Here is a 140,757-nt window from a genome sequence, read left to right as displayed (position 1 = left end):
GCTTTCCTTGATGATCTTGTCCTTAGGAGGAAAATAATAAAAAAAACCAAATAAAATTCTATTCTTTGACTTGACAAACTCAAGAATTTACCAGAATTAGGTAAATTATTTTAGGTGGCTTGAAGATGTTTTTATTAGAAAGTTAACTTTGTACATTTTACAATACTACTTCAATTTTTTCTTCGTGCTCCTTTAGGTCTCTATTTTCCCAAAAAATAAAAAAGTAATCATTTTCATTTAATTTTAGATATTGCATTCTGCCTATTTATAATATTTATGAATTGATGTATTTACAGGAGCTCTGCGAAGGTGGTACAACCCACCATGGTATTTGGAGCAGATACCCTCAAATCCTTATGATCCAATAGTTTTGCGCAAGGCTTTTGAGAAGGCATGCTCTGCGCTTATGTTGTTTTTTGCTGTAGTCTTTTTATTGTTCTTATGGTTCCATTGATAGCACAATTAATTTAAAAAATGTTTCATTCTATTCTCTATTTGTCATTGAGAACTCTATTACTGACATTAATATACTTACATCAGAAGGTTTTTTTCTTATTCCCCAAAAAACTTCTTCTCTTGTATCTGGTCTATGTCTCCATAATGTTTGAAGGTCAGTGGTTCTGGAAAGACATGGTTGTTTGACCTTTGGTTGCCGTTTTCCCCTCTTTTTAAGCCTAAGTCCAAATTTGCAAATCTACTCATTGGGAACTGAGTGGAAGAACTTAGAGGGAAGGGAAACTTTGGGGTTTGTGGTTCTAATATGCCACCATTAATCTAAATATTGCTATCTAATATATGTTAATATTATCACAACAGAAAATATTGTAATTGTGTCCGGAGGGGTAAATGCCTCGTATATTAAATAGCTTAATAAGCATAATTATTTAACCCATAGAATTCAAACCAGTCAAGATATACTTGCTTGTCTATTAGTTGGATCACAAAATATAATGGTATCTTTTAATAAAGAATATTGTGGTAGTTGGAGAATAATTAAAACTTCATAAGTTCTTATCTCTGCTTATTGCAGGCTGTGGTGAAGAGACTTATGACAGATGTACCATTTGGTGTACTTTTGTCTGGAGGGTTGGACTCATCACTTGTTGCTGCTGTTGCTAACCGCCATTTGGCTAATACAGAAGCTGCTGTTCAGTGGGGATCTCAGTTGCACACTTTTTGCATTGGTTTGAAGGTCATATTACTTGTTAAATAGTCAAACATAGTGATTCTTCCCCTTTTGTTTTTGTTTTCCGTTTTTATCTTCTGTTCACCCTCTTGCACTACCGCTGCTTGGATACTTACTTGGTGGTTCCCACATCATGTTTTTTTAACTGTTGTACTTAGTAAAAAGTACTGTTTATGACATGTTTGATGCTAGAATGAAGAACCAAACTCCAGATTAGGACTTTAACAGATAATAAATTGGTATGCAGTGTAAAATTAAATTGATGCCATTGTCATCTAGTGACTATCTTTGACAAAGGGGTTGGGACTTGGTCATTGCTCATTACTGTATGACCTGGTAACCCTAAAAAATCCTGGTTGTCTAATGAGCAATGTTCATCTGACAAAAAAGAATGCTAAAACATGACTCTGTTGGACAGCTTTAAGCATAATTACTTGCAATTCAATGTCAGATTAATCTCTCCGGATACTATATTTTATTCATAATTGCATCTCATTTCTAATATTCAGGGTTCTCCAGATCTAAAAGCTGCCAGAGAGGTAGCAGATTATCTTGGAACTCGCCATCATGAGTTTAACTTCACTGTTCAGGTAAATGCATTTGTTATAAGGTTAAATGACTACCTATAAGCGCACCCTAAGTACTCTAGTAGATTTGAGTTTCTTTTGCCTTTCAGGAAGGTTTAGATGCGCTTGAGGAAGTCATTTATCATATTGAAACATATGACGTGACGACTATCAGAGCTAGCACTCCAATGTTTCTTATGTCTCGAAAAATTAAATCTTTGGGAGTGAAAATGGTTCTTTCTGGTGAAGGTTCAGATGAAATTTTCGGAGGCTACTTATATTTCCATAAGGCACCTAACAAGGAGGAGTTCCACCAAGAAACATGTCGGAAGGTATCCAGCCTGAGAAGTCTCTCTCTCGCCTACTGTGTGTCTGTCTCCTTCCATCTTCCCTCTCTCTTGTAGTGTTTTTTTATGTTTTATGATCATTGTCTACCTTCAACATTGTTGATTTTTTTTTCCCCCCCATGCTTTATCAATATACTATTTCAACTTTTATTCTTTATGGTTTTTTATTTTTATTTTTATTTTTTTTTTACAATTAAACAGATTAAAGCTCTTCATCTGTATGACTGTTTGAGGGCCAACAAATCAACTTCGGCTTGGGGGCTTGAGGCGCGTGTACCCTTTTTAGATAAAGAATTCATAAATATTGCCATGGGCATAGATCCAGAATGGAAAATGGTAATTACATTTCTTGTCTTTGGTTTCATAAAATATTCCTTAAAATTTTTTTACTGCTGAGCAGCTTCTCTTAAGCCTTGTTTTCTATCTGGATAGCGGTTGCTCTTGCACAGGAGTGCCTAACATTTATAACATGAAAATATGACCCCATAGGTTTTCCTAATACTAAATAATATAGTACATTTTATATTTTTAAAACACAATGCAGAGTTTTTTATATACTTACAAAGTTTGGTTTGCCATTCTTGTGCATTTTCATACTATTAGTATCTGATTGTTATATGTCAATGCTATCTTTGAATTTAGTTGAGAGAATTATCCTGCAATTTGGTGTTTGTTTCAATGTTGGTACATCATAAATGATGTAGAATATGGGTGGTCTCTCTGTCGGAATTGTTTAAATTATACATTAAAACCATTGTTATAAACATTTTGGGAGGTATTCTTGTTATCACTTATTATCTATCAATAAAGCGGAATGTACGAGTCCATCCTACATAATTATTTTAGTGTTTCTTGGCTGGCCTCCATGATTGTAATATAAAGCACTTGCATGCAATGATAACTACAGATCAGGCCTGATCTTGGAAGAATTGAGAAGTGGATCTTACGTAATGCGTTTGACGATGATCAGGAACCGTATTTGCCAAAGGTTTGTATCTTCTGCTTTTGCAACACGCTGAGTCATTGTGCTTACATTTTTTATTTTATTTTCCCTTGGAAGAGATTTTTCTTGGGGTATATCCTACTTGTATTCCCAGTCCGTGCTAGATTTTCATTCAGAGAAGAGTTTATGAACTTTTTGCTTGGTTTTGTTTTATATAGCACATATTGTACAGGCAGAAGGAACAATTCAGTGATGGTGTTGGGTACAGTTGGATTGACGGCTTGAAGGATTATGCAGATGGTCATGTATGCATCATATTTTAAAAATAAAAATAAAAATTTGTAGGCGCAAACTTTGTTTAGTAGCAGAAGTCAACAAACATCAATAGATGCTTTTTCCTTATTTATATGTGATTAATTTTAAAATTTTCCATAATTTAACAGGTTACAGATACAATGCTTATGCAAGCCAGATTTGTTTACCCTGAAAATACTCCTACCACCAAAGAAGCATACTACTACAGAACTATATTTGAGAAATTCTTTCCTAAGGTGGGTTTTGCACTTCTTATCTCCATTTATTCTTTTCTTCTGTTGGGAAAAAACTTTGCTAACTTGCATTTATCAGTCAATCTGGTTTCTATTTTGATGAAGTAGGAAGGTATATTTTTTGGAAAGATTTTGTTCCATGCTGTATTCAACTGGTAAAATTACACACCTTAAGCGAAAACATAAAATGTTACAATGTTTAAGATTAGTGAACTATTTGGAATAAAAATGGACCAATTTTTAATTAACATAGAACTGATTCAACCTTCCATTTCCGGAACAGAATGCTGCAAGATCAACAGTTCCTGGAGGTCCAAGTGTGGCATGTAGTACTGCTAAAGCTGTTGAATGGGATGCAGCATGGTCGAAAAATCTCGACCCATCCGGTCGTGCTGCAGTTGGAGTTCATGCAGCTGCATACAAAGAATCAGTGGATGATGCTAAAAATGGAGATCTGCATGATGCAGCTCCAAACAAATTACAAGAAGGGTTTGTTGAACAAGCTGCAACAGTTGTTTGATTGGGAGCAATACCACGGTTTCACAAAAACTTTTGTTGTCTTGTTTAGTTTGAAAGTAGGTTTGCTTTTTTAGTTTTGTTTTGGGTATGTTGTTGGGTAGTTAATTTTATGCAACAGTTCAATGTTCAAATCATTCCTTTACAGTCTTTGTAGATTGCTAATGGATATTTAAAGTTATTATAGTGTTAAATATATATATATATATATATATTTTGCTAAAATATTATGGTATTAAATATTTGTTCAACCATATATGATACAAAACTGTTATTACGTGGATGCATAAATATTTGTTCAACCATATATGATACAAAACTGTTATTACGTGGATGCATATCAAAATCGATATATATATATATATATTTTTTTTAAATTGATTTGATTGTATATACACGCAGACAGTCTGCATCATATAATATTATATATATATATATATATATATTTTTAAATTGATTTGATTGTATATGCACGCAGACAGTCGGCATCATATAATATATATATATATATATATATATGGAAAGCTGAACGCTCACTGCTGTTACAAATTTTCAAGTCCCTGAAGTTGCGAAAATGCCCATCAGCTTTTGCACGATTCTCGACCTCCCTATGCGACACCACAAAAATGCCGTAAAACTGAAAGGTCTATATAACTTGATATCTCATTATGCACCGTGTGGACCACCAAGTTATAGATTTTTTTCACTATATTTTATATATTATGCAGTTACAAAAAAATAAAAAATAAAAAAAATAGGAGACGTAAACGAATTCGAGTTGGGATATGTCCAAACAAGAAAAAGAAACTGTAAACGGATCCCACCATCCACTCGACTGAGTGGATGGGACCCCTATATGTCAATTCTTATTTTGTTGTTAAATTTTTATTTTTTGGAATCTCAATATTTTTTTGACTTTTTTTAATAATCAGGTAAAAGTGAATCGTTGGAATAGATAGCTGAATGTTTATGTTTTTGTTTTGTTGAAGGGATGGTGGGACCCCTATATGTCAATTCTCATTTTGTTGTTAAATTTTTATTTTTTGTAATCTCAATATTTTTTGACTTTTTTTTAATAATCAGGTAAAAGTGAATCATTGAAATAGATAGCTCAGTGTTTACGTTTATTTTTTTATTTTTTTATTTTTTTTTCAGAAAGCAATATTTTTTGCATGAATTTTTTTGGATTGGAAAGCTAAAAACCAAAGGAGTAAATATTATATGTTAGATATGTATACTATTTTTTTTTTTCCGACAAATTTTTTTTGAAATCGATAGTATAATTTTTTGGTACTTTAAATATATATTATAAGTTAACCCAAGCTAATAAAATTTCATTAAAGTAACATATTAATAAATTTTTTATATAACAAAAAATTAATAAAATAATATTTAACATTATTATATATTGGTCCACGTGCAACTCACCTTGCCCATTCCTAATATATATATAAATATATATATATATATATATATTGCGTAAAGAGGATGTTTTTGTTCATCCATATATTGTGCTAATTTTAACCCTTTTGTTTAATAATTTTTATTATATGTCCAAACTATATTCTAAATATTTGTGGGGAGGTTTATGCTTAAACTAGACCTATTGGATAATTTTTCGCCTAAAGATAGCCAATTTCAAAGTCCTGACATTGGACAGTATTCTGCATATAATTTTCTTTTAATCTTTAATTTTTTGTTATTTTAGTTTATGAAATGTGGGTCAACAAAATTTATGATCAAATATAGATATATATATATATATTTTTTTTTTTTTGGGTGAATAAATCATATATGGATATGTTTAGTCAGGTGTTATTATTATTATCATTATTATTTGCTATAGTCTGGTTAGTTGGTACAGTAAATAAATAAATAAATAAAAATTTAATAAAATGTTGCTGTTTTTTTTTTTTTTTTTCGGTGGGTTGACAAAGATATTTGTTTACCTGGATCGAATTTCTTCCACCAACTTACCACGGCAGTTTGTGTCTTGTTCAAGGTGGTGGTGAACGCAAATAGTGAAAAAAACGGCGTCGTTAGGAGAACCGAACTTTCCAAGACCGTTTTCTTCAAAACGACGGCGTGTTCTAAAGGCCGCCGTCCTTGAAGAAAGCCACGACCAGAAGCAAAGGAATATTCTCCGAGTTCAGAGGCTTGGAAATCGAACTGTTCATTTCCCTGAAATCAGAGAAACTGAGAAACAGAGAAAAAAAGAAAAAAAAAAAAAAAAAAAACAAAGATAAGGAAAATAAAGAAAAGAAACAATAACATCATCAAAATTACAAGAAAACCCCATTTGAATATCTCGGAGCGAAATGCCGGCTGCCGAACCCAAAGGCCGCGTACCCAGCTCGTCGAATATGAACGCAAGGGTCTGGTTCTACTCCTTTTTGCTCTCTCTGCAATACGGAGCTCAGCCTCTGATCTCTAAGCGCTGCATCAGGTGCTTTACTTTCGCTCATTTTCTGCTGCTTCCAACACCATGATCCACTGGGGGGGGAAAAAAAAAATCTATTCGCTATTTTACGTCTTATTAGTCCGATTTTTCATTTTTTATATCTGGGTTTTTTTTTTTAAAAAAAAATTCTTATGTTTGGGGCATTTTCGAGTTGAATTGTGAAGCAGGGAATTGAAAATTTGAATGCCATCGAAATCGTGCTGGTTATTTTTTAGTATAAAGGAAGGACGCGTAACATTGATTTTGAATATGAAAACTATATGACTCTAATGGGTTTTGATGGAAAATAATTAAGAGTGACTAGGAATAATTGAATATTTTGTTGCTGGCCTAGACAATGACCTTTTAGATTACCCACCACATGTTTATGCTCATTTTGTACTGAATTTTTCTTTTGGCTATTATTTGGTTTTCCTGTTGGGAATTCATATAATAAAAATTTAGTCCTATTTGAGAAGAAAGAATGATGAAATGGATTTGCTCTGCATCCAAAACCTTATTCTGTCTCATTTGAAGCTTTTAGTTATTTCTTGCTTCCTATATATCAGGGCAAGCTTTTATGCTTTCTATGTGTATATTGTTCTGAAAGGCTACTCGAGGTGGCATGATCTCATAATGTTTCATGTCATTAACTCGTTGTAAATTATCTTTCCAGACGAGAAGTTATTGTGACTTCATCTGTTCTCACATGCGAGATAGCAAAGGTAACCTATATATATCTACATATATATTGTATAAAGTTTCTGTTGTTTTTTGTTTATTGTTGGCTCTGAACATGTTTAAATTTTCCGCTTGCTATTCTTGCTGATTGAATCTGCTCCTTTTATATACTTTTTAGGTTGTATTCGCCATCATTTTCATGGCAAAAGAAGGTACTTTGAAGAAATTATACAAGGAGTGGACTTTGGTTGGTGCATTGACTGCATCAGGACTTCCTGCAGCTATATATGCATTGCAGAACAGTTTGCTGCAGATTTCTTACAAAAATCTTGATTCACTCACGTTTTCAATGCTGAACCAGACAAAAATATTTTTTACTGCCCTATTTACATACTTGCTACTGAGGTATGTTCCAAAATGTCGCCATTGTCAAACTAATCTGTACTTATGGGCGCTTGTTAATATTACATAATCTGTTTTCTAGAAGCTGGAAACTTTGCAAATCTTTTAGTTTGTCTTACTTAGCCTTAGACTTGGCCCTTAGCAGCTTAATATCTTCTTTTTTTTTTTCTTTTTTTTTTTTTTTCTTTTTGGGGGGGTTAAATCCCCTTAGCAGCTTAATAACTGTTTTATTTTATTTTATTTTTGGTTAAATCTTAGAAGTTTAATATCTGTTATCATGTTGACTCTGAAGCATGTATTACTATAAGCTAGTGACTTGTTTGATTTGAGGTAGTCTCTACATCCAAAAGTCATCCCCGTAAACGTATCAGCAACCGTCAAAACTGATGCAAAAACACCTTCTTGCAAATTGGATCTTTTATTAGAAACTTAATGTGAAACACCTTCTTTGTACATTGGCTAATGCCAAATTTGTCACATTTAATGTGGTTTGTATAGGCAGAAGCAATCAATTCAACAAATTGGGGCCCTGTTTTTGTTGATCACTGCAGCTGTTCTTCTTAGTATTGGTGAAGGCTCCAGTAAAGGTTCTAGTGCGGCTAATGCCGATCAAATTTTGTTTTATGGGATTATTCCTGTCTTGGTTGCATCTGTACTCTCAGGTCTGGCATCCTCTTTGTGTCAATGGGCTTCACAGGTTAGTGAAACATTTTGATTTCTCTGGTCTGAAGGAATTATTACATAATCTTCTCACTCAGCATATCTTTATTATCACCTTGTGTACAGGTCAAGAAACATTCATCATACTTAATGACTGTAGAAATGTCTCTTGTTGGAAGTTTTTGCTTATTGGTTAGTACCTATAAGTCTCCAGATGGTGAGGCCATCAGACAAAATGGATTTTTTCATGCCTGGACTCCACTAACTTTGGTAATGTTTTAATATTTTCCTCTAGAGGAAATGCTGACGGTGCATATGAATTTGAATATTATTGATTGCTTATGACTTTATAGCACCCTTTCTTGACAATCATCAACTTCAACTTGGTTTGGAGGACTAATGAAATTTTAGTTAAGTTTTTATTATTTTTCTCTCCTGCTCAGACATTTAAATGATATTCCAATTCAATGTAGAAGTTTTCATTTCCATCTTTTAATAGAAGTTGGGAGTTCAGCACACCTTATGGTATAGATGATAAATTCAAGAATGGCGCCTAACCGGCAGATTGGAGTTTAAGACTCCTTTGAGTAGCATTTTTTAATATCCACCTTTTCTTCTTTTTTCTTTTTTCCCTTTTCTATTTTTTTCCCAAATACAAAAAAAAAAAAAATTAAAAAAAAATGTAAAACATAATAAATGCATTTATATTTTTGAAGAACATGTAATGGTTCCTTGTTATTTTGCATGCCCACAATGCAACTCAACTTACAAAAGTTTTAAACTTTTTCTTGTCTCAGATCCCGGTTATATCGAATGCCCTTGGTGGAATTCTTGTTGGCCTAGTTACAAGCTATGCTGGTGGTGTTAGAAAGGCAAGTTCCCTAAGATATAAGATAAATAGCAGTGGTCAGATGTTGTCATAATCAAATTAGCTTCATTAATATTGTTTCAGATATTGAATGCTAGAATCAAAAGAAGATATAAAGTCCTTGACGTTTTGAATTGTTGAATTACTCACACTCTTATAGCATGTTTATTATTTAGAAATCTTAAAATCATATGATTTAGCCCTGACTGGTAAATAATACTTAAATTTTATCTGCTGAGTATTAATCTCAATATCTCAATGCTTTGTCTAATTTGATTGCAGGGTTTCGTCATTGTTTCTGCACTTCTTGTTACGGCCTTGCTGCAATTCGTTTTTGAAGGTAAACCGCCTTCACTTTATTGTCTTGTGGCTCTTCCACTCGTCCTCACCAGCGTTACAATATACCAGAAATATCCATACCAAGTTAAAAAGAAGAAAATGTAAGCCTAACCTTCGTAACATTCAGGGGTTTTACTCACTGATCCTGATTGATTAAAATTCCATTTGGTTCAACATTTTGCAATATTCCATAGTTCTACTCACTGCCTTCTGCAAGCAGGCATTCCATACTTTATTTTGACCCGTCCATATACGTGTAGTTGGGGTTATCAATCAATATTACCGCTTTGGGCAGTCAACTATCTTCTAGACACCTTTCAAATTTTCCTTTAGTTTTGTTTTAAAAATGCAATATATGTGTGTGCGTTACTTATAAGTTTGCAAAGATACCATGGCCTTGTCTTCCTTATGCCCTATGCACTGATATAAAAGCTTGGAATTTAATTTAGTAGTACAGGTAAAATGCTTACAATATGCAAGTCATACAAATATAAGACTTTGGTTGAGTGCTGTGGCTTTGTGTGGAATAAATCAAATATACCAACAACCAAAAAGAAGAAGCTTTTGTACTATTATCTTTTCTATATATGTTTGATAAAGCTTCACTTGATCATATAACTTTCCATGAAGTTGGCAAACCAAAAATTTGTTTGAGACTTTCTTTGGTGCTAATTGAATTGATAGCCCATAGACAAAGCTCTGATTTAATTACTCATCACTGATTATGAATAGCTAGATTTTACGCGGAGAATGGTATTTTTATGGGGGTAAAATTATAATCTATAAGAATCAGAAAGTTAAGCTACCAAGGCAAAATCCGAACCTTGAAAATGGACGAACAGAAAAAGGGAACAATTTTTCTGCCTCATTCATCAAACTCCTGAGTTTAGTTGGAAGTCATCTAAGAAGGAACCATACTTGTTAAGTATGTGTATGTAGAATAGAACAAATGACAAAAATAATAATAATAATAATAATAAAAATAAAAGAAATTGAAACCGAAAACTTTTCTGCCCGGTGATAACGCTAGTTGAATGGATAATATAAAATATGAAAAAAGTTTGAAAAACACAATTATTTTTTTAAAATGACTACATTTTAACTGGATCGAGAATGAACAACTTTAAGCCATCTCAACTGCCACATCTAAAACTTAGAACTTTATAAATTCATATAAAAAAGTTTTTTTTTTTTTGTTTTTTTTTTTGGGTCTTTGCATGAAAACTTTTATCACTTTATAACTCATAGAGAACTATATTAACTGTGGACATACTTCATAGCAAACTTCATTCTTCATTTGTGGGGGGAAAAAAAAAAAATCAAACTTTTTAATTTGGATTTTTTTTTTTCAACGACAAAGGATTCAAAGACGAATGCAAAAATAAAATAAAATAAAATAAAATTGACACACTATATTATAAATTATTGGGTCTGGGTCGGGTCGGCCCATTTAATCTCGTTTCGTTGTGAAAAGCAGGGCTAGAAAAGCTCCTCCGGCTCGGTTTGTACAGGTTTTGCTTCATGGTTCACACCTTAAGGAGAAACCCAGAAACGAAAACAGAGAGAGAGAGAGAGAGAGAGAGAGAGAGAACCATGGGAAGCAGATTGGGAAGTAGAGTAGTCTACTTCGCAAACATACCCATCAAACTTTTGATGCCTACCAGCTTCACCAACATCACAGAAATCGCTCTCAAGACCATCCCTTCAGCTTCCAAGATCGAAATCAAGCGCGTCCTTGAGTCTCTCTATGGCTTCGAGGTCGAAAAGGTTCGAACCCTTAACATGGACGGAAAGAAGAAGAAGCGGGGTGGGTTGTTGATTGCCAAACCCGACTACAAGAAAGCATATGTCACCCTCAAGAACCCGCTTTCAATCTCGCCGGACCTTTACCCGATCCGAATCATCGAGGAGGACAAGCGGCAGATGAATAAGCAGCCCAAGTCCAGCATGGTCGAGGAAGGTGAAGTGAAAAGGCATTGGCTTGATGGGAAGGAGTCTCAGAGGTTTAAGCCTGAGAAGGGTTCAGGGAATCGCGCCGAGAGTGGGGCTAAGTTCCCTTGGAGCAGCATGAGGCCCGCTAGATAATTTTTAGAAATATTTAGAAATGGGTTTTTCTTTTATTTTCTTTTATTTTTTTCCTTGTTTTTGTTACTCATTTTGGAGATTTTAAAGTTAAATTTTTGTTGGTTGACAACTGCGAAAATGGTGGTCTGGTATCAACTCTTTTAGAATAGTAAAAATGCTTGAAATAAGGCAAAAGTTGAAGAAGTTTGCTTCTTCTTCTTCTTCTTTTTTTTTTTTTTTTTTTTTTTTTTTTCGGTTTCTCTCAGAATTTTGCCATTTTTGATAGCATTATCTCAACATGGATGGATACCTTATGTTTGTGTTAGTGACTCCAGAAGATTGAAGAAAATATTTTGCTTGCTTTAAAATCAATGTAATTGCAGGTACTGGGTACTCCTTTTGAAGAATAGACTGTAATGATAATTCTTCGGTAGTACATCCTTCATGTTGATTTAACTTTTTTTTTGTCTGTGTTTCCATGTGGTATATCCAGTGCTATATAGTATAGGTTTGTAACTTTGCCAAAAAGGTAGAAGAATAAAAATAGATTTTTGGCTTGTAGAAAAACATGCGGTCAACTTGATGTTGTAGAATACACTGCAGATATCGAAGAAAAGACATCGTCTACTTAGTATATTGGTTGAACAAAACCAGACAATCATTTTTGGCACATGGTGTATAAGAAACTAGCCAAACTTTGGTGGGAGACAGAGATTTTAATGGTGTGTAAGAAACTAGCCAAACTTTGGCGGGAGACGGAGATTTTGCTCTTGAAGGCCTAAGGCTAGAGTTGGCATTTATGCTGCTGGATGTTTCATGTTAAGAAGATTTAGGATATGGATTGCCTTTGTCTGAAGTGGATTCTGGAGGGATTACTTCTTTGTTGTTCTTCACCACCAGTTTCATCTTTGTCAGGTTTTGTATGAAAAGATTTCTTGATCCTTCTCCAACCAATACTCCAACCTGATGTGTGTTTATTCTTGTTACTTAGTTTTTCATAGTCTTGTAGCAGCTCAACGTAGTCGTTTTGTAGTTCAATCATCTTCATCTTTACACTTTCGAGTTCTGCTTTGAGAGTCTTGATTTCCATGTCTGTAGATGAATGGTTTCCCTCTTGTTCAGAGTTATTTCCACTTGGTGCTGCCTCCTTCTCTTGCATTGCTGCCCTCATCTTTACTTGTTCTGAAAACAGGACCTGCGAATGCTACATGGTTGTTAGTTTTGTATAATATGTCAAGTGTATCTTTTTGAACAACAAGTTATAAGTAAGACAGGGCATATTGGAAATTTTGCAGCCTGTTGTCCAATATACGACACATTTTAGTGATATGTAGGATACATTAGAAGAAGATTTATCAGAAAATTGTCTTTTATACAGAGTGTAGACTTATTGTAAACTACATTAGTTACACAGTTACACACCCATTTATAGGAATAATTTTATCATCCGACTCCGAAGCTTGGCTGAATAGTCTTTTTGATGTATTTTCTTATGGATGATATACTTGGAACTAAGATGGCCCTTTTTTAAGATTGAACTGTTTATTCTGATTATGATTGCCTCGTTGGTTTTGACATTTGTTTGATACCAAATAAGCACAAATAATCATTTAGTGGTGCCAAAGCCGCTGACTTTTGGGCTGGTTTCAATAGAAAAGTCTTGGTTTCAACTTTTGGTGGTGATTTTTAGTTTAATATCAGTGAACCTGCAAATCATCTGTAATAGAGGTAGACTTTTAAATATTTCTCTATATTGCCCATCTACCCCTTTACCACCTGAACTGCCACTCAAGGGTAACTTAGAAGATTTATTTTATTATGTTTATAAACTTGGTCCATGGGATGGAAATTTAATTAATTATATTAATTCTTGAACATATATTCGGCCAATACCTAGATCCTTTAATATTCTGTTCGACTTTTCTCTCAGTGCACTTGTATATTGTTGTTCATGTTAGATGCATTATTTTCTTGTTACAGATGTTAATGAACGAAATAGTTTGGCCTAAATGTCCCTATAATGTTAAAAAAAAAAATTATTGACATTATTTGTCATGTATCTGTAGCAAATAACTCAACATGTGTGAATGTATAATGCTATAAAAATAAAACACGTGGGCTGTAGCTATGTTGGTATGGGATTCGTAAAAAACTTTACCTGGACAATAGTTCTGAGTGGCAAACGATCATTTTGTGCAGCATGGGTGCATGCATCAAGTGATAGTTTCTCACAGTTCATTGTTTTGCATAGCCTTCTCCGTTCATGCTCGGGTAGTGAAGGATGAGTCTAGAAAGGAGATCTTGTTTTAGGTTTTAAAAATTGCTTTATCAAACACAACGAAATGGAAGAGAATATAAGAGGAAAGGAGAAACTTGTAGTGAGAAGAACCTTGAGGTAGATGTCAATGGCTCTGTAAAGACCGTCATCACATATTCTAGCATTTTCTGGCAATAATTCGGCTAAAACTTGAAACTTGGTGACTGAAAGATTTGGGTCTTGTGCAACCTCTGCCAAGCAGTTGTCTAAGAGCTTGCTGACATTGCTTTTTCCTGTTTTATGTTGCTGTTGCTGTTCATGCATCAAAAAGTATTCTACAATCCTTTGCAGCACATCTATGTCATGCATTGTGCATTCTTCAGGGGAGCTGATCCAGTCATTGCTGATGATTAGCAAGATTTTAACAGCAAAATTCCATTGGGATATCAAGCCAAGTCAAACAAGTAATAAATTTGGAGAAGGTAGAGTACTCACTTCGAAAGTTTTCCTTGGTCTGCAATTTTGTATCTTGGAAACAGAAGATCATTCACGTTAGCATGCTCCAACATCATCCCTGCTCTTTTTTCGAGCTCTGAAATTAAAGCCGGTGATGCAGAACACATCATGGCTGCCCGTAGCATCTTCAGCAAGAACTTACAAGAAACAGCTTCATGTTGAGGTGGAAGCAGACTAACTAGGCTTTCAATGATTGCTTTTTGCTCCTTGCTATGTCCAATACCTACATCTTCTTTCCTTTTGCTTAGAATACTGAACTGCAAATCTTTCTTCACATGTCCATACCCTCTTAGTCCTTCCATCTCCACATCCATGCCTGGCAACCATCTCTCCGCATAGTGCATGATGCATTTACCTATGATTTCTGGTCTTGTACCTTTCGCCCTTAGTGTTGTTATAATCCTCATAAAATGATCAATACGAAGAGTAGTCACTTCATCAGACCACCAGCCTTCTTCATTGACTGAATCTTCAGTTATGGTATCTCTGGAAGCCTTCCAAGCAATAGAGTCGCAGCATCTTCTGACAATTTGGAGATTCTCAGCCCAAGGAGACAGAGTTTCACAAGCTCTGAGTACAGTAATGGTGTCTTTCCATGAAGAGAAGACAACAAACGTGAGAAAGGCTTCAGTCTTGGAAATAAGATTGCCATCTTCAAGTTCTTCGGTCATTTCCAGATATTCTGATGCACATCTTAGTGGAGCTACATTCTGGGGGTTTAAGTCTATTGGGAGACCATAACAGAATTTTAGTATGATTTCAAAGGTTTCTGATCCACCTGGGAAATTTTCGAGCTTGATGTCAGAGCTGAAATCTGATTTTGAGGGCTGTAGTTCCAATCGACTCAAATAGCCACATTTTGATACAAATGGATACTGTTTCAGGAAAGAAATCAAAGTAGGGAAATACTACCATTAGGTCATCTTACATGGGTATTTATACCAATTTACATATCTAATTATACATATGACAAGGACCAAATTTGATAAACGCCAAATACAACTTAAGATTTTGGTCCTCTTCTGCTTTTCTTTTGGCTGGAAGACTATGATACCTAGCATGTGAGTTTATCTGACCTCTGATACAACATCAAAGAGGTAATATGAAATCTAACGTGAGGTGGTGTATATATATATATATATATATATGATTTATAGAATTCAATATTCTCTGAAAAGTTATAAAATTTAATACCACAAAAGAAAAAAGAAGCTATAAATTTTTCCATACCACCTTTTTATGGGGAAAATTCCTTGTAAGCCTATTTTTGACACTCTTGTGAGAAAGAAAAGTAATTTCAAGAGTTTTGTAGTTCTTATCATTAAATATTGAAAGTTTGTGACCTTTCGTTTTCAATTACCTTATGAACACTGAAACTGACTTCCTGAATTTGAATTGTAAAGTCTGTTGGGATTTGAGAAGAGATAAACCTGAAGCAGAAGAAAGAGGAGAAGCTGAGAAGTTCAAAAAACAGATAGGAGGAAAATATGCATAAAAATAACTCTAATGCTAATAGCTTGGCCTGGCTAGTACTTGTACCAGGAGTGCTCTTTCCTTTCAAAGCCATCAGCTACGGCGATAAACTTGGTGGGTATGAGTGTGACAATACTCTGAGGGTGAACAACTTGATCATGGCTGCTATGGAAACGATCTGTTCCGGAAGGGCTTTCAGGCCGAGTTTGAGACTTTTCCATGGAAACGGATACTCTGGCTTCAGTCATGTTATGACTGTGAGTAAGACACAATTTCAGTTTTGTTGAATAATGCAAGTGCCATATAACAAGAGCTGGGGCTTGGTGGAAATAAATGTATGAGAGGTGAGTTTGTGGATCGTGTTAGAATTGCTATTGCAAGGGGTTGGTTGATTTTAGCATTTATTATTGTTCTCTGTAAGGATCAAACCGTGTCACACACACACACACACACATATATATATAGAGGAAAAGGTTACAGTGCGGACTGTTTGCATGCGAATCCGCACCAAAACCGACATTTTGAAAAAAAAAAAAAAAAAGCATTGGCTTTGCTGTATTTGTATAACATCAAAGTCTACGTTTTTTTTTTTTTAAATATCAACTTTGATGTGGATCCGCATACAAATGGTCCGTATCGTAGTTTTATCCTATCTATATATATATATATATATATATATATATTGTACTTATGTATAAATATGTAAAACGTAATTTGATAGGGATTGTAGAGAGTAAGGAAGAGAATGCTGTCTATGATATATACATATACATGCACAATATTATTTCTGTATGTGTCCATTATCAACCACGTAAATGAGAATAAAATCAATGGCTGGTTGAACGGCCATGAACGCATGTCTGAAGACCCCTATATTTATGTCTTTCTGAGACGTGAAGTAACATGTCGATTTCTAATATCCAGAGAATGTTCGCCAATTTAATCTTAGTCATGCTTTAATTTTATCATTAATACCGCATATTTGATGTCCATGGCAATTCACAATTCACATTTCAATTCTGTCATTGTTTTGCAATGTTTTTAAGACTAGTCAATGTCAATTAAGCGGGAAAAAATTGTGCATTTAATTAATGACATAATAATATTAATATTCAACCAGAAATAATGCACAGAATTTAATAATTAAATGGTATACAAGTGGTTTGTCAAAATATGCATAAAAGCTTGCAAAATATGCTTCAGAGTATTTCCGAACCACTTGGTTAGGTGAAAGCCCTAAATGGCGTTGTGTTTTAATTTCAAAAGACATCATGCACTGGTTTCTTCCATTAATAAAATTATAGTTAACAATTTGTATTGGTGGGTTGTATTTGTATCTATTTGTTTTAATAGAATGCTGAAAAACAATATCCCTTTATTTTACCTATTTACCTATTTAGTAAGCAAAATATATGAGATTACATGTATAATTTATTTATTAAATGGGCAAATTCTATCGTGTCAACCTATTTATACGAAACTAACTAATTTATACAAAATTGATACCATTGCATAAAATTGATTTGTTAAAATTAATTAATTCAAATAATATAAATACAATGTAATCATTAATAAATTTATGGGTTAAAAATATTTATTTAAAATTACAAGTTTAAAATAAGAAAATATATAATAATATTAAAATGTCATCTTATAGCTAATTACATAACTATATAATACAATCAATTAATGAGATATCGGCATCAATACATCCTAAATTATACATGCTTAGGCATTTTGTATCATAAATATTTTTTTAGCATTTTGTACCATGAACTTCACTTATTTGCATCGTTACATCCTCATCCATTTTTTTATTAACTTTTTAACGGATTTGTCACATGTTTGGCATATTGGATGAAAAATGAGGATGTAAAGTGCAATTTTATATAGTTTAGGATGTAAAATATAAAATTTTCAAATAAAAAATTTTAAATAATATCTTTTTTATTTTTATAAAATTTAAATAATAATTGTAAATATTTTAAATATTATAAATAAATAAATAAAAAACATAAAGACCACTAAAAAAGCATAAGCTATTTATAAAATCAAAAAAATTGAAAAATTATTACTACAAAATATATTAATTTATTTATTACACGTATTTTTAATATTTATATTTATTAATTAGAAAAAAGATACTTATAGAATTTTCTAATACATTTTTTAATTAAATTTTTACAATTCCAAATACAATATTTTTTAATGCATGTCCAAATTTTTTTATTGATATTTATTAAATTTTTTTTAAGGATATATACTTATATAAAGATTTTTATTTTTATTTTTGAAAAATTAAATTTTTAATTTTTTTTAACAAACTTCTTTTAAAATATACTAGTATTAATTAATACATTTTTTAAAGTAATTTTTTATTTGAAAATTTTTGCATTTTGCACCCTATATTATATATATATATATATATATATATATATAATTGCATTTTTATACCCTCATTTTTGTACCCTATATGACAAGTCTGTTAGCTATATGACAAGTCCGTTAAAAAGTTAACAGAAAGGATCGAATAAGATTTAGGATGTAAAGTGCCAAAGTTTGTATGATTTAGGGTATGTTAGTGCGATACCCCTTGATTAATACTACTAAATAAATTAATGAATATTTTTTTTGAATAAAAAAAGTTTATACATATATTAAACATCAAGAGTGCTACTGTGGGCGACTTTGACCATAACACCATTTCTGTATTAAACATATATATATTCAAGTAAATAAATATTACTTTAATGATTTTTATTTTCTTTTTAAATTGATGAAAGAAAATTAATAATATAACCTCAAATAAGTATATAATTTAATAATAAAAATTGATTAATACAAATTTTTTGTTTAATGGTAAATTTAATATTTTAAAATTATAATTTAAATGTATTACAATCGTGTTGAATTGAGTTGATATATTGATTAATACCTCTAATAAACGAGTTAGCTCAAAAATAACATGTTTAATAATTATATTAAATATATTGATTTGAAATTAATTTAAACTTGATTAAGATAAACACAAACCTGCCGATTTTTTTAAATCAATTATTTTAACTAATCTAAATACTTTTTTGCTATGGCTTAAGATTACCATCATAGAAGAACTCCAACTTCACAAAGTCGAAAATAAACTCACAAAAAGATGATAACGGTGTCATTTCAATATAATGCCTTAGGAAAAGTACAAAAATAAAATAAGCTTGAATCCTCTAATGTTTCAAAGCACATTAATTTAAATTTGATTATGATAAACTCAAATCCACCAATTTAGTGTTGCAAAGGAGTTGCAAATACGCCTCCAAGATACAATGAAGCAATAAATATATACTTGCATTGTGCATTTAACAAAAGCAACCGCAAATACTTTTTTGATTTAGCAAGTCCTTCAAGGTTCTATGTATTGTTTCTGCAGTATAACAATGTATAGGGATTTTATATGCAATAAAATAATGACAATACATCATTTTAGAAACAGTCAAAAACAATGAAGTCAATTCTCTTTCGAATAAGAATCTGATTTTTCAATAATATGTACTTTATCAGTATTCCAAACATGAAGAAATATTTATAGGACTGCCATAATTGTAATTGGGAAATTACATACACTATACACTAAAAAATCTCTTCCATGGCGATTCTCTCTTATAGATCTGCCATCTAAGTCCTGCTAAGGACTGCTCAGTGATATAATCAGTTTCAAAGCTGGTTAGTCTCTGTTTCAGTTTTCTTTTCCTTTCTACAAGCTTTCCCCTTTCTTCTATCTTTTTGTTTTTGGGGGTTCTTTTTCTGGTTTCTGCTGGAATGGGGCAAGATCAATTGGGTTTTATTCCTCTTCATGAATCACTTAGAACATTATCTCTTCAACCAAGGACACAGGGGGGCGAGCTCGCTTGTAACAGAGTCTTGGTAGGGAAGCTACTTTCTACCCGTACCTTTCGCCAGTTCACAATAGGAGAAATTATTTCCAAAACTTGGAATTTAATGGGCAAAGTCAAGATTGAAAAATTGGAAGAAAACATTTTCAAATTCTCCTTTGAGCGGTCAGGGGAAAAGGAAAGGATTTTCAAAAGTCGACCATGGACTTTTAATGGGGCACACATCATTCTCAAGGAATGGCCAGAGACTTTAGCGCTATCTGAGATTTCTTTCAAATTCTCGACTTTTACAGTCCAAATTCACGGTCTTCCACCAATTTATTTACATGTTGAGGGAACTTTTCAAATTGGAGCACGTTTAGGGAAGGTTGTCAAAGAGTCTATTACAAGAAAATCGGTTGTTTCTCAACGTTTCCTACGTTTTAAAGTGGACATTAACACAGACAACCCTCTCCCGGCTGGCTTTTTTCTAGAGAGAGCAGAAGGAGATGAGTTATGGGTCCAGTTCAAATTTGAAAGATTAAGTGATTTCTACTACAAATGTGGGCGTCTATCCCATGTGACCGGAAAATGTCTGTTTGAAAAACCGGCAATGATCAGAGCAAGCACAGGAATCGAAACTCGCCTTTATGGGCCATGGATCAGATCGGAGACTTCGGGCAGTCTACAGTTTGTCAATCTGCCGATGGCAATTAATGAAGAGATCCATCTAAACAGACAAGCAAGTCAGATAGAATCTAGGGAAATTATCATTCCCAACAATTTTCGGCTGACAGACACCGTTCACCAAAGCCAGGCGGAGCTCGAGGAGAAAGGAAAAAGCAGCAGCAGCCTTTGTCAAACTTGGAAGAAGAAAGACTTCGAGAATATCAAAGGTTTGTGCCCAGAGGTCGATGCTCTCAGTCTTACCCTAAAAAGACATGATTTAAATTTTGAAAAGGAGTTGCAGGAGGAGGTTCTGCAGAGATTTAAGAGCCCAAAGTTTAATGTATTGGGCCTAAGTAATTGGGCTGCATCCATTATTAAGTCCATAGCAACTTCTAAAGACACTGAAAGAAAAGAAATAGACTCCCTTGACTCAGGCTTCTTAGAAACTATTGGACTGGGCCCACCTGCTTTAGTGAAAGCCTCGGGCAAGCAGATATGCTCAATTGATTTGCACAAGTCAATTTCAACTCAAAAACGCCCAGCCCCAGTTGATTTGTGTGACCCCCCTCGTAGCTAGTTACGATTAGAAAAGCCCATTGATGGTATTTTTCAAGAAGGAACTAGTAGCCATGGATTCGCTGGATCTTCTCTCCCAGACTCCCAACAAGTAAACCCCCCTGATTTAAACAACTCTACAGGAGAAGTGGTGACCGAAACCTGTGAGCTATCTCTGGAAAATATTGCTTTTGGTGGTGAATCACCCAGAGAAAGAAGAATTCCCCCTGCTCAAGAATCAAGGAGGACAAGATCCTGGAAAAAAGACGCACGAAGAAGGAATTTATCCCACTTAGAGGAAAGTCGACCACTGGAGAGAGCTGAAGGGTCCTCTTCCAGGCGAAAGTTGGATTTTCAATAGGCCGAGGAGGCGGACCCTCTCATGCCCCCCCCCCCCCCTCAGCCCTGAAAATTCTTTCATGGAACTGTAGGGGATTATGTAACCCGGCGGTTACAAATGTTTTAAAAAACTTAGTCAGAAACCACAATCTTTCATGCCTTTTTCTATGTGAGACAAAAGGGAGTAGGAAACGGTTAGAAAAGGTGAGTAGAAGTCTTGGCTTCTTTAATGTTGAGATTATTGAGGCCAAAGAAAATGCAGGGGGCTTGTGTTTGATGTGGAAGGATGAGTGCAATTTTAGTATTTCTTGGTCCTCTGAGCGAATCATTTGCGGGATTGCTTCTGATGAGGAAGGATATTCTAGTTGGAGTTTTCTGGCTTGCCATGGCACTCCATATAATTCGGAAAAGAACCAATTCTGGACCCATCTTGCTGAGGTTGTGTCAGTTTGGGAGAGACCCTGGATTTTATTTGGTGACCTTAATGAGGTGATCGATAGCTCGGAAAAATTCGGAGGCCGTCCTATTTGGAGAAAAAGACTCCACTTGAAAAACTTTATGCAGGAAGTTGATGGTAGCGATCTTGGGTTTATCGGAGGACGTTTCACATGGGACAACAGACAATGCGGCCAAGCGTTTATTAGGGAAAGGATTGACAGAGCAGTGGTGAATAAAGAATAGATTGCTAAATTTCCTCTATCTTTAGTGGAGCATCTTATGTTTGAAGAATCAGATCATTGCCCAATTCTTATCAGGCTAGGTGGTCAAGAGAAGAGAATAAAGAAACCTTTCAAATTTTTGAAGGTCTGGACTACTGACAGATCTAGCAATTATGTTATAGAGAAAGCTTGGAATGCAGACATTCGACCTGGGATGAATTGCCACAAACTAAAAAGAAGCTTTCAGGAAACTACTAAGGCCCTAAGGATATGGAATAAGGAGGTCTTCGGTTTTGCTGATAAAGAAATTTGAAATCTTGAAGCCGATCTCCTTCTTCTTCAGCAATGGGAGGATAGAGACATGGGAAAAGAAGCTGAAGTTTTGGATAAGTTGAGGTTACATAGATCTAGATGGGAGTCTATCTTACGTCAGAAATCTAGAGAAACTTGGCTCAAGGAAGGGGACAAGAACACTAAATTCTTTCACTCAAGTCTTTTGAACAGAAGAAGGAAGAATAAAATCCAGGCAATTAAGGATGATCAAAGGTGGCTTTCTAATCCGGATCAGATAAGACAGTACTTTCTTAACCATTTTAAAGAACTCTACAAATCTGATTTTCCACAAATTCAGGAGAATTTTAAAGAGCTTGGAGAGAGACTTATTTCGCCTGAAGATAATACAGCCTTATTGAGACTACCTACGCCAGAGGAAGTTAAGGAGGCAATCTGGAATTTGCACCCGTTGAAAAGTCCAGGTCCAAATGGTTACCCAGGTATATTCTTTCGATCATACTGGAATATTGTACAAGATAAGGTGGTAAAATACACGCAGGAATGTTTTCGATTACAAAGGATACCTTCTTCGATGAATGAAACTTTTATTGTTCTAATCCCTAAGATCAATCAACCTCAAAATTTTAATCATTTCAGACCAATTAGTTTATGCAACTTTGTGTATAAAATTGTGTCCAAGATTTTAGCAGGGAGACTTAGCAATGTTATTGAGAAGATTATTTCTCCTCACCAAGACGCTTTTGTCAAAGGACGTTGGATAGCGGAGAACACTGTGATTGCCCAAGAACTAGTTCACAAAATTCGAAAACACAAAGGAAAACAAGGCCTTATGATGATCAAAATAGACTTAAAGAAGGCTTACGATTGCCTTGAATGGAGTTTTGTTGATAAAGTTTTGGAATTGTGGGGCTTTTCTAGCGAGTTCCGGTGGATGATTCGGAGCTGCTTAAGCTCGGTGCACTACTCTCTCCTCCTCAATGGCAGCGTGTGTGGCACTTTTCAGCCCGAACGTGGGATTCGTCAAGGTGATCCCCTCTCACCTATACTTTTTATTCTCTGCTCTGAAATTTTGTCCAGACTTCTGCTAAAAGAGGAAGATCAAGATAGATTACACGGAATTAAAGTGGACCGTAATGCTCCAGCAATCTCACACCTCATATATGCGGATGATCTAATCATCTCCTGTCGAGCAAACCTCAGAGATGCCACTATTATCAAGGAGTGTTTATCTTATTTCTACAGCTGGTTGGGGCAAGAGGTAAATGAAGAGAAATCCAACATTTTCTTTTCAAGGTCCACTCCTCGGAAAGCAAAAATGGCCATCAAAGAAATCCTAGGATTCAAGGATATGGGAACCTCAGCAATCTACTTGGGGAATTCATTGGTTTTTGGGAGAAACAAAACGAAAGAATTCCATATTCTCAAAGAACGGATCAAAGGAAGACTTGAAGGATGGAATAGACATTTTTTTTCAAAGGTTGGAAAGGCAACATTGATCAAATCCGTGGTTCAAGCAATCCCTAGCTACACAATGTCCACCTTTTTACTTCCTGTAAATGTGTGCGAAGATATGGATGCCATTGTTCGAAAATTTTGGTGGGAGTCCAAGCCGAATGCTACAGGTTTTTTGGCTCTGAAGGCTTGGAAGGACCTGTGTAGGCCTAAGGAAATGGGAGGTTTAGGCTTCAGAAGCTTTAAGGATTTAAATTTGGCCCTTGTTGCTAAGCTCGGTTGGAAATTGGCTTGTGAAGAAGATAGCCTATGGACAAGATTTATGAAGGCGAAATATTTGAGAAATGAAACTTTTTTTGGTTATAAACTAAAAAAAGGGAGCTCTTGGGTATGGCAAGGAATCATCAAAACAAGAAATATCATAAGGAAGGGATCATGTTTTCAAGTTGGAGATGGTGTGACAATAGATATTTGGAAGGACCCATGGCTGCCAGGTATAGAGTCAAAAAGTCCTACTGCAAGACTTGAATCAGATGTTTCACAATGGAGGAGAGTTTTTGAGCTTCGAGATGAGAGAACTAATCAGTGGAAAGAGACTGAGATTCGTCATTTTTTTCATCCGGACTCTGCTGAAGCTATTTTACAGATTGTTTGGTCGCGTGTCAGTTGTAGAGATAAACTTATCTGGAAAGGCAATAAGGAAGGCAAGTTCTCAGTTAAACATTGCTTTGAATTTCTATGTATGTTAGACCAAAGCAGAGAATCAGAGGCTATTTGGAAAAATCTGTGGAACATCAAGATGCATGAACGTCTTAAAATGTTTCTGTGGAGAGTGCTGTCCAATGTGATTCCCACCAGAGATTTGATTTTTACTAGAATTGGGAAAGGGGACCGCAACTGTGTTTGGTGTGAAGACAAAGAGGAAACATTATTGCACATTTTCAAGGACTGTCACTTTATCAGAAGACTAGCTTTTGCCAGTAACTGGGGGTGTAGACTTGAGAACTGGAATGTGTCCAACACGAAGGAGTTGGTGGAGATGTGTATAAATCCTATTACAGCTGGAGGATGTCAAGGCAAAGATAAGAGATCAATCTCCATCTTTCTTACCACTGTACTTTATTTTACTTGGCTTTGTAGAAATGAAAAGGTTTTTTCGGACTCTTTCCCTAGCCAGGATATGTTACAACGGTTCAACACTCTTGTTGATGAATTTGAAAGTGTGGAAGAGTTAATTCACAATTGCTCTTCAAAGGAACGATGGAGCCCTCCAACTAAAGGGTGGTGGAAAATCAACTCTGATGCAGCCTTTAACAATGATCAAGCTGGGATTGCTTTTGTTGCTAGGGACTGGAAGGGGGAGGTCGTTTACTGTGATTCTAAGCGTATTTTTTGTAGTTCTCCTCTAGAGGCTGAGGTGAAGGCCCTATCTTGGGCAGCTGAGACGGCTGAGAGGAACAACTGGCAAGACCTTTGCTGGTCTTCGGATTGTAGAGAAGCTGTAAACACTATCCTCTCGGTGGACAATCCTTTGGTGTGGGAAACAAGGCATGATATAATTTTTCTTAGATCTTTATTTAAAAAGGAGAATTGGTGCCTATCCTGGAACTCCAAAAATTCTAATAGGGTGGCTGACTTGATGGCCAAGAAAGCCCTTCAGACAGGATCATCTTTTGTTTGGCTTGCTTGTAATGCTGGTTCATTTCCTAGGGACATATCGGACTTGTTAGCTTTTGATGCCTTGGGAAGTAACCTATCTATGTAATTTCCTCCTTTTTCTGGGAGGTTCTCTTTTTGGCCTTGTGCAATGAAATGTCTTTATTTACCAAAATATATATATATATATATATATATATATATATATATATATATATATATATATATTTATAGAAAAATTTAAATTTTCCCAATCAAAGAAACCCCTCAAACAGGACAATCTTAAATTGTCTTTTTCATTTTATAATTTATTATTTTTTTGGGGGAAAAACAAACTTAAAATTATTTTTAAGATTATTAATACTAATTTTATTTCATCCATTTGCGCGTACAATTGTACACAAAGAATTATCATGATCGACTCCTTCAACCTTGAAAGGGTACGAACGTAATCTGCAATGGAAAAAGAGGGGCAAATTGGGGAAAGTGAAAAGATTTTGACTTTTGCCGTCTTCGTCGTGGTTGGCGGTTTCTCCTCCGTCTCTCAGTTTCTCTCTCTCTCTCTCTCTCTCTAAATCTGTATATAAATAGATTAAACTCAAAATAATAAACATTTGGTCATTTTCTCTCTCATCTTCAACATTTCCATAACAAAAAAGAATTTTCTGAGATTCAGATCCAATTCAGATCCATTTTTGTTCGGATTTGAAGCTCAAACAATCAGAGAAATGGCGACGGTGTCCCCTCTGGCTAAATACAAGCTCGTATTCCTTGGCGATCAATCGGTCGGAAAAACCAGCATTATCACCCGCTTCATGTACGACAAATTCGACACAACGTATCAGGTATTTCTTCAATTCGTTTTTCTTTTTTTTCTTTTTTATCTGATCGCAATTGAATCATTTTGATCTCGCTCCTTTGAAATTCGATCTCGCTGGATCGTCGTCGATTATTTGTGTCCAATCTTTTTTTTTTTTCTTTTTTTGATTTTTTGTTTTTAATGCATTCATGAATACGAACAGATTGTAAAGATTGCGATCGATAAAATGAAAAATAATTTATGCTCGTTGCAGGATCCGTAATTAGCAAATATCGGATGTTGATTTTTTCTCGGTGCCTTATTCTTAAATTCGATGTTTCGTTGTTTCTATGAGCAAATTGGATATGTAATGGAGGTTTCGCTGAATGTTGAATGTCTGTGAAAGAAATATTTATTGTGATTTGGTTGTACCAGTTTCAGGAGTGTCCCGAGGGTTTTATTCTGAACGTGTTATCGGTTTCTGAATAAAAATTATGAAAAAATTGTGGGTTTGTAAAATTCCTTTTTCAGATGAGCTACTCTGAGCGGCATCATCATGACCCTCCTTAAAAAAGAGAAGGAAAAAGCTAATACTTTGAATCTTTGATTAAATGAATTTTATTATATTATTAGTATTTACTTTAAAGAAAAGCTAAACAGTATGCTCAATAGTTTGCATTCGGACACTGATGGCTAGAACTGAACAAAAAATTCTTAGATTCTAGTTCGAGGCTTTAATGATGAACAATTGTCAAGCAAAATGTTGCGTTTAGTTTTTAACTTAAAATTGGAATTTGTAGAATATATTATTCTATTTAACTTATTGTTTTAAGCTTAGTTTTACCATGCTAAGACATTTTATTAATATTCTGTCTCATATAAACTGCAGGCGACCATTGGAATTGATTTTTTGTCAAAAACAATGTACCTTGAAGATCGTACAGTTCGTTTACAGCTTTGGTAGGATGATGGCTCCATTTCCAGTTTTTTGTCAAATATATGCTTATTTATTATCCACCTAGTGGGAACCCATTTTTATAATTGGTTTAAGTTATGCTTGACCGGATGGCTCAAAGATGAGACATCTCATGTTGAATTCTTTCATGGGATTGCTGGTAAACATTGTTTGCTATCAATGCAATGGATCCATAGGATTGGTTTAAAATCGCAAATGGATCTGATATACTCAAGGCAATATAATAAAATATGTGGATTTACTGTCGGCAGGAATTTACGTTTCTTTATTTATTTATTTTTCTAAACAAGTGTGTGTAAATGTGAGGAAAGTTTAGTTTTTATTTGTTATAAGGACGATCTTGTTGCTATCTCATTTTATTTATGTATTCATGATTCTTAAATTAAATACATTGTACTTTTTGCAGGGATACTGCAGGACAAGAAAGATTTAGGAGTCTCATACCGAGCTACATCAGGGATTCCTCTGTTGCAGTAATTGTCTATGACGTAGCAAGTGAGTATGTAGCTTGAAAGGAGTCGCATCTTTCAGAATTATTTTCTACAGTACATGCAACTTTCCCTTGTCAATTGAATGCATATATAGTTATATGCAGTTATGTGCAGTTATGCTAGCATAAGAAGAAACTAGAAGTTATTTTGCTATTATTACGCATTTTTTGTTGTCAATTTAAGATTGATATTCATAAATAGAAATTAGAAAAGTAGATGGACGGGTGGGCCAAATTCAAAACCCATCTGTGTTTTTAGCTACCTCCTTGCGTCTCTAGGAAATCATGTTCTTGTACTCTTGTCTCATTAAATCATTGCATGAGGCATGTAGTGGCTAGCGTACAATCCTCCTTGATCTATGTTTCGTACAGATCCATATTGTTTTCCTAATTAATTCCCGAGTTACTTGTCATTATGCAGATAGGCAGTCATTCCTGAACACCAATAAGTGGATTGAGGAAGTACGCACAGAGCGAGGCACTGATGTTATCATCGTCCTAGTCGGGAACAAAACTGATCTTGTTGATAAAAGGTAAGGAGTTAACTGATAAAGTATCTCCTTGTCCTGTCCCACCTTTTGATGGAAGCCTGAAAAGTATTCCTTTTGCTGGAAGTCTGGAAAGAATATGACATTGCCCTGATTTAATAATTTCAGTTTCTGTCCACTTCACATAAGTTTGATCACTTTTAGAGTCTTCATGGACTCGAAACCTAATTGATTATAGAGGAAAAAATGATTATTTTTCTTCACTAAGTGGACGTGCTTACTGCCATAGTCATGAAGGCACCTGAGAGACACTCTGCTTTTGGAGTCCACTAGTAGAATAGAATTCCTAATTTTTATGTCGCAATAAAGGACAGAAATAGTACTGTTTGTAAATTATTATTATTATTCGTCACAGTAGCATTTTACCCAGTTACTGGGAAACATTCGTAAGGTCTGAAGTTAATCATTGTTATTTACACAAATTCCTGATTAAATTTTATTTGTTGATTGAACAGGCAGGTTTCTATAGAGGAAGGGGATTCCAAGTCTCGTGAGTTTGGAGTTATGTTTATAGAAACCAGTGCTAAAGCAGGATTTAATATCAAGGTAACAGATAAATAACTTATCAAGGTCCAGCATATGTTATTTTTTTGCTAAAAATGCAAAATGAGTGCTGATGCATATCATAAAACATGGTAGACATTGTATCAGAAATCTGTATAACTTTCTTCTAGGAAATTTTTATAGTCCATTTCAGTCTGGAAATTGCCAGAAATTACCGGTACAAGGAAATTTTTATGTTCACTAGAACCATCTTACCAAACTTGTGTGATCTATTTCTTTCTTTCCCCGTTGTGTCGGTTGGCCCAGAATTTTGATGGCACTGATTAATGAATGTAAAATTTCAGCCTCTCTTCCGTAAGATTGCGGCTGCATTGCCCGGGATGGAGACTCTTTCTTCAACAAAACAGGAAGATATGGTGGACGTAAATCTCAAGCCGACAGTCAATACATCCCAGACAGAGCAGCAAGGAGGAGGTTGCGCATGCTAGGTTAATTATTTGTGTCAACAGATGAAAAGAATCATTTAGGACAGCTGATAAGTCAGGCAGCAGATTCTGAGATCAGTTTCTCTTACAGCAAGATCGGTACACTCTGTAGTGGTGCTTCCCTGTTCGAATATACAATTAGGTCCTTTTTGTGAGTGTTTTGAGAACAAAGGCTGAGTAATGATTTTGTTATGACATACTTGGAGTGACATTTTGGTTATGTACAACACTTCCTCTCAAATTGTTTTAGCAGTATTCTTCTTTGAACTTATCTTGATATTTGCTAGAAATTTATAAACAGTATCAATTCATTCATTGTAGAAAATTTTCATGGAGCCAGTCAATACGGTGTGAATACAATGTTGAAAGCTTACTTTTTGGTATGATCCTTTACTTCAGCTGGTTAAACAGCCTTTCTTTCATCAGACAAAGCTAGAATGATAAAGCTAGAATGATAGAGGCTGTTGGTTTAGGATCCACTAGTTGCATAAAATTCAGGTTAGGGTTTCAAGGTTTTCTCGTGTGTTCCACTTGAATTTCAATTATGCGAGTTAAACATAAATTTTTTAAGCTTCAATCTGAACACGAATATTGCAATTAGCTTCTAGTTCCTGCACAACACAAAAGACATGCTGTGAATTTTGAACACAATGACTAATTTACAGAGAGACAAGAATGGGTATGAATATTTACATCATGAAGGTCTACATTTCTTGAATACAGCTCCAGGAAGCTCAAATTTTAGGTAAGGGGAAATAAACAGCAAAATAACAAGCACAGACAAATACATCAACAATCTCAGTCAAACTCTAGATAATGTATAGGTATTAATATTTACATCATAAAGAGTTCAAATTCAACAGTAATTTTCAAGAGACAGCTTCAGAAAAAGCAAAGGTGACGCAAGAATCATAAACCCATAAGGCAACAAGGTTGACACCATCAGGCATGAACATAACTTTCTGCACTCTGCCTCACTCTCAATGTTAGATATATCAGTATCAATGTCCCAAAACTTGACCTGGGCAAAGAAAATTACATTTGTCATTGGCAAATAAAGAAATAATTTTTTATTTAACCAACTATTTTCCTTTATATATATATATATATATACATATATACATATTTAGTTACTGGTTCAAGGATGCTTCATGTACTAGGGGTAGGGGAGTACGTTTGTAGAACAGACCTTGTTTGAACATTGAATTTCAAGTCCCTTACCTCCCATGAAGTTTTAGTAGCTTTATATGTAATAATGATAGGTTGACATAAAAAATAGAAAATAATCAAAAATCATAACAACTGTCAATTTGCTTGTTGATGAAAAGCTTACAAGATTGAGAATAGGAGGAGGATTTTCCTCGAGTCAATTGAAGCAGCACGTTTACATCTTCTCCATCGGTTATTTGGAATTTCATGAACTCTGTCGCTCAATGTTTTTTCTGTTGAAAAAATGATTATTAAATACAATCGTCATGTAACTAGAGTAAGTAACTGCCTTGAATGAAGAATGATCCGCAATATTGAACAATCAGAGAAACTGAAAATAGTTCAACATATGCATCCTTGTTTCTTCAAATTCTTTTTAAGGAAAAACACAATGCAACACAATACATTGCCATGATTAACATAAATGGAAGAAGTTAAATATAAGCATCTTTTAAATGAAAGTCGTTGCTAAATGCTTCAGTGTAATTAACCATGGGGATGATTATCAAATGTTTGATGTGCGCAAGATACAGGGACATATGACAGAAGATTCAATAGATGGTATAAAAATGCTTGCAAACATCTTGAAGTGAAATGGCTTATTAGAAGCTGCACAAGTTTCAGACCTTGTTTTAGGCTTAAAGTGAGTGCTAAATGCTTCAGTGTAACTAACAGTGGCGATGATAATCAAATGTGTGATTTGCACATCATACAGGGATATATGACGGAAGATTCAACAGATTGTACAAAAATGCTTGCAAACCTCTGGAAGTGAAATGGTTTATTAGAAGCTGCATAAGTTTCAGACCTAATTTTAGGCTTGACTGTCTCTGCAACACCTTCTGCAAGTTCTGTAAGCAAACAAAGTATTAACTTTAGAAACAGAAGCAGTCCAAACTGAAACAGTAATTCATTGATAGATGAGCTGTAATGATTTTTTAAACTGAGCATGGCCTGCAGTGCTTTGCAGTTTTCATTTTTTATAATTTTGAGGCTACATTCTGAAAAGATGAACAGCTAAAAAACTCACAATTAGTACGCTCTCGTTTTTCAGACTTTCAACAGCTTCATCATTGGATTCAGGTGCTTGAAGAGATTCTTTTTCAACTTTTATATCAACAATGCAAGAAGAATAAGTATCTGCGTTGTTCATTTGTAAATCAATGCAGTTCTGGCAATTCAAATATGTGTCCATGGACTTCTGATCCTTGGGTGGATTAGGAACCTCAAGAATGCTTAAGAAAGCTAATTGTGAAGCACCTTGTAGATTGTTGCCCTCCTGGGGCAGCACTGAAATGTTATAGATATCTTGGGCCTGAAGGAATAAAAGATTTAATAATATAATTTAAATGTATAAAGATTGAAATATTATATTTTTGAATGCATTTGATGGAAGAAAAAGAGATTCAAGTTAAAATGACAAGAGTTGCAGGCATGAACAAGATCATAAAAAGCTTAGCGACCTAATAGTTAATACCAACTAATTTTATGAAAGCATAATATCTTAAGTAACTTTTAACCTAGCTAGGCACAAGAAAACTTTATTGAAGAAAAGATTGCAGATGATAGAGAAAACAGCATTTTCTTCGTTATGCAATCTGATTGAAGAGAAATTCCTAATTGAGCATGCATATTCAGTTTCTTAGGTACAACTAGCTAGTAGAAGATGCATTAAATGGAATGTCTTTATAACACGTTCTCTTGGCAGGAATCAACGAAATAAAGAGTCGTAGGGTTTACATAAGAAAGAATAACTTACATTTGAGCTGTCCAACGGATACTTTGGGCATGAAGCCTCCTCAAAGATAAGAGGCAAAATATCTGAAAGCAGAAGCCAAGATGAATATCTAATATGTTAATGTAAATTAGCTTCCTCAATTAAGGAAGTAAGTGCATTTACCTATAGAGCATTGCCTGTCGACTTCGTCAAAACTTGGCTTTAGTAACTTGAAACCTGAATAGCCGACAGGTATGCCGCAGCTTTCATCCATAATTCCCTGAATAAATGGTTTCCCCTGCAAGTAGTTTACATGTTAGATTCATGCATACAGAAAATTGCACGTGATAGATGATTAATAATGTGGCATTTTATTTAGGTTTGTCATGCGACTAATATTTTGAATTACAGCAACATAAATTTCTCCCGCAGTCATAAATGGAAAACAAAAAAAACAAGAAAACAAAAACAAAAACAAAAAAGAAATGGCAGAAACAGGACATCCATTTAACCAAAAAATACAAAAGTTTGTGACAAGCCTCACTCGGTCTTAAAACTGATATTGCTTTAGAACATGTGAGGGATTAAAAATATATTCATAAGAATCATAACCTTTAGTCAAAATTATTTTATATGGATTTTCATGCCAAGAATAATGTCTGGCTACTTCTTAATATGGGGAGCAATATGCAGAAAAGCACATATTAACTCGCAATCTCAAAGTTCACCACTCAGGCCCAAAAACAAAATGACGAAGAAGGAGAACATACACACACTTATATCAAGGCATCTCCTCTCAAAAGAAAATTTGAAGGAAGGAATTAGATGAACTCCCAAGTCCAAATCATTAGTGAATTAAAAGACACGGCCTTGTCGGACTGCTCTTAAGTCTACTGAGCTTTTTACTTCACCTAGTAACCTGAAATTTATTTTTATGTTATTCAAAATTTTTATGAGAGTTGGGTTGGGAAAAGGAATGAAGCTGAAAGTTAAATCAGTTGGAAGCCTTAGAAATGTAAAGATTTATAGCAACCTCTAGTTCAACTCTCGGAGATTGTCACTCCAAGAGAGAGTCGTGAAGCTTTAGAGAGAGACCCATAAACAAAATATGGGAAAAAAATCCAAATTATTTTTTTATTGTTTTGTAATTCCTCCTACAATGCACAAAACTGAGGTTGTGTAGGTGGAAAAGAAAGTAAAGATTTCGAATGGTATGTATTTTTTCAATTGTTCTACATGTAAAATCAAGCCAAATCTATAGCTGAATTGGGTTAAACGAGTCACCAGAATTTCCTTTCTCTTTCGTTTTCCTTCTGTCAAAACCAAAAATGTATATATATATATATATATATATTTTTTCAAGCACTTACTCAGCAACCAAACAGTGCAGCCTAAAGAGTAGAGACAAGTGGAACTGGAAATGAGAGAGCCAAACTCAAATGCAACTGAAATTTGTGGATCAAATCTGAAAAAAAAAAAAATATATATATATATATATATATATAAAAATGCAACGCAAACTAACATATTAAATACGCCAAAAAGGAGAGAAAAAGAAGAAGAAGAAGACGCAACCTCGTCAGAGTCGAAGGGCTTGGAAGCCATTGAAGATAAATTGTTGGAAATAGTGGCTTCCTTCATCGATTTGAGGTTTTGTCTTTTTTTCTTTTTCTTTTTTTCTTTTTTTCCACGGAGAGAGAAAGAAAGAGAGAGAGAGAGAGGAGAGAGAGTGAGTCTGGAGAGCAGAGCAGGACTGGAGGAATTGAACGTTATATTGGATTAGGAAAAATATAAAATTGCTTTTTGTTTTTGTCTTCTTTTTTCTTTTCTTTTTGAATATTAATTTATTTTATTTTTTTGGATAAATGGCGCGGTTCGCCAGAAAAAAGCTCCTGACCACGACACCAACCACAACGACCAATTCTTTCTTCGGCTTGCCTCTCCGATTTTACTGAAATACCCTCCATGACTGCTCTTGTATTATACTGTTGCTAGCATTTCCTTTTTTTGTCTTTGGGTTTTTGATAACGGGGTGAAGAATTATCATTGCTCAAGAAAACCATGATTGTTTTTTTTTTTTTTATTTGATCAAATTCAATTGTTATAAAATGATAAAAAAATAATAATAATAATAATTCATTGGGCAAATGAGATTTTTTGTAGTTTAAGAGAAAATAGAAATAGAGCAAGAGCATTCCTCAGGTTTTTTTTTTAAATAAAATATATATTTTTATGATAAAGAATATTTTTAATATAAAAATAAAATTTGAAATGGCTCTTTTAATAATATAAATAAATATTTATTATTTTTTTATTATTATTTTTATATTTACGAATTGTTTTTTAAATATTATATTAGTAAAATAATAATATGTATTATTTTAAATTAAATCGATATAATATTGAAATAAAGTAAAATTAATATTTTATATTAAAAATTTTATTAAAGATTATTTTTAAAGGTTGGCTCTTGAAATTAAAAACTATGATGATACATTTTAAAATGGCTTTTTGGGATGCCATGATAGTCCAAGGGTCAATTTAACTCAATAAGAAGAAATTAGTATAAGGAAGGGATAAAGTAAAAAGGAAAGGGCAAAATGATAAAAAAAAGAAAGATGAAAAAATCTAAGAGCAAAGATTATGAAAGGAAAGAGATATTTGTCATAGAGCGGCATGTGAAGGGGTTAAAGGAGATATAAATAAAAAAAGAAAAAAAGCATACGAATATATGATTCGACAATTGGTACCACCCACGGGTCATTGAAAGGAGACAACCAGACAAAGTCAATCAAAACTAGCTCACGGGCTCTTTTTCTATTCTAATTCCCACTCCGCCTGTGACCTGTCACTTTCTCCTTCTTCTAACTCGGGCCTCTGCTTCCCTTCGTCGGATTGCCCAATGGGCTTGCTCCATTCCATTGTGGCCCTATCTGGCCCAATCTAACCTTATTTTTTTATTTATATTTTATCGTAATTGGTTTTATTCGCTTTCCAAATTTTGATATTACGTAACATTTTTTAATATCTTTATATATATAAACAGATTAAAAATACAATTTTAGAAAAAAGATAGGAAATCTTAAAAATTGGAGACAATGAAATTTAACCATCAAGAGGAATAACCGACAAAAAAAATTAGTAAATAATTTCTTTCAATATTAAAAATATAAGTATTTACTATTCTTTTATTATTTATTTGCTTTCTTTATATTTTTTTTATCTATTTTTTATTTTTGATAAATTTTCATTTTATTTGTTCTTCCGACCAATTGTTCATCATATACATTTGATATACATAACCCAAATAAATTATATTTATCTAGGTTACATTCATTAGATTATGTAGTTATATCCAAATTATGTACATAAACGGAATGAAATCGTCTGGTATATATAAATTGCATAAATTGTATTTATCTAAATTATATATATCAAATTATACCGTTGGTTTAGGATCATGTGATTCAAACATAAACACGTTTTTTCGGATTATATGTACCATATTAAAATAAGAAATGAAAAATACTAAAAAAAAAAAAGAAAAAAAGGAAAAGAAAGAAATACTTTTTTGTAGATGAACTAGTTTAGGAGGAATTGTTGAAAATAAAAAACATAAAACCAGTCAAATAATTTTCTCCCATTTTGATTTATTGTTGTTTTTGCACAAAAATGGTAAAACAAGACAAAGAGAGCAGAAAAATTCAGGAATTGACTGATGAAGAATAAAGGAACCAGCTGATAGATGAATGTGACTGTAGATGTAGACGTTATTATTAGCTGCTGCACATAAGAAAAAATATCAATTGAGATTGTTGAAGATGGTGGAAATTTGAAAATTAGAACTATAATGTAATGTATGGATTAAATTTAAAAGGGAGTTAATGGTAATACAACATGGTATGTGTATTTAATTATATTTAAGGATAAATTATGTATAAATGATTAGTGTAAATAGTAAAAATTAAAACAAAAATTGATGTATGTAAAATATAATATGACAATCAGAATTTATAGTGTAAATAGAATCTTGTCTTATACATATTATTAAAGATTGTCTATGGTACTTTTTATTTTTTATTTTATTTAATTGTCCCTTCGTAGATCCAAATGATATGATAAAAACAAATCATTTGAAATGATTGTCAATTTGATATATATATATATATATATATATTTTTCCCCTTGTGGAAATGTGGATTTTCACCTTAAGTTGTAATCATGATTTTAAAAATTGAAATCTTCTGGTAAAATTTCTGCAATTTTTATTTTTTTTAACATGTTGAAAAACTCCTAAATGAACACAAACATAATTTTTATAATATTCATAGAATATTTAATATTTCTCTATAATTTTCAAAAAAATTTCCATTGTAGTATTCACATTAAACCTTTCATAATTTAGTTAAAAAAATTATAATTTTTCTTTGAAATTTCTGAAATTTCTACAAATTTTCCATAGAAATTTAAAAAATATCCATGAAATTTTTTTAAAAGTTTTTTATTGAAAAAATTTATAAATATTATTAATATTTAGTAAATTTTTTTACCAAATTAACATTATTGATATTTTTTTAACTTTTTAATTGCTTCCAATAATCAAACAAATAAAAAAAATTCACATTTAACAAAAAAAAAATCCAAAATTATCCTATTCTTAAAGAAAAATTAATGTGACAAGTTTCAAGTCTATTTACTATTATTATATATTTTTATTACAATAATATATTTAATATTTTTATAAGTATTATAAAATAGATAAAAAAAAAAGAGAATGAAAACAAAAATGAAAAATATATAGGGAATATATTTTCGCAAACTTAACTATCGAATATTCATATTGTACGTTATTAACAATTTATATACAAAATTTTCAAGCAGATATATTTTTAGTAATTGCTTATTATATTTTATATTTTAAAATAAAAATAAAAACAAACACCAACATTTTTCAACTAACCAAGAATTTTATATGATATTGAAATGACATTTATTAAATATATATAATTTTAATAATTTTTTTATATATTTTAGTTAATACATAATTTTATCAAATATGTATTTTTATTAATAATAATATATTTATGATCGTGAATATTTATTATAAATTGATTATTAAGAGAATTATAATATCAATTCAACATTTTTATTATTGTTATAGTCAATTTGATTATTAATTGATTAATAAGCTAATTTTGAAATTTCAATAAAAAATTATATTTTTTAAAATAAATTTTTATAATTTTTTATTGATATTAAATAATTTTTAATATTTCTGTGAATATTTTTATATTTTAAGATATTAATATTTTTATTAATATTAAAATTTTAAATTTTGATTGAAATTTAATTCTGGTGTTTATTCTCAATAACTTTATTACTAGATCAAACCTAAAAAATTTTATTATTTAATTTATCATTATTTGAAATGTTTAATAACCTTCTAATAATATTAATAAATATTTGAAATACATAAAGTATAGATTGACAAATCAGTTATTTTGAAAAAGGAGAAGCGTATGAGTTTTTTATGGGGACGGTAGGTTGGAGTGGGGCTTTACAATGGAAGATAATGATTTGAATAAGATATTTAACTACCCGTTGTTGACCACCTAACAGAGAGAGAGAGAGAGAGAATTCAAATGATTTCTTAGAGGTGGCCCAAGTTTTGGACCACAAACATAATGAAATACACAGTACAAGATGTTTACAAACTGAGCAGCTTTTCTTACCTTTATTTATTAGCTGTTGGGCATTGGCTGGAAACTAGAATGGGGTTTTATTTTATTTTCTCTTCTGATACATTAACACTAGCCTCATGAATACTCTGGCCCAAAAAATCATTTTGAAATTCTGAAGCTTTTCATTTGATTGCACTGAAATTTTGTTTTTGTGAAAAAGAACAAGTAGAATGATTGAAATGTTGAAACTTTTGGAGAAGATAAAATTGTGAGTAATAATGTTAAAGCCCAGAGAATAATAATAATAAAAAAAAAAAAGAGATATTGGGAATAGGAAGTGAATATATTCCGGAAACAAATTGCATAACCTCTGTAAGAGCATAATTCTTTTTATACGTTGGATAGAAACATACCTTTTTTATATAATTGCTTTGGCAGGCTTCTATTTGCAAATTGGTGATAAGAGATTCTAGTAAGCAAACACAGAGTGAGATTCTAGTAAGCCCATTTTCGTTTGTCATTAGGCAATGATCTTGTTTGATTTGATTGGAGGATGTTCCGTGTGTGTGTGTGTGTGTTTTTTCTGTTTTTATTTTTATTAAAAAATAATGTTTCTTTCGAAAATAAAATTGGTTAATAATATATCTTAATTAAATCATATAAAAGGTGATATCTGTATTTATCAATAGAAATCTACTTATCAAACTTAACAACAATAAAGAAAAAGAAATGGCCCACTTAGTATGAAATATGCATTTTTTTTTTCATGTTTGTTGTTCGATCCTAGTTATTATTTGTCAAATCCAATAGTTGTTGATATGTGCATGACCTTATCAATAAATTTTTTATAAGATAATTAAATTCAAATAAATTATGTGTGAATATATATATGTCTACTGTAAATAAAAAAAAAACCCATTTAAAACTGTAAGAAAAACAGGTAGAAAATCTAGATTTAAAATAATAATATATATATATATATATATATATGTAAATAAATATGTATATATATATATATATTTGGGATGACAAAGTAATGTATATATATATATATATATAATTTGAAAAATATTACAATAGTTTTTTTTTTTTTTTTGATATTGAAAGTTATTATGATTTACATTTTTTTCTTTTTTAGTGGAAATCGAGATAAAACTTGTTTGTTTTTTTTTTTAGGTTAGATTTGAAGCGCACGTGCGAGATCGTAGAAACAAAAGACAAACGTGTCACATCAGCATCGACGGCGACGATTACAGCGTAATTACTATTTCAATTGGTGGTACATATTTTTAAGGAAATACACATAGTTTTTGTCTGAATCTCATGGTCTTTTTGGTCAACGCCACCACCCTGCCACCAAGAGAAGACAGAGAGAGAGAGAGAGAGAGCATAGATACAATGAGGGCGATGGAAGCCAAGCGAAAAACAATGAAGAAGCATCATGGCTTTCGATTCCTCATGTCACTCTCATAATATTCCCAACCTCGCTCAACCTCTCAGCCTCTTCTTCTTGCTCTTATTCTCTAATTCCCTCCCTCGTACCCTTCAAGCTTTCCTTCTCTCTCACTTCTTCTTCTTCTTCTACTACTACTATTCCCTTCATAAACTTCTCTTGATGTCTCTCCCTTTCGACCCCACAATTGTTAAGCAACAGCAATGCAATTGCCAGAGGATTCCTCTCTTACCCACTTGCTCAAATCTCAGTCTTTCTTCTCCGGCGCCTCCACCGCCGCCGGAGGATTGTTCCTTGACCCATTACATGCCGTCTCTCCTTCTTTCATTTCCTTCTTCTCGTCCAAGACTACCCTTTTGGACCCTGTTTCGGTTTCCCCTTTTTCCGGGACTCGCCGGAGAGCGGATTGTTTTGGGGGTTTGAGAGGTGGTGGAGGTGGTGGTGGGTTTTTGTCGGTGAGCTTGTCGATAAAGAGAAGGGAAAGGAGTGAAAATGGGGGTGATGATGGGAAGGAGTATGTTGGCCAATCTGGAGAAGTTCTGGGGCAAAATGGGAATAAGAGTTTCTTGAGGGAAGAAGAGGAGATTGTGTATGAAGAGGGGGAGAAGAAGGTGGTACAGAGGGTTGGGGTGAAGGGTAGTTCAGGTGCTATGAATGTGACTAAGCATCTCTGGGCTGGTGCTGTTGCTGCTATGGTTTCAAGGTTTGTTTTCTCTTTTTTAGCATTTTATTGTGTATTGTTCACTTTAAGTATTAATTAGCACTTGGTTGTGAATGGAAAATGGCTAAATTTTTAAGCGTAGGAGAATTTATTCGATGTCTTCTTAGGAATATTATTACCAAATTCTGATCTTTTGTCAAATGGATGGAAAGTCTAAGGAATACCATTTACCTTTTCATTGTCATTTTCCTAAACAGTTGAAGAAAAAGAATGAACATTGATTTCTCCTTCTTTTATGAGTACATACATGGGGATAACTTAATTTGAGAAGGTTATGCTTTGGTCCTTTTGGATCCTAAATAATGTTAAACTGAAAGTTTTGAAAACCAAAATGCTAGAATCATATTTCATTTTAGCATTTTGTGTCAATTTAAGAGAGGATCAATTCTGCTTCTATTATATAATTGTTGCTATACATTTCTGTAATCTTTAGTTCCTACTTTTCCTTCCATGATTTGGTAATGTCATTATTCATCTGCTCATCTAATAACATTTTAAGCTCTTAGCTTTTTTCTGATTGTTATTTTTATACATTTTTGTTGCTGTTTCAGAACAATTCTTGCACCTCTTGAGAGGCTGAAGATGGAATATGTAGTTCGTGGGGAGCAGAAAAACCTTCTTGAGCTCATTAGGACAATTGCAGCTTCTCAAGGGCTGAAAGGCTTTTGGAAAGGAAATTTTGTTAATATTCTTCGTACAGCACCTTTTAAGTCTATCAATTTCTATGCTTATGATACATATAAAAATCAACTCATGAAAATGTCCGGCGATGAGGAAAGCACAAATTTTCAGAGGTTTGTTGCCGGTGCTGCAGCTGGAATTACGGCTACATTGCTCTGTTTGCCGATGGACACTGTATGTGGCACTGTTATTTGGTTAACGTGGATTTCTTTCTTGTGTCTGGCTCATGTTTGTGATCACACACATAAACACACACAGATGCACATATATAAAAGAAAATTTGCTCCCAGTTGTGTAGGATTCCCAGACCTTTATATACTCTTAGTAATCACTTTTGTATCACAATCTCATATGAAATAAATACTGATTTTAGAAGCCAAAAACAGTTTGATTTGTTTATTTGAAGTGAGTGATGATTTAATATTCATATCTCAAGGTCTTGTTCATTTGGATTGACATATTATTTGTTGAATGATCATTTCTAATCTTCTAAGGATTGATTGAATATTGTTCTGTTCATGTGGCACATGACAAAAATGTTCCACAAAAATTATTTTTACATATGAATTAAGAATATGTTATTTATTATCCCTATTGTCATGAATCTGAACTCTGAAATTCCAATCTAATTTACATTGTAAAATGCAAATTATTACAGATCAGGACAAAGATGGTGGCACCAGGTGGGGAAGCCTTGGGGGGTGTAATTGGCGTTTTCCGCCACATGATCCAAGCTGAAGGATTCTTTTCTCTTTACAAGGGTTTGTTGCCCTCAATTGTAAGCATGGCACCTTCAGGAGCAGTCTACTATGGTGTGTATGACATATTGAAATCAGCTTATCTGCATTCACCAGAAGGGAGGAAAAGAATCCAACACATGAAAGAAGAAGGTGAGGAACTAAATGCTTTTGAACAATTGGAATTAGGTCCTATTAGAACACTACTCTATGGGGCAATAGCTGGTGCTTGTTCGGAAGCTGCTACATATCCTTTTGAAGTTGTGAGGAGACATCTTCAAATGCAAGTCCGGGAAACAAAGTTAAGTGCGTTGTCAACATGTGTAAAAATCGTCGAACAAGGAGGTATTCCTGCGCTGTATGCAGGATTAGTTCCCAGCTTAATGCAGGTAAGATGCTGATCTTTAGTTATTTCTTTCAACTGAAAATGCTTATGGGTTTCTCCTTTGAGTTATTAGGAGCACTTAAAACAAAATTGTAATTAATAAAGATACATAGTTGGATCCACTTCCTTAGAATTAATCACAGTGATCTAGCTAGTCTTGTGATCGAGTCTTTTCAAAAATTATGTAGTTCGTTCGCATCCTCAGTTTTATTTTTGTGCGAACTATACGATATTAGAAGTTTGGATAAACCATAATGCAATTTGCAATATCTCTGCCAATGTCTTCAATTTTGCATACTATAAGATGGCCGAAATTTATTATATGAAGATTATAATGTTTGTTTTGATTTCTGGTTTCTTGGCTTTCAGGTTTTACCATCGGCTGCCATTAGTTATTTTGTGTATGAGTTCATGAAGATTGTTCTCAAAGTAAAGTCCTCATAAAACATTTTATATTCAACACCAAAATCCACGAGTGCTTAAGGAGGTTGAGGATAAGATTTTCTTTTCTTCATTTTTTTTTTTTAAAACACTCACCATATAAACTGTTATACCATCTTATCTAAAGGCATAAACAACATTTAATCTTTATCTTTTCTTCCTTAGATCTGCTAAAGAGACAACGTTCTTTGTTGGGTGTTGAGAAACAGCTAAGGAAAATGAAAATTTGATTTAACATAAATTGACAAAATGTATTGTGATTCATATATTTTATGAGTTAGAATTTTATGCCTCTAATTTACATAAAAAATTAGGACATGAGAATGTGTCTATTTCATAAAGCTTTCAATTGCATTATGTCATTTAAAATGATTGCGTGGTCCATCTAATTACTATGAAAATATCTGTGAGATTCGAAGTACATTTATGATTTTTTGTTGTCGTCTTTAAAAAATAATTAAAAAAAATAACAATTTTGGGTTGCTGAGTTGTTTTTAAATTTGATTTTAAAAAATAGTAGACTACATTTCGACCAGGATTTTGTCATCAAGGTAAGATTGGAAAAAGACTAAGAACCAAGAAAGTAACCCTTGTTTGGCAATGGCATGTTGTAAAAACCGGTATTCTGATTTTAAGACAATAAATTGTTAAAGAATATCGTTTCCTAAACCAAAAATAAAGTTCTTTTCGTTCATGAATCTAAGGCTAAGGTTACAAGAAAAAAATTAAAACTTCATGTCTAAAAAATGTGACCTATAGCATCCCAATTTTATGGTAATTTTTACTATTATTATTATTATTAGTACAATGATGATGCTTGTGGCTGGGAGTGTTATGTTATATGAGAGAGATTTCACTTACAATAAAAGTTAAATAAATAAAAAAAATTGATTAAAAGAAGAAGAAGAAGATTATTTTTAATGTTTAAATGGAATCACACACAAGTGAAAATTTCAACCAAACTGAAAAATATGCGCGTTTATTTCATATTTGCGTAATATTAAAATTCATGCAATTTCAAGCCAATTCCTCACGTGGTCGGTTGAATAAATAAAAAAAAAAACCAACAGCAGCAGCAACAACAACAACGATAATTCGTCACGTGGGGCTGTCCGAATTGCAAACGTTGTTCACGTGTCCATTTCTCTCCTCAACTTTTTTTAGGCTTTACAATCAGAGCAACCAGGAAAGTACTGATAGTGGAGAAGAAGACCATGAGAGGTCAAAAGCTACGTGTTTAGCTTTATCATTCTCTAATGGAGGTCAATAAAAACCAGCAATACCTTCTTCATATTCTAATATATACTTCAATTTCCATGATCAAATCCTTGAAGATTCTTCCCTTCTTCATTCCCATGAACAACAACTCTGCCACCTCCTAATGTCCCTCTGCAAACCCATATCCAATCCCCTGTTTCCCCACCCAGCTTCCATCACCACAAAATGGATAGATCAGATCACATTTGTCTTTCTCACTTGATCACATCCCAACCGTCCGTTCCATTCTTCCCAGGAGGTTTATTCCTCGACCCCACCACTAGTGTACCTCCTTCTTTGGTTTCCTTCTTTTCCTCCAAGACCCCACTGCATCCGGGTTCGGATTTGGTTTTTTGTTCCTCCAGGACTCGCTGGAGAGTGGTGGGTTTTGAGGGTTTGAAAGTTGGAGGTGGGTTTTTGTCTGTGAGCTTGTCGACTAAGAGAGGCAAAGGGGTTGGTGATGATGATGAGGAGGGGTTTGTTGGGGAATCAGGAGAAATCCAGTGGCAAAATGGGAAAGAACAGGGTGAGACTGAGATGGTGCAGCAGAGACAGAAAGCGAGGTTGAGGAAGAATTCTGGTGCTGTGAATACCAGCAAGCATCTCTGGGCTGGAGCTGTTTCTGCTATTGTTTCAAGGTTTTATTATTATTATTATTATTATTTTTTAAATGCTTATTGCTATTTTGGTTGTAAATGGTTGACAAAATTGTGTTTGGTCGTTTTTAGGAAGTAATATTACCATTTCCTATTTCAAAGGAAGTAATATTTTCCGGGCAAGCTGAAGAAAAGCAATGGAAATTGATTTCTCTACATTTATGTTTCTTGCTGATCGAACATAAGAACTAAGCTGAACCTAAAGTTTATGTTTTGTATATGTTACATGTACATGGTATTTTATAAGTTAAGGATATAACGTACGTAGGTCCCAAAATAGTGTAAAAATGATGGTATGCATATGACAATCGAAAATACTAATACATGTTCCCATCCTACTATTATTTAGCATTCAAAGGGAGGGTCAATCTAAATGCTATAATTGAAGCTCTAAGAATTTTGTCTTTTCAAGTCTAAACAAAATGTCCAGTGACACTGACCAAACCTTTTTGTGGGAATCCCAACTTTTTCTTTCAGTGAGTGTTAAATGCGATGCCATTTAAATTCTAACTCTTCATATCTGTTTCCATATGTATGTGACTCTGTGGCAGAACATTTGTTGCACCGCTTGAGAGACTAAAGCTGGAATATATACTTCGGGGTGAGCAGAAGAATCTTTTTCAGCTCATTAGGACTATCGCAGCTTCTGAAGGGCTAAAAGGTTTCTGGAAAGGAAATTTTGTAAATATTCTTCGTACCGCACCTTCTAAGGCAATCGATTTCTATGCTTATGATGCATATAAAAATCAACTCATCAAAATGTCTGGTCATGAGGAAACCACAAACTTTCAGAGATTTCTTGCTGGTGCCGCAGCTGGAATTACGGCTACCTTACTCTGCTTACCTCTAGACACCGTATGTTTGCAACTTACCAGTGTTATTTGGTTTAGCTTTTTCATTATTTTCTTGTTGCCAGCATAGATTTCTTGTGGTTAAGTTATACATGTTGAAGTATTCTTCGCTTGCACTGTATGCTTAGTACATGAGTAAATGCTTTTGACTGTGACCGCCACAATTTTATAATTGATAGGTCCTATTTGAAAGCTTAATTGCTGTTACTTTTACTTGAGAGCCCTTAACTGATTTCATGTTTCCAAGACTTGGGCAAATTGTCTACCAACTACTTCACTGGAATATAGAGTCAACAGAGCCTGAACTGCTTACTTGATGCTGCAACTAATACTCTTAAGTGTTTTCGGCGTTGAGTGCCCAAAATTCATTGCTTATGGAATTTTGGGACATGCATAATCCTTGAGCTGTGAGGAACCATATTAAGTCTGATTGCTATTCTCTTGTTAGAGGCTGGAATCATGGCGTGCAAAACCCCATAAACCCCATATATCTTTAAAGAAATAGTTCAATTTTATTAGTGCATCGCGTGAAGCACCCTATATATTATTTGGAAATACAAAGGTTCTAACACGTTTTTATTTTTGTTTTATATATAATTGAAATTCAAACTTGTTTTTTGATTTCATGTGCATAGATCGTTTTAGGAGTTCTAGACCTGCTCTGTAATTACCTTCATTTTCTGATACAGAAGTGGCAATTGCTTGGTTTATGACTTGAATTTGTTGAAGTTTGATATACACAGGTCAGGTTCAAATTCTACTGGTATGAAATGAAGTGTGTTTCTTGGTCAGTTGTGAACTTCTGAAGGTCATTGAATTATATTTTGTTCATGCAGAATCTGCAAATGCCTCAACTCTTTTGCTTAATTATGTGCTTGCCCCCTAATCCCCAGAAGTCAATCATGTTTAGTCAATCATCTTGTCATCAATCAGTTACAGTTCATACAGTTTTTGTCTATGAAATTTGAATCTAATCAACATTATTGAAAATTCCATTTATTACAGATTAGGACAAAGATGGTTGCACCTGGCGGCGAAGCCTTGGGTGGTGTAATCAGTGCACTCCGCCACACTATCCAAACTGAGGGATTCTTTTCTCTTTACAAGGGTTTAGCACCCACAATCTTAAGCATGGCTCCTTCAAGTGCCATATTTTATGGTGTTTATGATATATTGAAATCAGCTTATGTGCATTCACCAGAAGGGAGAAAAAGAATTGAAGACATGAAGCAAGGTCAGGAGCTGAATGCCTTGGAGCAGTTAGAATTGGGTCCGATTAGAACATTAATGTATGGGGCAGTTGCTGGTGCTTGTTCCGAAATTGCTATATATCCATTGGACGTTTTGAGGAAACAGCTTCAAATGCAAGTTCCGTCGACAAGGTTAAGTGCACTGTTAACTTGTGTAAAAATTGTGGAGCAAGGTGGTATCCCTGCTCTTTATGCAGGATTAGTTCCCAGCTTATTGCAGGTAATGACAGATCTTTAGTCACCTTCTTCTTAAAATATCATGGATTCTTTTTTTTTTTTTTCTTTTCTTTTTCCTTTTTCTTATTTCATGTTATATCTTTCATTACGTTAGATTCATTTTCTGTATTTCCAAAAGATGATATCTTATATAACACTAATTTTGGCTGTCTTGTCTTTCAGGTTTTACCAGCAGCTGCAACTAGTTACTTCGTGTACGAGTTCATGAAAATTGTTCTCAAAGTAGAATCCTCTTAAAACATTTGATTCCACATATAATTGTGAAGTGTGAGAGAGAAGAAGCATTCCTTTTGGGTTTTTTTATTTTTTTTTTATTTTTATTTTTTTAACGTATTCCATTTTCATCGTCGTTCTTCAAATGGAATTTTAAGACTATTTTTAATTATTTTAAAACTAGGTCATTATCTAGTTATATTTCCATAGAGAAAAGATACAGAAGATCAAGATATAGCAAAATATACTTTCAGCATCTGAACAGACAAAGGTTTGGATTAATACAATAACAAAATAAGTTAGCAAAACAAATAACCTAGAAAGTTATAGGTTACATGAACTTTAACAGCAATCTTAATGGAAACACCTTGTTCTGATCTGTAAACTCGTATCAAATTGTTACCAAAGAGCAACCTTTACATTCTAGAAGATCAGTTGAAACGTTAAACTTTGTCCAATCATGACTGCACTGTGTTTTATAGCATGGTCTAGCCCTACGGTTCAAGGAGACGTTAAAGGTTAACTAAGGAACAAAAACACCTTTCAAAAGTATATACTCAGGACACCTAAACTAACCTAAAACGCTTATACAAAGCTAACCACAGCTTCCAAATACTAATGATTAAATTCCTACTTTGCACAATGGCAATCGCACGATGAAATGAGGCCATGTCCACCTTGCTCTTTGCCAGGTCAATCTATTTTCCCAAGCAAAATGTTAGTTACCACTATCACTGTTGCCAACCATACTGCTGATTTCGATTGCCACCCAAAGGATTTGGACCTCTACCACCAACAGAGCCTCCATATTGGTTACTCTGGGAGTAATTAGGAGGGCCAACACCATAACCAGTTGGGGCCCCTCTAGGACCAGGAACAGGCATACCAGATCCACCATATGGAGGGCCCCGCCCTTGAGCTGGATATTGACTGCCACTGTAACCTCCAGCTTGAGCACCACGATTCGTGTTGTATCCTCCACTCTGATTCCCACTCGGAGGATACCTGTTTGGAACTACTGGTGGACCACGGGGCTTTCCATAGTGGTGATGACTAGGTCCAGCAGACACAGGAGGTTGTGCATTGTTCAGGGGATGATTAGGCCCCTGCCATTGTGAAGGAGCTTGCCCGGTATGTTGAATGGGAGGCAGGCGAGTATGCTGCTGAAGATGCTGTAATTTCTGTCTCTTTACCAGTTCTTCATTTTGTCGCTGCTGCTGCCTTTTTTTCTTTGTCTGGAACTCATGCGATGATTCATACTTAGGAAGGCTGTATGATCAAAAGATAAGCATGGTTTAACCTTTCATCTAATTTCAAAAAGATCATAGAAGCATGCAATTTTTGGAACACAAACCCCACAAATCCACCAAATAGATTGACTGGACCACCACTACAAGAAAGGGGATAGGAACCAACAGGCTACTAGAAACCATCTAGTGCCACACATTTAGTGTGCAGAAATTAGCTAAAATATGTTAATTTATTGGACAAGTTCAACCACAAAGTCACATAAAAGCAGAAAAGAGAACGGAAATTGCCAGGCATAAGGTGGCATGAAAATTGCGGGCAGAATGATAATTGAGTTCTACCACCGTGAGCATATGTTGATAAATCAGTTTTTAATGCAAATTTCCAAGTCATCTAACAAAACTTCATGGGGACATTGTGTTTAGAGATTGAAGTAAAACCTCTTAGGGTCACAAGGTAAAGGGTCATTCCAGAAATAGTCTGCATCTAGTGCTTGCTTAGCCGTCCATCTCTGCATAAACCAGAAAAAGGTAGATAAGAAAGTAAAATTAGATCCACAGCAAAAGATAGAAGTCTACAGAATACAGAATTAAAATAAGAGGAAGAAATAAACAGTTTCCATTGAAAAAGTAGGAAAAAGATAAAATCTGAAAGTGGATTACTAGAGTACTACAGAAAAAAGGTGAGATCAACAACGCATATTGCTTTATGGTGCCACTTACCATGTTTGTAGGATCAAACACTTTTATAAATGTATATATATCTTATGTAAGCCCAAAAATTGAATATATCTGCCAATAAATTATATATATATATATATATAAATTTTTTATATTTTGGGTTTAAAAGATAGTTCAAATCTCCATACAAGTAGAATGGGCAATCTGCCCAATCTATTCTTATCCTGAGTAGTGCACTAGGGTGAAGAGTGACTTAGTAGTCGATCATTTATCAGTTGAACAGCCCCCAAAGAAAATGACAATTTGCCCCTACAGTCGGTGTATATTTGGGTTTTGAATGCAAATTGAGAGAGATGTAAAAAGTAATTCATCCTAGCGATTTCAAACACTTAAAATGTGAAATGACTGCTTTGAGAATATAAAAATCTATGCAGCAGCATAGAGGTCTTGACACTGAGAAAAAATCCATCAGATTGAAGTCATACCTGATTTGGATCAAGGGTTAACAAGTGATCTAGTAAATCTAGAGCATGGCGATCGAAACTGCAAGGCAAACTAAAATCATGAATATCAAATTTGTTGTATTAAAATTTACAGCAACATTAATTTGCACCAGTTATACTCAATGCAAAAGATCGATCCTTAGTCACTTACTTCCTGAACATTTCCCTAATACGTCTCTTCATTGGTCTTGTTGGCTTGAAATTGTTATACCAAGGAGTCTTGGAAACATCGGGCCAGTTGTTCTCATCAGGTGATCCGCAAAGCTCAAATATCTTGTTTAATTGCTCAGGCTACAATGAAGTGTAAAAAAAATGTCTGTCATTCATCTAATGATGAAAATTTCAAAATTTCATTGAAATTTTCCAATACATGGGGGAAAAAGTATGCTACAAAATGGGCAAAATTTTCAAAGATTTCTTCATAAATTTCAATTGGCATTTTATAGTGAATCCTTCAAATTTTCAACAAATTTCCATTTAAGGGGATAAATATATCTGGAAACTATTACCAAAAAGGCAGACCCATGTAGAATAAAGGCTTGATTAGCTCACCTCATGAAAACAAGTTCCACATTAAAGTCCAAACCATCCATACCATAAGGATCCATTCAATAAACAATCTTCTATAATATATTATCATCCAGAAGCAAAAGGGAATATAGATAGCCTAAATTATTTCTCACATGTTCCTTAGCCCAAACCATGCTAAATTTTAGGCAAACAGGAACCTCAAGCACAAAAGCAAACTCTCCCTTAAATCCACAGCATAATTTGCATCGTTAACCACCTTAAAATTGAAACAAAAAGAAGCATCCTGGCTTTATTAAAGCATGTTATATAGCGTTAAGAAGGAGAAGATTTAAAAGCGTATTTGATCACACCACCCAAGATGAAACAAATTTGATCAATATCCAAAACCACGCCTTGTGTATATCTAAAGCTCATATGCCCCTCATCTAGCTTGTGATTATTAAAATTATACCATAGAACTGATTATCATTAAAAACATAGTACAAAAACAAGGCTGCTTGGAAAGCAAAGAGATTCTGACAGCTGACTACCACGTTACACTGTCAAGAGTCAACCACTGAGAGGTAAAACGATCATTTTTCAAACTTATAAGAGAAAAGTTATTCAGCCATATCTCTAACCTCATTTTTTCCAGGCAAAATTGGCTTTCCATACAGAAGCTCACCGAAGATGCAACCAACAGACCACATGTCTACAGCTGGACCATACCTGGTGGCTCCAAGAAGCAATTCTGGGGGCCTAGTAAAATGTATAAATCTTATCACTAACTAAAAATCAAAGCATAAGCTTTGAAAGAATCAGACTAAAGCAATTAAAATATATTTCATTCTACTTATGAGAAAACTTACCTATACCACAAAGTAATAACGCGATTGGTAAGATTTCCACCATGATCATTAGAAAATGATCTTGCAAGCCCAAAGTCTGCTAGCTTCAATTGTCCCTCATTATCTATTAGAAGATTAGAACCTGCAAGAATAAGCTTTTTCAAAACACAGCTCCAAGCGCAAAAGTTTAATAACAGATGTAATCATCTCATAAAGAATGTTTTCCAACTTAATTCATAACCTTTGATGTCACGATGAAGTACTTGATTAACATGACAATAGTGGAGTCCAGTCAATAGCTGCTTCATGTAACACTGAAAAATAAATATTAGAAAATTGTTAGGTACTGAATAATCCAGTGCAAACACATAAATAAACCTTCAATTTATTTTATCTTACTTCTGGGGAAAAATAACACACACATGATACCTTTATCTGAGGAACTGTAAACCTCAGTCCAGGGCGATCAGCAAGCCCAGTCAAGTCATGGTCCATGTATTCAAAAACCATATAGACACCACCCATGAACTTATTTCCATCTGTAAGTGACAAAGAAATATAAGATATGTCAGAAATAGAACTACTGCTGACATACAAATTTAGGCGGAAGAAAATTTTTAACCACATGTATCCATAAGAAATCAAATGTAACAATACGAATAAAACCATACTAAGTTGATGCAACCACTTACCTTGATTCCTTTGCTCATCCTTTGCATCACCTTGAAGACAGAAACATAACATTAAGAAACCAACAGCATTAAGTTAGTGGTACTTTAAGAATTTTACAAGAGAATTTGTTAGGCAAGGAACCAAACCACCTGTGCAGGTCACAATCTCTTTCAGTTTAATAATATTCTCGTGCTCAAGCTTCTTCAGAATTTTAATTTCCCGAATGGCCGTGATGGGGAACTGCATAAATACAGTAAAAATGTCAGGAAATTTTATAGAAAAAATGAGGAGTTTTGTGGGTGTGGATATGGTTTTTGTTGCCATCTAAATTAATTATCCAATCAATTTTCTGATATATAATATCTCTCATCTAACAGGAGCAAATAATACATGAAAAGTAATGTACCCCTTCTTTTTCATTGTCCATTCTAATCTTTTTCAAGGCAACAATCTCTCCACTCTTGGTTTCTCTGGCCATGAACACTTGACTACAAAAAAACACGAACCATCAAAGGCCTAATTTTAAACCAACATCATTACGGCTATAAAAATTCTGTTCCATAACAAACAAAGAATATAAACAATTGCTTTACATTTAAAATTCCATATTTCTGTCTATCAAAATCCATAATTCTCAAAAAAAATTTGAGCTTCTAACAAGTTAAACAATTTTTCTATGCCAGTGGCATATGACCATTAATTAAATATGAAGAAAACCATGAAACCATGATTTCTAGTTAATTGACTCTCTGGTTCATTTTATAATTGAATTCTGAAATTGTATATTGCACCCGCAGAAGGAAGATGCTCACAAAGATATATGGAAACAGGCAGATATGCCCACTTATATTGAACAGAAAGAGTCACAATTTTCACCGTCTGGACTAATTAAAAACAGATAAAGATCAACCATTTTTGGCATGTTCAAGTTCCAAAAATTCTTAACGAAAAGGGTTAAAAAAAAAAAAAAAATCCCATCAAAGAATGCTTCAAAAACAATAATGAAATAAGCTGCCATAAGACATGAGCCAAATAATACAATACCCACAAAACTAATAAAATAAATTTAAATTAAGTGAATTTTTTTTGTATAAACTTAGTAGCAAGGAATAGAGCTCAATATATATTCTTGAATATTTTAGAAGAGATTATGAACAAACACCTACAAATCTTTTACTACCAAAAAGAAAAACGAAACGAAAAGAAAATAAATTTAATAAGGGCATTCCAGAATACAGAGCCCTTTCACTTTCTCTGTTTTCTTTTTTTCTTTTTTTCCATTTTTTTTTCAAAAACAATAAATAAATACGAACCCATAAGTCCCTTCACCAATCTGCTCCAATTTCTCGAAGCAGTCGACGCTCCTGGAACCCCATGACGGTATCACTTCGGTATTTAGCTGGCCAGGGACTGTCAATGCCATCTGTGTTTCTCTCCCTCTGTAAATTTTCTCGGGAAAATAGGAGAGAAAATTATATATATATATATATATATATATATATTGGGAAGGACGAAGAGAAGAGAGGGAAAATTTTCAGCAGTTATAAAAAAATTGTTGTGAAGCGGCTCTCTCCTGAGTTCTCCTCCTATCTGTTTACCCCGTTTGTTTGTCACCGTTTGATTGGCTTTTGTTTTTGGTCTTTTTCCCCTAATTATGGAATTTTTTTTTTTTTATAATATTGGCATTAATACAATTCAAATTATCGTAATTTGATATTTTATACCTTAATTTTTTTTAACTGTTACTTTTTTAACAGAATTATTGATGATATATGGGGAAAAAAAATAAAAATATAAAGTACAATTCTATATAATTTTGAATGCAAGCTACAAAAAATTTTCATAAAAAATTTGATAAAATATAATAATTTTTTTATTAAAGATAATTATTATTTTTTAATAAATTAATAATGTATTAAAAAATAAAAATATAATTTTTTTTAAAAAAAAGAATAATATGCACATATTATAAAGAAAACTTTGAAAAATTAATTTTTGAAAATATATATATATATATATATATTACATGTACTTTTTATGTTTTATATTTATTTTTCAAAAAAAATACTTTTAAGATTTCTAGTACGTATTTTTTTAATAAAATTTGTACTTTTTCAAAAAAAAAATATTAAAAGAATTTTTTTTTATATAAAATAACTCGACAATATGTACGGCTTATTATTTTTACTTTTTGAAAAATTGCTATTTTTTCACTAATTTTTTATTTGAAAATTTTTTGCATTGTAATTATACATAGTTGCACTTTGTACGCTACGTTTTTTCCATGTGCCATTTATATGCCAATTTTATGAAAAAAGTTAACAGGAAAAATAAAAGAAGGTGTAACTATGCAAAAAAAATTAAAGTTCAAGGTGCAACTTTTTTTTTTTTGGCATTATTGCGCATTTTTCTTTTTATTGTTTACTTTTTTAATATAATTGTCACATGATTAACGTATGAAACCAAAAGTGTGGATGCAAAATGCAATTACGTAAAATTTAAAATGCAAAATACAAAAATGTGTACATACAAAATTAATCAAGTTAGAAAATATTAAGTAACACAATTATTTTTTAAATAAATTAATAAAAAATTACAAATGCATTTTTTTCAAAAATAAAATAAAAATCTTTATATATAATAGATATCCTTAAAATAATAAATAAATAAAGAACAATAAAAAATTTGAACATGAGTTAAAGAAAATTTGGAAAAATACTGTTTTTTAAAAAAAATACATATTAGAAAATCTTATAAGTACTTTTTCCTATAACAATAAATATAAAATATAAAAAATAAATGTAATAAATAAAACAATATATTTTATAATATTTTATAAATATCTTAACACTTTTTTTCTGGGTATTTATTTTTTACTTAAATATTTATAATATGTAAAAATTATTATTTATATTTTATTAAAAAAAATAGATATCCAAAAAACATTAAGATCAATGAAAAAAATTTTGAACAAGCATTAAAAAAACCAATTTTTTTGGAAAAGTAAAATTTTATTAAAAAAAATTTAGAAAATCTTGAAAGTAATTTTTAAAAAATAATAAATATAAATATAAAAAATACATGCAATAAATAAAATAACATAGTTTATAAAAAATAATCTTTTGAAAATTTCCTTTTAAATTTTACAAATACTTGATTACTTTTTTATAAGTCTTTTTTTTTTTTAATAATATGTACATAGTATTATTATCATTGCTATTATTATTATTATTATTATTTGAAAAATTACATTTACATTCCTTTAAAACTTTACTAATTTATTAAAAAGATAATGGTTATCTTTAATTAAAAAAAAAAACAAGTTTATTGATTTGTTATTAATTTTTTATTTGTAGTATTTTTACACAACACCCTAAACTATACTAAAATGCACTTTGCATCCTTAATTTTTGTACTATGTGCAAAGTTTAAAAAAGAAAAAAAAAAAAGAAAAAAAAAGTGAAGTATAAGGTCTATAATCTCAAATAAATAAATAAGTTACAAAGTGATAAATCATGTGTAATTTAAGATGTATACCATTACATCTATAAAAATGTTTTAACTTATGGATAGTGAAATAATTAAAAAAAAAAATTTATATTGCACAAACACGGTATAAATTAGATCGATTATAGTAACTCACCCTTTGGTTTCAAGATTTTCCCACACGCATTTTATTTTTTAAATTGCACATTATCTTTCGTGGTTTCCATATTATTTCACAAAAGTAAGTGAAAAATAATCCCAAAGACAAGCGGGTTTTTGTCCAAGGGAGTTGTGTATGTTTCCCTTTAATCAAACTATACAAATAAACCTTTCAAAACAATGGATTAATATACAAATAAACTGATAAAAATGTTTTAAAAAGAAACAAAATTTAATATTTTGTTTTTTCATTGCCAAGTGGCTAAAGCATTATGGTTTGCAATGTGTAAAATGGGATTCTCTTGCTGATCAATCTATAGAAAAGAAGCTTCATCTGCTAACTAATCCCACTAGGTCCTTCCGGTACACAATAGTGACAAAGATGACTACTTTCTCTATGCCGCTCTCATCTTGGTCTAGATTTGGAAAATAAGGAATATTGCCATCTTCCATAACAAAACCTTCTCACTAGACAATACAATGGGTCTCCCGAAGCTCAGATTTGAAGAGGCAATAGCTATTTCCTCCAAGAAATGCTTTGAAGGCTTGGTATTACAGTCCAACAGGTCTATATGGAATGCAATTTATCAAAATTAACACAGATGCCGCAGTTAAAAAATGGAGTCAGCATGATCATGATCAGAGTCGTTGCCAAAGATCACATAGGCAAAGTGATAAAAATCAAGTCTCTTCAATTCCAGTCTAATATTCCGAAATTGGCCGAAGCCTTTGGTGTTTTGCAGGGCTTGATTTTAGCAAAAGAGGAAGGTTGGACAAACGTATGGTGTGAATCAGATGTCAGGAATGTAATTCTTAGCCTTAACAACCCTGATTTTCAAACTACTTGTTGGACAACAAAAGAAGTAATCACTGAGATTCTACAACTGAAAAGCAAGTATCAGGAAGTGTATTTTGCTTGATTCCCTAGGAAAAAAAATTTCCTAACCCATTTTGTGTGTAACTCGTGTCATAAAAACGACATCACTAGTGCCTTGTCTTTGAACTCTCTACCTAGTATTGTTTTTCTTCTATTGTTACCCATGAGAGTGGCAACTAGCCAACTTCTATTTGTAGGCGTAACCTTCAGGCTTTTTTGATTTATAAAACTTTCAATTCATAGACCCAAAAAAAAAAAAAAAAATAAATAAATAAATAAAATAATAAATAAAATAATATTTTTCGTTGTCCACGGGTCATCCAATTTTATAGTTTATTTTATTTTTTAGCAAATAAACTTATTTATAAAATAACTTTTAAATATATTTTTTTATGTTTAGTATTTTTGATATTTGTAAGAAAATAAACCATATTGACTACCAAATTTAAAGTTTAACTAAAATAAAAGCATTATGTGAAAGAAAATTGAAATATCAGCAGGAATATGTGCAACTTAAGAAAAAAGAAAAGAAAAAGAATAGTACACATGGAGAAGAGAAAAAATGAAATACAAAAGAAGACTAAAGTGGAATTTGTGTAATTTACTCTATTGACCTTTGGCACAGTTTTTGACACAGTTTGTGAAACGTCTTGGCACTTTTTATATGGTAAAACCTAAGTTTTACTGTGTTATTACCTTTGGACAACAAAAGCATATTCAAGTTTTACAATGAATGCATAGCCTATTACAAAATTGTCATTTTTTAAGTAAGAAATGTTAAAAGATTATCAATTTACTTTTAAATTTAAAATTTTAATCATTAATTAAAGTGCCAACCTTATAATTATGCATTGTATCATTTATACAACAATTTTATATAACTTTTTTTGTATAACAATTTTATAACCAATTTAAATGTCTACATCCACTTTCTAACATTAAATAAGAAGGTACTTTTTGGCTACCAATTTGTCAAAACTCTTATTCAAAAAATAAAAATAAATAAATAAAACTTGTCAAAACTCTTAATATATTTAATATAAATCAATATTTTGTAATACAGTTAGTTTTAAACTAAATGAAATTTGTATTATACTTTTTAATGGATTTAGCTTTGAAAATTAGTTATTTCATTAATAGATAGTTATTCTTATGGGACTCAAAAAAAAAAAAATTATTTTTCAGTAAGCGTTTAGATTTTATTCTGTGTTACGGAATTGTGTATAAATTTTTATAATTTTTCTCATTTTTTGAAGAGGTCAATTTGAAATAAATTAGTTTAAAATTGTACGATAAATTAACCAATCATTTTTGTTACCTTGTTCACTAATCATCATCATTTTTGCTTTCCACCAAAAAACAAAATCATTATTTTTGCTTATATATTCCAGATCTGTTCCAAATTTCAATTTTAAAAGTCAACGTTTGGTCAGAAGGGAAAAAAAAAAAAAAAAGAAGAAAAGTATACAATCAAACCCATTTTCCATCGAAGGAAAAACCAAAAAGAACTGTCTAATAGCCACACAACTTGCGAAAATATCCAAAAATAAAAAATAAAAAATAAGAAAAAATCTTGCTGCTAAAGAAGAGTGTATTTTCACGAGAAAAAAAATGACATTTAATAATGACTTATAAAAATAAATAAACAAACTACTAACATTCCTAGAAAAAAGTAGTGAATTTGGACAAAAAGAGACAATTAATAGAACTTTATTAAAATTACTTAGAAAAAAATATTTATAAAAAAATAAATAACATATTTTATTTAATAAAAAATAATATTAAAGGTGGTGTCTAATTAACAAAACAAATATATATAAATCATTAATTACTTAATTAATAATATATATAATTTGATAAATTAAAAATATTTATAATATTATGCAATTATTAAATGTATAAATTTACTAAATGTATATATATACCTTTGTTATTAATTTCTATTTAATTTTATTTATCCAGATTGAGTTATTATATTAACTATGACCGATCAAGTAATGACGTGTTACCCATAAATTGATTGAAGAAAAAAAAGAAAAAAAGAAAACAAAAATAAAACGAAACAGGAAGGAAGGAAGAGAGAGAGAACTGAGAAAGAAGAAGAAGGAAAAAAAAAAAAAGTTCATAACCTGGAATTCACGTCAAACGAAGAGAGAGAGAGAAAGAGAGAGTAGTTTATATAAATCGTCGCTGTCCGAATTCCACATCGGCTGCGACTCGTCTCCTTCCTCCGAATGTTCGTGGTTTTCTGTAATTTTGTCTCTCTTTCTTTCCAATTTCTGTTCAAAAACGCGCTCTGTTAACTCACTTTTTTCACTGTCTTATTCTTAGCTCGCCTTTGTGTTCCCAAAATACCAGGTCGGCTTTTTAAAAAAAGCTCCAGTCTTTGTATCAAACACTATTGATCCTTTCATGGGTTTTTGCTTTTCTCTGACTTCGATTTGCTTCTGAAATCACACTCAACTCTCTTTAACTCATAAAATTCACAACAACGATTTCATGGCCGAGAACAGAAGATACGGTCTTGGTAACCAACTGGGTCAGCTTTTTTTTTTTTGCTTTGTTTGAGTCAATTTTTGTTTTGATTTTTATGATCCAGAGTATAATTTTGGGGATTTTACTAATTGTTTCCTGTTAAAATTTGTATATTTATGTGTGTTTATCTGTTAAAGTTTGTGTTTTTTTGATTAATTTAGTGTGGTGTTGTTGGAATGCAGATATTGAGCAAATACTCATGGAAGCTCAACATAGATGGTTACGCCCAGCTGAAATATGTGAAATTCTTCGAAATTATAAAAGATTTCGTATTGCTCCTGAGCCTGCAAATATGCCCCCAAGTATGACTATTAACTGCATTTTGTTTCCTTACAAGTTCCTTTTGGTAGATATTGAAGGTTTTCTATTAATTAAGTTATTAATTGTTGCTTTAATTAAAACCCTTCTTTTTGTTTTTCTTTATTTCCTATATCTTCATCCCCTTGCTTCTCTTTTATTGTTTCTAAGTTTTTTTCCTTTTTCCTTTTTTTTTTTTTTTTTTTTTTTTTTCACTCTCTTTGAAAGTGAGAGTGAAAGTTCTCTCTTAACTTATGAAGTCTTCTTGTATGACTTTCCAATATGGTGGCCCACTTCACTTTTAGTGACCATAATCTTTCAAAATAACGTTCCAGACTTGCTCATGTTTGATACAGAACTTGTTAAATTACCAACAATCCTGGAAGCTTAAACTCTTAGTTTTCTCAGTTGTTGGTGATTTTGCTCTACCTAAATTTACATATGCCAAAAAATTTGTATGATACATGCTTTTGTGTACATACATATATATATATATATATAGAGAGAGAGAGAGAGAGAGAGAGAGAGCATTTTTTATACTGTTCTCTTGGTTTGACATGCATTACTTTCAGGTGGTTCACTTTTTCTTTTTGATCGGAAGGTACTGAGATATTTCAGAAAAGATGGCCATAACTGGAGGAAGAAAAAAGATGGAAAGACAGTGAAAGAAGCTCATGAGAGGCTTAAGGTAAGCATAAATGATGCCTTTGTAGCTTCTATATTTGTGGGGTGTATGTGTGTTATTTATCTATGCTATCGGTGCCAACCATCCTACTCTTGCAATTACAACATTTTGAATTTTGAACAAGTTGATAAGCTGGTGGTTATTTTTCTACGGCCTAAAACTCACGATAATAGCCCCCTTCAAATTTTCAACCAACATCTCAACTCTCTCACTTCTCCTCCAGTATTTTCTTAATTATCTAATATTCACTAATCTCAGGCTTATTTTTGTGAAGTAAAGGATGTTGGTTAACTTAAATCCACATTCAAAATTTTACTCCCTGCTATTAATGATTAAGACTCTGTTTAACATTTTTTTTGGTTAAAAATATTCATATATGATCCTTAACCTTCCTAACACAAAGAGACATAGAAATAAGACTCACTAGTTATGGATGAATCCAAATGCCATCAAATTATATTTTTAGGTTTCTTGGCTTGCTTCTTTTCTCTTTTCTTCTTCTTTTTCTTCCATTCCCTCCATGCCCCCCTTCTTTTAAAGCGGCCAGCTTCAATTTATGATAAAATTATTTTTCACCTTCCGATGTAACTTAATGCGTCTTTTCAGGCTGGAAGTATTGATGTACTTCATTGCTATTATGCCCATGGAGAAGATAATGAAAATTTTCAGAGACGCAGTTATTGGATGCTAGAAGAGTGAGTTTGTAATTGTTTATTTGCATAGGGTCTAAGCTTCTTTGAATATAAATCTTGACAATTTACACCATTTGCTTTTCCTTTGAGTGTTGGATTTGTGTGTGCATCTGCACATATGACTACCTGTCTGCATATTCTAGTATATTAGAAAGTTGAGAAGATGCTATATAAAGATTTTTTAATATTATCTTTTCGTAAATGCGTTGAACATCTTACAATTGGCCTTCAAACTATGCAGCTGCTCAAAATTTAAACCTGTTGTTTCATATTTAAGATTTAACTCTATAATCGGTTACTATTTCTGTTGGACAATTATCTCAATTTCATTTTGTGATTGTTCTTCATTGTGTTGATTGTATTAGTAGGATTGAAGAAGGCTGAAATTCTAAGTTCTAAGCTCTTCGCTGGAATTCTACAGAAAGAAATTTTTTTTCTTGTGGTTCTTGTGTGGTGTATTTCCTTTTTTGAAGGCTGGAGTTCTAAGCTTATCATTTAAATTTTTTTTTTTTTTAAATCTTTTTCATTTTTTCTTAATAAAAAGATGATGTTGCAAGATATTATGAACCATAGATTTATCTTAGTTTTTGTTTTAAAATCCAGTTCTTGTGTTATTATGTCTATAATTTACTTTAACTTTGACAAAATTGCACTAGTTCCATCAAGAGTCAAATGCTTTGTATATGTATGTATTCCTCCTACCGAGGGCAAAAAAACAGAAACTATGGTAGGCAGTATAAATTACATTAACCTCCCTATATTTTACAAGTATGTCTTTCTATTTTTTCACATGTATATATGCACTCAAGCATGCATTGATATGGATTTTGTTTGGTGCACTCTTTTGAGTTATGATGTGTGGCACAACCTTGCTGGATTATGTTATTGGTTTGAGATGCCATATTAATTGGTTCAAATAATTGACCAATTTATAAACTTATATTTTGAAAGCTTATTGCCAGGTCTATCTATTGCTTTTCTTAACTAATTAACTCACTCTTATTGCAGGGATCTTTCGCACATAGTACTTGTCCACTACCGGGAAGTAAAGGTAATGGTTCACTCAATCATTCATTCTTGCTCCTTAACTAATTCTTGATTCGTGCTTGTGGTTTAAAGTAGATATTTGATGGATAAACTTAAGAATAATGCTTGATTTTTATTTTTTCTTTTTTTTAACAAAAAGCCTGTGTGTGGGAGTATTGTAGAGTGTAGATAATATTTATCACATAATGTTTTTATCCTTCAAAATAAGAGGCATAAGTTGCAACCATGTTTCTTAATTGCTTCGTGCCCTTTTGGGTCCTTAAAAGTTAGAACTGTCCTTTTGACAGCATATTGGTCATAAACAACTTTACTAGGCATCTTTTTGCTGTTATCTGTCCTATTGTTCAACTGTTCATTATTGTATTTTGGTTACAATCATTGCGATATTGATGTCAACTGGTTGGCATTAATTTGAAATTTAGTGATTACTGGGTGGATATATGGGAACAAGGATGAAAACTTCATTTTATTTTTTTGAAATGAACTTTAATACATTATATTTTTTCATGCACCTTACTTATCTTCAATTGTGAAACCCAACATATACATCAAAACAAAATCATTGTTACTGTTTTAACCAAAATAAAACACCTAGAGTCGTTATTGTGTTTTGACATATTGTTTTGAATCTTCAAACAGAAAATAAATTGAAGAATCATGAAACTCAAAGGTATGAATGGAAACAAAAAACCATTTGTACTGTTTGAACCAAATTATAAAATGTGATGAATGTTTTGAAATCTTGCTGGGAATCTTTAAAAAGAAAATGAGATGATGAATTGAATAAGTGAGTGGAGTTTACACCCTATATTTTCTTCCTTTTTCTCTTTCTATTGCTTTGAAGAGTTATTCCCTGTGCTATCATCATAGCACATTGGTAGCAATATAATCTCAAGCACGCACATTGATAATGCAGTTAATTAGCCGGACCACTTCTCAAGAGTTGCAGTTCATGGGGTTGGGAAAGAATCAAACTTTGTTAGAGGTGTCTTATTTCAAGTTGAAGAATTTTATAGTCAATATTTGGGTGTAAATGAAAAAAATAAATAAAAAAATGTAGAAGTGGATAAATAAAAATGTAGAAGTTGTAATAAAGTCCTATTCTTATATTTCAGTAAGGGGATTGGAAATGTTTTCTCATATAAAAACTAGCTCACTTGCATTATAGTCAATCTGAGGTAAGAGAATGGCAGGTTTTCTTCTATTTCTAATTTATAAATTGTCTATTTACAGAATGTTCTCCTTATGCATCAATAGGAAAAGGAAAAATAAAACAAGAAAAATGATTTGAAAATATAGACATATATCACAATTCAAAGAAAAAATAATTTTTGTAGAAGCTTTAATTGTGCAGTGTTACTGAAATTTACCCCACTAATAATCATATGAACATTGTAAATTTTTTTTTTTTTTTAATTGACAAACTTTTATGATTAATATTTTTAGTGTTTCTGTTATAAAGAGCATTAGTGGTTCAATGATGAGGTGGTGAAGATTATTTACCCCTTGGAACTTTCAACTGTATATTTGATGTGGCAAATATCAAATCCTCGAATTGAAGAGTTCTACTTGTCAAATGCGTGCACTTGATGGAAAACTTAGTTATCTACAATGTGGATTCAGTTTTGATATTTCTGGTTTCTAGTGTTTTAAACAGAGATGCCTGAACATTTTTTGTTGTCTTATTGGCTTGCAGGATTTTAGACATCATATCTAGGCTATTCTTAATCATTAATTATTCTTTTACAACTTGGATCTTTTTTATTTTTTTATTTTTTTATTTTTTTTTTCCCTCTCAAAAATCTCTATGTATTGGGTTTTTATGTTTGTTCTTGCAACTTAACCAGGGCAATAGGACAAGTTTTAATCGCATTAGAGAGACTGAAGACGCTGAAACTGCACCCAATTCTGAGATAGATAGTTCTTTTTCTTCTAGTTTCCCTCCAAATAGTTACCAAATTTCACAAACTACAGATACAACAAGCTTGAATAGTGCTCAGGCATCAGAATATGAAGATGCTGAATCAGGTGCATTTGTGTTTATGTGTTGCATCATTTTAATTATGGTGTCTGTGAATTTGGTTAAATCAGGAAGGTTTCATAGAGCTCCATGGTTGATGGACAGTTAATTGCTTGGGTTTCAGATATTTTTTTTCCTCTACCTTTTAACTCTCTACTATTATTTTTTATTATGTTGTTAAAACTTAACATGATATATGGATGCAGCATATAACCAAGCAAGTTCCACACTCCACTCTTTTCTTGAACTACAGCGCCCCATGGCAGAACAGATTAATAGCGGACTCTCTGATCCTTACTATCCTATGATGTTTTCAAGTAAACCTATTTTTAACTTTTTTTAAAGTTGTTATTATTTCCTTCTCAATGCATGAGTGCATTTAAATAACAAGCGATTGATGGCAAGGCTTACCAACTTCAATCTCAACTACTTATAACAGATGATTATCAAGGAAAATCGTCTGCCATTCCTGGCATTGATATTAGCTCACTTCCTCAAACAGACATAAATGAAGGCAGTAAAAGTGTTGGAGTTACTTATGAGCCACGGAAAAACCTGGACTTCCCATTACGGAAAAACATCTTGGTAAATACTAGTGCTGGCACTCAATCTTTACCTCTCCAGCCGTCATTTTCTGCAATACAATCTGAGAGCTTAGGAATTGTTCAAAAACAAGAACAGGAGAATTTTGGCGAGCTTTTCTCCGAGGGCATTGGTAAGAGGCTGGAGTTTGGCAGCCAACCACAGGTCCAAGAAGAGTGGCAGGTATAAAGTGATATAGACTACATTATATTAAAGATTATCTCCACCAAATGTGAAGATATAGTTGAAATGATGCTGAATATAGATGCTTTTCTTGCAATAGTTCGCATAAATGCTAGAAATCTTGGTAAACAATTGTTTCATTTAGGTTATGGGAGAAGACTAGTGAATATTGTATGGTAACCCAGAGACTGAATGAAACTTTTATATGGTAAAACTTTGTAGTTAGTATTTGAGTTGTCATTGCAGATTGTGCAAGTTTCTTACAGGTAACATGAATCCTCAACCATTTAATTTGTACTCGATAGCTAAATTCTAAATTGTTTGCATTCTCTATATCTTTATTTATTGCTGTTCATTACAACAAAATATATAGATTACTTGTTCCTTTTCAAGTTCATTAATTTGTGTTCAGGTTTTGATTGCCTTGTCATCAGGCTTCTGGAGGCCATTCTTCATCCTTACCCAAGTGGCCTGCGGATCAGAACTTGCATCAAGATGCAGCATCTAATCTAGCTTCTGAACGAGAAATCAATGGTGTTGAGTTACTTCAATCACAGCATCCAAACACACAGCATGAGTATGATCTGAAATCAGTTCAGGAGAACAATGTTTTCCTGGAGGGAAAACCTAACTACATTTCTGGTATAAAACAGTCATTATTAGATAGCTCTTTTACAGATGAAGGTTTGAAGAAGCTTGACAGTTTTAACCGATGGATGAGTAAAGAACTTGGAGATGTCAATGAGTCACATATGCAAACCAGTTCAGAGGCCTACTGGGACACTGTTGAGGCAGAGAATGCTGATGGTGATTCTAGTCAAGTACGTTTGGATGCTTATATGTTAGGTCCTTCTCTATCGCAGGACCAGCTCTTTACCATTATTGATTTCTCACCGAACTGGGCTTTTGAAGATTCAGAAGTCAAGGTACCTCATCTTCTTTATGTCTTTCAGTCACATCAACTTCACTTAAAATGTGTCATCTTTAAGAGACCTGTAGTTTCTTGGCATAGTTTTTTGCCTGTTACATCAGGATCATTTTCCCTCTCATTTATTCCATAAATCTTGCAGGTTTTGATTACAGGAAGATTCTTGGATCATCAAGCAGAAAGTTCTAAATGGTCATGTATGTTTGGGGAAGTGGAAGTTCCTGCTGAAGTTATAGCAGATGGTGTTCTTCGTTGCCATACACCCTTACATAAGGCTGGTAGGGTCCCTTTTTATGTGACATGTTCCAATAGATTAGCATGTAGTGAGGTGCGAGAATTTGAATATCGAGTCAATGAAGTTCGAGATATGGATCTTAAATATGATGATAGTGGCTGCACAACTGAAGAACTGAATTTGCGATTTGGAAAGTTATTATGTCTCGACTCTGCCTGTCCAACTTCTGGCCCCAACAATCTAGTAGAGAAATCCCAGTTAAGCAGTAAAATCAGTTTGTTGCTGAGAGAGGATGAAGATGAATGGGACCAGATGTTGAAGCTTACATCAGAGAACAACTTTTCTGTGGAAAGAGTGGAGGAGCAGCTGCATCAAAAGCTACTTAAAGGAAAGTTGCATGGATGGCTCCTGCAGAAAGTGGCTGAAGGTGGAAAAGGCGCTAGTGTACTAGATGAGGGTGGTCAAGGTGTTCTACATTTTGCAGCTGCTCTTGACTATGAGTGGGCCTTGGAACCTACAATAATTGCAGGTGTAAGTGTCAATTTCCGTGATGTGAATGGATGGACAGCGCTTCATTGGGCAGCATTTTGTGGCAGGTGAGCAACCTTATTTTCTTCAGTGTTTCCATTATGAGCTTTGTTTCTGGTTACATTTCCTCTATTTTACCCCATATTAACCTTTTAGCTTAAAAAGGGCAATGTTTTAGTCTGCTTATTTGGCATTTACTTATTATGAGAATTGACTGAAAAAGGAACGAATAGATCATCAAAGAAAATCACTTGGAAAATCACTTGTAAGGACATTTCTAAGTTAGTGAGTAATAATCCAAATGATTTATTGTTTTTTTTAATATCATCTTATTTTCAATTTCAGTTATCTTTCTTTTCCTGGTTTGTTTCTAGCTTGAACTTGTGATAGACAGAGCACGGAGAGCTAGAACGAACAGGTTTGGTAACAAAAGACATAGGGTTGATTTATTGAATTTAATGGAAAATCCAGTACATACCCAGGACTTCGAGAACCTGGTTTTCTCCCATATAGCGGAGCTTAATTCCTTTCTCACAGTTCTCTTGTCCTCAATCTACCACAAACCCCTACATATAAGCCATTCCCCACAATCCTAACAACCCTGTTGTCATCTAAAATATTCCCACCCAATACAAGCGCAATCAAGCTATGACTCTGCACACTAACAGGATAATATCGTGACAGTAAAGTCACCAGATTAAATTCACCTCATTTTCCTCTCCTAGCATATGGGAACTGAATTGGGGGCTTATCAACTTGTTTGTAATTTTTTTTTTTCCCCCTACCAGAGAACGCACTGTTGCTTCCCTCATTTCACTTGGTGCAGCTCCTGGAGCATTAACAGATCCAAGTCCCAAATATCAAACAGGAGGTAAAACACCTTCTGACCTAGCATATGCCAAGGGACACAAGGGAATTGCTGGCTATCTTGCTGAATCTGCTTTGAGTGCACACCTTTTATCTCTTAATTTGGATAAAAAGGAAGGCAATGCTGCAGAAACTTCAGGAGTGAAGGCAGTGCATACAGTTTCAGAAAGAGTTGCAACTCCTGTTAAGGATGGTGATTTAAATGATCGGTTGTCCTTGAAGGATTCATTAGCTGCAGTATGCAATGCGACCCAAGCTGCTGCTCGAATTCATCAAGTTTTCAGAGTGCAGTCCTTCCAAAGGAAACAGTTGAAAGAGTATGGTGATGATAAATTTGGTATGTCAGATGAGCAAGCTCTGTCACTTATTGCAGTTAAGTCTGCCAAACAGGGACAGCATGATGAGCATGTCAATGCTGCTGCCATAAGGATACAAAACAAATTCCGTAGTTGGAAGGGTAGAAAAGATTTTTTAATAATCCGGCAGCGAATTGTCAAAATTCAGGTAGATGATTCTGTTCCATTCTTTTTTCTTTTTGGCGTTTCTGCTCATATTTTCTTTCTTTCTTTCTTTCTTTCTTTTTTTTTTTTAAAAGCATTTATCTATATGCAATTCAGGAAAGTAACTTTTAGCTTTATTGACAAAAGGCCCATGTAAGAGGCCACCAGGTCAGGAAAAACTACAGAAAGATAACATGGTCAGTGGGAATTGTGGAGAAAATTATTTTACGTTGGAGAAGAAAAGGAAGTGGTTTGCGTGGGTTCAAGTCAGAAGCATTAACTGAAGGTCCCAGCAAAGAAAATTCACTCTCTAAAGAAGATGATGATGATTTCCTAAAAGAAGGCAGGAAGCAAGCAGAGGTAAGGTTGCAAAAAGCACTTAATAGGGTGAAGTCGATGGTTCAGTATCCTGAGGCAAGAGACCAATATCGTAGGCTGCTAAACGTTGTTTCCGAGTTTCAGGGGACCAAGGTAATCACTTCATTGTCTTTTAAGACATTTCTTTCAATAGATTTAGTTCGTGTCCTTAGCCATAATTGCATAAATGTAAATGGTACATGATAGTCACATAAATCCATAATCTTAATAATGAAGTTTTAATATTTAATTCAGTTCTTTTAATTTCTTTTTTTAAATTTTTTATTTCCCATTTTTGTTTTAGGTTCAATTTGATACAGATCCAAATAATTCAGAAACAGCTGATTTTGATGATGACCTAATTGATCTTGAAGCATTGTTGGATGAAGACACTTACATGCCTACAGCTTAAGATCAATACTCTTCATCCTTTGGTGTAAAAACCAGTTGTGTATTACAGCATTAGTTCTATTATGTTGGTAGAATAACATGGATTTCCTTAGGAAGTATGTAAGCAATACCTATTCTTTTAACCTTCTCATAATTATGTAGTTGTGCAGTTTTAGTGATAATGTATCTTTTGATATGTTCGTGTGCATTGTGCATCATGTAATATTCAGTAGCAAAAATGTGTTATATGACTCCCCAGTTTAACTTACATTTGATCCTTTTAATTACAGTAAATTCTACCTATAGTCATATTGTTGGACCAAACTAATTTTATAATTACAAGGATGTTATAACTTGTACCAGATGTAATTAAAAGTTCTATTATCTAATGTATTCAATACAATTCTCAATTATTTAAGTTATATTTGTTTCTTTATTAGGAAAAAATCTGATAATAGTTTAATTTAATATTTAAATACAATTTTGAGAAGCTAGAAATATTTTGGCTTCAACAAAAAAATGCCTATGTTAGTCAGTTATTATATACCTATAAGTAACCTATAGATGTTGTAGCAACTATAAAAAATAAATTAATATTTCAAACAATTTTATATAAATATTATATCATGTTAATGTAATAGATAATATATTTTTGGCATTATATATATAATTATTATTAAGTGGTGGTAAAATTCTTAGAATTTTAAAAGCTTATAACTAATTATAAAGTGGAGTTTATTCGTATTTATAGTTGGTCCAAATTAAGATTACAATTTTTTATGAGTAGATAGAGGTAGGTATTATTATAAAGAAATTTACTATATTATTCCAACCAAAACAAACTTGGTGGAATCGAAATTTATTTTACAGCAATATTATTTTTTTCCGATAAAATATTATTTTTATTATTAGTTAGTATAATTGGGCTTCCACTTTTTAATAATATATATACAATATAATAAAAATTGGACTAAGCTTGCCATGTAAAGTCTGGGTAATGAAAGTTTCAAATTCAATATATACTTTTATCCTCCACATATGTTTTAAACAATGGTCGCAGTTCAAATTTAAAAAATTATCATATTTGGGTTTTTTTTTTTTTTTCCCTATAAAAAATTAATTTTGATGCCTATATGAAGTAAAATTAAGATAAACAAAAAACCAAAAAAAAAAAAAAAAAAAAACAAAACAAAAAAAAAAGGGGTATCTTTGCCATTGTTTCCAGCCATGTTAATAGGTTTAAGGAAAAATAGAAAAATATCATGGGTTGTTTAAGATGTCAAACTTATCTTAAACTCATATTATATTTCACGTTTATGTGATTTAAATACATTAACGGTTGTTCCTTTTTTTTTTTTTTGTCGACAAAAAAGAAAGTAAACTTGCTCATGGGAAAATAGCATAGCCAAACTATCCTTCATTTTATTTTCTTCAGGAAATTAAGAATCCATAATTTGGGCTTGAGGATTGGAAGTTTAATTAGGAAAAAGAAATATTATTTTGATCGCATTAAATTATTTACTTAAAAGATAAAAAAAGTGTTTGGGTATGGATAAACAGAAGTTTGGATATGTACATAAGAGATTTAGGGGGTTTTAATCAAATATATACTGTTAGATTATATTAATGAAAAATCTATATTATTTGTCAAAAACCCTTTGTATGGGAACGCTGCCTTAATTATTAATGTATTAGAATAATTATAAATTTTATTTTGTTTTTTTTTTAACCATATAAAGTGATAAGAGTAATAGTTTAGGTTTGTTGAAAGATTTATATTATTTACATTTTTATAGGAATATGGGAATTTCTATTTCAATTGTACATTTTTTCTTGTTTTCTACCAAGTATAAATTTAACGGTTATACTTGCACCAAATTGTGGTTTTTTGATTGGAAAATATTATTATTACATTAAATTAACTTTAATTTTCTTTATATTTTCAAATTTTTTGCTAAATTATGATATTTTAATTGGAAAACATTGAAAATATAATTTTATTCGACAAAATTTATGATCTATGACAATAAAATATATATATATGACTTAATAAAAAAATTTGAAATGAGTGCTTTTCAAAACATCAAAACTTCTAAATATTTATATTCCTATTCTATTTCTATTTTTATTTAAATATTTGGCATAACAAGTATATTAAGAAAAACAGCATTTCATTCTAAATGTTTGCAGGGAGAGAGATAACAATGGTTTGCAGGGAGAGAGAGAGAGAGGTGCTAGGACATTGTTGAAGATGATAAAATGAAACAAACGCAGGTAGAGCTCTAAATGTTTGAGATTGGGTATGTTTCATTCAGTGGCCCAAACACAGGCGTTGGCAAAATGTGAGCCCAAGCCACATGCAAACATCAATGTTCCCACCACACAAGAAAACTTTGGTTTTTATGAGCAATTCCCAATTGCATTGCATTTGTAATGTTTGATTAAAAGTTCTCAACCAAGAAGAATACAATCTTCTCCGTGAAGTCGTCTCACACAACCATATACACTGCTCTTTTTCCTCTTATTGTTTTAAAAAAAAAAAAGAAAAAAAAGAAAAAAAGAACAAAAGGATGGTGTTGTTCCACCATCCAAACTGTACATGCCAACCAACCTAAGTATACACTTTCTTGACAACCCATATATCATCATCTCATTGATATCTCTAACAGCTCTTTCCAGAGGTTGAGAAAAAGTAGGGAAGAAAAAATTAATATAAAACCAAAAGAAAATTGAGTCAAATGATTATAATACCTAGCCCTTTTAAATTAAAACCATCTTCTCTCAGCTCTTGCCGCTGGTGCCAAGGCTCTCGTAGAACAAGATGTACCCGTGATCCGTATTGCTTGAATACTCCTGTGCCGACCCAAAGAATGTTTGCACAGCAGACTCGTCTATCATTTCCACATTTTCGTCGTCAAAAAATAACCAGTGGTTGTGGCTTTTAACAAGGCTGACATAGTGTCCATGATTGGGCCCACTTCCAACGTGTACAACAACAGCAAATAAAGAATACTCTGAATCAGCATCTTCTACCGTATTGCTCAGTTTCAGCTCGAGTGGGAAGACAACCCTGTAAGATAGCTTCTTGTAGCGGCCAAGTTGTTCAATGTATTTAAATCGCTTCAGATGGATCACCAAAATGTGAGGTGGCTTCTTTATCTTCATCCTCTTCTGCGCTTCTTGCAAACTATGCATGGAAACAAGCTCTGCCAGTCAGTTATCTAATTGCTATAATAAACAACTACAAAATACACTAACTGGAAGACAACAGAAAACTAAATCAAAGCATATGCAAGTACCCTCATTACAACTTCATTTGGTCATTTAAATTACTCTCATCTGGGGCTGACACTTATGTGCATTGCAACCGATGACAACTGCTTAGTACAATTTAACAAGGTTACATAATGCTGACAATTTTCTTATATCTATAATAATGCCTTTGACTTGCTCAATATGGTCTCATTAAGCACATGGGAATGAATGGGTTGCCAAAGCCAGGGAGGACATGCATCCGAGTCGAAATACTGTCCATTCAAATGAAGTCAATAGAAGCTAGAGCCATTAACAAATATTGGAGAACTACGCAACAGTTGATCCAAAGTGCTAAAACAATCATTTGATAAAAACTCTAGGAGGTAATTGCATATCCATGTATATCTATCCTTGCTAAGAACCTCAATTAACAGCAAGGCAATCATAGCTAAGTAACTGTATCATTGTAATACCTCTACAGTTCTAAGGAAGTAAAACAGATATTTAAAGAAGGCACGTGACAGTATGCTCAATCTCTATAAAATGAATCATTAAGCAGATTGCTTACACAACTACACTGGGATCAAATGACGAATAAAACTAGAAGTTAACCAGAAAACTTCCATTTCACAATCAACCCCTCAGCCTTCCTTCTAAACCTGAAACACTTCACTGCCAGGAGTAAAAAGGAAAAGGCCAAAAAAAGAAAAGGAAAAACTATATCACAAGCAAAAAGCGACAATAAAGAAACGAAAGGAAACAAAATTGGCATATTCAATTTCTCTCCAATGGCACAACAGGGCCTACAGCCACCTACTGTCCGTTCTATAAGGCTAGACTTTCAGCATAGCACGCAAGTACTAATAAATTGAGGCAAAGTAATGCATATAAAAAACCACTAAAAGCAACCGACCTGCAGCACTTGTCACAGAAAAATTTGTCCTCAGCATTCAGTGTCTCTGTGGAACTGAAGTTTTTCAAACAGCTTGTAATCGAACTGTTCTGTTCTATATCAAGGCTCAAGTCCAAAAATGTTTCATCCCTAGCTGTCACTGTCTCGCACCGTAAGCACCTAGTCTCATTGGTGAGTATTCCCTGCCACAAATAGCCATTCAAAATTATCAGATTGTCACAACAATTTAGCCAAATGGAAAACTTAGTCCATTTTCGACAATGTTTTAGAGCTAATGAGCTGATAATAACCATAAACATCAGCATGACACAAGGACAATATCTTTTCTTATGTACCCAAATCAGAGACCACTTTAGGAAAATAATAGGCAAAGTACAAATGGATAATCGATAATATAAAATTTCATATTTAAATAATTGAGCATTGGATGCACTAAAATGGCACATAAATGGATTAACAAATATATTTTAGCATTAGTACATGCTTCAGCTAAAATGAACTAGAGAATTGGAGAAAAGAAATTCACCTGAAAATTTTTGTGCACCCAGGTAACAAGAGGCTCTTTAAGAATACCATTGGCCTGAGCAGTCTTTGGCCCATTTGCCAGCTTTTCAGGCGGAGATAAAGTTTCAGAATCACTTTTCATAGCTTGGGCCTCTTTCTCCAGTATATCAACAAGTTCATTTAGCAAAAAATTTAAAAATTCATGGGCATCCTACAAAATAAAAAGAAAAGGAAGTTATATAATTTCGTCAATTTAAGCAATTTTTCTGTGTTTAAATAATGGAAAGTAAAAATTTTGTTCACATCCAGGCAAGGCCATAATTAACACTCTCATGAAATATCAAAGACAAATTTATTTAAAAGATGCAACAAGCACGAACTCAAATAGAGGAGGGGGTGGGGGCAATGTGGAGCATTCTGCTCATGCATTACCATATCTCACTCCATTCAGTGAACGTTTTATCAACCATAAAGTTGTAGATCTGCAAAAATGTATGACAAATAACATTCCTATCCCTTTTGAATAGTAAAAACCACCAATAAATATATCATCAAATCAAAGTAGCAGAAACAAATAGTTAAGCATCATCAAAACACACATTTATTGAAACATAATGAACCAGAACACTATTTCACTATAGCATTCAACAGTAGGTTCCAACAAAAATACCTGCATGTCTAACTACACATAACATGAAAGTATCCAAACTCCCCATCATAAAGGTTTTTTTTTTTTTTTTTTTTTTTTTTTCCCCGACCAAAAAAAAAAAGTGTATTTAATTTTCAACACAAAACAAATATATTAAAAATTTAACCAACCTTATTCATGCATAAAATCTATTACAAGCAGCAAACCGCAGTCTCAACAGTGGTTGAGTGAGCTAGTAGTGCTTATCTTTATGAGGTAACTTGTGTATTGAATTACAAATAGAGGCATCATGGATAACGTATAAAACCACAAAAATAACTTTCAAGACACTAAGTTATCCTATAGATGCTGTCTTACTCAAAGCCCTAATGACGACATACCTATTCCACAATATTCGCAACTATAACTATTCTTTTATTTTTCATTATTAATAAGTTCGGGTTAATGTACATAATTCTAGAAATGCCATACATCCACCAAAAAACAACGAACACTGAAGTAAATACCTGATGCATATAGCTTCGGAAAAGTTCATTTTGCTTCTTCAATCTCTGTACAAAGCGCTTTGGAGCGATGACACCCGTTTTCTTCTTCTGTGAACTTATCTGCACAAGAAGATATTAATAAATTGTTGAACCCTTGCAATGAATGAAAGAATTACCAATATCATATGTGCTTCAAGGACACTACTTCAGATACAGTCAACATCACACATTGGACTAGTTTTTTGGAAAATCTTCAAAAATCACTAGCAGTCTTCTAAAAGTAACAACAATGGAGGGATTTCTATCATAATTCTCAAAATAAATGCATATTCTATGGGGTTGGGTCAACTTACTTCTCCAAAACAAGTGGATGGTGTAAAAATATAAGGTTAATCATATCATAAGAGATACAATCCATCCCTAAGCTATTGCAAAGAAAAACTCTACACCGGATTAAAGCATCATGATATTTACAAGTTCTATTTTGCATATCTTAATAACAGAAAAATAGCAACAGAACTTGTAGCATTGCAACAAACTAAAGGGGGAGGGACAGGAAAGAACATACTTAACAAACAAATGGAAAAATAATCTTAAAAGTTTCACAAACCATTTTAGCTTCTAAAGTCAGCTATGCTACTAAGCATTTTCTCCTGCAGTTGGTACCTGAGAAAACAAGTCAGCTAGGCATGTCAAGAGATTTTCTTCCGCATCTGCAATATTTTTGTTGCTTGCATAATATTCTAGCAACTGTTCACGGAATGGAACACAAAAATAAAGTGCCTGCAAGAAATTTTAAAAAAGAAAAAAGAACGATTAGGCATTTACCGTGAGATCTGAAAAATGACTTTCAAACATAATCAAAAGAATTCTTTGACATCGAACCATCTTTTTATAATTAGTGTGCAGTCCTAGACGACTACAAATACAGTGGATACAGTAACTGACCCATTATTAGAAACTAGCTTGTAAAAGTTAGTTAGAAGCCAGCTTCCTACAAATAAAAATACAACAGAACACTCATTTGATTGCATAAAGAATTCTGTCTGACTTAATATACAAGAAAGTTTGTCTAAAATACTTAATGGTTATATTCAAAAAATATAACAAATATAACCCAATAAAGATCATAATTAAGCTACGCTGCTAAATTCAAGAATTGCTGCCTTTAGCCCCAATTAAATGAGTATTAATAGGTTAACCCGATTATGTTCTTATTTGAGGTGCAACCCTGCATTTCACATGAAAAGAATACTGAGAATACCGACATTGTAGCTCATCACTGAAAGTAAAATATAAAAAAGGAAATCAAGAATAAAAATTTATGTATAATAAATGTGAATAAACTAAAATTCCACTCTTTTTAAATGAGAGAATTTGCTAACTAGCTAAACAGTTTAAGTCAAACAACCATAAAAAATATGTATTCGATCCCGGATGAAACCACAAAAACAAAAACAAAAAAAAAAAAAAACCAAAAAAAAAAAAAAATTCGCAAATCCCGTAATTCCCAAGAAAACTGAATTTACAAGCAACTTAAATTTCCACATCAAAAAGAAAAAACGACACACAAAGCAATTCGCATCAAACTCAATAAAATTTCAAACAAAGCATAAGAAATCAAAACCCTAATTTTTAGATAAACGAAGCAAAAGAATTAAAAATAAAAACCTGTAAGACGCTATTACAGTAGCAAGTGTTGCCGAAATTCTCAAGGCCGAAGTATCGCTCGCCTTCCGGGAACTGGTCTCCCAAGGCTTTCTCGAGTTTAGAGCCCGCAGCACCCATTCAAAAAAAGCGCGTGGAAACTACGAATTCAACAATCGCCGCCAACTCAGATCCTCGCCCCCGATTCAACTCAGTGATTCGCATGCCATCGACGACGACGACGACGACGACAACTTCGCTTCCGCTTCTACTCCGCTCTGTCTCTGCGTGCGCGCGTTTGTTTCCTCCTCCTCTGTTTTACAATTCAGTTCGAATTGTTTTAGGGTTTTTTTTTTTTTTATTTCTTTTTCTTGTTCTTGTTTGGAAGAAAAAAAAAAAAAAAAAGAATGAGGGTTTCGTTCGAGAGAGAGAGAGAGAGAGTGGAAGAAAATGGAGGAGACGAGAAAGAAAATGAGAAATGAAAATTTTAATAAATAACGGATTGGGGGAGATGAGAAAGTAAACAAAAAATAAAAATAAATTTTGAAAAAAAAAAATTGCATTAATTTTTTCAATATTGACGTCTCAGTACAAGCTTAAGGCGATCCAAATCACGTGCACCAAACTGTAAATTAGAGTGAGTGAGCTGTAATTTAACATACATACATAAATAAATAAAATTTAAAAAATAAATAAATTAATAAAAAGGAAATTCAATTTTCAATGAAGGTTATCCATTTACGGTTTTAATGGATATTTTCTTCTGTCTTTTGCCTTTTTTGTTTTTTTAACAAAATTAATAAGAATATGATTTTTATTTATTATGAGTTTATTAGACAGTGTTAATTATTACATGCTAGGTTTTTCAATTTTGGCTTCTTGATTAAAGTCATTAAACAATTATTAAATAGAAAAAAAAGGAAAGAAAAACTCAACCATATAAAATATTATTGTAACTTTTTTTTTTTTTTTCACAAATTTAGGCATTCTTATATTATAGTCATTGTTTAAGACAATATAGGCGGTACGCGGAATTTGGCCCATTGTCCCTGCTGGAAGGACGTTGAGGATATATATCCAACAGTTGGTGAAATTTTTTATTTTACTATTTAATATCAATTATATCCTTAAAAAAATTTCAAAAGACATACATATCCTTTTATTTTAACTTGTTTCAGTGTCGCTTCGACTCACGCGCCACACCATTCTCCTAACAAACTCTCCTGTGCAGCAAAGCTTTTACATGGTGGGTTTAAAGTACACTAGGTTATCATATCCCTCTCTTCTTCCTCTGGCTTTTCTTATCTTTTGCAGAGGGGTCACTTCTAAGCTTTTTGATTACAAGTCTGATTGATAAATAAATTATGTGTCTCGAAGTGTATATTTGTGCTCCAATTTGCGGGTAAGAGGAAAAAAAATACGAATTGTAGTAATTAAATTATGAGTATAAAGTGTTTGAAGGAATGTCTACTAGAATCTTACCTTTTTATTTAGCTATTCATATTCTTAACTTGATCGTTCTGATATTGTTTATTCTCTATTAGCTTTCTTCGTCGAGTCTGGTCTCTGGTGATTCTGGACTGATAGGAAAGTTAAACCGATATAGCTTGTTTGTTTGTTTCTGATAGTGCTGGTTAAGCAATTAAAGTGACTATAATTTCTACAAAATCCAATTCTTAGATGATTGCAAATTACAAAAAGTAGGAGAATCTATGGACTAGCCTACGATAATATATACCAAACTCTATTTTCACTCCAGAGGTAAAGCATAGGGTATGGTTATGCTTAGTTGTATGTTTCAATTTTTGTTAGGCAAAGTTAAACATTTTTTTTATTCCAGACTTTAAATACCCTTTTGATATATTATAATACTTGCTTGTTGCAGTAATCTAAGTAATCTAAAACAGTTTGATGCTTTATATTCTTTTGTTGTATTTTGCTGACTAGCATAGGTTTGCTAGACAGGCTAGAGCCAGTGCTGTGGAGCACCGTACTCGTGCTGGATGGCTTTATTGTATATTGCGTCTTTTTGAATGTTTAATTATGGGATTATGAAATTTTGAATCTTTTTTTTCTTGCTATGTTGCAGGACTGTCATTTTACACTATCGAAGAGCGATTATCGGAAGCATTTTCAGAATGCCGTCAAGTTGTTGAAGGTGATTGATAGCTATCATATGCAAGAATATTAAAACTTATAAAATCTTATCATCTAGCACTTGACATTGTTTTTGGTTCCCTTTTCTTTTTTCTTTTCTTTTTTTTTTCACCAACTAAAATTGTAATGGATAGAGTCTCAGACAGATCAAAAGGATTTGGATTTGTGACCTTCGCTTCAGAAGCTGAAGCGGAGAAAGCCATAACGGAGTTGAACGGAAAGGTACATCCCTTTTTTTTCCCCCCATCCTCAGACTCTCAATCAGCTTTTTCTTCACACCTTTTTAAATGATATATTCTGTCAGGCATTGAATAGGCGTGTAATTTTTGTGGACTACGCAAAGCCCACTACCAATTTTTTATCAAATGCCAATAGCAAGGTGACCTCCTCAACCAGTGGCTGATAGTTGATTACTTATATATATATATATATATATATATATGTTTGGATATGCTCATTAGCCTTTCTTATTAATAAATCAAGCTAATTTGTGATGATTCCAAATGCGTGAAGTGGTAGAAGCTACAGCATCAGCACCAGAATCAAGAGTTGATATATTTTTATTTAGAATATGGTGTACTTCAATTTTATAAATGAGAAAGTTTCCACAATTAGTGGGCAAGTAATTACTACAAACTATAGTTTAAATGAATCGAATAAGGTTAGACTAGCAAACATTTCAAAGTTAGCTTATAGTAGAATATGACAGTTGCTGATCCTATTTTTACGCTTGGCATGAGATATATTCAAGAAATTTGTACTGTTACCTGGTTTTTGTCCCCTTTTTTTGTGCTAATATTTGTTAATGTTATATTTTCATCGAAACTTTTGTTCATGTTGAACAGTTCTGTTTAAATCAACTGCTTTAGATTTAGCTGCTATTGAAACTAGAATTGGCAAAAAAATTTGATTACCATAAGGCCTTCGGTAATTACCGATGAAATCTACGGTAATCAATTTGTAGTTCCTGAAAAAATTACCTTAGGTTTCATCACTAATTACCGAAACCTCTATGGTTATCATATTTTACCAATTTTTTGGCCCCCACAAGTCTCCTAATATGTGTTAAATGCAACAATATGCAAAAATCAATATTTTTTGCTCAAAAATGCAAATTTGATATTTCAAAAAATTAACTTATCTCCTCCCTTTTCCAAGATTTTCTCAGCGGCCAACAAAATTCTATAAATCAACAACGACAATTAAAACAAAAAAACGGATGGAAAAATTACTCATAGTTGGTAGGATTAGGCCCTCTTGAATACTTCACCTAAAAATTTATCATAAAAACATATATAGTCAAAAATTCAGAAAACTTGACAAAATTTAAATGCTAAAGTTTTGCATTTTTAAAACAAATTTTCACTTCTTTTTTTTTTTTTTTTTCTCTCCCTACTCAAAGCAAGAAAAGCAACAAAATTAAGAGAAAAAGATTAGAAGTATAGCAGAATTGAATCTAACCATGGATGATTCCTCCTGCTGCGGCTTCCAAAATAAACTTCCATTTGGCAAGTCCCTATGACAAAAACCAAGCTAGGATTCCGACGATAGGATTCTAATTGTATTTTTCCATTTTGAAGATTTCTTGAAAAATCCAGGAAAGACCACACCATTAAAAGCAGACCCAGAAGAGGAGGAAGAGGAAGGACCAAGGAGTTTGCTGTAGATCTGCTCGCTGATCAGGTAAACGTCGATGATGGGACTCCGAGGCCAAAACCGAGAAGGGTATGGCTGGGCTAATTGCTGAACCTAGGATGATTCCTCCATTCGTCTCTCCTCCTGAAGAACTCTCTGGTAGCTACTTCGCCATTCTCTCATTTTCCCTTTCCTCTTTTCATTGGGTATTTCATGTGTATTGAGATAGTTTAGGAATATTAAAAAATAAAAGGGTAAAACAAAAAACCTTAAAAGGAAACGGGTATATTTCATTAAAGGCTTTCCAATAGGGGTATCGCGCAAAATTCCCCTAAAATTATTCTATAGCATGATAATTTCATACCATTTGAATAAAATCTAAACTTTGCCAACTACCATAATAACGAAACTTCAAAATATAATTTTATGCAACTTATTATATATACATTTAAAAGTGAGATTAACATCAAATTGATGCAATGAATTTTTTTTTTTTTTTTTGGGTTGAAATTGATGAAATGATTTAGTATCAAATAAAATGAACGTTGTATGAATAATTTTTTGAACCCTTAAAATGATTCGGAATTGATAAAAGATAATTGTGATGGTACAACTATTATATTGACATGGCGTGTACTGTTCTTTTTTTTTTTTTTTTTTTTTTTTGGCCCCGGGGGGGGGGGGGGGGGGGGGGGAGGATTATGCCATGGTGTGTACTTGATTGTATATACTTATTAAATTATGCGAACACAAAAATCTTAAATTCAAGTATTAGCTCATAGTTGAAAATGATCTATTTGAGGATGAGTTTGATTTGGTAAATGGAGAGAAATGTATTTTAAAAATGATGAAGTGGTTAGACTTCCTTTGTTCGGTGTTCAATTTCCAAGCAGCAAAGCAAGAGCTTGTTTAAGCCATAAAGGAAGGCGCTTTGACAAGCCAAGTCATTGAGTAAATCCGCTGCCATTAGTTTTTATATGTTTGGTTTTATCACAAAGTGCAACGCTAGCTACAGATAAGATATTGCTGTTGAAGGAAAGATCGTTAGGTTTGACCTTTGATTATAGGTTGAACAGTGGAGGACACACTAAGATTAAAGATAACGCTTGGAGGCGCTTAAAGGCAAATCCAAAGAGAGGAAATTTCAAATTTTCAATGGTAAGAAAGATTCATATGTCTTGATTTGATGGTGATTTTGTAGATCTAAGATTATAGATGTCTAGGCGCTTAATATGATCATATTTTTATCAAATATATATATATATATATATATATATAAATATTATCATAGAATTCTACTGTTTGTTATTATTAACGAAAATCAGTGTTTATGTGGTAACTTTTATTAAAATATTTAATTTTATTGTTTTTTATTTTGAAATCCTAAAAAAAATCTTTTAATGATAATTATTTCAATTGTCATATTCTCATTAGATATCATCTATTAATTAGGATCACTATGATAACAAATATTATTTTTCATGATAATAACAATTGGTATATTCAATTATATGTAATATGTTTATTAAAAAAAAAAATCTATGCAAGATAATGATGTTTTCAGGTCCCAGTACGGGATTTATTTTGTTGTTGCTGAAAAGGATAAGATATCTTTAGTATTGTTTTCCCTTTAATTTTATGTTAGAGAATTATCTTTACTAAGATATGCAAAAGAATAATAATACTATGTGGCATGCTTTTATTTGTTTTTAGGTTGATAAATCCATAAACCAAATATTTTTACTTTTTTTTTTTTTGGCTAATAAAATTGAATCATATTAGAAAGAGGAGCAAATAAATCACTAGATAACAAGAGCATTTTTAATAATTCTATTTATTATTAGATTTTCTGTTGCCACGTTAAAAATGTATAGGTATTCAAAAATATTCTACAATTAATTTATTTAAATACTCTGTTAAACTAATATGGTCAAAATAAAAAATAAAGACTGGAAAGACTACTATTGGAGAATCTATTGTATTAAAATTTCCTAATAAACAAAATTTTTCTTAAAATATCAAATTAAAAAAAAATTAATAAAATATTTAATTAATTAATAGCCATAAATAACTTCTATGTACATTATCATTGAAGAATAATTTAAAAATTAATAATATATTTTTGTTATCTAAATTTAAAAATATCAATTTTTATACTACATAAAGAATAATCCATATCTATTATAAAGATGTTCTAAGAATTGAAACTACAGGCCAAACCATAACGGTAAACCTTTTTATTTTTGAGCTGGCATAAGAGGAAGTTGGTAAAGAAGTCTTTATTATTATTATTATTATTACTAACATTGATCCCCATACAATATACGGTATGTGTAACCATAATAGATTATTTTAAAAATAATATATAATAAATAATTATATTCAAATCTAATAATGATATGAGAGAAATTTTTTTACTATTTTACTTTTATATATAATACATATATATATATATGAAACATAATAACAAACATGCATTATAACTCCAAAAATTGGGGAAGGCGCTAAGGGATATGGTGGTTTATTAGGCATTAATGAAATTTCATTTTATTAAGCTACAATATTATAATTTATAATAACTAAAATAAAATTATTTTTTTATTTCAATCCAAATCTATATAATTTATAAAAGTAAAATAGTTAGTGTCATGTGTCACTATAAAATTTTTTAAAATTTCCTTCAAAATTATCAATTAAAAAATCATATTTCTTTTTCTTTTATTATTTAAAATCTTATCAAAATATTAATCAGTACTAAATAAAATAGTTATTTGGAAGTATGAGATTTTTTATATTTTACCAAAAAATATATAAAATCTATTATTATAAAATGATAATAAATATAAATATATATATATATATATTTTATATAATATTATATTTTTATAATAATATTATTATAATATTATATATGTTTTTTTATTTTTATACATAATAAATTTGGATGTGGAACGAAAGAATTAAATATATATTTTTATTATTATAATATTATATATGACATATTGTATTTGTGTATATATATATATGGTTCTCTTAATTAAATTTAATTTAAATATTTTTACATATACGAATATGATTATATAAAAGTTAATAAAGATTTTTTCTTATTTGGACATAAAAAATATAATATTATAAATAATAATCGATTAAACATGGTAAAATAAGATGTATATTCAAAATAAATTATTCGATTTTATTTAATTTCCCAATTAAGTCAAATACATTTGATTATAAATTAGTAAGTGACACTCTTCGATTATTTAAAATTTCATTGTTTAATATTTTATTGGTTTTTATTATCTTATATTTCTATTTTAGTTATCAATTTATTTCAAGTTGATATATAAAAATGAATTAATAATCAATTTGGAATCTTCATCAGAAATATTTTATTCTTTTCAATCAATTTCATAGTATATATTGATTCAGCATCATCAACTTTAACTAAAAATCCATAACATGGTTCACATCCATGCCCATAATCAAGATGATCATAATTAAGATCCATCGAAAAAGAATTGAAATTAAACAATAAAAACAAAAAAAAAATTAATAACTAAAACAGAAATATGATATAATAAAAACTAACAAAATATTGAACAATGAAATTTTAAATAACTAAAATATATCACTTACTAATTTATAATCAAATATATTTGATTCAAATGGTAAATAAAATAAAATCAAATAATTTATTTTGAATATAAATCTTATTTTGTCATATTTAACAATTATTATTTATGATATTATATTTTTTATGTCCAAATAAAGAGATGTCATTATTAGTTTCTATATAATCACATTTATATATATAAAAATATTTAAAATACATTTGATTAAAATATATATATATATATATATATATATATATATATATATATATATATATATAAATATGCAAATACAATTTATATCATATATAATATTATAATAATATATATATATATATGTTTATTTTATTATTTTATTTCACGTCCAAATAAAAAAACATATATAACATTATAAAAAATATTATAATAATAATGTCATACATATATATATATATTATAATATTATAATAATAAATATTTATGGATTTATTTTTATTTATAAAGATATAAATTATTAACTTAAACCCAATAGTGTAATTTTACATATAATATTATAATAATAAATAAATATTTATTTGTAATAGATATATATTCATTATTTTTTTATAATAGATTTTATATATTTTTGAATACAAACATAAAAAGTAAAAAAATTTATACCGTTTCAATCAATCATATAATATTACAATAATAAAAATATATATTTTTTAATAAAACCAATAAATGATAAAAAATCTCATATTTTTACATAGACATTCAATTTAGTACTGAATAAAATTTTAATAAAATCTTAAAGAATAAAAAAAAATGATTTTAGAAATAATTAAAAAAAATATTATGATGGCAGATGATATCAGTATTCCACATTTATATATTATACGGAGAATGAGTCATAATAAGCTTTGAGATTTTGTGCCGTCAAACTTTATGGTGCCAATTAAAGTCCACGTCAATGTGAAGCTTCCAAATCCCAATTTCCAACCAATTTAGCATCCTAACAAAATCAAAAATAAAAAATTGTAAAATGACAAAATTTATGCGTGTAAATAAGTCAAGCAAAATGTTAGCATTTTCAAGTCTGATTTGTATGATTTTAGAAGTGCTCAAATTTAATTTAAGTTGTAAATTTTAAAATAATTTATTCAAATTCGACTCAACTTTTTTATGAAAATTTTAGTTTAATTTGATTCGATCTAGCTCGTTACAACATAAAAAGTTACAACATAAAAACTTAAAATATGAACATTTGTTTTCACAACATAAAACTTTTAACACTGATAATCAATAAATTTCATTTAGTATTTCATATTATTATAAAATTATTTTATTTTTAAAATGTTTATAAATTTAAAATTAATAATATTGTTTATGCCTTAAAATATTCATTGTTCTTAAATTCATAATATAAATTTTATATTGATAGTATATAAATAACAAATTTAAATTATTTATGAACTATTCACAAACTTGATTTATTGTTAAAAATTGGCTCACAAGTTTTATTTATTTTTCAAATTTGGCTCCTTTTTTACAAGTTGGTTCGAATAGAAATGTAAATAAGTCGAGTATTAGCATTTTCAAATTCAGTTTGACTCATTCATAAAAAACTTGAGTTTAACTCGAGGATAGCATTGGTTCCTTAAACATAGGCCATTCTTAATGATGGGTTGACATTGGGTTCCTTATTTTTTTGGCTTACTATACTATAAAAATTTAAAAACATAAATATTTGTTTTCTTAAAGATAAAAATTTAAAATTAATAATTAATAAATTACTTTATTCTAATTAATTATTATAAAAATAATTATGTTTAAAAGATTTATAAATTTAAGATATAAAAAATATTGATTATGCATTATAAATACTAAATGTGCTTAAGTTTATAATATAATTTTTATATAAATATATAAATGATAAATTTAAATTATTTATAAATTTAATTTATTGTTTTCTTTGCCTCGTTTTCTTTACAGACAGATTAGAGTGAGTTTTTGAATCAAGTTTGAATTGATCATGAGCTGTTTATGCTTAACTGAAAGTTCAAGTGAGTTAAAATTGAGTCAAGCTCAGGCTCAATATGTGCTACGAATTGCTTAAAATTATTTATCACCCATAGTTAAATTTGGCTTAAAACACCCACTAATGGTAATATGGTAATATGGTAATAGATATGTGATTTTGAGAATTTAGTAATTTTACACTTATTAAATTTATTTGTCAAAGTTTTTGTAAATAATAATGTGATATTATATAATTGATTTTTCCATCGAGACATAAATAATCTATTTATCACTTGTATACTGCAAAAACATTATTTATCAAAATTTTAATAAAAAATTTATTAAATGTAGCATTACTCTTAAAAATCTTAAGAATCCTTTGAAAATTCGTAACCAGATTTTCTATAATCTAAATTTATTCTTAATTTATAACATATAATTAAATTTAATTATTGATAATTTTATTACTAACCAAATATTACACGAACAAAATTGATTGCTAGTTAATTTTCAAAAAATTGTTTGGAAAATCTTTTCTTTTAAAATTTGAAACTTTCCGAAGAAAATCTTAGAATATTTTTTATATTAATTTTGTTAGAGAGTTAAAATCATGCATGTCCTCAACCTCATAAAAAAAATTCAAAATTCTTCTTTTACTATTTAAAATATTTTTGATACAGGATAATAAATTTTATCATCAAAACTCTTTTCCACTGCTTAAACAAAACGATGACAATTCTCAATTGAAAAAAGAAAATAAGTAAGAAAAGAAAGGAAAATTATAAAAGAAAAAAATAATACATGACCCCAAAAAAAAAAAAAAAAAAGTTTAAAATATTTTAAATAAATAATTGGAAAAATGAATGATAAAAAAAAAAATGAAAAAAAAAAGCAAGGCCTTATCTACATTTTACACTGAGCGCGAGCTGTGACCGGAAAGAGAAGCCGAAGGAAGAAGATGTTGAGCCCCATCTCCATTGCTTCACCTTCAACCGCCACATTACCTCCAAAGCTTCTCTCATCGCTCCCAAATTCCTCCTTCAATGGTCTCAGGCTCCAACTCAGCTTTCCCGTTCGGGTTCCTCCTTTAGCGGCGTCGTTTGGAAAGCCTTCCCCATCGTCGTCTGTGGTGATGATGGCGAAGAGAGACGAAGAGATGAAGGAAATAAGAGCCAAAACCACAGAAGAAATCAATGAGGAGGTTATTGATCTCAAGGGTGAGCTCCTCATGCTTCGCCTCGAGAAATCGGTCCGAAATGAGTTCAAAGCCAGCGACTTCGGTCGCATGCGCAAAAGGGTCTCTCTCTTTCTCGTTCTCTCTCTCTCTCTCCCTTTCAATCTTTATCTCAAAGACTAACTGCTTCTTTATATGAAAGCTTGCAGTTTGGGTTTATGTTGTTCTTAGTAACTGATGTTGGGTTAAAAATAGTAGTTTCTTAGAAAATAAATTGATACAATAAAGACCAAGTTTGATAATTAGAGTAAAAACATGTGGTGGGTAGAAAATTTTCTCTTTTGGATAATTGAAGTGGGTCTGAGTTTTCTCAGCAGAGGGCTTAGCAATTTGAGAGTATATTTTGCTAAGAGCAATCAATTTGATGTTTTTCCATAAAGAGGAAGCTGATGGATTAAAAATTCAAAATGGGTTAAGGAGTTTCTCATGAAATTCTTAAGAAAGAAGTTTTTCAATCTGTTGCGTATAGATTGTAGGGCAATATTTTCTGGTTGGAATTGTGAGTGATACTGATATGCTGAATTTGGTAGGAGAACACTGTCTAGGCTACTTCCGAATGTTTTTCCTTCATATTGTTAGGTTTGGAAATTGAAAGACATGCTATAGACTGTAGGGGTTAAATAAATAAGAAAACAGGCTACTTATTTTGGTTTTTTGTTGTTTAGATTGCTAGTGGGAGTAAAACATCTTGTGTCATTGGTTGGTTCATAATTGAATCGTCTCCATAAAATGTTTTCAAGCGTTATGTTGTATGTATGTATCTTCTTTAGTCCATTGCATATTGAGTATGGTAGGTTCATTTTAATACTTAAATACATATAATGAGGTTTTTTACATGTAGTCTATGTTTTTTTCACTAAGTGCACTCTGTGGGTACATATCCTATCAGTCTGTCAAAAGTAAGAACTCCATCGTCATGACTTACCTTGGATGGTTAGATGGTGAGTACTGCTGGATTGTTAAGTAGTACAAAATAATGCAGATCTAAAGGCAAGAAGCTTGGAAATAAATGAATAGTGAACCTCTGGAGGGTCAGCTAAAATGATGTGGTTCTGGTTTAACATTGTACAAGAATAGGTTACAGGTGGTAGGCCCAAAATCAAGTTACCCGAGGTATTATGCGACTTTCTTAAAGAGACATCAGGATTTCTCAGATGACACCATTTGGATGATTTAAATTTATGGTGACTTAATTACTGTATTTTATAATATGATAGATTTTGCCATCAGTTTTTCTTTGCTTTTAAATCTGGTTGTGACATTATAGGGAAGATCTTTTTCTCCTTTTTACTTGGGGATGGAAGGAAGGATGAGATATGGCATATATTTATCTGGCAATTTAAGCATTGTTGTATAAGCATTATCAGACAACAAATATTATTAAAAAAATTAGCCTATGAGGAAATATGTAGTTAAGGGCTGCCCTAGTGTATGTTTTGCTGGCTTTTCCTGCTAAATTAGGGGAATAGCAATGCGTTCTAAGTTCCACATCTGGTACATCCATTTTCATCTCAATCTTCTCTCTTCATTGTGTTTCATCTTTGTTAATGCTTAGCATTGTCGTTACCGACACAACAAAAGTTCAAAATTTTGGGTAAGATGGTAAGTGGAGCTCTCTACTACGTTTTCTTTTTGTAAAAGGATAATAAGCAATGACCTAAAAGATTACATCGTGAAACAGGTTTCACCATTACAAGTTGATGTTAGCTTGAAATGCTTGACCTCCTGTCTTTTAGTTAAAATGTCTTTAATGCTCTTGATTTTTGAAAGGCCAGTGACTATGGCTTGTTTAGTTCATTACACTTGTTTTTAAGCAATAACTATATTCTGTTTTTCTTTTTGTAAAACTTGATAGGTTCTTGTGGAGGGTTACAATGTATATTACTATCTTTTCGACCATTAATATCATACTAATCTAAAACGGATATGCATTACAGGTTGCTCGCTTGCTTACTGTTAGAAGGGAAAGAGAAATTGAAGAGGGAATCAATAAGAGATTGTCGAGAAAGTTTGATCGGCAATGGAAGAAGAGCATAGTTGTAAGACCACCTCCATCCTTGAAAAAGTTGCTGGCAGAAGAAGCAGCAGCAAAAGCGTCAGAAGCAACTGTAGAAGTTGAGAAGTCTGCTTAAACCTTATGTTTTAAGTGATTGTTCAGTAAAACACCAGTGAGAAAAATGATAAAACAAAGAATCTGACATATTCCTGGTTTGGATTATTGCTCAATTTCTTTCGTGGATCATCTTTTTGTATAATGTTGTAATTCTTGGTAGGGTTGATTGGTTTTTTCCCTTTCAACTCTACATTGCTGTTTATTTGGTACTCCAATATAATCGATAGAATGTTACATAATTTTACAAATTCTGGGTCTGGATTTCCATGACACTTCTAAGATGTTACATGTTGTTTTGCTTACCTGTTGCTGTGAGGCTCTTTAGGGCTCTGGAGATTCTGTAGAATGCTCTTTTCTTGAAGATTTGGTGAGTGTGTGCATTTGTTGTGTAGAAATTGTTTCTTGCAAAATGGGGCTTTATTTAGATAATTTATGTATAATTTATTGTACTTTGCATGTGAGTTATAACTCTTATTCACCCAAAAAAAAAAAAAAAATGTCTCTTTATCAAAAAATCAACAAAAAAAAGGGTTAACATTACCACCTTAAATAAATTATGAATGTGGACCAAAAATTTCTCTAATAGAGAAGATAACAGAAAATATTTCACTGGAGGGATTAGGAGGGAAACCCAAAAAAAAAAGAAAAAAAAAAAAAGGGGGATTTTATGTACAAATAGAATTTTATTTTAAGTTTAATTTATAGGTTCAATAATTATAATTATAAAATATTAAGTTCTTATTCATTTTCACATAATACAAGAAATAAGCTATATTTCGACATTAATGATTATAATTTATACTCGATTATTATTTATCATTGTATTAATAGCTGGGAAATATCTTACTATCTTGTATTTTTTACTATTTAACTCTTTGGTTGGTAGTAAATATATATATATATATATATGTATAAATTACATATTTTTGGAAAAATATATAAAAAGAATATGGTAGTGATAATAAAAAATTTTCAGAAAAATATAAATATTGTTTATAATGTATTTTAGAATTTATTTAATGATTATAAAATAAACTATTTATAACTCATTAATCGGTTTTAAAAAGGAAAATTCTTAAAATGCCCATTTTAACCTCCCTCGGTCACTCCCGCTCACACCAAAAGATTCAACCGGGGCTTTCTCAGGCCAAAAGAGAATCAGTGACAGAGTGCGCTACACACAGTCGCAGGACAATGGAGGACGAAGAAGAATCTCTTTCCTCCTCATCAAACCCTAACCATCTCCATTCCGATTCCAAGACCCTAGACCCTGCCCTACAGAAGAAGCACGCCTCCATGCTCGAGCGACTCGCCAACCGCCACCAGACTCGCTTGGACAACTCTCTCACCCGCAGATCCGCCGATTCCGACTCGTCCTCTTCTCCTTTAGAATCCACCTCCTCTTTTCTCTCTCACTTTGCCGACTCAAAGCGGTCTATCGAGGAACAACTAGCCCGATGTCGACTCACTCCTACCTCCGATTCGGCCGAAGTCAAGACTCGCCTCGATTGCATCTCTTCCTCTATATCCGATCTTGAAAAGCTCGTCGCTGAGAAATCGTATTTCTTGCCTTCCTACGAGGTTCGGTCCTCGCTCAAAACCATTTCAGATTTGAAGCAAAGCCTTGAGATTTTGAACGCCGAGTTAATACCTAGAAAGAAGTTCTCGTTCAGGAACAAAGCTGCGAAGAAAGAGCAAGTCATCGAACCGAAGAAAGATACGGTGAAAGAGAAAGAAGTTGAAATCCGCAAACCGGAGAAAACTGCTTTCGCGATTCCGGAATCGCCGGGGTTTAGGCACAAGACCGGTGAGGTTTTGTTGAGTCAATTTAAGGGCTCAGAGATCGGAGAATTTACGATTTCCGACCTGGATTCTTGCGAGGTGAGATTGTTGGGTTGCGTCAGAGCGCTATTTATCCATAGGCTTCGGAAGTGTAGAATTTACGTAGGGCCTGTTATGGGTTCGATTCTGATCGATGGAGTTGAAGAGTGCGTGTTCGTGATGGCTTCGCACCAAATTCGCATTCACAATGCGAAAGCGAGCGATTTCTATCTAAGGGTGAGAAGCAGGCCTATAATCGAGGACAGTAGCAGTGTGAGGTTTGCTCCGTACTGTTTGAGCTATGAAGGGATTGAGAGGGATCTGAAAGAGGCAAGCCTCGATGAGGAGACAGGGAATTGGGCCAATGTGGATGATTTCCGGTGGTTGCGAGCCGTACAATCTCCGAATTGGTCTGTTTTGCCGGAGGCTGAGAGGGTTAGAATTGTTAAGATATCCAATTCAGATTGCAGAGCTGAGGAATGTTAAGGTTTTCTTCCAAATTTGGGAATGACCGATTTTGTTGTTATGAGCGTTCAGTTCAGAGTGTGTTTGTTACATTTTGAGTTAGAAAAATTCAGGTAACAAATCCTTGTTGTATTTGGTATTAAGAAATTTTTCATTACTATTAATTGGGTTTTAATACAAGTGGATTGTGAATATGCTCTTACTTACCTTCTTATGTCTAATGATTCTTGAACTTCTTTGCTTTATCATTTCCACTTTCGTGACAATTTATTGATAGTCTATGCATAAGAAGAGAATTGATTTCAGATGAGGTAGTGAGGAAAAGCATGGTGAACAAGAGGATTGCAACTCTTTACCTTGCTGCTAGCTGCGTTGTTATGAAATTATACTGAGTCATGGTTTTGATAACCTGAGTTTGAAGTTTAGCTTTTAAGTTCTTTGATGGGTATTCTTTTATTACTTTGGACTGACCATATAGGTTTAGACTTACACAGGAATAGACAAAAAACGATTCGTAAGTGAAAATTTCAATGAATCTTGGTGGTTTTTTTTCAAGAAAACTATTATCCAAACTCAAACTTGGGTTTGAAGAGGCTTGTGTTGCATTTTCTTTGCATTACTTCAAAGTTTTTGGTTCTCTTGCAGTGTTTGAGGCTGTACATATTGTTTTGGGGGAAAAAAATATATGTTTATACTGGTTGTGTGTAATGGTAAGGTGCTTATTGTCAGGACCCGTCCAAAGTTCCCCACCGGAACCCTAGACAAGCCCTGATCCCAGGGAAACCCTACCGGACCCTTCTGTGGAAGATCCGGCAGAACCTCCCCTAAGGGATGGACTTACCACAAAATTTCCTGCACTGAAAACACACTTCTATAATTGTTCCCTTATTCCTCCCACAGTACGACGAACTGGTTCCACAAATTTCAGCACTCCAAAATAAAAATACAGTAATCCAGTGCAATACAAATACATAAGTGTCCCATACAGTATACAGAGCTTTATGAAGTACTACAAAATACAGAATACAGCAAAAGTGAACGAAATATTACAACTGCAGTAAAAGAAGAACAAGGTACTGCGCGAACAAATACAGCGAGGAAGATCAAGTCCGCTCCGAGTGAACACCGACAACCTGGTACCTAGAGGAACGGAATTTAAGAGTGTGAGATGCTAATCATCTCAGTGAGCGACCCTACTACTCTACACTATCATACCACGGTAATAGGTATATAAATAATAATTATTTGGAAATAATAATGTCTCTCAAAACCCTTACAATTCTCTCAGTTGGAAAGGTTCCCCTTTTAAAACATTTTCACAAAACCCTTTATTCATATTTCCCGAAAACCAAGACATCAATTAAATACCAGAAGCGGTAACAATTATATTTTTCATTAACATTTTATTTTTAAAACACAGTTCTGAAAATAATTTGATGCACCCACTATATACCAGTGGCGCCAACAGTACCCAGCGTCCCAAGGTACCGCCAGGCAGGAGGTTATAGAAAGAAACCGGCATACGGTCGCGTGGCGTCCCACTGCGCCGCTGCTAACCTGGTGTCCCGGCCAAAGGGGGGTGGCCGCCCTCTCCGATGGCATCCACAGGACACCCTCATAATACCAACCGCGCGCTACTCACACCCACCTGCGCGCTAATCACAACCGTGTGCACACTAACCATATCACATATACCATATCACATAATCAGAACACCAGTACGTGCACGGTGCATCTAAAAATTATAAAATCCATAAATTTAAATCATAAAACAAATTTCACATTTTTCATAAGCATAGCGGGCATAATCCATCCGCTTGAACCGGGAAATTCTCCACAATTTCCTTATAATCCATACCATAAATTCCATGATTTTCAAATCCACCAACTTCCAAATCCATCAATTCAAATATCCACATTTTTTCCAAGCATAAATAATTTCTCGAAATATCATAATCAAATCCCATAATATTTTATGGGCATATTTCATAAAAATTGAAATCACCAACATAACCAAATATTTTCCTTGAAATATTTGAAAATCAAATCGTACCCAATTTACCATTAAAACCACACCAATTTCAAAATCCTCAAATCCATAAAATAATTTCACATGGCATACTTTTATAAAATGCACATTTTCTTAAATCCAATAAATTCATAAATAATTCTACAATAAATCCAATAAATATTTGGCACATAGAAATTAAATTCCAAATATTTAATTCACACATAATATATTCATCAATTAAATTCCCCAAATTAATTTGAAGGTGGGTCACTCACCTTGTGCACGTATCTCAATCAAGATCCTCCGCAGGATCGACTCCGCTACTTGCACGTGCACCTAAAACATCCACAGTACCAAAACCACAAATATTAATATTTTATTCGGGTAATCCCCAAATGGGTACCCGGGGAGCGAACACCAAACGATAACTAAAATTTACGAATTATATACCGAATCGAAGCTCGAGTGATGCTAATCACAGATCCGGTCTTAATTTCCGATGATCGTACCCGACGGGGTCGGAATTTTATCGGGAAGCTTTTCGGGTTTCGGCTCCGCAATTCTCCCAAACCGTCGCGAATTGGTGGAAACGGAAGTCGGATTTGGGTTCAGGAGGTCGAACACTGCGGACTGGAGCTGGCCGGAATTTTCGGGGTACTCGCCGGAACAGTAATTTCCGGCAGGCCGCCACGTCACCGGCGACCGTCGCCGGAACAGTAATTTCCGACGGTGGCCGTTTGCTGTGAAATTTTGCAGATTTGTAGATCGTGAGGAGAGCAATCCAACGGGACCAACGGTGAGCAAAACGGAGGTCGGACGGCGGAGAAATCACCGTTTGAAGATTTTCGACCCCTCGCCGGAAAACGCTCCGATCCCGGCGCGTCGGTGGTCCGATGGTCGTGATTTTTGGTGGGTAGGCCGGACTTGAGGAGAGGATCAAGGCTGTCAGGCGCGTGTGGCCGGAAAATGGCCGGAACAGTGCCGATTCGCGGTGGCCGGCGGTGGAGGGGAAAAATCGCCGCCAAACTTCGGACGTCCGATCCGGGCGCGTCCGGCGGCCGTTCGCCGTGAAATTTGGAGGTTTTGCCGGAAATGAGGTGGGCAATCTGGCTGGCCGGCGCGTGTACAGTAACTAGGCCGGAAAAACGTGAAAATGACCGGCGGCCGGCGGGTCCTCTTTCTCTCTTTCTCTCTCCTCTCTCTCTTCTCTCTCTTTCTCTCTCTTCCCCGAGAGTTTTTCAAAATTAAAACCCTGTGTGACACTGTTCATGCCACGTGGACCACTCAGAAGCTGACACGTGGCATTTCACTGTTCACGACCAAAAAACATTAAAATAATACGGTATCCGGTAAACTTCAAACGTCCATAACTTTTTAACCGGATGTCCGATTTAAGCGTGCCGCTAGTCTATGAACTCGTATCGACGAGTACTTTACAACCATACAAGAGTCAACTCACAATTACATCACAAGAAAAAGTCAACTCCCGGCACCTTTTAGACAGTTTACACTTCAACTTGTTTTACCCATAACTTTCAAACCGTAGCTTCGTTTTCGACGTGCTACTAGTCTACGAACTCAGGGCGTCATGCACTTCTCCACGGTACCCTGGTCAACTCGAAATTCCCACCGAGTCAAAAAGTCAACTTTGACCCCTTCGGTCAACGGTCAACCTCGGTCAACGTGCACGGATTCCGGTGCGATTCGGGACGGGGTGTTACACTTATCGTACTGCAGATCCTTATCGTTCTCCTTTAAATAAGATTGTTCCAGAGGGCTAGCTTACTTAGGTGTCAAAACCTTAGAATCCATAAACTTTTAGAGGTAAAAAGAATGCTTGTAAAATTTGAAATTGTGAAGTAACAAATGAATTTTTATTATGTGAGTGAGTTTGGTGAATCCATATTCATTTTTCTGCTATTCAATTTAGGTTTTCTTAAGATTTTCAAGTAGGGCTGGTTTTCTATCTTAAGGATTAAAAAAACTATCAGGACCCTCAGAAAAAATTGAATTAGAATTGGCTACTTTCAATTGATTGTGTTACTGATTTTGTGGATCATATTGGCTTGGTTTGTTTATTTATTAGTTCAACTGTGGCACTTGACTACACCTAACTTTGAAAATTGCGAATGATTTTCAATATTGTATTTGACAATGACCATGTTCTTAATTCAAGTCTAGGCCTATAAGAATTTCTAATGTTTTTTTAGATTACAGAATCCTGGTCTTATCTATCTTTGAATTGAATGGGATAAATAATGGAGAACCAAGGCCTTCAGCAACCTCATTATGTTCCCATTTGGCGATAAGGTTGATAACAAGCATCTCATGGTGGAAAGCTGGATGGTGACAGAACAACAGAGAAATCTGTTAGATGATGGAAAAAAAATCTCGGAGTTCATCCAATAATATGGAGATTTCTGTTAGCTCATCCTTCAAGATAGATATTACTGCTTTCACTTTAAAACCATGACATCAAGATTAAGTAGAGCGTTCTTGGTGGATTTAGTGGTTTTGAAGCTATGAAGTTTCTGGAGTTGTTAGATCAGTGCAAAACTGGATTTCTAATCCTTTAATTGTAAACGTTCTTATGATTTGTGATTAAGATAAAATCAATGCAAAAGTAAATCGGCAAATGGCTTTGGGATTAACGGAGACATGTGATTTATAAATGTTATCTGCCAGATCCTTAGATGTTCCTTCTTCTGATCTTTCTTGGCTCTGGTGGTAGCTAGGCTGTCCATGGTAATTAAGGACCATATGTAAGCTGATTGGAAGACGATGCCGATGATAATGGTGATTCACAATCACTTGCTTTCATTTTTAGCCTAATAGATGGGAATCTTGCTAGTTTGTTTCCAATCATTCCAAATAAATAACTGATAGTGGAATGCAGGATGGTTTTGTCCTATTCATGGCCTAATTTGGCTTTCTGAAAGAAGAAATCAAAGAATCTTTTGTAAGACTGATCAGAGTCTAATATTTTATAGAAGTACAAGTGGGAATCAGGTCTTGGCTAATTGGTAGGTGATTCCTCTTATCTGCATTATAAAAGTTAAAAGTAGGTTGCATGAGCTTCTTCTGTTATTTGCATGTAAATCTGAAGATATAATCAGAAAATTCTGTAAAGATTTTCTACTTTCCAGCCTAAGTGTGGGGCAGCTTCTTCTGTCATTTAAATGTAAATCTGAAGTTATAATCAGAAAATCCTGTAAAGATTTTCTACTTTCCAGCCTAGTATAGTTGTCTCTTAAAGGAAACGATCAGTGAGGGAAAAAAAACAAAAAAAAAAAGGCACTGTTTTTAACAAAGGGTTACCTTTCGGTACAGGATCTGAACCAGGTTGTCAGTTTTTCATGCTAGTTTCAACTTTCTACCATTAAAATAGTAGAACATACATAGGCACATCTTGGCCAATATGAACACGTAGACTTTACTAGGATACCGTATATATGTAACTCATCAGACAAGAAAGCAGCATTTGTCTTCGTGACGAATAAAATGTAATGATGGCTTAGTACCTTTATCCGTTATTGATGTTTTTGGTTTTAATCCTACCCACTCCAACCATGTGATTATCAACTTTCCACGCACAATTTTTATTTTAAAACCTTTTGACTGGATTCTCTTGACATCATGTCCAACCTAACTCATATAAATAGATCTGGATGGTGGGTTATTACTATCTTATCTCCTTCAAACTCTATTTATATGACCTTGAGATTAGCATGCAGAATTTTTTTGAGCCATTGACCATTCTTCTATATAATATGCTGACTGATAATATTTATTCATGATCATATAAATATAGATATATATATATATATATATATACTTCTGGATGATGGTGATCAGTGATCCCTCTCCCCTCTTACATATAGTGTCTTGATCTTCTTCAGAGACACAATTTGCTGCATTTGCTGGTTCTTGTAAATCATTTTCGGTTGTTGAGTCGTACAAAGACCAAGATAGTCTGCTGGATTCGTTATGCTAATTTGCAGGTATGTTACCATTTACATGTTGATCTTTATTTTTCTGGACTTATATGATGAGTACTTTCTTGACAAACAAAAAACGAGATGATCAGATTGCTAATCTATATACATTTTACCATTCCACTTTACTTTCTTGGTGATGATCTGATTACTGTCAAAAAGGAGATTTGGCTTTTTGAATTTGTACACCAGTGGAGGATAAGACTCATTGCATGATCTTTCATCATGCTGTTAGCAATGATTCCATCTAATAGGTTCTAAAGAAAAATCCAGTATTGGACTGAAATGATGATATGTCTTTGTCTTCCATAATTGGGTCTGGGTTAAGAATAAAGAGTGTCATTAAGGAACTAAGCTTGGTTAATAGATCCTTAATTCAAAGGCACTTCATTTGATGTGACCAGATTTGGTGTTGCATCCTGCGATCAAAGCACCTCTGGGATTAAGTTAATTATAAGTACTATATATGATTTATAAGGTCATTGGTTTGATTTATTTCAGCATATATAAAATATGTCATTTTTAATTGGATGCACTAAAACTGGCATGATCTCATTCATTCAAAAACTGACATCTCCAAAACTGGGTTTACACAATAGTTCTATATTCTTTCTCGTATTTGAACTTATTTTCACAATGTTGGAATTTCCTTTTTTCTTTTTCGGCTCACCTATTTAGACACATTAAATTTCAATATTTTAGAGTTTTTTTTTTTTTTTTTCAAATTTTTTTTTAAAGTTTAGATATTAGTTCCATTCTCTCTGGAAATGGTTGTTAGTGCCACTGTCATCGGTCAAATAGAAATTCTTCGTGAAATTTCATGCTGAAATAGTGGACGTTCTAAGAGATTTTTGAAACCAACCAAAAACACGCCCATGGTAAATAAAGAACAGAACAAAAGAAAAAGAAAAAGAAAGTTTTTCAAAGGTGGCATTTGGCCCATTTGACTCTTGTTGGATCAATTGATTAAGGTCCAACATGAATTTCCTCGTACAAATCTGACCCATTTTTGGATTTGTGAGGAGTTTGCAATCCATTTTGAAAAATTAAAAAAAATACTAGTGTGCTAGTAAAAGTGTGCTATATTTAAGATATATAATTTGGGGAAAAAAGAAAAAAAAAAAGAGGTTGGATACAACTTTAAAAATAGTCTTATAGAAAATATATATGTACATTAATAATACTTTTCTTATTAAAATTGTTTATCAAATTCATTCGGAGAATATGATAATATTTAATTAATTAATTTATTTTTTTAATTTTTATACTATTTAATAAATAAATTTGATCAATATTTTTGTACTTATTGCATTACTGATATATATATATATATACAGTTATTAAAGTTCACTTTACTTTATTAAACTAAAATGCACTTTTAACAATTGAATATTATAATTTAAAATTCAAAAAATGATCCGACATGAATTTAATTATATACTAAAATTTTATTCAGAAAAAGTGAAACATCATCATTTGATGCAATCTAAAAACTGAAAAAAAAAAAATCTTATATTAGATATGATGCAATAGTTAAAGAAGAAAGACTTCATGCTAGATTTTATTTGAACCTTGTTATATATATATATATATATATATAACTTTTGAAAAATGACGGCTAAGTATATTTGGAAAAACTTGGAAACAAAAAATATAAGAATATATAAATATTGTTTTTCATTTTTCAATAATAAATTTTTTTTTTATATTTTATATTCAACACATACAAGACAGGTTTTATTATTTTCGTTCTCATATTGTTTTTTACATGTATCTTCGTTCTCATGTTGTTTTTATATTTTGCTTAACAAATTTTTGAATCCTAAATACAAAATTCAAATTTTCGTTTTATTACAAAATTCAAATTTTCCTTTTATTACAAAATTGCTCCTTTATAGAATGTATGAGTAAGTGCCGGTTTATCGAACCAGAGTAGATTACATTGGATTGTATTGTTTGGGTATCCTCTGATTTGATTGGATATGATTTGAAATCGCTTTGTTCAACAAACGGCCCCAAAGGTCTTGGACTGGATAATTGTCAAAGAAATGGATTATAAGGCCTGCTAAGTGTAGAGTGTAATAAACAGCCACTGAATTGGGCTCAAAGTCCCAGAGCCCTTGAGGATACCCAAGTCCATTTTGGCAGTTGAACCAAGAAGACTTGGACTGGACTAATTTTAATTTTAGCCCAATGTTAAATAGCCTAGTTTAGTTCAATATCCTGCGTCCCAAGCAGGCAACGTTGAGTTGCTGAATATTCAAGGATAACTCGTAGGATATATATTTTTATACTTGGGGCCATTAGGTATGCTATATATGCCAATACTGAAACCTTCTTCTTCCCTTTTATTTATTTATTTATTTATTTTTGGTTTTTACACGAAGGTTTTTTGACCTCTTTTTGGACTCAATCTTTGCTCAACATAGAATTGGTGTTAACTTTGTTGCTGTAAAATACTTAGCTTCTATCCCACTCTTGAGTTAGAGAAACTTAAAGTTAAATGATGATTACTTATTTTTTTTTTTTTAAAAAAAGAAAAAAAACTTTATATTGCTTTTCATATTATAATCTCCCCTTAAGTTAAAACTGTTTTTTCCTTTTGTTTCACTGGACGATAAAACATCATTTTGTTTGAACTTGTCTTTAATTATGTATCAAACAATAATTTGTACTTTCTTTTTCTGTAATGTCACAAATTTTTATTTAACATTTTGAAATGTTATGATGAAAAGAATATTGCTATTCGACCTTTTTTTTTTTTTTTTTTTTTTTGATGGTTATGCATAGACCTTTTCTCGACTAAAATCCTGTTTAACTCCCAATTTTAGTTTTGTGGTTTTACCTAGTGATTATGTACAGAAAGTAGTAATCAAATACCTCATTTGTTCAATCACGTGGTTTGTTTTTGAGCCTGCATGCTATCATTTTATGCTTTGTAAGTTTGAACAATATGTATATTTAGGTCTTTATGATGGACGATACCTGAACGTCAAAAAACTTTCAGAGGCTGTTAACAGGACTCTAAACATACCTTTAGTTCAATTTGTAATCAGTTTTTTAGTAGAAATATTATGTTCTCCAACAATAATTAATTTTTCTTGTATTCAGTACTGGTCATATCTAGCTTGCTAAAAGTTAATACATCAATGATTCAATGGGTTTTCTCTTTGAGAATATATACCTTTTTTTTGGCTAATGCAACCTACACCTTTGTTTAAGATGGTACAGACAGTACTACATGTATATTCTATTTTTATATATATCAATTCTACCTAGCTAAGAGAAGCTCATATATTATATTTTAATATATGAAATTTTGTTTATATCCAGGTGATATATATCTGATTGCTTTGTTATGGTTCTAAATAAGGTCATTTTTAAAATTCAATACTGATCAAGTTATTTATATTTAAATCTCCATCAAGTTGTATAACTTGGATGAATTTCTCAATAACTTCAAACAACAATAAGACAAGTACTACATGAATATCTTAATTAAACAATCAAACTCAAAGATGATGCATATGATTTAACTGTCATAATTAATGCAGCTTAATTTGTGTGCAATAATTTAATGAAATCGACATACGTGAATCATATATATATAAATATATATAGAGCGTTGTAGATCAACTAAAAGTATAAGGGAAAGGATGGCATTGAAGAGTAGCTCAACTTGTTTTAATTTCCTGGACCAAACAGATAAGAAAGGACAAGAGTTTAATATTAATAGCTGCAATTATTGTGCTGTAACACTAATATTATATGCCTTCTACTTGGTTCTGTTGAACATTGTATGCAAAAAAATCTAAGCTATGATAAAGATTGCTTTGGACTTTGACCAGCTTTAACTTGCTAGGGTTATGATTGTTAGTTGCGAACTGCAGGTTATTGAATATCTTGTATATTTACTTTTTACATTCTGTAGAATAGCAAAAGATAGGTTTACTGTTACAAGCAAATAAAGATAAGTACTGTTTTAGATTGTTGTCAGCTTCCTGCTCCCCACACCACCCCCCCCCCCCCCCCCCCCCCAGGTTTAATTTTCTTAATTAATTGAATGGAGATATATGTGTTTTGGGGTTGATTTTTGGACATGTTGATTAGTTATAAGTTTTTATGTCTCTCTCTCTGTATATTTAAATACATACCTTTGCATATGTTTATCATGATATATGCTTGGGAGATTATGGCATCTGTTCAATTAAAGTTAGTCTGAAGCATTCAGAAAGGAAGATATTTTGATAACGAGGTAATTTTGAATTACTGAAAAAGTAAATTTATGAGTGATGGAGACCCCTCTTAATTTAGTGTTAACAATTCTTATGTGGGAGGCAAAATAAATTAGAAAACCATCATGATACTTCTTTTCCTTTTAATTAAGAGTTCCCTTCTTATATCTTTGATCACTTCCGGGATTTTAATTTAATTGTCAAACACAAAGGAAAATATATATTTTGTTTGTATTGAAACAAGCAATTAAGAGGAGATTACTATTTTAGGTATAAGCCATCATCATACATGTATATGGGAATACATTTAGTTTTTCATAGATCTGTTTATGTTAATTGTTAATTTTGTCATTATCTCAAAAACTACACATTTCATATATATGGTCAGCGTATTGATTTAACTCATATATATACATATATATGTAGGGAAGCCTATATTATAAAGTTTTATTATTATTATTATTTTTATGATTTTCTTCAAGTATATATAATCGTATATAGACCTCTCCTTTTGGGCATTTGATACTTGAGCTCTATTGCAATGTAACACTATGAATAATGGTACTTTTTTTTTTTTGGGGTAAATGCTATTTTGTTTGTTTGTCTAGAGTTAGGCTAGTATCATGAAGAAGTTGATCTTTATGACCCAAACCCTAGGTCCATAGGATAACATCAATCATAGTAAGATTAGACACAAAATAAATAATTGGACGTATCTAAATATATAATTTGTCAAGAGTATTATATTTGTTGTAATATATTTATATATACATATGAAATAATCATCAAGTGTCAGTCTCATAATCAGTATCCTTCAATGTCCATAGCTAGCTGTGTGGGTGATGTCATTGCCGATGGAAGTTAAGCCAACAAAACAAATGTAGTAGTTGATGGCTAATACAATGATATAGAAAATTCCAACACTTCTATTAGATATATGAACACTACTCTAGCTATATATATGCTTTAAACTTATATATATATATATATATATATAGATTTAATTATAATAACAAATTTAATTTGCTTTGTAAATTATTCTAATCCCATAATGTTGGGCATAACGGTTGAGAAAAATTGGATCATCTGGTGTGTATAGTCAAGTAGACAAGTTAAGGAGTGATGAAGAAGCTTTGAATTGAGTGTATATATATGTATATATATATATATATAAATAGAATATATAGGATCTCAGCTTAGGTAGCTTGTACGTTTAGGAAGATATTGACTCCTAAGTTGGTGTTTAATCATAAACTATGTAGGGAGACCTTTGGGTATCAATACTCGGGTACAATGCATGAGCAGCATATACACGTAAGTTTCATTTGAAACGGTAAAGATATGATGAAATGAGCATAGATTTTGCAGACCCCACATACATATATATATATATATATATAAATATATTTGTCAAATAAAATCTGGTTAGTGTGAGGGTTGTCGGGTTATATATATATATATATATATTTGTCAAATAAAATCTATCTTAGTTTATTAAAGTTCATTTTAATAAATATATTGAATTTTATCCGATAATTCAATAATTGTCAAGAATAAATTTTACTTTAATAAAATATATGTATACATTTGTAAATAAGGTGGACTTTATTTCAACCCCTCATTTTAGATAAATATGGAAAAATTATGCAGTTATACATATATTTATATATTCTTGTAGATATGAAAATATATATGGTTGATAGGAGGGAAGAGATGGTGTTCGACGTATGTTCACAAATACGATTCACGTGTATTATACCTAAACAAAGGGAAGTAGTTCTTAGAAAACCTTTTATTATTATTATTATTATTTTTGGTTTCCTTCGCATTGCAGTCTGTGTATTTTATTAATTTATACCCCATATAAATATATTATCTCTCTCTCTCTCTCTCTCTATATATATATATATATAAGAATAATTATTATAATAAATTGTCACTGTCATTTATCACTGAATATGAAAGAAACTGCATGAATAATGATAAATCACGCCAGTTCAAAGTTCAAACCAAACTCAGTACTTATTAAAGAATATGTAGCCAGACAGGCTTCACATAAATCGCAGAAATTAAGGATATTTAAGACCTACCACAAAATACCCACATATACTTGAGACTTTTAATCGCTTAATTTCCTATCAGTTAGCAGTATGAGCTGCATATGATAAATGTGCTGGAGTAGTACTGCTAGTATCTACTTATAATGATGGCAAAAGATTGAAGATATAGACCATCTGGTTATAGGGTTAGGGTTAGAAAAGCTTAATTAATTAGCTAGTATTAAAGAGAGAGTGAAATACGCTTGAAACATTGTGTAACAAAATGTACAGCTGTATATGTTGTACATTAGTTAGTTAGGAAATTAGAATGATTTAGATACATATTTAATATTGTTTATAGAGAGATCTAAAACAATTAATTGCGAAAAAGAAGATTTTCTACCTCTCCCTGGCAATCGATATATTTGGAAGAACAAAGCGAAAGGCAGTCAAATGGATGGCACAAAAGCAAATACGTGGCAGTGAAAAAGTATAGAAAGTCTGAGTTTAGATGGTATTGGGTAGAAACTTAAGAGAGGAAGCAAATCAGTTGTTTAGCTGACACTAAAAAATTAAACTAATACCTTAGTTTTCCCATAATCAGAAGCATCACACTGTTTAGGTGACATCATTGACTCTCTGTCTCTCTCTATTTAATTAATTAAAAACTTCCTCCTTTTAAGATATCTGATGTTGGTGTACCGGACAAAGAACCTTGCTTCAGGAAGCAATCTCTATACGTGAACAATATTAATTCACTAATCAGAAACTAGCTTTCGTAATGAAGGTGATAAAAAATGGGGGGCTGTTCTTATTTTGTTTCTTTACTCCAAAAACTAATTTTAACAAATTTGACTGATTTTTGTGTTTTTTTTTTAGGGGGTAAATCAAAACTTGTGCCGACAACGAAATGAGGTCAGAGAGATGGTGGAGAAAGAGAACTTAGGGGGGAGTGGTCTAACTTGTCTGTCTTTTTTAAGTTTGACTCTTTGTGGCCATTGATGGTGATGGTGGTACTTTGTTACGCTATCAGTTTGAATTTGATATACAGCAAGTAAACCAAGCAACCTAGGCTTAAGAAAGTGTTCCGATGCATGCATGGACCTCAAAAAAACAAGCACTTGAATTCCATCAAGTTTTGTACACCAGCAGTGCCAATCAAGGTCATAAGTACATATATATATGTCCTTTTGTACGTAGGTAGTTATTTATATGTTTAAACATTTTCATATATATGCTCCCGAAATACTCAAAATAATTAACTTTTCTCTTTTTTTTTTTTTTTTGGGATGATTTTCTAAATACAACTAATACTAAAATTGAAAATTTATATCATTAACTAGATGTGTGTTTGTACAATGTTATGATTAATGATTATTATCTTCTGGGATGGCCGAGTGAAGGTTTTGGACTATCAAGTTCCAACAGTTAAAATGGAAACCAATTGAAGACAGACGGCTGGAAATTAGAAATTGAACAATTAATAATGCCACTCATGAATCATAACATAGATTCTCTTTAAACTTTGTTGCTAGAAAATCTTTGAAATATTGATCTTCCAAACATTAATTGTACATTCAGATTTAATTTCTGGGAATTATCTACTAACTTATAATATATAGAAAACATAATGATGTAGAAAATACTAAAGGTCCCCCCCCCCCCCAAATTGGAGTGAAATCTGTCTTTGGTGTGGTACAAGACAAAGTAGAAGGGGACGAAGAGCATCAACAAATGCCATTGACGCATTCTTTACAAGCAATTAGAAAGAAAGAATTATGTCTTTGGGATTTCAAAAGGAAGTTGAATATAGAGCGCTTGCCGCACCAACTTCTTCTCTAACTGGCTCTCGGGTCAAATGGGTCACATCCTCTCATGTCTATTTCTTCGTGTAAGTTTTCATATTAAACCCCAAGGTCGTTTTTTTTTGACAACCCATTCTGTTGATTTTATTTCTGTGATCTATTAATTAATTAATTAATTAATTTGGTAATCACTATGTTTAATTAATAATTTTCGGCTATTTAAAAAAAAATTAATAATTTTCGGCTGGTTAATTAGATCACTTGAGTATTTGATGATCTTGGTACGTGTCAGCCCAAGTGTTGGCCTTCTTGCATCCAAATCCATATATAAAGAAAATTCAATTTGTAAAAGAAAAAATTGAGAGAGAGAGAGAGAGAGAGAGAGAGGGTGGTTATGAGAAAAACGATGGTTAAAATAAGTAATGCCAAATCCATTCAATGATAATGATAAATTATAATATAATAATAATAATAATAAATAATGTCAAATCATAAAAAGTTCACATGAAAAACAACATTTAAAAGCATTTTCAATAGCTTTATAGATTATTAAGCATAAAAAATATAAATATTCTATTACAAATTTTTTTTTTTTAATGATTCTGTCCAAATATTATATGTCAATTTAATATGGTAAAAAAAATATAAACGTTGATAAATTGACAAAAAATATAAATAAACATTAGTCTATCAATTTTAGACGGTTAGACAATATACTTAGCAAAATAACAATAATAATAACTATTATTATTATTATTATTTATTTAAAAAAATAAATATATACATCTTTAATTAATTAAGATTTAAATAAAATCATTGAAAATCGATTTTAGAATTATAAATTAAAAATTATTTCAACTTTTATGCCTCATAAATTGTAATATATAAAACTATGAGAGATGTTTTAAGATGAAAAAGAAACACATCCCAACTATTAAAATACATGTTAGGCATTCAAGCTCTTAGGAGTTAATTACGATTAATTAGATTCCTGACACTAAATAATGTACATAGTATAAACAAGCTACATTATATATAATATTTAGGCAACTAATACAACGTTAGCAATCTTCTTTTCAAACCCAAATTAAAGGGTTGATAGTCCTCAATGAGAATATGCTTCATGCTTACATACTGTTGATCATTAAAAAAAATATAAACTTTCTATTTTTTTTTATTATTATAATTGTTTTGCAACCATTGTTAATGTATGTTTCGTATTTTATAGCCACCATTAATTCATAAATTAAAAACTTCGGAAATCCCTCAACCTTAGAAAATTAAGACTGAAGACACCGGGCATGTATATATATACATTATTAGTGACATAATACATGTTCCTGTGATTAATACAAAGAAATGTTGCTTAGATGGAAAAACAAAGAAACTGACATTTAATTTGTGTTTAACCAGAACAAGATTGAATTCCTACATGTTTTAAAAGCTTAAACGCTTAAAAAATGAATTCATATGTGTATCTTACACAAAAGATTGACAATCTCTAAGCATGATTAATCAAAACAGGTTTGTGTTTAAGAGTGGTTAGCGTAAGCAAATAACATAATATTATCAAGCCGAACACAAATTAACATTCTCTATTAACTTAAGTACTCCAAATTATACAGTAAAATAGAGAAGTGAAAGATAGAAAAATGAGACAATGTGGTTAACTAAAGATGAATAGGGGATCGAAGAATCATAAATTGTAAAAAAAAAAAAAAAAAAAAAAACCATTAGATAATAATTAATTTGGATATTAATATATAATTTGTTTGATTGTTGTATTAATTTGCAATATTGGAAAAGAAGGTGATGAAACCCAGTTGAGTTGAGTTGAGAGTTGGTAGAAATGAAGAGGGACCCCATGCATATTTTTCAATTTGTATACGTAGAGAGTTTACGGCAGCCATGCAATGAGTGACGAAACAAAAGGTCCTCTCCTTTGCGTGCATGGAATAGGTTCCTCTCACCATCCATGACGTGCCATCTGTTCCTCTGATGTTGACTTTTCATGCCCTTTTAGTTGCCTTAATTTTTTTTTCCCCATATTATACTGATAAGAACGAAGAATTGAAATTCAGATTATTATTAAAAAAAGCAGTAACTTTAACCAATACATTATATCCAAAAGAATTTCTTTTGCCTTAAGCTATGTGCACATCCAAAACCCCAACAAATGCTGTTAATATATATTTCTATTTAATTTCCATTAGCACATTGGCATTATGATGGTTGAAAATGAAAAATGGAATTGGCTCGTGTAATCAAATCTCTACTAGAAAGAAAAAAAAAAAAACATTAACCAAGTTTGGAATTCATGACAAGATTTGAGAGTTAGTGTGATTTTTAAATGCTTAATTAAAACCACTTTCATTTTTTCATGATTAATTTTTAGAAAATCACCAATTTAGTAATTATAAAAAATTGTTAATTAGATAATTATTAAAAAAATTACTTTTTAAAGGATAAGTGAATCCTAATAATCATTCCCATATGAGCCCTTAATTAATTTGGTACTAGTTAATTTTATATGTTTGTTCATTGTGAATGCATATATATGATTCGCTAAAATATCTTATTTGATGTAAAATTGAATTATTATTATTTTAAAAAACTTAACTTTTGAGAAAAGGTGACAATTCAATTTAGCTTATTCAAGTTGTAAATTCGATAAGCTAATCAAATAAAATAAAAATGCATTGATGAATTCTTTAATTTGCAACGTATATCAATCACACAATTCAGAATTGTTATCCCCTCAAAAAATTTGTATTTCTACATTAATTAGTGCCGAATGACCTGCTCCAATATGACATATTCCAACTTCTGGCCTAACATTATCAAAGCAAAACATTTGTAAAACTGATATGGTGAATTTTAAAATCCTTATGATCATGTGCATGATGATGATCAGTACTAAATATGTAAAAGATTAGCCATATTCCATGATCAAACTCTTTTTTCTTTGATATATCTGTGTGGGCCATGGATAAACACATATACTCAAAAATCATGTGGTCCATCTATACATGATTTGATCAAGATGTACATCGACAGGTATTACCCCAAAAAAAAAAAAAAAAAAAAAACAGATGTGCATTGACAGCAACTTTATAATAATATTTTATACAAACAAGGACTTACTTGGAATTTGAATGTGGAAAAAAGGGTGGTGTAGTTGGTTTGCAAGCATGTGGGAAACTAGCACGTTGGTCACCTTCTATGTTATTGGGAGGACATAAAAGCATACATGTGGCTTCTGAAGACTATATATAAATAGAAAGTTGTAGCCGATGGTTGGATTGGAGGGAGGCAGCCCAAAATAGAAAAAAAGAAATCTTCAAAGGAAAGTTAAAAAAAATGGGAAGATCTCCTTGCTGTGATGAGACTGGTCTCAAGAAAGGCCCTTGGACACCCGAAGAAGATCAAAAGCTTGTTAAGTATATTCAGAAACATGGCCATGGAAGCTGGCGAGCCCTCCCTAGACTCGCAGGTAAGTACTTAAAATCTATTTAGTTGAATTAGTATTCATCCCAAAAGCATAAATCTCTCTCTATAGGTACTTATTTTATAGTTGAACTGTCATTTTCCTCAAAAGCTTAAATTGCTCTCTCTCACTCTCTTTCTCAACTAATGGTTGATTTTCTTACTGGTTTAATTTCCAGGGCTTAATAGATGTGGAAAGAGTTGCAGACTAAGATGGACGAACTATCTGAGGCCGGATATTAAAAGAGGGAAATTTTCTCAAGAAGAAGAACAAACAATTCTCAATCTTCATTCGGTCCTTGGAAACAAGTAATACAACAAATTTAGAAATAATTTTCTTCTCCATTTTGTATATAAATTATACAAACTTAGTCTAAATTAACCTTTATTTATTTATTTATTTTGTTCCTATTTGTAGATGGTCAGCCATTGCAAGCCACCTACCGGGTCGGACCGATAATGAAATAAAGAATTTCTGGAATACCCATCTGAAGAAAAAGCTAATCCAAATGGGTTTTGATCCAATGACTCATAGACCAAGAGCAGATATATTCTCAAGCCTGCCTCATCTTCTAGCTTTGGCTAATTTCAAGGAGCTTATGGATCATCCTTCTTGGGAAGAACATGCGGCGAGACTCCAAGCTGAAGCTGTTCAAATGGCTAGGCTTCAATACTTGCAGTTTCTCTTTCAACCTCCTCCAGCTAATGGAAACACACCAACCAGTACTTTTACTGATATGGAGACCATCAATCTTCTCAACTCCATATCTTCTAATTCAATCAAAGATGGTTACTCGGTTCTCGGTTCGGTTCATTTCGAATCCCCAAATGGGTCTTCTTCTCTTGGAGGAACTACTTCTGCAAACCTCCAATCTATCCATGATTCTGTTTCTTTCTCTCATCTTCCTGATTTGTTGCAAATCCCTTGCACTACTAGTACTACTACTAATAGCACTATTAGTCCTCCTCAAACACCGGTTGTGATGAACAAGATTAACAATAGCAATATGGTTCAAGGTCCTGAATCAACACCATTAATGTTCAGCCATGGTGGGTCAGAAAACTCTCCGAATTCGCCATGGTTTCCATCCCCATCTCCGACTTGTTTTACATCGCCGCCGACGAGGAATACCTCCATCAGCAATTTGGTTGATGCTTGCAGTACTTCTAGCTATGGAGAAGTGGCTCCTTCTGTCTGGCCTGACCTTCTCCTGGACGACTCTTTGTTTCATGAGATGGCCTAGTTTCAGAGTTTCTGTAGAAAAACCCCACCACTCCCTTTTTTTTTTTTTTTTTTTTTTTAATGTGTATCATTATGGTTGGCTATATATACGTACAATATGTTTAGTACTTTATACTATATATTATTAATCCTTCCTTCCAAGGTGAGAGGTCTTAGTTTTAGTTTTAATATATATTTTGTTTTTTGTGCACTTCATTTAGTCCTGTTAGCTAGCTAGCTGAGTTTGTTTGAGACATAACATGTACTTGTGTTCATGAACATGATTCATGAGCGAACTAGCCAGGATATGCCCCCCCCCCCACCAAAAAAAAAAAAAAAAAACATTTTCATGTTTTCGAAACAGTGCTCTCCGGTTGCACACATTTATTCCTCACATATATTCCTTGCAGGTTCCAAGTCTTTCTTTTTCGTTTATAACGGATAACTATTTATGGATAACTATTAATTATCTAATTAATAAAATCACGTAATTGTAAACATTTACAATTTCTCTTTATAAATCTTTTACCATATTATTTTTCACCCTTTACTTAAATGGGAAAAATTATGTAGAATATAATGTGGCAATTGGATGCGGCCAAAAATGAGTATGAAGCAGTGTAAGAATTGTAATTAATAATTGAGTTCTTATGCACGTAGACATTTATTGGAGCCTATAAAGTATCAGCAAATATATATAGGGTGATGAATAAATAATTAATCATCTCGTGCTTGATTGTTTGAATTACGTATAATTATGTCAAGTCAATTGTTCAACTTCTGAATTCTGAATGTTGTTTTATGATTAGTAATCATAAGTATCTATAAAGACCAAAAAATAAAAATAAAAAGTAAGTAGTATATCTATCATTCTTCTTTTATTACACTAAGCTAATATGTGCTTCCTTGAAATATAACAATAATGTGGATTGGCAACACTTCCATTATGCAAAATTAATTCCTGAAAAGCACATGCAGCTACCACAAGGTCACAACAAGAAGCTGGGAATCAATTTCTAAAATGAATTTCATGTTCCATAAAATAGAGGATTTTTTTTTTTTTAATGAAAAAAGGATTTTTTTAGTACAGTAAAAGACAAACAGGTTATTCTTAAAAATCCCTTCAAAACACCCACTCAATTTATTGATACACGGTACTGTCTGACATATGTTCACACACGAAACTGGTCTGGTCTCTCTTTTAGTCTTCTTTATTTTTATTTTTATTTTTTTCTTATTTGGTTTCACTTTCTTCCTCTACTTTTTGTTTGTTATTTGTACAGGTTCTATGATGTGTAGGTTTATATGTAAATTAATTAATACTTTATTATAGTTAGTGGGAAATATTTTCTTATATTTAATTATATAATTTTAAGAAATGAAGAAATTGGACCAAGCTTTTCAACTTGCACCAGCTACCAACCACTCTTGTGGATAATGGGGTCAGATGGAGCTGATGGATTTTTTTTTAATTTGATTTTCAACACAATAAAATTAGATTAGACTCTCTTTTGGCTTTAGAACATAGACATAAAAAGAGAGTTGACCAAGGCTCAAGTGTCAAACAAGTGACGTAAAAGGATTCTCAATGATAAGAGAAGGACCCCCAGTAGTTAAGACTTAGGAACTAAATTACAGTTTAAGAATTCTCCAAAACGACTTTATTGCCAAAAAGCTAGCTATTTCAGTAGCCTACCCTATGTGTATTGCTAATAAACAAGTTTTTTATTTTTATTTTATCGAATCACTAATAAACTCTTATTTTTATCTAAAAAAATAATTTCTTAATTTATATGTTTAATTTATTTTTTTCTTTTTATTATTATATTTGATTGAGTACATAAATAATATACGCATATATATATTCTTTATAGAACAATAATGGAAAAAAACAAATAGCAACGTTATATGTACTAAAATATTTAATAAATAATATATATTAAAATATTATTAATTATTATATTCATATAATTTAAATATAAAAAAATAAATACTTCAATAAATAAATAAATTATAAAAATAAATTAATTAAATATTATTATATTATTTAATAAATATTCTAATAACTTTGATATTATTAAAAAACAAACGAAATATTAATATATCCCCTAGCTGAAAGATTACTTGTAGAGGGATATTATATATTGTGAGGCATGTCAAAGAGCTCAATTGAAATAATCTAAGCACATATGGGCCTTTTGGCTAGCTGTATGCCAATGCCCTTAGCTATCTTCTTCTTCATTTTTATTGTTATTATTTTAGTTTTGGGTAGGAGTGCACTATGTCTATGTTTTAGGTTGTCTTTGTAGGGGATTGGTCTAAAGCAGACAGTTAATTTCGAAGATTAATTGGTTCACAGGATAGGATCAGATTCATTGGTCGGAAAGGTGGTGCGTGCCTGAGGGGGAAAAGCGGGTCGTATTGATTAGTCTACGCTCTATAGAGATTTCCATTACATTAATTATTATTATTATTTTGTTTCTATATATTCGTAGGAATTTCATCACCGACTTTAAAATTAGGATTTGAAAATTGTTATTTGTCGTAATTGCCAACTTCACTGTTCCCAAAACACAAGTTATAATAGCTTTTGACTTAGTAGTAAAATAATTAGTTCGGTAATTTAGATGAGTTATATACTATATGTAGCTCCGTTCGCTTTGGAATAATCATCATCTAATTATAAAGATTAAATTAATAAGAAAAACAACGTCCTTTTTTTTTTCTTTTCTTTTTTTAAAAATTACTGTACGTACTATATATATATATATATATATTACTTATTATAAATTAGAAGAGGAGACACGGTATTTCACATTTTATATTAACCACTTTTATACGCTTGTCCCATGGATAAGAAAATTTTCCAATTGTTATATGAGGTGTTAATATAGATAAATGAAACCTTTAAAGGAAATTGATCAATTAAAATCTAAACAAATAAAATATAAACATTTCATTCATCATTTGATAAACATTTTGTTAAATTTTGAATGCGTTTAGCATTATTCATATGTGTATGTTACTAATTGCTATATTAATATGTTTTACCAACTTAGAATTATGTTCTACAAAATCAAAAAAAATTGGGGCACGCCTTGATATATGAAGCTCAATTTTATTATTGAATGAATTTTCCAACAATAAGGCAATCATATTTCTTTGCCTTAATTTTACTATGAGATTATTATTATTATTATTATTTATTTTAGGCTTCTAGAATCACTTGTTGATATACGAGGGTATCAAGATTTTTGTATGTGTATATATAAATGTACAAATTTAAGTGTGTGACATATATATACAGGATAAGGTTTAGATATCTAGATTGGGTGAGGAGTACGTTTGTACCTCTTAAATTCAACCAAAATTAGGTAACGTGTCCTGCGATGACAACTACATTGGGTTGGATCACGTTTACAAATACCTAAGAGTAGGTCTCAAATGGATTTTGTAATATTTGACTTAATTTCATTACTTTGACATGAATATACCGGTTATATATTATATTATATATATGGTTATTTTTAACTATTATTATTATTATATTGGATTGTTTTTAAGATTCATTGAAAACAAATTTATTTTAAAAATTGATATTTAAAAATACATAGATGGATCATATGAATCTAATAAAATATTAAAATCATAAAATAGTAAAATAAATACGGCATGAATTTATATAAATCCGAATTCATTGTTAAATTTCAGTTATTAAAACAATTTAATAACTAATATAGAAAGTTTCAATGGAAAACATCATAATGGTATTAACTTGAAAGAGAAATAGTATATATCACCAACGGATGAATGATCACTAATAAAATTTATATGCCAAATAGCAATAAATAATTACCATTAAATGTTTCACTTTTAGAATTTTAAAATAAAAATTAATAAAATTAAATATTTCAATTAAAATTTATTATATAAAATAATAATTATCACCATTGATGACAAATAGCAAAACTCAACATAAAAATTCCTATATTATATTTTATATGTTGTTTCCTTATTATAGAATCCACATGATAATATTGTATTAATACAAACTTATAGGCATGTCAACATTTTAGATTTAATCAAAGATATGCTCAAACCAATTAAACAGCTGGAAAACAAACTGGTTTTCTATGTATTTTGACATATCATCTTAACTTTTGAATCCAAAAATGTATAAGAAATGAAAATTATTTTCTATATATTTAAAATGGAAAGGGTGGAGCAACAAATTAACACCTGGTTTAATTGTCTTTGATTAGTGTCAGGTTTTATGGAATTCTATTTTAAAATTTTTTGTTCTGATCTTGGAAGGATTCAAACTTATAACTTCTGTCTTAGGCCTCTGGACTATTTACAAGGAGAAAAAATTTATGGCATTATATATATATATATATATATGGGATTTTTTATTTTTATTTTATTGGAGGTGGAGGGATTCTATTGAACTCTGTTTATTTATTTATTTGAAGAGAATCGACTCTATTTTTTTCTTTTTTTTTAACCAAAAAAATGATAGTAATTAGGCCACTAGATATTAGCACAGCGAACATTCACAGCTCCCCAATTGAGGCACATTAGATGGGAGACATGCATCAAATGTACTTAATTCGCACTTTAACTGGACAGTAATAAGATCTCAATGTAATTGGTCTATTTAACAATAGTGCGAACTACCTAACGATAAAAGTTATTATTTTCTGTAAGGATCACTATTGAATTCTCTACCTCCAATATCAAAAATGAAAGAAAGGGTCTATTAAAAAATCCATTGTTTTATAAAAACAGAAATTAAAAAATGTGACATTTTAAATCAAAATAAAAATACTTAATTAAAATGTGCACAATATTTATTAATTTATTTTGAACTTCAGAGTCAATTGGTATTGTTGATTTCAAATTACCTAATATATGACTCACGTAATTGTGGATTCTTATGGTTTAGTTTGTACTATATAATTTTGTGCTATGAAATTGTACTTCGAAAAATATTCGACTAAAGTCTTTAACACTTGTCTTCTCTTAGGTGATAAAATAATTATTTCCTGAGTATGACTTTTCTACATATATAGTATGACTTTTCTACATATATATCTAGCCACTATATAGTCATAGACAGTAAATCTAAAAGTCAGCTAAAGGCTGCTATCGTTCAATTTACTATTTACCCACATATATAATATATGTTTATATTGATGGAAATTAACTTAAATGACTTTAGGTTTATATATATATATATAGGTACAAATATATTATTAATTTTTCTTTTGCTAGGATTAATTACTTTTTAATTAGTTGCTGAAATGTGTTGTCAAACAATTGAAATATTGAATAGAAAAATGTCGGAGGACAAACAATTATAAAACAATAAACGAACACAGAATATTCATTAACAGCTGAAAATCATAATCTCATTAGTTGAGGATGATTTTCAATAATTACCCATCCGTACGACGACAAGCTTATGTGTGCAATAGAAAATGAGACAACAAGAACAAAGATGGATATATTTGGGTGTGGAATTCTTTAAATGAGTTGGTATATTTCGTAACTTAATTTCCCAACGAGGGATTAAATACTGTAAAAATAATTAAGATTATTCCAATTTAGAACTAAGATCAAGGGTTTTTATCATCTATGCTCTTCAATTATTAAGTTTTTGTATTTTGATATCTGAATTTATTTATTTATTTATTTTATATTTTTTTAATATTTTACACTTTAAACTTCAATTCTTTTTTGTACTTTAGTCTTTTAACCCTTTTTTTTCTTCTACTTTTTAATGGTTTTGAAATGTGTAATACATTTACTATAATAATAAAATTACAAAATTACAAAATTAGACAACGATAAAAGACCTGTGTAAGTTGCATTTAATGTGGTGCATGCCTTAAAATTATTAAAAAGTATACAAAATTTGATTAAAGAACTAGAGTGTGAAAAAAAGGACCAAAGTGCTAGAAAAACATCATAGACCAAAGTGCAAAACCTCAATATTGAGAGGCATAGGTGTTAAATATCCTAAGATCAATTTAACCTAATATAATCTAAGATTAATAGAGAATTAGATGCCGTGTGAGAATTAATGATTAAGAGAAACACTTGAAATCGGTCATCAATATATGGTGATGTAGCTGTTGATCTAATAAGTCGTTTTGAGTACTAAAAGCCTTATTTCAGTCTGTTGTGGAAAACAATGGAGAGAATGATCATTTCAGAAAAAGTCAAGTTTGATGGTCATATATTATTCGTTAATTAATTAATAAAAAGCAAAATGTCAACATTTCTAATTAAAACTTTTATGCTACTTAAATTAATTAGAATATTAATATTCGGATCAAACTTTCACCGCCTAATCCTTCTCCTTCCTTGGATGATGACCATATAAATTATTTTATTATTATTATTATATGTAATATTCTTTATGATCATGGACATTTTCATTAAAATCTAAAATTCAAAAGGGCTATTTACCAAAAAAATTCAAAAAGTGCTACTAATTGATAATTATTATAGCATGTCATAAAATGTGTACTTTTTCTTTGCAATGTCGATATATGTTCAAGGGGCATGACTTTGGTTGGAATAAATAATTGTAATTTAATTATGTTTGTTTTTCCTACTGAAATTGATTAATATTATTAAACAATAGTCTTTTTTTGATAAATTATTAAACAATAATCTTGTCCTTTATTAAGCCTAACCATGTGGACCTTGACAAAATTAACGACTATATTCTGTCTAGGTTTGAGCTAGCATAATATTTTAAAGCTCTTATCCAGACCTTGAAAATAAGATCATAAAAAAAAATAAAAAATCAAATGACTATATCCTTGACTTTTAAACATAGTTATAAGGGTCTTGCTAATTAAGTTAATTTAATTAATTCAAAATAATGTACTTTGAGTGGCTGATAATATATTATATCATAATCATAAGGGATTCCTTGTTGTTGAGCGTAGTTTATCCGGGTTCAAAGTGCCCATTCAAATTACTGGATTCCTACCCTAACCCAAACCCGATTCCATAATTGGAAAAATGTACAGAAATAATGCTATAGGGTATCGTTTATCAAATGATGCTGTGAATGTGTGGTTTTTTTTATTCATTATTTTTTCTTTTATGGTTTTGCATTTGGATTTTTACTAATCCATTTTAGAGGTTCATTTATTCAAATTTAAGTTATATTAATTTTTTGACAAATCATTTTATTATATTGTTTAATAAATAAATTCAATAATTTGATATACAATTTAAGGTATGGGAATGATTCCTAAAATTCATTTCCTCCTTAGAAAATGATTTCTCAAAAATCACCTAATTTGTATTTTTCTAAAATCATCCATTAGATAACTTTGTGAAAACAAAATTATTAAAAATGATTTGAAAGAAGTAATGATTTTAAAATCACTCTGAATCGGATATTTTAAAATTTTTAAACACTATCTTATACAGGCCTAATTACTTTTAAAAAAGAAAAAAAAGAAATATAATAGGACCCACAGTCTTACAATCATTCACAATGATTAAAGTTCAGTTTTCTCCATGTGAATTTTACTTGATCTACGTACATATATAACTTGTATGATCAGCATATGTATAATATATATATATATATTTCATATCCTATATTATTGTTTTTCGAAGTTTAGATAAAAAAATTATACGAGGAGAATATAAATTCTAAATTATTCACACAACCAATAAAATAATAAAAACATATCCAGATAAATGATGATTTTGTAAAAAAGATGTATAAATAATAGATAATTGATCTGTCAGTCCACAATATAACCGCAAAAAATTCATCAAATTAAGACTCGTGTAAGAACTCAGTGGTTAACACACCACAACTCGGCCAATAGGCGCTGGGTTCGAGTTTTAGGGAGAAGGGGATGCCTGGGACATAGGAAAAAAAAAAAAAAACAAAAATCATCAAATTTGATATGTATAAAATGGTGGACGAACTTTCCTGTGAGCCACATATCATTCGGCCCAAAGGGGACATCCATGCATCTAATGTTTGTCCAAAATTGAATGGCTTGGGCCGAAGGATCTACCACGTATCAGTGCTTCTTTTTACACAACTATTATTACTATTGGAAATTGATACATTGCATGAATTTTATTGGAGTTGATATTTTATATCCTAAATTTATTTTTTTTTTGATATTTTACATTCTGAATTTTATTTTACTTGCATTGTTAGTCCATCTGTAAAAAATCCAAAAGGAATGGACCACGTGCATATGAAATGAGACTTCCAGAGTGGTATGTGATGTCTTTTTGCCTTTACCAACAAAATATATATATATATATATATATCTTTGTTTTGGTTTGATATGAGAGAGAGAGAGAGAGAGAGAGACAGGGAGAGAGAAAGAGGAATCGATCTTTATCTTCATGATCAACCAATTCATACCCAAAAAGGAGAAGAAGTTCTTAAATCATACACTGAAAATCATACGATAAAGTCTGGTGAGTACAAAGAGACCATTACTATCACATAGGAAAAACCTCATATATATTCATGTATGGTGATGGAACTACAGAAATAATTTTCACCAGAAGGGGGGAGAACATTATAGTCTACTGGCCTATACGCTTCTTGTACCAAACTTATTTTAACAAGCCTTAATGTCCTACGTTTAAAGATTATCCAAAATGAAGAAGTAAAAATAAAAATAAAGACTAGCCCACATGCTCTAAAATCCCAATCAGATGAAGAGGATCAGATGAAGTCGATCCTCCCGTGTGTGTGTGTGCGTGTATAAGTCATTCACCTAATATGCAAGTACAATTGGTCACTTATAAGGATGTGCTAATAAATTTTCTATTAGAATCTCACTCATCGACTTTTAAATGTTTTTAACAATTGAGATTTAAATATATATATATATATATATATGTATATATATATATATGTATATATATAAAGCTTTATATAAGTTTAATAAGATATTAAAATTCTAAAACGATAAAATAAATCTTGTTAAAATTTATATTTAATTCTAAATAAATCTATTAAATCTTAACTCTTAATAAATAAAATATTGATGAAATATGCATATAAGCCTATGACAAATTCTACAGGTTCATAGAAATGTAACATCCAAGCAGATCCATATGGGTGCTCTGGAAGCAAAAGCAATCAAGAAATAAAGTTCAAAGAAGCTTGTTGGTTTTGACATTAAGCCAATCCATATGGTGCTCCGGAAGCAAAAGTAATTAAAAAATAAAATTTAGAGAAGCTAGCTGGTTTTGACCAAGCAGAGGAGAAGGGACTTTTACAATCTTGTATGCACCATGGAAGCTATTGATGTTGTCATTTTGAACCAAGCTTGAGTTGAACCGTTCAAGATCATTAGAAGAGTCTCTCTTGTATCTGATGAAGGCCTGCCATAGAAAGTTTATTTCTCTCTTTAAGTTCTGTCCTGTTGTAAGGGCAAAAGGAAGTTAATCTCTATAGTTTGTAGTTGTTGTTGTTGTTGTTTTTTTTTTTTTTTTTTAAATAAATAAATTTTTTACTTTTATTTTTATTTTATTTATTTATTTATTTTTTTACCTAAGTTTCACCAAAAACCTTTTTTTTGTTTTTTTGGCTGGATTGCATTCTCCCACTCGCTCTTTCTCAGTCTAATCGACCCCCTCTCTCGCTCTCTCTCTCTCTCTCACAATCCGATTAAGGAATCACACCTTTCATTCTTTTATTTTTATTTTAGAGAGAGAAAAATAGTGTGAGAGATGTGGGTGTGACCTAAAGCAAGTGAAAAGAATTTGCTTACCTCTGAAAATGCATTATGTGAAAAGCACATGATTAATTCTTAAAAGTTATACTAGAAATTTTTTTTTTTTTTTTAAGATGCAAAATACTAGAAATTTTTTTTAAGGTCCAAAGTACTAATTCTAATAAAATTCAAATGTAATAGTGCAAATTTCCCCTATTTTAATTTATAATTATTTAAACTTTCTCAGGTAAATTTACCTAAAAACCTTTAACTATTTTATTTTTTCTATTTACTCAACTGATCTTCTCCTCAAGAATTAGATGCAATCGTTACTCCACCTTATTTATCTTACGTGGCAAGAGCTATTTATTTTTTGAGAGATAAACAAATAGATTATATAGGTGTTAAATATTATTTCATGTTTTCTTTTTTTAATTTCTCGGATCCAAAAAAATTCTCAAAAAAATATGGAGGTGATTTTGCCGACCCTCTGAAATCTGAATCCTCAAATCCGAAGTTGCCCCTCCTCCTCCATACACACATCTATCGTGTTGCCGTAATCGTTTCACGACAGACATCGAATAAGATTTCATCTTGACAAGCCGAACTTGTCGTCAACAAGGTTCCTCCCAAACTCTTGAAACATTTGCCGGTCTCGCTCCGGCGAATGTAATCGTCAAATCCTACTGCTGCTTGGGCCGCTACGGTGCCATATAGAACCTCATGGCTTTGCTAGACAGCGTTGTTGTGAGCCAGTGCAGAATGATGGTGACAACGGGGTAATGGTAGCTTTGTACAGTGGAGTTTGGAATTCTGATGATGCTACAAAAAGCGTTGAAGCACTGGCATTAAGGAAGAACGCAGGACTTGAAAAAATTTCTGGGTCAATTTGATTTTCAAAAACTTTTATAATCCATTTGAAAATTTAAACATCCTTCCACAGATAGAATGTTAACTTAATTACAAAAGTTTGGGACTAGAAAAAATTGTTCTTTCTATATTCATACTTTTCATTTTCCAAAGTACAATCTGATATGAAAATTTAAATGACATTTTGCTTATGTGTTAACTTGTAAATGAATCTTAATACCATATTGTTAGGAAAATATATGTAGAAGAATAAATATGTAAATATATATGGATAAAATAAAATTAACGTAAAAAAAATTTAAAAAAAAATCAAAATAAATTAGAATTTGTCTGTTTTGGAAATTTAGTAAAATTTTGATGATATTATCTTAGGTCTATATGGTATCACAGTTTTTTTAAAACAATTTTTGCCTACTGATGTACATGTTTTGTGACAATCGTTTTCCAGGATATAACAACTTTAAAGATCTTAGACATCTTTAAACTTCCAATATACCTTCATTTTAACACATATAAAACTTAATTTTTTTCCTCTGCATTTAAAATTATACTCTCCTCTCTGTTTTTCACGTTATTCCTCAAAACTATTTTTCTCTGTAAAACCTTTTCAACTGACAAGAACGTAAGTGCATCAAACTCTCATCACATATATGTGTTTTCTTAAAACTCTCAACACAGATTTTATTTTTTATCCAAAAAACATAATTTTCTCAACATCAAACTGTCAGGGAAAAACTCAGGCCCACCAAAATTAGGGGAATTTGGCCCAATACCCTTGTTTTAAAGGCTCTAATGAAAACTACCCACCCGTTTCCAACCTTTTTGGTTTTACCCTTCTATTTTCAAATATCCCCATATTACCCTTTGCAAATGTGAAAAGGAAGAATGAAGATGTAAGGTTACGCTATTTTTCCCCTAAACGGAGCACGAAGAAGAAGAGGAAGAGAAAGTGAGAGAGAATGGCGAAGCGTTTTGGGACAATCAGAGTTCTTCAGGAGGAGGAGCGAGTGGAGGAAGCATCCAAGGCTCAGCAATCAGCTCTGTCATGACCTTCTCGGTCTTAGCCTCAGAGTCGACGAGCTGGTCTACAACAAACTCCTCCTTCCTCTTCTTCTTCTGCTTCTTCTTCTTCTCACCACTCTTCCCATTCCTCTGCTTCTCACTGACTCACTGAGACAACTAAAACAATAACCTCATCAGGTGACGATGATCATTCAGCCCCCTTAAATCTTCTTTTACTTTTTGTTCCGTTCAGTTTTTTGGGTCTGCTTTTACTTTTGTTTTTATTAGCTGTTCTGGAAATTTTGTTGATTATTACAATTGAAAATTTAAGTTAATGGATCTTATACATGGGATATAGTAATTATTAATTACTGAACTTGTTTTTAGAATGCTATTATTTTTGGGTTTTATTATTTGGGGCCAAAATCATATGCATTTTAACTGTTTGTTGATATGTTTTATTGGGTTGCGTGTGTGTGGTAGAAATTATATAATGCTTTTGCTCATACAAATGAAGAGAAAATTTTAGTAGTGAAGCTATTCCATAACCTGTTCTGTTAAAGTCTTGGATGTGTCTATATGCTCAGATCTTCCTAAGATCTTATTATTGGCTATTTCCTATACGTCAATTACGAATTTCAATCTCCAGTTCCTCTAATCTAAGAAAATTTTATCATATATAAATACATGATATGTTGATATACTTTTAATTGGTATTTTAGGATGATGGATCTGTTATATGTATATTTTCTCTTTCTGGAAGTAATGCCCAAGATGGACATTTAGCTGCTGGTCATAATGGTGTAAAGCGTCAGAACTATAAGTTCTCATCTGTTTTACTCTTTGATGTGGTTAGTATTTTTCTTGAGAAAGTTCTTATTCTCTTTGGTTTCTTGGATTGGTTTAAATATTCTTCTATTTGCAATTTTCAATATTTTGGTTGCTACTTTTTTGAATTTAGATATTAGCGGATTGATGCATTGTGGATTTTCTTGTCACATACACCTATCAAAATCAAAGAGGGAATTGATATGAAAGATTCTCACATCCTTGAAATTTGAAATCCAATAATCTGATAAAATTTAAGTGTAATATTTTTGTAAAAAAATGTTTAAATTTTTGATTTTATCAAGCATTAACTCAACATGGTTGTTTTTTCAGAGTCCATAGATTTTGTTTGATAGTATGCCTATTTTTCTAAAGCTTTAATACATGTTTTGTTTCCCTGTCTAGCTACTTTATCCTTCTGTTACTAGCCTTCTGTAAAGGAATTTTTCTGCGATACCTACTAGTATAAAAAGGTCACATTTGTTCTTTTCAGGTCAAACAACCAAATATTTTATCATTCCTTTATAGTATGGAGACTAAAACTTTTTGTGGTAATACGACAAAGGTTGCTATCTATATTGTCATAGAGCATGTTGTTCCACTATTAGAAAATATCAAGGAACTAAATTTGGAAGGTACATAAAGGTATAAACAATCTGGTCTTCCTGGTTGATATTGGTTGTTTGATTGGATTAATCTGATTGCATGATACATGTAATTCTTCTTGTGCTAAAAAATGTTTAAGGTGCTTGCATTAATGGTGATAGCATATGAAGAATCTTGGAGAATTTAAAACTACTCTTTGACTTTTTCTTTTGAAAATGGGAAATCTAAATCAATATTAGCCACCCGTTTAGTAGGTTATTGGAAACTCTTCCTGGCCAACTTGGTTTCTTTGATTCATTTAGAGAATATGTTCTATCAGTGTGATGTTAACTTTTGTTTTAGTGCTTCTCTTTATTTAAAAATTGAAATTTCCATCTAAATGCAAACAGTAACACGTAATATCTTTTGGTTTCTTTGTATGATTGTGCATACATAGGACGTGTGCCAATCCTGTTTATCACCATCTTGAACAATTTTGTAATGATCCTATTCAGAATGGTTTTCAGTGGTTTGGCTAGGAATATAGATTGAAGAAAATGGAGAGGAAAGTGAAGTAATAGAACTCGACTACAAAAACTATTGTCAAATATTTGTTAAGGCTGTTGAGTGTTTGCACTGATGCCTTTTAATGTTTTCTCCAAAATAGTTTTATCCTACAAACAATTGGAATTCTGAAGCTGTTGTTAATTAGATTTTCTATATCTATCCTTCAAGTTTTTGAGTCCACTTTCAGTTGTTCCTTTGGTAGCTTTAGTTGGATTTGGACTCTACGAGTTAAGTTTTCCTGGGGTAGTGTTATTCTGCAGCATTAATCATGGTTTACGAAGTGAATTGTTTAGTGATATTGTTTTCAGTGCCTTTCTTTGAGTTCTATGAATGAGTTTTTCGATTTAAAGTATTTGCATTCGTACCGTTTCATAACACTTAATATCTAATGTAAATGCACTTTGTTTTTCCTTTATTTTTTTTGTATCAGCATGCATTTTTCTTTCTATTTCTATTTATATTATTATTATTACTTTAATATCTTTTATTCAAGTAAATTATTCTTGTGTCAAAGAGATACTTCACAAATATTGTTCTCCATTTTCTTTGTTGATATTTTTTGTATTTATCCCCTTCTAATTTAGTCATTTCTCATACATGTTTATTGATTTAAACAGTCCATTGAACTTTCATTTATTGATTTAACTCAAACTCCAGTTATGATGTTGTGGAATCATTTCCCTCTGCACTTCATGTTAAAAGATGCAATGATAGGTTAATGTATGATAATAATAGAAAACTATGGGAGCTATGCAAGGAAGACATTTTATATGAGTTCCTCGGTTTGGCTGCGAATCAATTATGCTTTTTGGAAGTTAACCACCACTATATTATCTATTGTATTGACAAATACACACACATTAAGGGAAAAAAAGCCAAGAAAAGATATTAGAAAACAGGCAAAATCACAATGAATGTAAAATAAGGTGTTCATATGAAAAAACGAGTAAACCAATTGAAATTGCACAAATAGATATCAACATTTACATGCACTTCAAAATTTAGATGTTGCTTTTCCTCATTTCATCATTAGCCAGACTAAAAAATTTAGATGTTCTGAATTTTGGAGGTCCATTTGGTTCCTATATTGGTCAAAGTAGTGCAATAGTATTATTACCTATATTCTTCTTGTTCAGTTCATATTTGCTGACCTTCAAATTAAGGTCAACATTGAGTTCCTTTCATTGTTATATATTTGTACATTCTACACACAGGGAGTTGGCATTTTGATCTCTGACTTGGTTGGAACTATTAATGGATCCTCATTATCTGTATAACAATGTTCAAATTAATATCTATGCTTTAGGTTTCTATTTTATTTTACTGAACCACAGAATTTCCACCTTTATCTAAGAACCTTTTTTCTCCTGTGCACTTAATAACTAGTTTTTAGGATTTTAAAAATTAAGCAATTTATTTGTCACATGTTCTGAAACATTGTTAATTTTTAAGAAATGCTCAATCCTCCCTGTTATTTGTTATGTGGGATGAACTTTTTTCTCTTTAGGGTGAAAGGAACTGGTGGAAGATTATTCACTCAATTGTATTTGTGTTGTTAGCATATTATGATATCATGAAGCTCTTTCACTTTAGGTTTCTATTCAAAATTTTAAGGACCACAAGGACCACAGCTGTTGTGGTTTGGATTATTAGTAGGTCCATGGTAGGAGTCGCATTTGATGATTATTATTTTCTTGGGGACATATTAAATGTTTTATATGAGAAGTCTACTTGCTGTTGATGTTTTATGATATCTAAATATCCACAGTTATAGTCTTTAGTTAACTTTTAATGCTTTTATTATGTGATTACTGTGTTTAATATTATATTGGTTGATATTATATTGGGCTAGATCACATTTTCCGGGCAATAGATACAACATAATGACAACTAACATTGCAGAGAGCATGAACTCTGTGCTTATTGATGCTAGGGATAAACCTGTTTTGCCATTACTAGATCACATTCGTGATGTCTTGCAAAGGTGGTGGTATGAACGTCGAACTAACGCTGCTGCAATGCAAACTCCTGTTACTAATTGGTTGGAAAAAATCATGCAGGACCGCTCAAATAATGGTAGAGGCTTACGTGTTATGCCAATGAACTTATGTGAGTTTCAAGTTGTTGGCCATGGCATGTTCGTTGGAGTTGTTAACTTAGAAAATAAGACGTGCTCATGCAAGGAATTTGACATTGATGGATTTTCTTGTGTCCATGCAATTGCAGCATGTAAGCATCGACATATCTCTCCATATTTCCTTTGCTCGGTGCATTACTCAGTTGATTCACTCCGTGATGCATATTCGGAAACCATATATCCACTTGGAGATAAAAGTCAGTGGCATGCTCCAGATGATGTCATAAACCAGGTGTACTTCCACCTTAAATTGGCAAACAGTCAGGAAGACCGAGAAAGAAGAGGATTCAATCTCAAGGAGAGGAGCGTCATCAATATAGATGCGGGAGGTGCAAACATGTTGGTCACAGCAGCCGATCATGCTCCGCCACCGTACCTCTTGATAGCATTAACAACCAACAGTACCACTGAAACGAACGCTCATCAATCGCATGATGCTATATTCAGACAATGAGGCCATGTTATGTGGTATGCATGTGTATGAAATGTAGTCAGGAATGCAATTAGTTGGTCAACCGCGTAACGTGTGTTTTGGCATAATAGACGTTGGCTTTATGTGTTCTTTTATTGTCAAATTCATTTGTCGTATTGTTTTGATAACATATCATTCCGTCTTCAATTTTTGGTTCAGTTGTTTGTATGTTTCTTACTATTGCATGGATGATATTACTGCCCAATGGTAATGACCAATGCATCATCGGTAATTGACATTTGTACACCGTCGTAAAAGACTCACAACAATTCCATCCGGCAACTTCAATCATGTGTGTTCCAACCAATAACATGCTAAATGTAGCATTATTAATGATAAATTCTGGCAAAGTAAGTGATCAAACGGCATTAAAAAATGAAAATGTTCAATTTGTTTTTGATTCAAAAATTACCGAAGGTTTCGTCGATAATTACCGAAACCCTATGACAATCACATTTTACCAATTTTTTGGGCCCCACAAGTCCCCTAAGGTGTGTTGAATGCAAAAAAAATGAAAAATATGGATTCTAAAATTATCCTAAGGAGAGAAAATCCCAAAATTGCTTAAAAAGTTCTCAAATTTTCTAAAAAAATAGGATGACTGCTCACCCTCGGTAATTCCCGAGGAAATCGTCGGTAACCAACAAATATCCTCTGGAAAAATTACCGACGGTTTCGTCGGTAATTCCCGAGGGTGTACAATGCATAACATTTTACCAATTTTTTGGGCCCCACAAGTCCCATAACGTGTGTTGAATGCAAAAACATGGCAAATAGGGATTCTAAAATTATGCTAAGTAGAGAAAATCCCAAAATTTGGATGACTGTTCACCCTCGGTAATTCCCGAGGAAATCGTCGGTAACCAACACATACCCTCTAGAAAAATTACCGACGGTTTCGTCGGTAATTACCGACGGTGTACAGTCAATCACATTTTACCAATTTTTTTGGGCCCCACAAGTCCCATAACGTGTGTTGAATGCAAGAAAATAAAAAATATGGATTCTAAAATTATCCTAAGGAGAGAAAATCCCAAAATTGCTTAAAAAGTTCTCAAATTTTGCAAAAAAATTGGATGACTGTATTCCCTCGGTAATTCCAGAGGAAATCGTCGGTAACCAACACATTACACTCTGGAAAAAGTACCGACGGTTTCGTCGGTAATTACCGAGGGTGTACAGTCCATCAAATTTTACATGTTTTTTGGGCCCCACAAGTCCCATAACGTGTGTTGAATGCAAAAACATGCAAAATAGGGATTTTAAAATTATGCTAAGGAGAGAAAATCCCAAAATTTCATAAACGTGTCTCAAATTTTACAAAAAAATTGGATGATTGTACCCCCTCGTTAATTCCCGAGGAAACCGTCGGTAACCAACCACATACTCTCTGGAAAAATTACCAACGGTTTCGTCGGTATTTACCGAGGGTGAACAGTCATCATATTTTTTTGCAAAATTTGAGACACGTTTAGGAAATTTTGGGATTTTCTCTCCTTAGCATAATTTTAGAATCCCTATTTTGCATGTTTTTGCATTCAATACACGTTATGGGACTTGTGGGGCTCAAAAAACTTGTAAAATGTGATGGACTGTACACCCTCGGTAATTACCGATGAAACCGTCGGTAATTTTTCCAGAGGGTATGTGTTGATTACCGACAATTTCCTCGGGAATTACCGAGGGTGAACAGTCATCATATTTTTTTGCAAAATTTGATACACTTTTATGAAATTTTGGGATTTTCTCTACTTAGTATAATTTTAGAATCCCTATTTGCCATGTTTTTGCATTCAACACACGTTATGGGACTTGTGGGGTCCAAAAAATTGGTAAAATGTTATGGACTGTACACCCTCGGGAATTACCGACGAAACCATCGGTAATTTTTCTAGAGGGTATTTGTTGGTTACCGACGATTTCCTCGGGATTTACCGAGGGTGAACAGTCATCATATTTTTTTGCAAAATTTGTGACACGTTTAGGAAATTTTGGGATTTTCTCTCCTTAGCATAATTTTAGAATCCCTATTTTGCATGTTTTTGCATTCAATACACGTTTTGGGACTTGTGGGGCTAAAAAAACTTGTAAAATGTGATAGACTGTACACCCTCGGTAATTACCGACGAAACCGTCGGTAATTTTTCCAGAGGGTATGTGTTAGTTACCGACGATTTCCTCGTGAATTACCGAGGGTGAACAGTCATCCAATTTTTTTGCAAACTTTGATACACTTTTATGAAATTTTGGGATTTTCTCTAGTTAGTATAATTTTAGAATCCCTATTTGCCATGTTTTTGCATTCAACACACGTTATGGGACTTGTGGGGCCCAAAAAATTGGTAAAATGTTATGGACTATACACCCTCGGGAATTACCGACGAAACTGTCGGTAATTTTTCCAGAGGGTATTTGTTGGTTACCGACGATTTCCTTGGGAATTACTGAGGGTGAACAGTCATCCAATTTTTTTGCAAAATTTGAGACACTTTTATGAAATTTTGGGATTTTCTCTCCTTAGTATAATTTTAGAATCCCTATTTTGCATGTTTTTGCATTCAACACACGTTATGAGACTTGTGGGGCCCAAAAAATTGGTAAAATATTATGGACTGTACACCTCGGGAATTATCGACGAAACCGTCGGTAATTTTTCCATAAGTTAGGTGTTGGTTACCGACAATTTCCTCGGGAATTACCGAGGGTGAACAGTCATCCAAATTTTTTGCAAAATTTGATACACTTTTATGAAATTTTGGGATTTTCTCTACTTAGCATAATTTTAGAATCCCTATTTGCCATGTTTTTGCATTCAACTCACGTTATGGGACTTGTGGGGCCCAAAACAATTAGTAAAATGTTATGGACTGTACACCCTCGGTAATTACCGACGAAACTGTCGGTAATTTTTCCAGAGGGTATTTGTTGGTTACCGACGATTTCCTCGGGAATTACCGAGGGTGAACAGTCATCCAATTCTTTTGCAAAATTTGAGACACTTTTATGAAATTTTGGGATTTTCGTGTATTTGTGTGTTCGTGTAAAGCCGTTTGTTTGGTTTTTTGTATTTGTGTGTTCGTGTAAAGACGTTTAGAAAAAGTTGATTTTTGTTTGGTTTAAAATATAATAGGATATGTAAGTAATTTTTTGTTGTTTGAATGTTATAATGGATATTAAGAGGTAGAATAAAAAAGATATCAAGTGAGGGGGCAAAAATCATTAACCTCGGTCCTATGAGGGTATTGGGCCAAATTCCCCCCAAAATTATTCACTAATTCCATAGAGGCCCAATAAGAAAAATCAGTCACACTAGACCCAATACTATACATACGTAAAGGTAGAGTATTTGTTGCATCTGATATTTTCTCCTTTTTAAGGCCCTATTTTCCCAAAAATGCAGCAGCCATTACCAATGGGAAGAGCGCTGGCGCGAGGACGTCAGGCCATCCTTCTTTTTTTGGTTTATGCAATTCTCAAATTTTTTTCACGTTGAAAAAGATGGACTTTGAATTGCCATACAATATTATGTGCAAATCCCAAAAGATGAAACATAATGTAATGGATGAATGAAAGGTCGACTTAGAAAATTGTGCGATATAGGTGCTCGTACTTCTAGATGATTGCTACCCAATTTGTTTATCTCATCTCCTCGGCATGGCATCTGCAGAAAATGGTGAGATTTGGTGTTCATGTGAAACTTTAAGAGCACCTGTGGTTTTTATTTTAAAAAGTATAATTTTCAAAATAAAAAGTAAATAGTGGATTTTTTTATCCAATACCAACATCACTCTTTATTATCATTCTTTATTTTTCATTTTTAATATGTAATTATTCTTTGTTATTATAACATTCAATTACAATTAAATATTTTATTTTTAGATATATAAAAAAGAAATATAAAATTAAATAAAAATATTAATTGCCTATTGAAAATTGTAACGCGATAAATAAATATATTATAAACTTTATATAAAGAACGGATTTAGCTTTTTATATTTGAAGAGCTAAACTTCATATCCCATTTAACTTTTTAATTTAAAAAGCTTATTAGAGTTATAAAAAAAATAAAAAAAATAGACATAACTCTTTAAAATAAAAAAATCAAAGTTTTTAATGAATCAATTGGAAATGCTTTAAGATCTTGTTTCTTATATAAAATAGTTATTTCACATTAAATAGAAATATTATTCATAAAATTTAAAAAAAGGAAAAAGAAATAAATATTCTATTAATATATTTGTTAATAATCTTAAGTAGGTTTAATGTTTAGTCTTCATAAAAGAAAAAAATTCTTTCCAAAAATATAATATTTGATAAAAATTAATAAAATATGTATTTTTAGTTCAGGAGAATCAATCTAAATTTGAATATATTTTAAATATGATATGAATATTTATCCTTTAAACAAAAGAATACAATTCTAAACTTTTTAAAAGAAATAAATATTCTTTAAAATGAGAGAATAAGTATTTTTATGGAATAAATATGTTTCAAATTTAAAATATACCAAACATAATACTAGTCAATCAGACATATAGCTTTTTATTTCTATATCTATTTTGCATACTAAATGTATTCTATAAAAAAGATCGATTGTGTGAAAAGAAAAAATAATAATAAAATAAAAGAAAAAGTTAAAGGAGTTTTAGTGAATTTACTTAGATGTACGTGCGGGTAGGAAATTTTTGGTAAATTTGGGGGTATAAATTTTGGTTATATAAAAAGAAAAACTTTATGATTGTAATTATCTTTTATTTAACAAATTGGTATGATTCTCATATTCATATTTAGTAATGATTAAAAATATTTTTATTTTCAAACATTTGCTATTAAAAATAGAATTCTAATTAATTTTTTAAATTTCAAGCAATTTTCAATTTTTTTCTAAAAAAATAATTATTTTGAAAGGCTATTTTCTTCTCATTTCTATTTTTTGCCCCTTCTTTTTTTCGTTTCTCATTCTCACTTTTGTATTAAAAAACAAAAAGGAAAAATTCAAAAGTAGTCATGAAAACAATTTTTATTTCTATATTTTATTTATTTAAAAAATAAAGAGATTTCACATTGCCAATGCCGTCTTAGTTACACCTGGTGCTTTGGCTGGCTCATAATGGTGGAATTGTGCCATTAAGTCCGAGCTAGAGTTGTTAAGAAGCACAGCACGACCAATTTAAACATTGGATCATTCGTCTATGTACCGTCTTCGTATTGATTTATTTATTTATTATATTATGATAGCCCATTTATTTACCGTGTTATATTTATGCCGGCACGTTTATTTATGTTGGCCCGTTTTATATTTGTGTTAACACAATTTTTATTTATTTTAATTATTTAGAGATTAAAATTAATATATAATGAAAAAGTATATATACATAACAAATAACTCAAATTTTTCATAAAAAAATTATTTTATGATTTAGTAGGCAATTTATATTTAGATAATAGAGAAAAAAATTACATAATTTTTAAACCAAAAAAATCTCTAAATAAATAAAAGAATGATACTAAATAATTTAAAATTTTAAATCATAAATAAAGATTAATTTGAAAAATGTTAACAAAATAATTGAAAAAATATAAGTCAACTAATATAATATATTATTAATGTATTATTTATTCTAGTTGTGCCATGAGTCCCTGCGTGTTTAATCCATCGTAGAATTGTATTTTGCCTAATTAGGCACTGCCCGTTACGTGCTTCATTCTCGGTGTTGCACCTTTTTGTGTCTTGCTGTACCTGAACTTTTGTTGTGCTCGTCCTATGTTGTATGTTTGTATTGTCTAGTCCATTTTTACACCTTTAGTCTATGCACATTGCAAATCTTTGGCTTAACTCAATTCCTTTGTAAAAAGACAGCAAAAAATATATCTGTATATATATATATATATATATATTTTTTTTTTTAATGATAAAAAATATTTTTAAACATAAAAAGTGAAAGTTAAAAGGTCTTTTAATAATGCTTTTTTCTATAAATATTTTTTCCCATGTTTATTTTCCTCTTTTTTATTTGAATTCCCTCACAATTGTTAATAATTAAAAAATGTGTCAATAGCTAGAAGCAATAAAAATTAATAATTAAAATATAATATTTTTTTAAAAGAAAAATATAATAATTGCTTGGGAATTTGTTTGATATTAAATTAAATTATATAATACACAATATAGATAGTATATTTGATTTTCTATATTTGAAGAGCTTAACTCATTTTTTATTTTAAAAGTTAAAATAAAAAGTAGAATGGAAGATATGCTTTTAAAAACATGGCTCTTTAAAATAAAAATATGAAATGGATAAATGGTTACTTAAAAATGCTCTAATATGCAAACATAAGTGGAATCCAATTTAAATTAAGTGGTTTGTTAGGATAATAAATCGTATTAGATTGAACTAAATTGTTTTAAATATAGTTAAATTAAAATTTAAAAAAAAATTAATTACATTTTAGTATTTTTAGTCTGGAAGTCAGCGTTTTCAGTTTTTAAATTTAAAACATTTCAATTTAGCCTCTTCAGTTTCAATTTGTTATATTTTGGTCAAATTTAATTCAATATAATTCAACATTCTAAACCTATCCTAGCTAGTGCAATCACTTTAATTGTTGTTAAAAAACGTATAACCCTTGATAATGCATTTTAAAGTCGTGACAAAATTTCAAACTTAAAAGTTTCTTAACTGTTGAAACCTTATACAAACAAAGATGTCACACATGGTCCCAAAATTTTCTTAAAATAAGGAATGTTGACTTTAATGCATTATTCATTTTTTTTTTTAATCGAACATTATTCCTTGGTTATAGTTTTCAATTGCAATCTTGTGATTAAATTTGATTAATGTAATAGTTTCATATCAAAACTGATTGACTCAATGAAGTCAGAATTGATTTTGATTACACCAAACTCTTTAAAATATGATTTATATATATAATACAAAAATGTTATAATAGGTGACATCCCCATCATAGGAGTAGCACCAGTCATCTTTCATCTTCCGATCAAAATGTTTATATGTAATTGGACAATAGTTACATATAATCATGCATGTATGTTAAATTAAATAGTTATCTTCATCATGAAATGAGCAACATTACCCACTAAAAAAAAAAAACAACTGTATATATATATATATATATATATATATGTAGGACAAAGATGTGAGGATTTTGTTTTCCTTTTTTGAAAAAAAAAAAAAAAAAAAAGACCCCGAAGAAGAGAGCTATTAAGTAAACAAATTAAAGAAACATCAGAAGAGTCATGTAGAGTGTTCCACAACAAACAAGTATGAATTGAGAAACTGAGCCCGTCGCCCAACCTCCAATGGGTTTTTGAGCTGGACAATTGACCTTAGCTGCAATGAATGTGACAGCTTAAATTTATACAAATTAAAAAAAAAAAAGGCCTTGTTTAGTATATATTATCTATTAAGTCATGGACTACATTGACTTGACAATTCTAATTATTTCAACTACTTACAACTTAATATTTAGGATTAGTTTTATTTTTCTTGAATATTTTTCTTCAAACATAATGATGTGATTCAATCTGAACCTGCACAACCGATAATCCGTTGGGTTTCTGACTCGATATGGAAGAAGATTGACCCGATCATTAAGGCTCAAACTAAAAAGTTTAAGGACAATATTGCTGCTTTTATCCAGGGAATAATTCATACTCAAAAGGGTTTGTCCATATCCGAAGAGCCAAGACCTATACTAAGCATACAAGTGATGGAGGCCAGTATGGACCTAGGTAGCGGTTTTGGTGCATTTATGGAGTCCGGACAGCAAGGAATGGTTATAACACTTCATGAACTCAAATAATATCATTAAAAGGACATAGAATCTAGCTAAGGCAGAATCAAAAGCATCTAAGAAGGACTTGTACAGATAGTATCTCAATTTGACCGAAAATGTGCTATTTCGGCGCTGGTTTTGACTTTTCTTCTTGTTTGACTTATTCCAATCAAGGGGCAACGTGTGGGAATTATTATTAATCATATTTGACCTCCCAAATGGCATATGGAAGCTGATTTGGAGCCCAAATAAGTTGGAAATTGGTTAAAGATACTTTCGTAGTCAAATTAGTCAACTAGTTTCCTAATTTGATTTTGACATTTTGTTTTAGGAAATTAGTCTTTTATTTTGATTTTTATTTATTTATTTGCTGGACAAATAAGTTTAGGAAAGTTGTTATTTTAGTATTTCAATTGTAAATTAATTAATTCTTAATTCAAAATAAAGAAATTAATTAATACAAATTAGTTTAAGAAACTAAGAAAAATTAGGCACTTTCCTTTTCTCTACAGAAACTAAGAAAAATTAGGCACTTTCCTTTTCTCTACTTTCCTTTTCTCCACACTTTGAGTCCAATTTTGAATTAATTTTTTTTAGGGTTTTTGCTTTGTAATCTTAGCCTATTTAAAGGCTTATTTTCAATAAGAAATCAAGCTTGAATTTTATATAGAAAATTATTTGTGAGATTGAATTCTCTTTGTTCTTTTGAGCTTCTAAAAACCATTAGTGAATGAGTGTTTTAGTTTGACTTATCAATAGGTCTTTCATCACCTATTATGACATCTTCATTATATACCAATGTTTCTAATCACAGGTTGCTTAGGGGTCAAGGTGACCATTAGAACTTAAATATAATTAGATCCAAGCTAATATATACGGGTTTAGAAGCAGATCGTCCTAGATTCGTATTTCATAATTATCCTATCTCATTTAAATATTTAATAAGTTTTGCGAGGGTATATACGATTTATGCATACAAACAAACAAGATAGATGATAACTAAGCATCTAAAATAATTTATTTATTTATTTATTCTAAAGATCTGATTTGATTCTGTTACTTTCATATTTCTATTTTATTATTTTTTTGGGGTAAATTTTGATATTCCTATCTGTGTGTATGCATGCATATGAGAAATTGTGGGCATCAGCGACCACCAAATCCTACAAAAGCAAACTACTTTTTCCCTTTTTTTTTTTTAAGGCAAAAGAAAACCACTTTCGTAGAAAATTCTTACATCTTGACTACTTTTCCAATGCAATTTTGTGCATAATAGAAAAATAATGTATATTAATATAAAATAAACATGTAGAAACTAGAACCTAATTGTTAGGTAGGTTGTAGATAGGCTCAAATAACTTGTGATTAGTTTGAATTCAACTCAATCGTAGTTTGCTTGAACTCCACTTTTAAAAAAAAGTAGCTGAGTTTGAACAAAAAAATAAAACTTGTGAACTAATTTTGAACAATAAATCAAGCTTCTGAACAGCTCAAAGTTGTTAGTATCTAGATAAAAATTATATAATGAATTTTAACATATTGAATATTTATAATGTATAAACAATATATTTTATATTTTAAATTTATAATATTTTAAAATAAATTAATTTTATAATAAATCAATAATAAAAGAAATTTATTAATAATTAATTTAAATTTTTTATTTTAATAAATAATTATTCAAGTTTTTAAGTAATAATGAATTGAGCGGAGTTAAGTTAATCTTTTCATAAACAAACTCAGTCAAATTTAAATAAGTTATTTTAAATTTTTATGAGTTTGAATTGAACTTGAACACCAATACAATCATATGAGTGAAGCTTGCAAATGTTGGTTCGACTCGGTTCATTAACACTCTTATATTTAGGAGCATGCTTTTTTTTATACATTATTTTCTACTTTTCCTTTTTCTATATTATTTTGCATTTCTTCTTTTTTCAGTTAGTTAATTAAAGAAATAAAGCGACATATATAACAAGAAAAAAACTTTGTTTACCTTGTCTTGTCTCCGAAAAACAAAATATAAATACACTTTTATATTCATCCAAACAAGAGCTTGTTGGTTGGGAAAAAAAAAAAAAAACCAAACAAAAAAAAAATTGTTGGAAAATATGAATATAGTCATAAAAAATGAATAAGTTATATAATCTTTGAGTTTGATTTTATAAAAACTTATTCTCAAAAAGAAAAAAATTATGAAAACTATAGTTATTGATCAAACAAGTAACTTCGTTGTGAAAAAATATAAAAGAATAGAACATATAAGAAACCAAGAAAATATATATATTTGTTCCCAAAAAAAAAAAAGATATATAATAATATATATATATATCATAAATAAAAAAGAAATTAAAAAAATTTATGACAATGGAAATGTTATAAGTGGCATTCTTATATAAGATATAATATTGGCATATTAAATAATAATGAATATAGCATTCTATAATAATAATAATAATGAATATAAAAAGGAGAATTTAATGGAGAGAGACGTCAATGGCATAGACAAAGGTTTGTAGAATTGTATTCGTTTGCTATTACTATATATACTATGTGATGTTATATTTTATTTCTATATTATTGTGTTAAATTACATTTTTATTTGTGAACAAGGTGATCTACTCTTTCCTAGAGATAAAGTCCTTGAACTAAAAGGCAATTAAATTTAAATTAAACATGCATTAATATATACTTCAAGAGTGAAAAAAAAGAAAAAAAGCATAGTAATTTTACCCTGAATCAAACCTACAAGTTCAAACTAAAAAGAAGGTGACATGATCCAAATCCACAATTTCATGAATAATGTGAGGAACATAACATAGGGTTTTCGTACTCTTTTTTTTTTTTTTTTTTTTTGGATTTTTGAAACCAAGAGAAGGTGACATGATTCAAATCTACAATTTCATGAACAATGTGAGGAACATAACATTGGGTTTTGTTCTTTTTTCTATGGGTTTTTGAAACCAATGCCTTCCTAGTTTTTAAATTTTTGTATTTTAGTATTGAATTACATAATTAACATCAAGAAAAAAATGAACACGTTAACTAACAACATCTTATTTTTTAAATTAATTAGCCATAATAAAAAAAATTTATCCTGATAACACTCTTGTTCAAGAAAAGATAATCTCTTTACATGCGGTGTACATAAATTTTAACAATTAAAAAATAACAATATGAAAATTTTAAATTGATGTTGCACTATTTGTAAGATTTGGTGGTTACAAAACTAATTTGAAAATAAAGGTTGTTTCAAAAACTCTGATTCTTTCATAAGACAAGCAATTTTAAAATTTACAAAAACTCTTTGACTTATTATCAAAATTACATCTATATTTATCTTATTCTATATTTTTCAAATATATAAAATTAAATGCTTTCTTAAAATTTTTAATACATATAAAATTAATTATGAATTTAATATAGTTATTGATAATATCTATATATTATTAAATCATATGTGAATTCAATTTCAATACAAAAAGGTACAATATAACTGCGAATTAACTATTTTATCTAAAAAGATATAAAAGTTTATATACATCATGTGTCTATTTTAGTAATTGTCAAATTTTATAGGAATTTTACATTTAAGGTTATCAAATATTTAGAGCATCTTCTATGTTTTTTTATTTTATTTTTTATTATCTATAAAATAGAGAATCAACTCTAATTTTTGAGTCTCCAATAAACTCTTTATATTTACAAATTAAAATGGAGAGTGAGTTTAATTTTCAATATACAGATAGCCAAATTTACTTTCTAAAATTAAAATTTTAATACTTTTATTTATCATATTATAATTTTCTATGTACAATTATGGCGTTATATTAATTAAAATAATAAAAAAAGAATATTCTTGTATATATTTTCTATATACCACTGTTGTTTTACATTTTCCTACGCAAAGTTATTTTTTTTTTATTGTAGTAATTTTGGAAAAAGTTCCATTCTTTATTTTTTTAAAAAAAATTTAAAATACTTTTTATAATAGAAAATATGTTTTTCGAAAAAAAAAAAAGGAATATTGTTAGAGATGTTTTTATATATAATTTTTGCTTTTTCAAATATTTTATCAGCACCGTTCACCACATGCTTAATTAATTCTTTTTTCAACTGATTTTTCCTTTAGTGCAGTTAGAACATATATTTTTAGAAGCTACAACAACTTCAAACTAGCTCTACATGAGATAAAGTGTCAAAATGCTGAAATTATAAGGGGTCTTGGTGCGTAAATTCTTTATTATAATGAACAAATTTGTTTTCAATCAAATTTTTTTTTTCCTCTTTTCCAAATTTATTTTCACTACATTTATTTTTCCTATAATTCTGAATATTCTGTAACGAAAGTAAGAAAGACTATATTATTTTATTAAAAAAATAAATAAAATCACACAAAAGAAACTTTTTCGAACAACATAGAAAGTAATTTTAAAAAATAGGCATTATATAGGAAGGGCACCTTCTACGAAATGCAGTGCACATTTCTCCCATTTCTGTGGCGGAGAAGAATATGAAATTCATCCACTTTTTCTCTCCCTTCGATCTTTAAGAATCGGGAAAAAAGGTATTACATATACATTACCATCTCATTATGTATTGCTTTTAAATATCACATGGAATGTAAAAAAAATAAAAATAAATAAATAAAAATAATTTGTAGTCAATGTTTGATTATAAATGCTCTGTGATATTATTATATTTTCCATATAGAAAAAGAGAAAAAAAAATAATAATTATAATATTTTCTTTCGATGGTGGGGTCCACAAAATGCCTAACCCCATGTCTTACGGCGACTTGTTAAAAATAAAAAATAAAAAAAATAAAATAATTAAATAAAAAATAAAAAATGTTTGACGGACTGAAGGGCAGCTTAGCATTTCTTCTCATCTCCTGAGCTCATGGCCACTGCTTACTGGGCCCACAGCCATTAGACATCGGACGCCATTTCCAAGTCTAATCAGTCAGCTTTGTATTTTGTCTTTCTTTCAGCTTTCACACATCTCTATCTCTATATCCTTGGACTAATGCCTTATCTCGGCGAATCTCCCCAGCTTCCGCCGGAATATTCCTCCGATACCACCGGCCGAGACCCGATTCCCTCCATGGACCCGCGGATCCCGCTCCAGAACCTCTCTGAGGTTCGGGCCAGTATGGATTCCCTCCACGGCTTCCTATCCAACTCAGTCAACCTCAACGCTCAGCTCAGCAAGGACCAGATGGACATGGTCTCCTCCGAGATCGCCTCCGCCATCCAGCAGATCGTCGCCAGCGGTACGGCTCTCATCGCCTCCTATCGGGTACCCGATCCACCGGATCGGATTCCGATTCCGTGTGTGAAAATCGAGGAGGAGGAAGAGGAAACTGTGGTTACGAAGAAGGACGAAGAAGAAGAAGAAGAAGTAGGAGACGCCGCCGGAGACTTAGAGATCGTGGAGCTTGACTCCGTCGAGCTGCTGGCCGAGCACATCCACTTCTGCGAGATATGCGGGAAAGGGTTCAAGCGCGACGCGAACCTAAGGATGCACATGCGGGCCCACGGGAACCGGTTCAAGACCCGGGAGGCTCTGACGAAGCCGCCAGAGAAGATCGGGTCGGATCCGAGCTCGAGGATCCGATTCTCGTGTCCGTATGTGGGCTGCAACAGAAACAAAGGGCACAAGAAATTCAGGGCGTTGAAATCGGTGGTGTGCGTGAAGAACCACTTCAAGAGGAGTCACTGCCCCAAGATGTACTCGTGCAATCGATGCAACAAGAAGAGCTTCTCGGTTCTGGCGGACCTCAAGAGTCACCTCAAGCACTGCGGCGAAACCAAATGGCGGTGCACGTGCGGCACCACCTTCTCGCGGAAGGATAAGCTCTTCGGTCACATGTCTCTGTTCGAGGGTCACGTGCCGGCCGTCGTCGATGAGGATGAGAAGGGTAAGTCCGCCGTGACCGCCATGGAAGAGGATGAGAATGAGGTAATGGCGGTCAAAGGTGGGGAATTGAGTGCGAATTTGGAGGACGACGAGGAGTTCTTTGAAGGGTTCGATTCCATTGACGGATTTTGTTTAGAGAATGCGTTTTGGTCGCCATAGTGGATTGAATTTTCTCTCACATTTCAAGTCTTTTTATTTTTATTTTTTTATTTTATTTTTTTGTAGGTTCAGGTTATATGTCTCTGTTATCTGGTATTGTCTTTTTCTCTTAGATTTGTATTGTGCATATATATCAATATTTTTGTGACAAAAAAAGGAAAAAAAATTCAAATCATGTTTCTTTTAGAGAATTTGATTTAAACTTCTTTTTTTTTTTTTTTTTTTAGGTTATTATTATGATTCTTGATTATTCTCTTTTCGTCATTTTGGGTAATAATTATGTTGTTGCTTTGTGATTCAATAAAATACTTTGTCAGGGTTTTGATTTGTCCTGCTCTTTCCTCATACTCTAATTATTATTGATAGATCTTGTTTCTTTATGTTTCAATTTTCAAATTTATTGTTTATTAACGGTTCGATTTTAACATTTAGCAAATGAGGTGGTATTAAAAAGGTTTTGTTTGATTGATTTATTTGGTTAATTGATCGTTGCGCTGCACTGCATATATAATGTGAAAGAATGATGATATATTTACAAAACGTGTTCATTTGCTACGTAAACATTGCCCTATGGATCTCGTCGAAAGCTCTCTGGCAAAGGTCAATTAATCAAATGGATTTGAATGAAAAACGTGTACTTTTCATTAGCCGGACACACTGCAAAGGCAACCTTAAATTAATTAAAAAAAGAAAAAAAAAAGAAAAAAAGAAAAAAAAGGAAGGGACGTAGAAAGGTAAGAAAAAAGTAAAGAAGGATTTTTGGTGAGAAATAAAGTTACCTTCCGTTTGAAAATGTCAAATTTGTAAGGCAACTGATTTTTGAAAATTCCGAAGTCAGTTTCCTGATATAAATTTTCCTTTTGGTTGGCGATAAAAAAATTAATAGTTAAAAAAGTAATTTAAATAATATTTTGTGATAAAAATTAAGAGAAAATTTGTATTCTTAAACTTGACAGGGTAAAACCACTATGATTTTGTTTGTAAGGGAACTTTGTTTCAATTTGTAATGTAATTTTTTTGTGAGAATATTTTGTTATCCGTGACAAAAAAATAAAGTTGTTTTTTGTTTTTTTAAATAAATCTAAATACCTAGTTTCTCATAATTTTTCTAAAAAATAGAATTTATATAGGTGAAAATCTTTCCCATCTGTTTATTTTCTTTCAAATTGTGAATTTGATTCTCTGAATTTAGGCTTTTTTATTTCTTAAAAACCATTTTAATACATGTCATTTAAAAAAAAAAAAATTAGATTCCTATTAATTGTACTCATTATTAAATGGGTTTAGATATTAGAAAGATCCTAGACAGTTAGATTTTTGTGAAAAATGTATTTCAAGTTTGAATTTTTTTTTTTTTTTTTTTTTTACAATAATGAACCTACAACAATTCAAGAATCATTTTGATGATAATAGCCAATTTACCGATGAAATTTAAAGAAGGCTTTATGACGCATTTAGTCTATAAAATAGCACTAAATGGGTACAAAATAATTTGTTGTGACGATTTTAGTAGTTAATATCTGACATTTTAGATACTAATTCACCTGTGAAATTAACACAAAATCATAACAACAAGTAAAAATGATCCAAAAGAAAAATCAAATTATAATCCAAAATTAATCCGATGAAATATAAACTCTTTTATGGAAAACTGTAGAATGGTCTCACAATGAGAATATTAACAATAACAAATATAAGTAAACCTGAAATTTCAAATGAGACATGAGTAGGAAGAAATAAGTTGATACAGAAGTTCGAATTTTTCCAACATTGTTTTTCCCCTAAAATATTAAATTTGTGTGGAAAGAAAAAGGGTGTAAAATGCTCATCCTATCTCATTTCTCAGTCGTGGTTGTCAAGATTTTAGCTTTGCAATCTCTCTCTCTCTCTCTCTCACACACACACACACTCACTCTCTGACTTGTCTTGTAAATTATAGGCAATAATATCAGCCCATGGATTGAAAATAAAAAAAGCTTAATGTTAATTTAATGATACTCTAGGCACTCGAATGT

The 140,757-nt window shown here is 31.7% G+C and overlaps 15 protein-coding genes and 1 long non-coding RNA gene across 35 annotated transcripts in view; 12 read left to right on the top strand and 4 right to left on the bottom strand.

Annotated features, from left to right (window-relative positions):
• The window catches only part of LOC107425181 (asparagine synthetase [glutamine-hydrolyzing] 2), a 7,527-nt gene extending 3,181 nt beyond the window's left edge, over positions 1 to 4,346 (top strand). The window contains exons 6-14 of the mRNA XM_016035131.4: positions 297 to 391; positions 1,031 to 1,192; positions 1,696 to 1,776; positions 1,863 to 2,084; positions 2,301 to 2,435; positions 3,007 to 3,087; positions 3,261 to 3,347; positions 3,486 to 3,593; positions 3,874 to 4,346. Coding sequence (XP_015890617.3) covers positions 297 to 391; positions 1,031 to 1,192; positions 1,696 to 1,776; positions 1,863 to 2,084; positions 2,301 to 2,435; positions 3,007 to 3,087; positions 3,261 to 3,347; positions 3,486 to 3,593; positions 3,874 to 4,110 — 1,208 coding nt within the window. The 3' untranslated portion in view covers positions 4,111 to 4,346. The remainder of the gene's footprint in view (positions 1 to 296; positions 392 to 1,030; positions 1,193 to 1,695; positions 1,777 to 1,862; positions 2,085 to 2,300; positions 2,436 to 3,006; positions 3,088 to 3,260; positions 3,348 to 3,485; positions 3,594 to 3,873) is intronic.
• Positions 4,347 to 6,102: 1,756 nt separating this feature from the next.
• On the top strand, positions 6,103 to 9,795 carry LOC107425194 (UDP-N-acetylglucosamine transporter ROCK1). The gene is made up of 7 exons (XM_016035151.4): positions 6,103 to 6,552; positions 7,223 to 7,271; positions 7,406 to 7,632; positions 8,128 to 8,326; positions 8,416 to 8,559; positions 9,087 to 9,161; positions 9,440 to 9,795. The coding sequence occupies exons 1-7, from the start codon at positions 6,425 to 6,427 to the stop codon at positions 9,599 to 9,601; spliced, it is 984 nt and encodes a 327-aa protein (XP_015890637.2). The 5' UTR covers positions 6,103 to 6,424; the 3' UTR covers positions 9,602 to 9,795.
• A 1,207-nt stretch (positions 9,796 to 11,002) lies between these two features.
• On the top strand, positions 11,003 to 11,794 carry LOC107425195 (uncharacterized). Its single transcript, XM_016035152.4, has one exon. It carries the CDS (start codon positions 11,018 to 11,020, stop codon positions 11,579 to 11,581), a length of 564 nt encoding a protein of 187 aa, XP_015890638.3. The 5' UTR covers positions 11,003 to 11,017; the 3' UTR covers positions 11,582 to 11,794.
• LOC107425175 (BTB/POZ domain-containing protein DOT3) lies at positions 11,766 to 16,236 on the bottom strand. 7 transcript variants are annotated; one of them, XM_048479083.2, is made up of 6 exons: positions 15,867 to 16,236; positions 15,694 to 15,763; positions 14,313 to 15,208; positions 13,950 to 14,220; positions 13,719 to 13,847; positions 11,766 to 12,764 (listed from the first exon to the last, which is right to left on the bottom strand). In XM_048479083.2, exons 1-6 carry the CDS (start codon positions 16,052 to 16,054, stop codon positions 12,390 to 12,392), a joined length of 1,929 nt encoding a protein of 642 aa, XP_048335040.2. In that variant the 5' UTR covers positions 16,055 to 16,236; the 3' UTR covers positions 11,766 to 12,389. The 7 variants fall into 7 exon arrangements, with proteins under 7 accessions (XP_048335040.2, XP_048335041.2, XP_048335042.2 ...); XM_048479084.2 differs by having other exon boundaries at positions 15,873 to 16,235; XM_048479085.2 differs by having other exon boundaries at positions 11,766 to 12,755; positions 15,867 to 16,234.
• A 9,622-nt stretch (positions 16,237 to 25,858) lies between these two features.
• Positions 25,859 to 29,478, top strand: LOC107425184 (ras-related protein RABH1e). The gene is made up of 6 exons (XM_048479433.2): positions 25,859 to 26,138; positions 26,982 to 27,052; positions 27,475 to 27,563; positions 27,980 to 28,091; positions 28,562 to 28,652; positions 28,955 to 29,478. The coding sequence occupies exons 1-6, from the start codon at positions 26,022 to 26,024 to the stop codon at positions 29,096 to 29,098; spliced, it is 624 nt and encodes a 207-aa protein (XP_048335390.1). The 5' UTR covers positions 25,859 to 26,021; the 3' UTR covers positions 29,099 to 29,478.
• Positions 29,479 to 29,753: 275 nt separating this feature from the next.
• Positions 29,754 to 33,805, bottom strand: LOC107425185 (uncharacterized). 4 transcript variants are annotated; one of them, XM_016035140.4, is made up of 8 exons: positions 33,597 to 33,756; positions 33,392 to 33,486; positions 32,205 to 32,319; positions 32,064 to 32,125; positions 31,335 to 31,619; positions 31,068 to 31,155; positions 30,429 to 30,537; positions 29,754 to 30,116 (listed from the first exon to the last, which is right to left on the bottom strand). In XM_016035140.4, exons 3-8 carry the CDS (start codon positions 32,293 to 32,295, stop codon positions 30,038 to 30,040), a joined length of 714 nt encoding a protein of 237 aa, XP_015890626.2. In that variant the 5' UTR covers positions 32,296 to 32,319; positions 33,392 to 33,486; positions 33,597 to 33,756; the 3' UTR covers positions 29,754 to 30,037. The 4 variants fall into 4 exon arrangements, with proteins under 4 accessions (XP_015890626.2, XP_024932407.2, XP_015890624.2 ...); XM_025076639.3 differs by lacking the exon at positions 33,392 to 33,486 and having other exon boundaries at positions 31,335 to 31,583; positions 33,597 to 33,805; XM_016035138.4 differs by lacking the exon at positions 33,392 to 33,486 and having other exon boundaries at positions 33,597 to 33,799.
• Positions 33,806 to 39,010: 5,205 nt separating this feature from the next.
• On the top strand, positions 39,011 to 42,492 carry LOC107425186 (probable mitochondrial adenine nucleotide transporter BTL3). Of its 2 annotated transcripts, XM_048478492.2 has the most exons (5): positions 39,011 to 39,858; positions 40,428 to 40,731; positions 41,216 to 41,683; positions 42,049 to 42,166; positions 42,286 to 42,492. In XM_048478492.2, the coding sequence occupies exons 1-4, from the start codon at positions 39,359 to 39,361 to the stop codon at positions 42,121 to 42,123; spliced, it is 1,347 nt and encodes a 448-aa protein (XP_048334449.2). In that variant the 5' UTR covers positions 39,011 to 39,358; the 3' UTR covers positions 42,124 to 42,166; positions 42,286 to 42,492. The 2 variants fall into 2 exon arrangements, with proteins under 2 accessions (XP_048334449.2, XP_048334447.2); XM_048478490.2 differs by having other exon boundaries at positions 42,049 to 42,492.
• An 802-nt stretch (positions 42,493 to 43,294) lies between these two features.
• Positions 43,295 to 46,674, top strand: LOC107425193 (probable mitochondrial adenine nucleotide transporter BTL3). The gene is made up of 4 exons (XM_016035150.4): positions 43,295 to 44,015; positions 44,585 to 44,888; positions 45,890 to 46,354; positions 46,534 to 46,674. The coding sequence occupies exons 1-4, from the start codon at positions 43,564 to 43,566 to the stop codon at positions 46,606 to 46,608; spliced, it is 1,296 nt and encodes a 431-aa protein (XP_015890636.1). The 5' UTR covers positions 43,295 to 43,563; the 3' UTR covers positions 46,609 to 46,674.
• Positions 46,675 to 46,817: 143 nt separating this feature from the next.
• On the bottom strand, positions 46,818 to 52,622 carry LOC107425192 (cyclin-dependent kinase C-1). 2 transcript variants are annotated; one of them, XM_025076485.3, is made up of 12 exons: positions 52,359 to 52,622; positions 51,452 to 51,533; positions 51,195 to 51,285; positions 51,066 to 51,095; positions 50,803 to 50,912; positions 50,615 to 50,687; positions 50,395 to 50,515; positions 50,167 to 50,284; positions 49,167 to 49,306; positions 48,998 to 49,067; positions 48,273 to 48,343; positions 46,818 to 47,853 (listed from the first exon to the last, which is right to left on the bottom strand). In XM_025076485.3, exons 1-12 carry the CDS (start codon positions 52,466 to 52,468, stop codon positions 47,316 to 47,318), a joined length of 1,554 nt encoding a protein of 517 aa, XP_024932253.2. In that variant the 5' UTR covers positions 52,469 to 52,622; the 3' UTR covers positions 46,818 to 47,315. The 2 variants fall into 2 exon arrangements, with proteins under 2 accessions (XP_024932253.2, XP_015890635.2); XM_016035149.4 differs by having other exon boundaries at positions 48,998 to 49,055; positions 52,359 to 52,617.
• A 5,027-nt stretch (positions 52,623 to 57,649) lies between these two features.
• Positions 57,650 to 67,722, top strand: LOC107425191 (calmodulin-binding transcription activator 3). 4 transcript variants are annotated; one of them, XM_025076107.3, is made up of 14 exons: positions 57,650 to 57,803; positions 57,926 to 58,106; positions 58,285 to 58,404; positions 58,972 to 59,087; positions 59,691 to 59,779; positions 60,785 to 60,827; positions 62,671 to 62,851; positions 63,050 to 63,160; positions 63,283 to 63,608; positions 64,043 to 64,534; positions 64,679 to 65,367; positions 66,088 to 66,670; positions 66,814 to 67,137; positions 67,328 to 67,722. In XM_025076107.3, exons 2-14 carry the CDS (start codon positions 58,067 to 58,069, stop codon positions 67,433 to 67,435), a joined length of 3,222 nt encoding a protein of 1,073 aa, XP_024931875.3. In that variant the 5' UTR covers positions 57,650 to 57,803; positions 57,926 to 58,066; the 3' UTR covers positions 67,436 to 67,722. The 4 variants fall into 4 exon arrangements, with proteins under 4 accessions (XP_024931875.3, XP_048334656.2, XP_015890633.3 ...); XM_048478699.2 differs by having other exon boundaries at positions 57,899 to 58,106; XM_048478701.2 differs by having other exon boundaries at positions 57,654 to 57,817.
• Positions 67,723 to 69,805: 2,083 nt separating this feature from the next.
• LOC107425202 (ubiquitin carboxyl-terminal hydrolase 3) lies at positions 69,806 to 75,334 on the bottom strand. Its single transcript, XM_048479091.2, has 6 exons — positions 74,891 to 75,334; positions 73,886 to 74,002; positions 73,241 to 73,339; positions 72,108 to 72,296; positions 71,582 to 71,763; positions 69,806 to 70,600 (listed from the first exon to the last, which is right to left on the bottom strand). The coding sequence occupies exons 1-6, from the start codon at positions 75,005 to 75,007 to the stop codon at positions 70,195 to 70,197; spliced, it is 1,110 nt and encodes a 369-aa protein (XP_048335048.1). The 5' UTR covers positions 75,008 to 75,334; the 3' UTR covers positions 69,806 to 70,194.
• Positions 75,335 to 75,938: 604 nt separating this feature from the next.
• On the top strand, positions 75,939 to 77,789 carry LOC107425176 (uncharacterized). Of its 4 annotated transcripts, none has more exons than XR_009639648.1 (5): positions 75,939 to 75,953; positions 76,045 to 76,112; positions 76,956 to 77,024; positions 77,158 to 77,245; positions 77,328 to 77,789. It is a non-coding gene; the product is annotated as an uncharacterized LOC107425176 (long non-coding RNA). The 4 variants fall into 4 exon arrangements; XR_009639647.1 differs by having other exon boundaries at positions 76,045 to 76,268; XR_009639649.1 differs by lacking the exon at positions 75,939 to 75,953 and having other exon boundaries at positions 76,043 to 76,268; positions 77,166 to 77,245.
• Positions 77,790 to 85,121: 7,332 nt separating this feature from the next.
• Positions 85,122 to 87,844, top strand: LOC107425188 (large ribosomal subunit protein uL29c). Its single transcript, XM_016035143.4, has 2 exons — positions 85,122 to 85,546; positions 87,421 to 87,844. The coding sequence occupies exons 1-2, from the start codon at positions 85,208 to 85,210 to the stop codon at positions 87,613 to 87,615; spliced, it is 534 nt and encodes a 177-aa protein (XP_015890629.3). The 5' UTR covers positions 85,122 to 85,207; the 3' UTR covers positions 87,616 to 87,844.
• An 812-nt stretch (positions 87,845 to 88,656) lies between these two features.
• Positions 88,657 to 103,056, top strand: LOC107425183 (tubulin-folding cofactor C). 3 transcript variants are annotated; one of them, XM_048479967.2, is made up of 3 exons: positions 88,657 to 89,995; positions 95,793 to 95,894; positions 103,042 to 103,056. In XM_048479967.2, the coding sequence occupies exon 1, from the start codon at positions 88,677 to 88,679 to the stop codon at positions 89,901 to 89,903; it is 1,227 nt and encodes a 408-aa protein (XP_048335924.2). In that variant the 5' UTR covers positions 88,657 to 88,676; the 3' UTR covers positions 89,904 to 89,995; positions 95,793 to 95,894; positions 103,042 to 103,056. The 3 variants fall into 3 exon arrangements, with proteins under 3 accessions (XP_048335924.2, XP_015890618.3, XP_015890619.3); XM_016035132.4 differs by lacking the exons at positions 95,793 to 95,894; positions 103,042 to 103,056 and adding an exon at positions 94,111 to 94,550; XM_016035133.4 differs by lacking the exons at positions 95,793 to 95,894; positions 103,042 to 103,056 and adding an exon at positions 94,104 to 94,550.
• Positions 103,057 to 107,234: 4,178 nt separating this feature from the next.
• Positions 107,235 to 109,009, top strand: LOC125423885 (transcription factor MYB92). Its single transcript, XM_048479637.2, has 3 exons — positions 107,235 to 107,460; positions 107,633 to 107,762; positions 107,872 to 109,009. Exons 1-3 carry the CDS (start codon positions 107,328 to 107,330, stop codon positions 108,695 to 108,697), a joined length of 1,089 nt encoding a protein of 362 aa, XP_048335594.1. The 5' UTR covers positions 107,235 to 107,327; the 3' UTR covers positions 108,698 to 109,009.
• A 28,406-nt stretch (positions 109,010 to 137,415) lies between these two features.
• Positions 137,416 to 139,069, top strand: LOC107425187 (protein SENSITIVE TO PROTON RHIZOTOXICITY 1). The gene has a single exon (XM_016035142.4). The coding sequence runs from the start codon at positions 137,690 to 137,692 to the stop codon at positions 138,740 to 138,742; it is 1,053 nt and encodes a 350-aa protein (XP_015890628.1). The 5' UTR covers positions 137,416 to 137,689; the 3' UTR covers positions 138,743 to 139,069.
• The last annotated feature ends 1,688 nt before the right edge of the window (positions 139,070 to 140,757 follow it).

This window comes from Ziziphus jujuba, chromosome 7 (genome assembly GCF_031755915.1).
Source record: "Ziziphus jujuba cultivar Dongzao chromosome 7, ASM3175591v1".
Classification (NCBI taxonomy): Eukaryota; Viridiplantae; Streptophyta; class Magnoliopsida; order Rosales; family Rhamnaceae; genus Ziziphus; species Ziziphus jujuba.
The sequence above is the reverse complement of the archived record's forward strand: the minus strand, read 5'-3'. Positions and strand labels throughout refer to the sequence as shown.

What these genes read in the sequence shown, in the direction of transcription:
- LOC107425191 (XM_025076107.3), top strand. Translation starts at nt 58,067, where the DNA reads ATGGCCGAGAACAGAAGATACGGTCTTGGTAACCAACTGG. An exon ending in AGTTATTGGATGCTAGAAGA is followed by an intron (nt 59,780 to 60,784) that starts GTGAGTTTGTAA and finishes CTCTTATTGCAG; the next exon opens with GGATCTTTCGCACATAGTAC. An exon ending in TCCACTACCGGGAAGTAAAG is followed by an intron (nt 60,828 to 62,670) that starts GTAATGGTTCAC and finishes CAACTTAACCAG; the next exon opens with GGCAATAGGACAAGTTTTAA.
- LOC107425193 (XM_016035150.4), top strand. Translation starts at nt 43,564, where the DNA reads ATGGATAGATCAGATCACATTTGTCTTTCTCACTTGATCACATCCCAA. An exon ending in TCTGCTTACCTCTAGACACC is followed by an intron (nt 44,889 to 45,889) that starts GTATGTTTGCAA and finishes CATTTATTACAG; the next exon opens with ATTAGGACAAAGATGGTTGC. An exon ending in TAGTTCCCAGCTTATTGCAG is followed by an intron (nt 46,355 to 46,533) that starts GTAATGACAGAT and finishes CTTGTCTTTCAG; the next exon opens with GTTTTACCAGCAGCTGCAAC.
- LOC107425188 (XM_016035143.4), top strand. Translation starts at nt 85,208, where the DNA reads ATGTTGAGCCCCATCTCCATTGCTTCACCTTCAACCGCCACATTACCT. An exon ending in TCGGTCGCATGCGCAAAAGG is followed by an intron (nt 85,547 to 87,420) that starts GTCTCTCTCTTT and finishes TATGCATTACAG; the next exon opens with GTTGCTCGCTTGCTTACTGT.
- LOC107425202 (XM_048479091.2), bottom strand. Translation starts at nt 75,007, where the DNA reads ATGGGTGCTGCGGGCTCTAAACTCGAGAAAGCCTTGGGAGACCAGTTC. An exon ending in TAGCTGACTTGTTTTCTCAG is followed by an intron (nt 73,340 to 73,885) that starts GTACCAACTGCA and finishes CTTCTTGTGCAG; the next exon opens with ATAAGTTCACAGAAGAAGAA. An exon ending in TTCTGTGACAAGTGCTGCAG is followed by an intron (nt 70,601 to 71,581) that starts GTCGGTTGCTTT and finishes TTCCATGCATAG; the next exon opens with TTTGCAAGAAGCGCAGAAGA.
- LOC107425184 (XM_048479433.2), top strand. Translation starts at nt 26,022, where the DNA reads ATGGCGACGGTGTCCCCTCTGGCTAAATACAAGCTCGTATTCCTTGGC. An exon ending in ACTGATCTTGTTGATAAAAG is followed by an intron (nt 28,092 to 28,561) that starts GTAAGGAGTTAA and finishes TTGATTGAACAG; the next exon opens with GCAGGTTTCTATAGAGGAAG. An exon ending in AAGCAGGATTTAATATCAAG is followed by an intron (nt 28,653 to 28,954) that starts GTAACAGATAAA and finishes GTAAAATTTCAG; the next exon opens with CCTCTCTTCCGTAAGATTGC.
- LOC107425192 (XM_025076485.3), bottom strand. Translation starts at nt 52,468, where the DNA reads ATGGCATTGACAGTCCCTGGCCAGCTAAATACCGAAGTGATACCGTCA. An exon ending in ATTGGTGAAGGGACTTATGG is followed by an intron (nt 51,534 to 52,358) that starts GTTCGTATTTAT and finishes GTTTTTTTGTAG; the next exon opens with TCAAGTGTTCATGGCCAGAG. An exon ending in AGAGATTGTGACCTGCACAG is followed by an intron (nt 51,096 to 51,194) that starts GTGGTTTGGTTC and finishes TCTGTCTTCAAG; the next exon opens with GTGATGCAAAGGATGAGCAA.
- LOC107425194 (XM_016035151.4), top strand. Translation starts at nt 6,425, where the DNA reads ATGCCGGCTGCCGAACCCAAAGGCCGCGTACCCAGCTCGTCGAATATG. An exon ending in TCACATGCGAGATAGCAAAG is followed by an intron (nt 7,272 to 7,405) that starts GTAACCTATATA and finishes TATACTTTTTAG; the next exon opens with GTTGTATTCGCCATCATTTT. An exon ending in CCTGGACTCCACTAACTTTG is followed by an intron (nt 8,560 to 9,086) that starts GTAATGTTTTAA and finishes TTCTTGTCTCAG; the next exon opens with ATCCCGGTTATATCGAATGC.
- LOC107425183 (XM_048479967.2), top strand. Translation starts at nt 88,677, where the DNA reads ATGCCCATTTTAACCTCCCTCGGTCACTCCCGCTCACACCAAAAGATT.
- LOC107425185 (XM_016035138.4), bottom strand. Translation starts at nt 33,662, where the DNA reads ATGAAGGAAGCCACTATTTCCAACAATTTATCTTCAATGGCTTCCAAG. An exon ending in AGCCCTTCGACTCTGACGAG is followed by an intron (nt 32,320 to 33,596) that starts GTTGCGTCTTCT and finishes AACTACTTGCAG; the next exon opens with GGGAAACCATTTATTCAGGG. An exon ending in ATCCGTTGGACAGCTCAAAT is followed by an intron (nt 31,620 to 32,063) that starts GTAAGTTATTCT and finishes TTATTCCTTCAG; the next exon opens with GCCCAAGATATCTATAACAT.
- LOC107425175 (XM_048479083.2), bottom strand. Translation starts at nt 16,054, where the DNA reads ATGACTGAAGCCAGAGTATCCGTTTCCATGGAAAAGTCTCAAACTCGG. An exon ending in AAAGAGCACTCCTGGTACAA is followed by an intron (nt 15,764 to 15,866) that starts GTACTAGCCAGG and finishes CTTCTGCTTCAG; the next exon opens with GTTTATCTCTTCTCAAATCC. An exon ending in CACTCAGAACTATTGTCCAG is followed by an intron (nt 12,765 to 13,718) that starts GTAAAGTTTTTT and finishes ACAACCATGTAG; the next exon opens with CATTCGCAGGTCCTGTTTTC.
- LOC125423885 (XM_048479637.2), top strand. Translation starts at nt 107,328, where the DNA reads ATGGGAAGATCTCCTTGCTGTGATGAGACTGGTCTCAAGAAAGGCCCT. An exon ending in AGCCCTCCCTAGACTCGCAG is followed by an intron (nt 107,461 to 107,632) that starts GTAAGTACTTAA and finishes TTTAATTTCCAG; the next exon opens with GGCTTAATAGATGTGGAAAG. An exon ending in CATTCGGTCCTTGGAAACAA is followed by an intron (nt 107,763 to 107,871) that starts GTAATACAACAA and finishes TCCTATTTGTAG; the next exon opens with ATGGTCAGCCATTGCAAGCC.
- LOC107425187 (XM_016035142.4), top strand. Translation starts at nt 137,690, where the DNA reads ATGCCTTATCTCGGCGAATCTCCCCAGCTTCCGCCGGAATATTCCTCC.
- LOC107425195 (XM_016035152.4), top strand. Translation starts at nt 11,018, where the DNA reads ATGGTTCACACCTTAAGGAGAAACCCAGAAACGAAAACAGAGAGAGAG.
- LOC107425186 (XM_048478492.2), top strand. Translation starts at nt 39,359, where the DNA reads ATGCAATTGCCAGAGGATTCCTCTCTTACCCACTTGCTCAAATCTCAG. An exon ending in GTTGCTGCTATGGTTTCAAG is followed by an intron (nt 39,859 to 40,427) that starts GTTTGTTTTCTC and finishes TTGCTGTTTCAG; the next exon opens with AACAATTCTTGCACCTCTTG. An exon ending in TAGTTCCCAGCTTAATGCAG is followed by an intron (nt 41,684 to 42,048) that starts GTAAGATGCTGA and finishes CTTGGCTTTCAG; the next exon opens with GTTTTACCATCGGCTGCCAT.